We start from the raw sequence: 141,337 nt of genomic DNA, 5'->3' as shown, positions 1-141,337 counted from the left end.
TTCCAGGAAACCTTTGTAGAGGAGGGTTTGGGAGGCAAGGAAAACATACACACTTTTCAGAGACAAGCTGGGGAACAGACTCAAACTCATAACTTAGGTATTGTGGTACCATATACAAAATGACAAAAATATGCATTTAAATAAAAAATAATTAATATACTTTACGTTTCTTTTCACCACAGCTGTATTTCAGCTGGAGTAAAGCACAATTGCTGATACATACATCAATGGGGCTTTTGTTGATTGATTCATTAATTGAAACCTCAGTGAGAAATTTCAGCCCAGTGGTTCTGCTGCTTCCAGGATGCCGTGGCTGAGACCGAGACTCTCGGGTCCACAGCTTGTGTATAACAGAGCTCAGCTGAACAGCTGAAACATTATCTTCATTTACAAAATCATCTCTTCCCAATTTTAATGACATCCAGACGGCCAGCCAAGATTTCCAGGGTCAGGACATTGCGCCTTAGTGTTAATTTCTGGGCGCAGTGCCAATTTCGGTGCCCACTTGCAGAAACGGAATGCATCAGACTAGGGGTGTAGGTGGACAGAGGTGGACTTCATAGTGGAACATATTACTAGACGTATGTGTATACGCGACCAGTCAATTGTATACAGTTTGTCATTTCTCTGACTGACACCCCAAAATTATATACAACGTCATCAAATCTATAAACACATCAGTTTTCAACTTTGACGCGCTGCCTTTCCAAACTCCACATGCCGCTCTCCAGGCAGTAATACAGTCTTCAATGAGACCACACCTGTTTCTCTTAGAGACTCAGGGATTTCTGTCACAGGCAAGAAAAGGAAGGTGACGATCCATTTGAGGCTTCACAAAACAACAGGGGTTCATTAAAAGGTACTGAAAACACTACAAACAAAAGGGCCGTGAGGGGTCAAAACTAAACAGGGGGACGAAGCAAACTAACAGAACCAAAAATGACCGACAAGGGGAAACTGGTAACACAGAGAACGGGGAGGGGTACAAACATAGCGCGCACAGCAAATCCGAATAACCAACATCACAGTCACCATCAGGGAAACAGACTCCACAGGGAGCAGAGCAGGATCAGGTACTTAAATACACGAGGATAACAAAGAAACACAGGACAGGTGAGAGCAATCAACAGGCTCGGGGAAACAGCACATAGGCGAATCTAATAAACTAAATCATGGAACTTGGAAACAGAATCCAACACTAGGGAAATACAGGTGAAATACAACCAAGGGCACAAAGCAAAAACCAGAACAAAATGCAAACCACAAAACTCAAGAACCAGAAAAATGAATACAAGGGAAACACTAGGGAACAAAATCTACTAAATACAAAAACAGAAGTGACTGGATTCCAATATATGACGGATACATCAGTAGCTGCGCACTCAGCCCATAGCACCAGCCATCAATCTGGGAAGCTATAGAAACACTCTAAGGGCTTGGACACAGGGAGAACAGGATGGCCAGCGACACCTGCTGGCCAAAAGGGGAAGAGACGTGAAAGGCTGGGGTAGATGGGTGCTGAACCTGACAGTTTCATTTGTATGGACATGTCAAACAGCAATAAGAATTTGATGAGCTAATATGCAAAAACTTTCCTTTATTGGACAGTTTGCAAACGCAGGCACAGAGTTGTAATCCACAGAGGCAAACACAACCTCAACCTCACTTGTAACAGAAACGCAAATAACTAAATGAAATTACATAGCCAGTTCTCATCATTCTCTCAGGTACAAACATGGCACAGAATGGCTCAGGAGCATAGAAATAAATGCACTGAATACGGGAATGTCCAGTGGTGTACAAATTTCAGAACAAAATTTAAAACTATTGGGGAAACTGGTTATGTTCAATAGTGAATTCAAGCGTGGTACCGTGATAGGATGCCACCTGTACAGTAAGTCCATTCCTGAAATTTCCTCACTACTAAATATTCCACGGTCAACTGTTAGTGGTGTTATAACAAAGTGGAAGTGATTGGGAACAACAGCAACTCAGCCACGAAGTGGTCGGCCACGTAAAATCACAGAGCGGGGACAACGCATGCTGAGGTGCACAGGGTGCAGACGTCGACAACTGTCTGCAGAGTCAATAGCTAGAGACCTCCATACTTCGTGTGGTCTTCAGATTAGCTCAAGAACAGTGCATAGAGAACTTCATGGAATTGGTTTCCATGGACGAGCAGTTGCATCCAAGCCTTACATCACCAAGTGCAATGCAAAGAGTTGGATGCAGTGGTGTAAAGCACGCCAGCAGTGGGGACATGTTCTTTGGAGTGATGAATCATGCGTCTCTGTCTGGCAATCTGATGGACAAATCTAGGTTTGGCAGTTGCCAGGAGAACGATACTTGCCTGACTGCATTGTGCCAAGTATAAAGTTTGGTGGAAGGGGGATTATGGTGTGGGGTTATTTTTCAGGGGTTGGGCTTGACCCCTTAGTTCCAGGGAAAGGGATTCTTAATGCTGCATCATTCAAAGCCATTTTGAACAGTTTCGTGCTCCCAACTTTGTGGGAACAGTTTGGGGACGGCGCCTTCCTGTTCCAACATGACTGTGCACCAGTGCACAAAGCAAGGTCCATAAGGACAGAGATCAGCGAGTCTGGTGTGGAGGAACTTGACTGGCCTGCACAGAACCCTGACCTTAACCTGATAGAACACCTTTGGGATGAATTAGAGCAGAGAGCCAGGCCTTCTCGTCCAACACCAGTGCCTGACCTGACAAATGCTCTCCTGGAAAAATGGTCAAACGCATAAACACTCTCCTAAGCCTTGTGGACAACCTTCACAGAAGAGCTGAAGCTGTTATAGCTGCAAAGGGCGGGCCAACTCCATATTAAAGCCTATGTATTAGGAATGGGATGGCATTAAAGTTCATGTGTGTGTAAAGGCAGGTGTCCCCATACAATAAAATATGTTCTTACAAATGGCAAAATGTAAAATTCATGTACAAGTTTTTTATTTTTTCTATAGGCTTTTCCCTTGAGTGCCTTACATGTCAAGTGTGTTTTTGGTATGAATGTGGCCATAATCATAAAAGAAAATACACTGACTTGTAGTGAACATATAAAAACCATCATTTGTTGTCATGAAAATTGTTAGTCTTATATTAACCATGTGTTATTTTTCAATGCGGCATTCAAAGACCCGACATGCAACATAAGAACATTCAGGAAATAGTAATCCAGTTTTAAGATGATGCATTTTTGTTCAGTACCTAAATTGGTCAGTCCAATCTACTTTTAGGGCAGCTGGGAACAGTTATCAGGCTTGAAATCTGAGAATATAATGCATTATTTGTAAAACAGACATTTTTATCATACTTCAGCTTCCCCAGTGTTTGAAGCACATGTTCTCCAGATGTCTTCCTCTGGATTTCTGATTCTTTCCAAGGAGAATTCATCGCTAAACTGGATAAGTAAAACCATTGTACAGTACATGGTAAATCCATTCATCTTTTGAATGGACAGCTTGGAGTGCATGAATATTAAGTTCACCTAAAGCTCTGACCTTTTGACTATTTTGTCATTTTCAGGGCTGCGTTTTGATATAATATTTTGCAATGCTGTCACACATCTACAAAAAAAGCTAAATAAACAGCCATGAGTCTAGTGGAGATATTAATTCCTACCATGAGCCCAACCCAAAAAAATATTGTACCTTGATTCAGGGAATTATAGGAGTTCAGAAGATGACCGGGAGCCCTGGCAGGGTGGGAACTAAGGCGAGCAGTTGGAGAAGGATTTTATGTGCCGTGTGAGATGCAAGTGAGCATGTTGGATGTGGATGAGTGTGTGGGTTTGGGTTAGGCAGAGTGTGAATGGCAAACATTTGGGGTCTCGGGTGAACGGGTGAGAGTGTGGGATTTGAGGCGAGTCAATGGGCTCTGGGGAGACTAAATGGTATTTAAGGTGAGAATTCAGTGTCTAAAGTGAGGTCATGGGGTCCAAGGTGGTTGCATGAGTATTTCATACACCAACCTGGGTGTAAGATTTGACTCTCAACTCATCTTTGAAGCTCATATCAAACAAGATTTCATGTCACCATCTAAGAAATACTATGACAGTCCTATTCTGACCTTCTCTGACGCTGAAAACTGTATTACTGCAATGGGCTTCTCACTGGAATCCCTAGTAAGAGTTTCCAGAGACTATAATACATTCCGAACAGTGCAGCAAGGATCCTGATAAGAGTGTGAAAACCCATTCTTCATTCACTTCACTGGCTTCCTGTCTCTGCCAGGACTGAAAAAAAGGTTTACTTTCTTACTCACCAGTGTATCTATGCCAATGCCCCCCCCCCTGCCCCCCACCTGAAGGAACTGCTTACCCCACTAACATCAACATGAGAGGTTACTAAGACGGACAAGGGCTATCCCTCCTGTTCTCTTAAGTTGAGTGCATGAATAGATAAAGGGATAAAGGAATTTTTATATCACTCCCTGTCCTCTGTTTCCAAGAGGAGTGAATGTTGTTTAGCCGGCTGGGCAGCCCAGACAGATTCCAATAATACCGTGGCACCCTGGCGCCATGATTTTGCACTGCTGGTTCTGTGAAATGCCCCTTGGGTTCTCTGGCAGGAAAGTCTGCAGTCTCACTCCCGTCATCTTATTTTAGAGTAGGTAAGAGTTCTTTTTCTGTGTGTTTCATAATGCTAGTCACCTTCTGCATGCACTGAGAGGTTGGCTCCGGGAGTCATCGAGCTATCACATTGTCACCTATGGTGGGTGACCGGGTAATAGTGTGTACCAGATACACTGTTCAAAAGTCTGCTCTTGGCAATCCTTGACCCAAATAGGTGCAATTCTCAGGTTTTTTGAGTTATTTTGATACTGAATTCCAGGTTTCAGTCTTACTGCGTAGATAGGATTTTTCTTAGAATAACTGATGGCCTGATATCTTTATTATGCTTCTAGAGGTTCTTCAAAACAAAAGGTGAGTAACCAATGTGAGGCATGTGACAAGTTGTTCATGTTAGGCTAGGCCAACTCAGCCAGCTGCTTCTGTAATTTGCTTACAGAGCGACAGCCGAATGGATTGTATTTCCGCTATTCGGAAACTAAATTCAAAGCTTTTGGTTGGTGGTAATGAGGGCTCAACTCTCATAAATGGAATGAGCAGGAAGGAGTTACTGTATAAACACAGTTGGTATATCCAAGGACTTGATGTGACTTTTTCTAGACATGTATAAAAACTTGGACTAAAAATAAAATGTAATTTCAGTCTTGCATGTCAGTTAATAGCACAGGTTTCTTAATCTCCTTTCAATCAAAATCATTTTGACTGTGGTAAAAATCCACTTGAGGGGTCAAGAATTACTCTGAGTAATTCCCTACTCAAGAATAACTCATGAACTAATATGGGTTTCCCCATGAAATACATGAATTCTCATGGTTGATTATTGATGAATGAGCATGGGATCAGTGCATAACTATTTTTTTAGTTACTGGTGAATTAAGTATGTACTACTACATTAACATAACTCCTCAAGTAGTGATACCGTCTGAGTTGTAGCGATGGTTTTATCCCGGTGCCATTCATGTGGTGAAAATACAGTGGTAGACAATAAAACCAACAGCAGGCAAAAATAGCTTATTATTTGCACAACACAATGATTGTGAAACACAAAAGCAACTATGTGTAATTATGTATATTCGGCACCTAAGGAAGAAGGTAGCTATCTAAATATTTCCCACTCAAGGGGTCCTTTTTGCCATGGCAACGTTGCTGTTTCTTATTGTTTTGGCTTTTGGCGAGAATTCGAACCCACCCATCAACAGCGGACCTGAAATCCAGCCAAGTGCACGCCAAGCCTTTCTGTCACTGCACCTGGTCAGAGTATAACATACGCTAATGCTGCTCATGCTCAGGAGAGAGATCGCTTACTTGTGCTTGTAATCAAGCAGTAATGATCGGACGAGAGCCAAGAAACATCTGACGAGGAAACCGGGGCACTGCAAACCATATGACTATGACAAGATGACATTTCTCTTTGATCCCAAGGAAAAACACCATTCAATTTTAGATCCATATGTTTACAACGTATTCCATTTTTCAGGCATGTGGAGTACCAGGTCAGCTAGGACCAGTACTGCTTTGGGCCATAGTTCAGGTGTAAGACTCATCAGCTATATTTCTCCCTGACATCAATAAAGTCTATATTTCTGTATTAAAATACCTATGGCGCAAAAGCTCTGGGTGAAAATATCAGCGGGCCAGTTAAGTATGTTCCTTTGTTCTCTATATTGATATCATGGTTCTCTCCCCTCAATTGCTGCTCTCCATTTCCAGATCTAATGTACCATTCCCAACATTCAACTGTCTACCCTTTGGATCTATATGTGGCTGATCGGGAGACATGGTTGAGGACCCACAGTTAGGGAACAAATCTCTGCCCAGTTTGGCTTCTCGTCAAGCACTAGTTTGACGGCTGGCTGCTAATGTACTGCTTTGCCATCAATAGACTGTTGACCCAGGGATCACAGTGATTTCTAACCGAGATTAACACAGAAGTACCAATAGCCACATTTAGCAACATGGACTTTCGTGTAACAGGTAGTGTTGCACTTTTCGGGAAGACGGCCAAATATTCAGTAGCTGAGGAATGTTTTTGAATGGAATGGTATTTTACTTGGAAGACACCTTCATACTTGTGTCTTTTGCTGGCTGCTCAGGCACTGGTGCCAGTTTTTTTCCCATTAAGTGGTTTATCTGGAGGCCACAGGGTTGGCCAGGAAGAGAATATGGGTGGGGGGAAATCAGGGGGGGATATTGGGTGATGGAACTGCAGGGAGAGAGATGGATGGTGGTAGAGGAATTTACAGGAAAGGAGGAGTCAAACATCTGTGTGCAGCTGTGCTTGGAAGAAGGTGTTTCAGTTCAGTTAAAACTCTTTTCCCCAAAGTCAGGTGATCCAAACCCACCAGGACAAGGAGATCAGGAAGAGACTCTCCAGGAAGATTTGAACCTTTGGGACCAATGTTGCCCTCACCTTAGCCCATTCTTCACTGTCTGTTTTGTGTTACCTGTAATGGACCATTAGAGCTGATGAGTCTGCAGGGATACAACCATCTGTGTTTATTTGAAATAACAAATAACCTAGTTAAATGGTTTTAGTGGAACAGTGTGGGGAGGAAATTCTCAGACACAGGATGTTCGTGATTTGTGGTGAATTTTTGGCTAATTTTCAACAGAAATTCTTAAGATCTGTTGTATTGTTTGTTGCGCCTTTGCAGAGTGAGAAAGACGAGACATACCTGGAAGAGATGGAGCCCTTTGGTGAAGAAGGATATAAGGTGAAGAAGGATATAAGGTGAAGAAGGATGTAAGCGATCAATCAGGCAATCAGATTACTAGCAGTGAAAAGAGTGAAATAGTCAGCCCATACTGCTATGGGAATATCTACATGACTTCATAAACCCCCCATCTCCACATTTAATTAACCTACCCTAACCAGGATTTCCAGCTGTCCCTGCCCTAAGTTAAGTAATCCCAGAAATGTCCAAAAAGAGGAAATTGTGTCATTTAGTGTGAATTTTCAACTGGAGCTTGACTTGCCAGTTTGCTCTGGCTGGTCCCCAAATAGGAAGGTCTCTCTTCAAGTTTCGCCAGTTGTTAAGAACAACATGATTATTTGTTAAAAATCCTTTCTTTGTACCACTTGTGCTTCACCAAATAGTCTTCGGTGTATAAACGAGTATGGAAATACTAATAAGATAAATGGAAACTAGCGGATTGACTTTTTTTTATTCTCTCTAGCTTATGTCACGAGAAACCTATTCTCAGTATTGCCTCGGGTAGCATCCTGTCAGTGCCCTTTTGCCCCCGATCTGTTTTCTGTCTCATGCAGAGCCCACGTATGTCTTCTGTTCCCCAACGAATCTGACGTTACATTCCTCATGCATGATTTGACAAGGGTCTCACACTAGGCATCATGCTAGAACCTCACACAAAATCCACACGTGGTTATAATTTTGGAGTGTACCATATTTACACAAGGAAACTCACAACCTTTCATGTACAGTATTCATATCCTTCTCAAGGCCACCCTGGCTGTACAGAACCACCTATATTTCAGAACATGTTTATGGCGTCCAGCATACTATTAGAATTTGAACTTAAAATCAAAACGGGGCTTTAGTAAACAATTATGGGTTCAATGTCAACAGAACTTGGATATATCCAGAGGTCATGTTAACCGGATGTGTTCCGTCGTTGACAGAATATTTTTAATAATGACAGAAAAATCTGGAAGCCACTGGAGATAGAGGAATACTAGAGATTTTGGGCCCCATGAAAGCGTGTCATTTTGGGCTGTCAACCCGGAACAATCCAATTGTGTTTGAAAACGTTTAGGCAGATCCGCTGGGAGCCCCCGCCTTCTCATGGTCGCCGACACCGTCTCAGAAGGGGAGCCAGTGGGATGGTAGGAGCAGCTTCAGAGTGTGTTTCAGCAGGACAGGGGTCCAGTGGGCTAGCAGGGACGGCTTCAGGGTGCACTGCACAGGCCTGGGGCTTTCTGGAAGGACGGGGCAGTGCCCTCCTCACTCTGTCATCCCCTGCTCATCATCTGCTGCCAGCTCTGGCATAGGCATCGGGGTAGTAACGCCCTTTCTCCTTGTAGCATCAGCATACAAGCTTCTTGTCCCAAGCCATCCTCTCCAATGCTGGCACCTCACTGCTGTCTGCAGGTCTGCCAGGCTGGAGGGGGCTGCCAGAAGGGGACTGAAGAGAGCCCCCTCCAGTGCTGCAAGTGGGGCCAATTCTCGCGTCTCACTTCTGACACCAGTGTAGTGTCTGGCAGCCTAAGGTATCGCAGTGGCGGCAAAAGGCGAGGAAGCTTGATTGTAGGGGAAACATCTGCCTTTTATTTAACCATTAAAAAGATTAACACAGCAAACAATCACCTAACCCAAACACAACACCGATTTCACACACGACACAGGTAAGGGTACATGTGGCGTCGGGGTGTCACGACCGATCGTTCAGCCCTCATGTGGACCACAACTAACCCTGTGTGGAATCCTTCCGTTTACCTGTTGTTTTGCATTTCCTGCTTGTAGTCCTGTGTATATGAGTCTGCGTTCAAGTCTGTTTCCCCAGGTCTGTCATTAACGTTTGTGGAAGTGTTTACCCTGTAGTCCGTCTGCCCTTCTAATAAATCCCTTTACCCTGGATTTACGGCTCCTGGAATCTGCCTCACTGCACCGTCGCACGTCTCTCATTCACGACACTGGGAGCACAACAAGTGTTTGCAGCAAAACACAGACGGGCTTTTTTAAGAATGAAAATGAAAAATGTCTATTAAATGTCATTATTATTATTATTATTATTATTTTAAAAGTATAAAAAATCTAATTTACAAGTAATAATAGATTATGACAGAATTTTAATGACCTGGACAACAAGAAAGTCTGGATATAAAACTCAAAACAGATGTTTCAGAAGTAAATAATTCTAACTAAATGGAAAGTCATAAAGTGTCTGTTTGTAATTTTCTTCCCAGTTCCTAGGAAGTGTCACAGAAGACTATAAATGAATGATGGTTTGCATCACATCGCTAATAGCTTTGGCCAAGGGCCAATTTTGCAGAGAAAAGAGGGCAAATGGAATTAATCCCCCCCCCAGGGTGGCAAAGATAAACCCTGTTTATGTTCTCTCAAAAAGCTGCATTTTATAGACAGATGTTAACAAAGGAAAAACTGAAATATGTTACTATCCAGATTAGAAATGCTACAACCAAAGCTATTTTTTTTCTGATATTTTTAGTGACACTTGCACATTAGTGACATCATCATCCATCCATTATCCGCTGGAGTCAGATCATGGGGGCAGCAGTCTACGCAGGGATGCCCAGACCTCCCTCTCACCATCCACCTCCTCCAGCTGCCCCGAGGGAATACCAAGGCATTCCCAGGCCATCCAAGAGATACAGTATAATCACTCCAGCGTGTCCTGGGTCTGCCCTGGGCCCTCCTCTGAGTTGGACAAGCCGGTAACACCTCCCCTGGGAGTCATCTAGGAGGCATCATAGATAGGTGCCTGAACTTCCTCGACCGGCTGGCTTTGATGCGGAGGAGCAGCGGTTTTACTTTGAGCCCCTCCTGAATGTCAGAGCCCCTCACCCCCTCTCTAAGGCTGAGCCCAGACATCGTGCGGAGGAAACTCTTTTCTGCTGCTTGCATTACCAACTGGACAACAAGTCTTGATATAACCCTCAGATCATATGCTTCAGAAGCTGACAAATGGGCAATTTTGTTTATTGCCCAAATCACCTCACAGATTTTTTAAAATTACAACCAAAATCTATTTTTATTGTTGCGATGTTTCTTGCGCTGTTTTCAGATGAAGACCAGTCATCTTGACTGCCCGGGGATTCGTCAGTGAATCATCTGAAATAAGACAGCACCGGTTCGTTCCAGGAAGTATGTTTTCAGTTACAAGCTTTTATTGTCTGAAGTGTTCCGAGGAAGACCGTGACATTTTTATGTCCACAGTTGCAGGGAAGGCTGCATGGGATGCCAATTAGTTGAAAAACTGTGCCACAGATGATAAACGGCAGTGCAGTGAGAGACGAGACTGATGTGTGATCAGATTTTCCACACACTTCACGAGTACAGAGGTCTAAGCAATGGGGCAAAAGTAATTTAAGTAGGAACCGGTTGCTTTCATCAGCACATGCATGACTACTGTCTTCTTAAACACACAGTGACAGATTGACGATGAGGCTGTACTTAGTACAGCAGTGTGGCGAAAGTCTTCGGGATGCCGGACACCAATCCGTCAGATCAGGTGTCTCTGCCAGATTCATCCCGTTTCAGGGTTTAACTTGCACCAGCCCCCCACCCCTGTATAGCAGCTCACGTCCCCCCCATCTGAGTAGCGACACTCAAACTGGGCATAGAAGCTGCTCCGCTCCTCCGGGAGGGAGGAGGGGGCGTCTGTAAGTGCAGCTGGCGAGTTTCTGTAATACATCACCACATGCAGTCCTTTCCACAAGCGGCGCGGATAACAGCAGTTTAAGTCCGTCCCCCAGAACTGGGGGAGAGGGGATGTGGCGCCCCCTAACTTCTGCATCGGACACTTCTTTGGCTTTTCTTGCAGGATCCTAAGTGAGCCTGTTGCTCCATGTGTGGAGTTTGCATGTTCTCCCTATTACGGCGTTTCCTCTGTGTGTTTTGGTCCCCCTCCCTCCCTGTCCCAAAACATACTAAAATGAACTGAAGTTATTGATTTACCTGTAGGTTTGCATGTGTGAGTGAGCACAGTTAAGGGCTGGTGTCCCATCCTGGGTTGTTTCCCTGCCCTGCCCAGGCACCCTCTCGGAAAGACTTTGTATAGGACAAGCAGCTACAGAAAATGGTTGAATCAAACAATAATTACAACATATGTTGTGGTGATTGTTATAATGTCTCCCCTTAATAATCATTTATGAAATGAGTTTTTGAAACACAGTACCAACAACTGTACTAGAATGTGGGGGAATTTTCTGCATTGCTGATAACCCAGAGATGGACTGTGACGATTTATTCCAGTCCCAACACAATATCTTTGTCAGAATACAATAGCTTGTGAATGTCTTCTTCAGCCCCCATACCTTTACTCACTGATTCTTTTCTTTTCCACTGCCCCCTAGTGCTGGCTATCTGTCCATCCATAACTGCCTACCCAGCACACTGACATGGTGAGTTTGGCGTCTATCACAGGAAGCACAAGCAAGACCCGGGGTTAGAGGCTGGCCTGGATGCACAAGAACCCAGGCAGGACATGCAACAGTGAACCCACATCCTTGGAGATGTGAGACACCTTTGCTACCCTTTGTGAAATTAAGATATTTATTCGGTTCGAGTCTTCGCCTGGGTTACATGTGTGTGTGGAGTTTGCATGTTCTCCCCATGTCGTCGTGGGGTTTCCTCCGGGTACTCCGGTTTCCCCCCACAGTCCAAAAACATGCTGATGTTAATTGGAGTTGCTAAATTGCCCGTAGGAGTGCATGTGAGTGACTGGTGTGTGAGTGTGCCCTGCGATGGGCTGGCCCCCTATCCTGGGTTGTTCCCTGCCTCATGCCCATTGCTTCCAGGATAGGGTCCGGACCCCCTGCGACCCAGTAGGATAAGCGGTTTGGAAAATGGATGGATTTTGTTTACACTGTTACTGTGTGCAGCATCCAAATTATTCTATGTAAATATGATAAACACTCCCAGCCACAAGACACGACCCCATTTCCTGCCGCATGTGTTTGTTGTCTCTCATCCTGAGGAATGCTTTCTACATTTAACGATTCTGTAGATCAAAGAGCTTTTATGTTCTGTCTGCTTTCACAAAAAGAGATCCATTTACTCATATTGTGTGAGCGTGTGCCCTTTGATGGACTGGCATCCTCGCCAGGTTGTCCCCTACCTTGTGCCCGGTGTAGCTTGGGGTAGGTGTCAAGCTTACTGCTTTCTGTCCAAGGAAAAAGGCCCTGTAATGAATAAACAGTTAATGAAATGGCAGGAATAGCATTCCAGCAAAACAAAATCAAAGGGGTTATGCTGATATAAAATGCTGATTGAGATGAAAGAGTTCCCACAGCCAGAAGGCTTAATGTCAAGAGTTTTCTATAATTCACATTTCTCTGGAGTCTGATTATTCATCTAGATGTCCATTCTATCTAGGAAACAGGGAGAGGTGGGATTCAGCTAGACCTTAACTGAAGGGTCTTTATTTTCCATCTGTGCTGTACTAGAGTCTAAGCCACTGTCACGACGTGAGAAACGAAGGACTCGAGGGCCGGTGTAAGGAAAACTATTACGGGCTTTATTCAACCAAATACACAGGAGCAGGGAAACAGCACAAGGGGTCAAAACTGGAAGATTAGCTCTGGGATAGGGCAAAGGCAACAGGAGGGCTGGCGTTAATAACCACACTGGGGAACACAGGACTGGGAAGCACTTATATACGTGACTAACAAGGGACTGGCTGATTCAGGTGAGGAAGCTTAGCAGAATAGGATTGGGGATAATGTGCAAGACCCAACTGCTGGTCTTACCAGGGAGTGAACAGGGCAGGCCATGGCAGCCTCTCAAAGCTACTTTGTTTGTTTTGGATGCTAATGATCCTGGCTTGTTCTCTCCATCAGAACAAATAGCCCAGTGAAAAGTGACACCAGGGTCCCAAAGGATTGTGAGGCCAAACAAGGGTAATTAAAGGCGTGGACTGTGACACTCACCTCATCTGAACTGCCTCTCATTTGCCTTAATTGTATTCTACTCATTCATCATCCTGTGCCCTCCAGCATCATTGTGCTTCTGGAGGGTCTGAGGGGGGAGAAAAACTGTTTAAGTGTCATTGTCCTGGCTCTGAGGCTGCAGAACATCTTATAAGATGGCAGTGATGGTCATGCCATATACCTTCTATAATGCAGGGGAAGGGACAGTTAACTAGGTCTGGTATAGTTCGATTCTCACATGACTTGTACTTGTTCTATAGAACCAGTGGAAATCTCAGAGGTGGATGAAAGTTAGCCAGGCAAGAAGGGTTAAAAGCTCTCAGCTCTCTCTTCAGTTTTTCCCCCTCATCTGCTGTGGGGTGGGGGGGGGGATTGTTTTGGTGTGGCAAATACAGCGGATGCATGCTGTAAACAGTACTGCACGGACTGATAACTTTAGACAGCTTGTAAACATCTATTCCACCCCACGCAAACTGTTAATTAACTAAGTCACATGAAACGACTGCCAATGGCCGTTGTATGAAGGAACGCCTACCCTTTCTGAAACAGGTTATATGTGTCACTTAACAACACAAATGCTATCATATCGCACCAGAATTCCAGATCCTACAGGTGATCCCAAAACTCCACTGTAAGCACTGCAAATTTATACGCAGACAGAATGATATTCTCTGTAAATCAGCATCAGAATACTTTTATTATCCCAGAGGAAATTGCCTGTAATTACAGACTGCACAGTGCACAACTACACAAAGAGTCAAAAACGGTCAAAACACAGTTTCACATATAACAGTTTCTATATAAAAATAAATGAGTATAACATGTGAAGATGGTATAATATTGGCATAATCAGGTCAGGCCAGCTCAGGTTGGGGAGCACGCACTAATGCAGCGCGTTGACGCACCCACCACACTCGTCCGGATCCCCACTGGCGACCCCCCAGGCAGCCACACGGTCCAGTCCCACACTCCGGAAATGGTCATCCATCTGCTGCAGCCAGGTGTTACGTGGGCGTCCCCTTGGCCTGGTCCAGCCACTTGGGTCCTCAGCAGTAAGGATCCTGTGAGCCAGATCAAACTCTGGGAAACGCGCCACATGGCCGCAGTGCCGTAACTGAAGCTCCCTCACAATGCAGGTAATGTGCCTCATTCGGGACTCCTCTAGCAGCCGCTCATTCGACACAAAGTCAAACCAGCGGTACCCAAGGATTCTCCGAAGAGACACAGTACCGATGGAGTCCAGTCTTCGTCTCAGCTCACTGGATAGTGTCCATGTCTCACAGCCATACAGCAAGACAGGGAGCACCAGGACTCTAAAGACTTGGACCTTTGTCCTCTTGCAAAGATATCGGGAGCCACACACCCCTTTCCAGCGACCTCATGACCCCCTATGATCTCCCAATCTGTCTGCTGACTTCATAGGAAGAGTCACCAGAGACACAAACATTGCTGCAGCGGAAAATAAATCCCTCAACAAGGTCGACTTTCTCCCCGCAGACAGACACACTACTGATGCCTCTACATCCGCAATCACAGACACTCAGTCTACTGAGAGCCCCGATCAGAGCCTCTATAAGATCAACATCGTTGGCAAAGTCAAGATCAGTGAATCTTTCTTCAGCAACGGACACCTCACAGCTGCTGGACCCCAACACCCAGTCCATACAAGTAGGAGCAAGAACACACCCCTGGCAAATCTCAGAATCAACTGTGAAGAACACAAAGGTTCTCCCAACAAACACAGTACCAGCGTACAGGCCAGCTGTGACGTTCATCAACTTCGGGCGGATCCACGGTCACCCTTTCCTTTCCAGATAGGGACTATCTGAGGTCGCACTGAAGTCAGCCATGACCAGAGGAGTGTCACCTCGTGGGCACCCTTCTACCACCGAGCAAAGTATAATATTGCACTAAAAAGATAAATAAACAGATATTGCTATAATTATGCTAGTGAAGCATTACTTGCATATTTGGGAAAAAAATCACAGAGGAATGCATGAGAGTCAGTCCTGCTGATAAGGAAGGCGTTCCTTGTTGGGATCTATGAAAGAGTATGTTTAACCCTGCCTTACTCAAACTTTATGACATTTCCCATTTGCTTTTCAATAGGAATTGCTGGGGCAGCATGGTGGTGCTGTGATTAGCACTTTTGCCTCACATCTCTGGGACCAGGATTTAAGTCTCTGCCTCGGCTGCATGTGTGTGGTTTGCATGTTCTCCCTTTGTTGCCATGGGGTCTCCCCCAGTTCCCATAGGTATGAATGTTGTGTGAGTGTCCCCTGCAATGGGTTGGTGTCCCATCCCAGGTTATTCTCTGGCGTGTGCCCCCCCCCCCCCCCCCCCGAATAAGACAAGCAGATGCAGATGGATGAGCAGATGGCTGGCAAACAAATGACCTCTGTTTCTGGGAAATGGAGTTTGTTTGCAGACTGGGTCTCGGTCCAACTTTGGACATGTGCTACTCTGGTCAGCCATTGGCTTCTCTGGTAATAAAGCACATTTAATCACAGAAGACCTTAGTTTGAAGTCCTAGAGACTTTTTCCTTCTGATGCGTTTCAGCAAATATCCAGCTGCAAAAATAAGGGAAGCTATGCCAAGACAAACAGGAAATGATGGAAGGAAAACTGCAAGAACTCGAGGAACAGCCTCTTAGTGTTTGAATTCTTAATATGTTCCTTCGGAAAGGTCATCTACTGTAATGTCTTCATTTGAACCTTGTGAAGTTGTAGGCCTGTTTGTGAAATTGAAGAAATAACAAACAGGTTGTGAAGCCCCACCCATTGTTATTTTACTGACAACAAACAACCTTTTGAGCATTTCTTGTCTAGAGAAAGCTAACATATTTACATGGATCTATGCTACTACTAAGAACCAAGAGTTAAAATCTGCTAACTACTGGAAAGGAGATCAGAAAGTAAAATGTGATACTATGTGTCCATGGAAATTATTAGTTTTTAATCTATTGATTTTTCCTTAACTGAGTTCACTTTTATTCTTTTAGTAGTTTTTGTCTATTTTTATTAAAATGGTTTTGCAGGAATACGCAATTATATTGTATATTTTTATAAACATTGAAAAAACGACACGCCATTTATGTAATATACAGAAAATATCACAATGTCGTATACAGTACTGGTATCACTGCATTTCATTTAAATACTCTACCATTTGTCCGAAAAAGTATTAAAATTTAAAGATTTTGCCATTGATCAAAACTTTGCAGTGGAACAAAACAAAAAAGCTGTGAAAATAACTTATTCTATAACTTATTCTAAGTTCTATAATTGAATTCTATTCTTTAATATCATTCTAAAATGGCTTTGACAGTAATCTTACCCTTCTGACGTTTCAAGAAATAATCATGTTCTCTTGATACTTAAAGCCGAGTGCGAATGTAGATATTTAAACCCACTGTTTGTGCCAGAAAGCTCGTACAGCACGTGTCTGCATTTCTTCACCCTATAGAAGGAATTCATCATCGACAAAGTCAATAAGAAGAGCGAGCTCGTATGCTTTAGTTTAATCATTGTGTACGTAATGACGACAGAATTGCTGCCATCTAGTGTCTATACAGAGCAATTTCAACCCTCACTGTATTTAAACAATGGTTAAACTGATAAGGAATGTTTAAGCGCCTCAGGTTTATGCCAGGATCATCAACTGGAAAATGGATGGCTGGACAGTGTTTATACTTGAACCTGCACTTGCACGGTAATGTGTTTGTATTTCCCACGTGCACTCTTGTCCTAGTTGTGCAATATGCTGAGAGTGGGAGTGAGTGCTAGGGGTTCCCAGCCTCAGATGGACACATCAATTATCATAAATTTATAACGTCATGCAGCTAAGCTAACTGCTTTATTTGCCTTTTGCATGAGATTCAGATACATTGGAATGCTTCTTTTCACACATCCTAACTTCTTTCTGGAGCATTTCAGAGCCGTGAAGGGTCTTGCTCAATGGCTCAGCAAAGATGTGATTACTGAGTTAAGAACAGGACTCCAAACAGTCACCTTTCGCATTCGATCTTCAACTGAAGACTTCCGGTGTGCAGCTCAAAAATATTCAACGAACTTTCATCCATTTCACCATCCTTCATACCTTCTTTTTTATCTATCTGTTATACGCTTATTGACCTGAATTCATTCTGTTTTTGACAACCCATCCACGTCTCTTTTTTTCCCTCTTTTCCGTCATACCTTTGTTTCATGGGCTGAGTGTTAGCATCTATGTAATTGTACAGGTTACATCGTAATTGTACATTCATCGGCCGACTGAACAATCACATTCGCGGAAGTACATAACTAGCTTTACCAGAAATACGCAAATGTGTGATATTGTCAAAAGAACACAAGACTAGAAATACAGACTGTTCAATTAAAGATTAAATAACACCTCTGAAATTCATCCTTGTGTCCTATGGTTTGTAGCATCCAGCTCATCAAGCACACCCTGTACTGTATACGAAGGTGAAAAGACCGATAAATCTTAATCCTTATCTAAAATAAAGATAGGCTCCACTTTGGGGTTTCCCCGAACGAAGATTACAACGTCATGTGTCAAGGAATTCCCTGACTAGTGATGACGTATAGTCCTCCCCCCGCCCCCTCCCCCGTCGTTGTGCATCCGGGTCCAGTCTGAGTGTGTGACGTACGTAGTTTAGTTTGACAGCTTACACACTTCTTCCTTCTGGACCCGGAAATAGAAAAGGGGGGTCTGTTGTGGTTAAAGTTTTGGCGTGAAGAGTGCTGGAAGCTGATCGTTTCGCCGCTATTAATTGACACTTAACACCAAAAAGAGCTCGGAATTCTTCCAAGACGAGCTGCAGCGTTGGACTTTTAAGGTAGTCAGTTTTTTTAACATTTGCTTTATGATCTGTCGCTCTTACTCGCATGTCATCTTCAACTCGTTTATAACCTCCGGCTATATTTATATACATGTAACTGACGTGGATTTTGTTCATGATAAAACCTTACTAAGTACCGTGTCCTCTTATCGTTACCAGGAAACATGGACTGTTCGGCGCTGGAGCTCGATGCCATCAAATTCGCTAAATGTGCTGTTATGTATGATCAGAAAGGGAAGCACAATGAGGCGGTCTTTTACTATAAGGTAGGACTTCATTCTCATTTAATTTTGGGAGCTAGTTTTTCGCATGGCGGGTTTTTCCCCTATGTATTTTAACTAGAATTCCTAAGTGTTTTGTGTAGGTTAAGAGATATACCCATGGTATAAAAATTATTTATTAACGGCTGTCGCAATTATTGGACGATTGTTAGCCAAAAAGTCATTAAGTACTGGTCTGATCGTCATCACCTCCTACACAAACTGTACTGGTACCTACCCTTGGATTTGCGAAACTGTCCCACACCTTTGACGCTGTGCCGGACATTCCCCAGTTTCTACAGAAAATAATTTATTTTTCGCCCCGATGAAGTCAATTGGGCCGACGCAGAAGCGGGTTCGTGACATGGGTCATATTTACACACTGTCAGACATGTCGCATAAAAGCTTTCCCTGTTTATTTATAGTATGTCGCTTTTGCCACAGTTGTGTTGTGCACATGCCCGCTCCCTGCAAAGGCATGAAGGTGTAGTGGAGAGGAACAAGGTGATACAAAGGGGTGGTGATGTCATGTCTCAGAGTAGGTCACTAAGTTTATGGCAGTTGCGGTAATGTGAAATTGAGTTAATACGTCTGATTTGATGTGTACCATAACTACACTACAGTTACTATTCTCTTAACCACACCGGCTCTCTATTTAGGAGGCAGCGCAGGCCCTCATCTACGCGGGCATGGCTGGGTCCAAATTGGAGAACATTCAGGACAAGGTGAACGAATATCTGGATCGAGTTCAGGCTCTTCACGCTGCAGGTTGGTTCAGCGCTTTGAGTGTTGCTTGAAAAAGAATGTGTGGTTGAAATGAATTAAGGACTGCATAGTGGTTAGCACTGTTCTCTCACCTATACCTGCGTGTGTGGAATTTGCATGGTCTCCTTGTGCCGAGGGTTTTTTCTACGTTCTCTGGTTTCCCTCACAGTCCAAAAACATGCAGTGTTTAATTGGAATTCCCCATTGGTGTGAATAGTGTGTGTGACCTGCAAAGGATTGGAGGACCATCTGGTTGATTCCTTGAATGAATGAATGAATGCAAAAGGAAAAGCAAGCACATTGACCATGGAAGGAAGAATGAGACCGAATAATCCTGAAGTGGCCAGACGCCTTTGCACATGTACTGCTGGAGAATCTTTTGGTGTTTTCTTGATTGTGCTGGCTAACACCATCTCAGTTTCTGCTCCAGTACCCATAAACGTCGAGCGCTGTGGTCTGTAACGGCTCTCCGATCCTGTTTTCATATTTATCAGACCTTTTAGTAAATCACTTGTCCACTCGTGCCCTTTGAATAAGGAGTCGTCTTCTTGGAAGGTCTCGCTTCTGTCAAGATGGAAATGCTTCACAGCCGTATGAATGTGATGATGGGCTGACATTTACTCGGGAATCTAAGGGCCCGTTTGGTTTTAACCGTTCCTTGGACTTTTAAGGTTGTTCAAAAAAAAAAAGACGCTCAATAATCAGTTGACTTGAACTCATCAATGTGAACAGTTTTGTGTTTCTTGGCATTTGTCTAGCTGAGGGGTGAAACTTCTGACAGTGTGGTTTCCTGCACTGCACAGAAAACGATGCCTATGTTCTTTGAACCTGCTCATTGACAAGAGTATATTTTCCATGCAGTGTTACCACAACATGCCTCTCTGTGAGGCTCTTTACAGAGTTTATTTGATGAAGCCACCGTCTGAAGGCTTAGATTAATGTTTGCATTCAGCTGATTTACTATAACTCTTTGCTTTTGCCTTCATTTTTGTGAGTATATGCTTTTCCTGACTGTTGTCCCATGTGATCATTTCCTTTCATCAGTCTTCCATACCCATGTCACCTCAGGTGGGTGGTCTTAGGTATATGAAGGCTTGTTAGTCGTTTCCTCAAGATATCATGAGAGATCCTGTATTAGCTACAGAGGAACAGGATGCCAGAGTGGCCAAATCAGCATGATACTTAATTGATTGTTTCATGTAATTTTGTCAGTTACCCGTGTATAATTATTGTTGTTATAATACTGCGTTGGGTTGAGATCTGTGAAATCTGCTGAGCGTAAGTCAAGGTTAATTTCTGAGTAAACAAATAGAAAGATCAGCCTTTGTATGTGCTGAGCCGTCACTGGAGATTCAGTGTTCAGCGTTTTCTGGCTCAGCTCCTTATACAAATGCTGCTTGTCCTTGCATCATCAAAGCATATGAATCTATCATGAATCAAAACACGCAAAACATTTTTTTAAAGAATAAAGAAAATGACATTAGAAATCTAGCCAAACAGAGGCCCCTAGTGGAATGTGAAGGAAAAAACTGAATGCAAAATAATAAAATAAATAAATGATAAAATAATAAAAATAATACTCTAGGTTTGCCTGTAAGAAGCTGTATACGCTATACATGATTTAACTGTTAAGACTTAAGATACATTAGAGAAATGCATTTGTAGCTATAGATACGTTTTTGGAATGTTTTCTCGGTATCCATGGTAACAGCGAAGTTCGCCGCGTTCTTTTGAGTACATTGGAAAGTGGCGGTTTTTCAGAATGGTGCCGTGATTTAAAATATGGTGCAGAAGAAAATCGAGAAAATGAAAGGAGAAAAATGCAGTGGTGGGAGAAGAAGTGTCTGTGTTGGAGAGCAAAGGGACCTGCCGTTATACACAAGGACCCATAAGCTCCTCTGAAGGGAAGGTGCCAGGCTGAGACCTGAAAAACACACATAATAATATTAAACGTTATTTTAGCATTTAAAAAAATGTCCCTTGTTGTGTTTCGCAGTTATATTTGTGTTGGGTTGAAGTTCTTTACCTCCTCCCCCCATCTTAGACCTCAAACTAAACTTCTCATTGAATCTGGCAACGACAGATAGATATCCATATCCAATATTTTAAAATGATTGTTCTCAGGGATATTTTATTGTGTTTTGTGTCAAACTATATGTAATTCGGCTGAATGTTTAACTTTCTGATTGTGTGACTGTCAAGTATCAAATAGGAAGTGGCACAGTTTTGTCAGAATCTCTTGGGTTGGGATGGCAGATGGAACACTGAACAGGTCATTTTATTTGGGGCTGGAATTCCGTTTTCATTGCTTTTATTGATAAAGGAAGAATTTTGGCCCTGGGCTGTTAGCATGATAGCAGGTAGCAGGAGAGAGGTTGAGGCAGATTAACTGGATGAGAGAGAGAGAAAAACAACCAGACAGACAGAATCAGACACGGCTGCCTGGCTCCCCTGTCCTGAGATGGACCCACCATCTCACAGGGCTGCGATTGAGGTCAGGCTCCCTGTTCATTTCGCTTGAGAAGGCTCAAGATGCCTGTTCTTTGGGTTCTTGTTCCTCAGTTCAGGCCCAGAGCAGCGACCCACTCAAGTCCAAGCACCAGCTGGACCTGGAGAGGGCCTACTTCCTGGTGACACAGGCCTTTGACGAGGACGAGAAGGGCAACAGTGACGAGGCCATCGAACTGTACACTCAGGCCGTGGAGCTCTGCATACAGGCAGTGAGTATCTTCACAAACATGCAGTTGCATTTTGATGATGACTTCCTGTTGACCCTTATTCTAATATGATTGATTCCTAATTCCATTCCAGAAAAGTTATTAATCAGTAGATGTTTCAGGTGAAAACAAATGTACTGTGGGATCATTCTCACAATATCTTTTACTTATTAAAAACTTTATTTTTATCCAAACCGATGTACAATTCAGAGATCCGGGTCTGCTGGTCCCTGGAGTAACTGGAGATAAAGAGTTTCTGTTATCTTGGTGGGGGGATAGTTTTCCCCCAATGTAGGAAGTAAAACCTGTATTTGCACAGTCAGCCTGTGGAGATGTCAGTACAGGCTCTTACAGAACACTTGGACACATGTAGTAGTGCACATGTGACTATAGCCTATCCCGCCCGTTATTTCATGTCCCGCCCCTATTTACCCCCAGTCCAATGAGACGTCCGAGCAGGAGCTCCAGGGGAAGCTGAAGCAGCTGGCTCACCAGGCGCTGGATAGGTAAGTGGGCCTTGACTGGGTTCTCATTTATTGCTGAGTAAGAGCAGCCTGCAGATGGCAGATCGTGAGAAGAGTTTTCAATGACTCACTGAAGGTGATGCAGCTCATATGCAGGCAAGAAGTTCTAACTTCAAACAGAACGGTTAATGTTCTCCAGAGAAGCAAAGTGCTTCAGTTTTCTTACTGGATCTTGGTTCACCAGGCTTCAGTTAGATTTTAAGTCTTTCTATGTTCCATAATAAATGCAGCCCTCTTTGAAGACTGAAGCATTAGTAAATTCACTGTATTTCCAGTGTTTTGTCAGATAAATGTATGCCGAAGTGCTTGTCTCTTAACGACCTCTGACCTCTGGGGTCTTACGTCAGGGCTGAGGGTCTGAAGGAGTCCATGTCAAAAGCCAAAGCCGCCGCGTCCACCAAAGATAAGTCTGCCACCGGCGGGGGAGCAGCCAAGGCTGGCGGCCAGACGAGGCAGTACCTTCCCCTGGGACCGGACTTTTCCCTCCATGACCGGCCTCAGCCCTCCAGGCCTGTCCAGTCTGGTGAGCCCCAGGGCCAGCGCTACACGGCGGAGGAGATTGAGGTGCTCAGGTGGGCTATGGGCCTGAGAAGGAGGGGTGGAGATCTGGTTAAATGGAGGGGCATATGTGGGCCAATCAAATCCATGCATTTATCTACCTGAGTAACTTTGGGTAACCTGAAATCATTGATGTGACTTTTCCTTGGAAAAGCCATTCTTTGGCATTGTTTTTAACTTAATGTCAGAAATCAGGAATTATCCAGCCAAGAATATTTAATTTCACACTATATTTACTGAAGTGCACTAATTGTCTTGTGTTCACACAAATGAGTAACGCTCTTCCACTTGCAGGACCACGTCTAAGATCAACGGTATTGAATATGTCCCCTTCATGAGTGTGGATCTTAAGGAGAGATTTGCATTCCCCATGCCGTTCTCGTGAGTCCTGCTTCGCTCTTTCTCTCTAGTGGGATCTACTTGGGTTTGGCTGAGACTGGAGCTGAGCATGTCCCCTGTTACTCTTGCACTCCTTTATCTGGCTGCCTGTTTTCTGGGGCACGAGCTGCTTTTGAATTTGAGCTTTGAATTCTTCACACTGCAGCAGACTCCAGACACTCACTCAAGATCGCTTACCTCCCTCTCCCACCTTCCTCAGAGACAAATGTGGCAAGCTGGCCCTTTCCCCGAAGCAGAAGGCAATCTTCTCTCACTGGGTGCGACCTGATGAGATCTCCAACAACCCCACCATGATCTTCACCGTCTCCAGCTTCAGCATAAAGCAGGTCAGGATGCCATCTGTGTCACATCCCTGAGAAATCCATCCATCCATCCATCCAATTTCCAAACCGCTTATCCTACTGGGTCACGGGACCTTGAGAAATCAATTGACTATCAATTGACGCATCCGCCACTATGCGGCAGCTCTAAGGTACTTTCTGACATTTATGTCCGTGTCAAGTTCGTTTTAAATACCCGCAATAGTAAAGGTTAGTAGGGGGGTATTTTTATTTTATTGGGGAATCTGTAGCTGCATGCAGAAATGGCTTTTGATTGTAATTGTGCTGGTTTTCCTTATTTGTTATGCAGACCGTTGTCTCGGACTGCTCTTTCGTCGCGTCGTTGGCCATCAGTGCCGCATATGAGAGACGCTACAACAAGAAACTAATCACAAGGTGTGCTGCTTATTCCGTGTCTTTACACCTTTGTCACATGTTTACCTTCTCCAGTTAAAATTTCTGGCACTGGCTGGTTTCTGACTCGCAGAGGCGCTGATCCTGGGACACCATAAGTGCTCTTACTTCTTACACTGGTTATGATCATGATATTTCTGTTCCCTAATGAGCGACCAGAAGTATTTCTGAGTTTTCTAGGCCTGGATAATTTTTTTTGAACAGTTATGGTCTGCTTACGAGCTGCAGAGTCTGAAAAGGCTCATAAAGCAGGTCGGGGTGTCACTTAGACTTGTGTCTGAAACGCTGCTACCTTATTTATCTGCAGCGTCATCTACCCTCAGAACAGGAAGGGGGAGCCGGAATACAACCCTTGTGGGAAGTACATGGTCAAACTGCACATCAACGGTGTTCCCAGGAAGGTACTTCTGGATCTTTGATTCCAGGCATCCATGCTCTAGATATTTTAGATTTGTAGATAGTATCTCGTAGATCCTTTATAAATTGACTATGTTCTCCATAATCAGTCAAAGTGCATCTTTGATAACTCAAGAGGAGTAGTTCTATGGGCCGTTCCTCCTCCATGACTTGGTTAAAGGAGCCCTACAAGATGGTCTGTCTGCTATAACCATGGAAGAGAAGTATGAGAGCCGTGTCAGATCTGGCTGTGTGAGTGAGGAAGGTGAAAAGCCCTTTGCCTTCAGGTGATCATTGACGATCTCCTGCCGGTGGACCGGAGTGGTGAGCTGCTCTGCTCATACTCCAGCAACCGCAACGAACTGTGGGTGTCGCTCATCGAGAAGGCCTACATGAAGGTCATGGGGGGCTACGACTTCCCAGGCTCCAACTCGGTAAGTCCCTCAACTACCACCTGCTTTCGCTTCCTCACCTGGTTCCTTGGGGCTTTCTTGAGCTACATTTCATGTTAGACGTTCAGCAGATGGCCACCCTGCCCAGTGAATTAGTGACCCTGGAGGAATTCCTGCATCAAGGAAATGTTCGCTTCATGTTTTTGTTTTGCTTATTGTCATGAATAATACTGTCTAGCAGCTCTGCACAATTCCTGCTGATACTTTCATCATCTTCCAGATGTCTCTCTACCTTGCCATTATCAGAAGATTAATTGGAAAGCAAGAATTAGAGAACAGAAAGGAGAAACTGTTATGCTCTAGGAAAGCACATGTTACAACTGTCCAGATTACACACAGATCAGGAAAAACCAGAGCTGGCTATGAAATACGTACCAATGCACTGAGTTCATTGCGCTTTCTCTAAACATCTGTCGCAATTCAGAACAGAATTGCCTATGTCTTATTGTAATGTCTATGTTACACTCTTTTTGGTTCCGAGGTATTGTTTCATAGGGACATTCTTTTAGTATCACTTTTTGGTGTTATATTTATGGGGTATGACTCCTCCCATCTGTACTGTTAGGCACTTGCCGCTGGACTGGACCAGACTTCTGGCAGTACGATTGGAGGCTTTGTCTTTCCTGCAGTGCATCTGTGCTGTTGTTGAAAGCGGGACGTAGATGGTGGCAGCCTTTTGGCCCTGTCAGTGTGTGGCGTGACTGTCCGACTGACTGGGCGGAGCAGGAAGCCGCTTTTAAGATCGGCGTGTCTGAGCAGCAAGTTGTCCCTGTTCCCCGTTTCTGCAGAACATCGACCTGCACGCTCTCACTGGCTGGATCCCTGAGCGTATTGCCATGCACTCTGACAATCAGGCCTTCAATAAGGACGATACCTTCCGTATGCTTTACCAGAGGTAAATGGGGGGGGGGGGGGGGGGGGGGGCTGGTGGACCCAGACTTGCTCCTCTCACCTATATGTCTGTGTATGTCACGGAGAGCACAATGGGGAATTTCCCCCCAGCATTAACAGTGTATTACTCTTCCACCCCATTGGTGTCACTTTTTATTGCATTTTATTTTTTGTATTTTTTTATACATTTTATTACTCTTTTAACCGAAGTGACACAAAACTGAGAGAGCAGGGTCAGACAGACCCTGGTGCAATTGGGGGTTAAGGACCTTACTCAAGGGTTAAGGTTAGGATTAGGATTATGGGTAGGATTAGAATTAGGATTAGGGTTACGGTTAGGGTTAAGGTTAGGGTTTGAGTTAGCCTTTACCAGCTGCTTTCTTAACTTGTATGTAGCCTTGACCCTGATCTGACAGCCGTAAAACCTCTGCCAAGGCTTCCGCTTGCTGCTTTCTTAGCTTTGCAGATAGAGATCGGTGATTCTGATGGTTTATGCTTCCATGCAGTCATTGTCAACTGGGGTTTATTTTGGTTGCTGGGCGGGGGGCACTAAGGTCAGGTCCATGTGAAATCTTAATATCCTGCTCAGCTGTGTGTGATGACCTGTAATAAACTATATACTGTGATCAGTGCTTATTCCGGAGTCTCACTTCAGTGATTTAATATATATAATAACATCTATAATGTATGAGACTGTGGAAATACACTTGGTCAGCAGGATGATCTATAAATTGTATTGATTTTATATAACTTTAATTAAAACTGGCAAAAATATGTCTGCATGTAGGCTTCTGCACAAAACCAAGCTTAAATTACTTGGCATGATTTTCCGCCCCAAAGATTCCACAAGGGCCACGTCCTCATCACCACGGCAACGGGCATGATGTCTGAAGAGGAGGGCGAGAGATGGGGCTTGGTACCCACCCACGCCTACGCTGTACTGGACATCCGGGATTACAAGGTAAGGGGTGCGACAGGAGTGCGGGCGGCACGACCCAAGGGGCCTTGCTGTTGTACCCTTGAGGGAGTCATTGATGAACAACGTTTGAATAGCACCTGCCAACTATCTAAAAACGAGAATAATACTGACACTTTTGTCTAGCTTGAGGATTTCTTGACTAATAACTAGACTGAATCTCCAGTGATGATGTAACATCGGGAAAACACCTTCTCGCCTCCCTTTTATTGCATACAGCTTTTACCACATCTCCGTCTGACTCTCTTGCCACATCTCTGTCTGACTCTCTTGCCACATCTCTGTCTGACTCTCTTGCCACATCTCCGTCTGACTCTCTTGCCACATCTCCGTCTGACTCTCTTGCCACATCTCCGTCTGACTCTCTTGCCACATCTCCATCACGTTGTTTCTTTTTGTAACCTCCACCCTGGTTTCTTGTGCCATGCTCTATAGCCCACCCTTCGCTTGACCTCTGAGTGACTGTTTGGTTATGAACTCTCCTCGCCTGCGGTTCATCCCTGTCTGGCCTTTGCAAGAGCCAGCCAATCATCAGTAGACCTTTACCGTTCATGATCCTCGCTCTTCCACCTCGTCTGGATGCCCAGGGCATGCGGTTCCTCCAGCTGAAGAACCCGTGGAGCCACCTGAGGTGGAAAGGCCGCTTCAGCGAGCGGGACGACAAGAACTGGACCCCCGAGCTGCTGAAGTACCTCAACTTTGACCCCAAAACCGCCCAGAAGTTTGACAATGGTAGGCCGTTGGTAACTTCTCACCGCTGCAGCGATATTATCACCACATGTGGGTAACGGCGCCGGTGCTCTGCTCTGTGCTGCAGGAGTGTTCTGGATCACGTGGGAGGATCTCTGCCAGTATTATGATGTCATCTACCTGAGCTGGAGCCCCAGCCTCTTCAAAGAGTCTTCCTGCATCCACAGGCGCGTGCTGTTGTCATAGACACGCTTTTATATAGCTTACATGATACGATGGCTACACTTTTATCACCTGCTTTATGGTCTCATTTTAATGTGTACCTGTATGGGCTTTGGTTAGCATTTTAGATGGTGTGTGTGTATGTGTGTGTGTGTGTGTGTGTGTGTGTGTGTGTGTGCGCGTGCGCCTGACACATCCATCTTGCTCCTCTTGTGCACCACAGCAGCTGGGATGCAAAACAGGGTCCGATGAAGGATGCCTACAGCCTGGCCAATAATCCTCAGTACAAACTGGAGGTGAACTGTCCACAGGGGGGTGCTGCGGTCTGGGTACTGCTCACCAGACACATCACTGACAAGGTAAGAGTGATACCTGACAGGTACAGGTCTGACTGCCAGAGTTCAGTACCGATCGCCTGTGTAGGTGAAGCCTGACTGGGAACAGGATGGCATTTATAGATAACATTACATTATTGACCACTGCCAATCACAGACTGGAACAGATTCAAAATGTTATCCACACAGGGAAGGGAGCCTCGTAACCATGGCGATGAGTGTTACTATTAATTACAGCTACTTACACAAACACAAGGTACAGTAGTACTCAGTGACCACCAGCCCTTAGGCACTGACTGGCTTTTGTTTCCCTCTCTAGGATGACTTTGCCCAAAACCGCGAGTTTATCACCTTAGTCGTCTACAAAACCGATGGAAGGAAAGTTTACTATCCCAGTAAGTACTGTGCATGTACTCAGAGAATGGTTCTGTTCGACATCCTGTCGGTCGCTTGCTTTCACTTTCATCAAAATGCCCCCTAAAGGTGGTGATGCACAACTTTTTTGAGAAATATTTCCGGGCGATGGCCAAGCAGGTGAGACAAAGGGCAACTCGTCTGGATCTAGATGGTTGCGAAAAGTTTCCCCACTGCTGATTTAAAGTGTTACAGGTTGAAATTTTGCTGCCCAACATCAATGGGAAAGTGCCTGAACAACACGGTCAGCAACACTGCTAAAGATGTTGCCCTGTGTATCGTCACCCTTAATCTGTCTCTTTCTGTCTGTCTCTCTCTCTCTCTCTCTCCCCCTCTCTCTCATCCCTACCCTCAGTGGACCCCCCTCCCTTCATCGACGGGATCCGAATCAACAGCCCGCACTACCTGACCAAGATAAAGCTGACCAACGCAGGCATGCACACCTTCACGCTGGTGGTGTCCCAGTACGAGAAACAGAACACTATCAACTACACACTGCGGGTAAGGCCAGCTGTCCCCAGAGCGCCACCTGCAGCCTGCGCTGTACATTTTTGCTTTTATCACTCAGTCTGTGATGTATTTAAAGCAGAGAACGCACAAAGGCTTTAAGGAGAGTCTTTGTATTATGTACCAACACACTGTGTGTCATCCTGAATATGTTTGCACTTGTGAGTCTTTGCACGTGTTCTTATTCAGCTCTTGTTCAGGTCTGGGGTCGTGTTTTTGTTGAGTCCGTTACTGACAGACGCTGTGTGTGATGGACCTGTGTCTGCTACAGAGAGTAGAGCTGTTGCTGCAGTAATTACCATAGTCTGCCTCTAGCGTAGAACTGCTGTCTCTCTGGACAGGGGAGGAGGGGAGTTTGTCACCCATAAAATGGCAGTAGTTGTGGGTGGGTGGGTGGGGGGTCTTTTCCTCTGTACCTGCCAATGTAGTTCTGAGACATTTTCCACGCGCAAAGTAAAAAGACGTGTCATGTGGTGAGAGTCCCTCCTGCCGTCTCGTCTGTTGCGGAAGAATGTTTACACAACATGGAAGCTATTTTGTAGGGGTGTGTCTGTGTCGAGAGAGAGATGAAATCACCATGTTTTTGTGCTTAAACATGATTTATACACCAATGAGCCAAGACTTTATGGCCTCACTCATGTGAAGCGAGTAACGTCGACTATCTTGAAAAACAGTGTGTGTCAAGGTCTGGGATATATTAGACGGTGAGCTCATAGTCGACGTAATGAAGAAATGGGCAGGTGCGCCGATCGGAGTCACTCCGATACGGATCAGATGGTTATGGACAGACGACTGGGTGAGAACATCTCTGTCAGGGAGCGGCTCGTGGGCTCATGGTCGGCTGTGGTGAGATCGGGGCTTTGAGGGAGGAACGCAAGCTGCCAACACGGAGTCGACCAATAGGCTTTTCACGATAACTGCTTCTGTTGGACGATGTATTGTCCGAGAAATAATTGCGATTAAACGCTGCTGTTATCACTTTATGCCACTGATATAATATAGTAACATTATAATGCAAAGAGCAATGAACTTTTAATTCTTAAGAATATTCAGACATTGGAATTGGAGTATAAATAAACGTTAATATCCAAAACAAAGCGTAAATAAAACCACACAACCAGTAACAACGATAAAATGGAGCCTCGGGCTCGATTTACAAAAAATTGCATTATATATTAAACACTTGAAACAGGGGGTATAGAGAGTTGTTTGTTCATATTGCCAGTCCAGCTTTGCAGAGGTTCCAGTCAGTGACACAAAACAACCTCGAGGGCCAGGGGAAAAAGAACAGGAGGTTTGGAAAGAAGCCACACCGAAGACTGTATATAAGCTATACGGCTTTTCTAATCTCATTGATCCGAATGATAACAAAAATGGACAGTGGATTTGAAGAATGGTTGACTGAGAAAGTTCGGAAATATTGGCATTTAAACACAATTTGACAAAAGATGCATTTTTTGGTTCACGTGAAGGTCCTCATAATGTTTTGGCTCATCGGTGTGTATATAATATTTATTTTCCTACAGGTTTCTAGAATATATTAAAATCTCATTAGATCGAGGCACTGTTTTCTAAAAAAATCCAGGGAAGGAGTTTAATACATCACTAAATATCACCTTGAAAGATAAAATGACTTTTGATTTGTGTCCTCAATTGCGGTTCCTGTTTTGGTCTTGATTTCGTCTCGTGCGATGATCCTTGTCCTGTGATTGTCTCCTGCCAGAATCACACTGTGCTTTACCCTTAACAGGTATATTCTGGATGCAAATTCAGCTTCTCCAAGATCCCCACACCGTTCACCCAGTCCAAGAGGGTAAGGCCGCCGTGTCCTCGGGCAGAGCCGACTCACCCTGGCCGCTAAAGAGAACCACCTCTCAGGGAACTTTCCCATCTGCGCAGGTGAACGGTCAGTGGAAAGGCATCAGTGCAGGTGGCTGTGGGAACTACAGGGACTCCTACCAACAAAACCCCATCTACCAGTTCAGCCTGGAGAAGTCTGGGCCCATACTCATCGAGCTGAGGGGCTCCAGGTACCACCTCCTGCCACTAGATGGCCGGTGGCGACCTACATGCAAATGGGGGTGTAGTGTTCCACCTATCCCTGAGCTATTTTTTGTGTAGGGGGGCGGGGTGGTTCAAAAAAATGGGAACGTTGATTAAAATTTTGAATCATGTTTGTAAACCTCTTGCCTGTTACGTTTACACACAGACTTAAAGTTGACTGTTTTATTGAGCATGGTGTTTCTCATTCTGAGTGGAACTTTGTAGTAGATAAGTAGGTGACAGAGTGGCAGTTTTGTATCCTTCCCTCTCCTGGGACTTGGTCTTCATAATGTTTTTGAGTAGCACTACCCCTTCTGTCCTCTAGAGGGAAACATTGTCACTTGTCTGGAGCTTTTATGACGTCACCTGTTTGCAGATTTAAGTGGGGCACCCTCCTGAAGGTGACATCACTCCATGGTTTTTCACCACCCCCTGCAGCCATCCCCCCCCCCCCCCCCCCCACACTTAGAAACATCTGCAGTGTTCTGCCCGCAGTTATCCCTGAGTCTGTTTTATTATAAAATCCCTTATTGCTGTTTTATTCATCCGGTTTTCCTGATCAGAGGAAAACCCTCGGACTCCCACACTTGCTGGTATTTCCTTTGTTGTCAGCCTGTTCTCTGTATCAGCCCTTATTTGCCATCTAGTCATTACTGTTTTCTGACCAGTGCAGGTTCTGCTAGAGATTTTGAATCCCATGAAAAGATTCTATATTGGGCCCCTAATCCAGACCAGTCCAATTATGTTCCAGATTTTGTGGAACCAACTCACCTTCTCCCCCTTACTGGCACCCCTGCTGTGACTCTTATTTTCAGTTGGTAGTCAAGCTAAAGTACCAATTACAGAAGACTTATCAAGCACCTAACTTTAAAAGCCGTAGCAAACCCCAAAGGTCCTGCCAACGTCATATTTCAGATTGCTGTCGGGATCATGTGGCCCACGATTGTGTCATTGGACTGGAGCTCATACACGTATAGCCCCACGTGTGTGTGTGTGTGTGTGTGTGTGTGTGTGTGTGTGTGTGTGTGTGTGTGTGTGTGTGTGTGTGTGTGTGTGTGACTCTGATGCCCCATTCTCAGGCAGTACAGCGTCGGGTTCGAGGTTGTGAACGTGTCAACCGTGGGTGACCCAGGTGCTGCTGGATTCCAGAAGAGGGGCAGTGGCGATTATCGGTAATGTCTTTGATGGGGGGGGGGGGGGTGTATGCCTTTTTCGCCTTTTCCAGCCCACCAGTTCTCACCCAGACAACCCTGGATCCCATACTGAGAGTAACATTGTAGAGAAAGTACCCTAACCCAATGCCGAATAGACCTTCACAGTAAATTTCCTCTCATAACATTTTTTTTTTTAACCTCCATTAGTTACGATGCATAATTCCTGACCTCAGCAGAGTAGTCAGTGTCAATTACTGTGATTTAAAACTGGGCTGTACAGTCTCTCAGAACTCATGATGTTATTCTCTTCCTTTAAAGTTTTGCTCTGGATCTTTGTACTGATTAGCAGCCCAAGTCTGACTGCCTGGGTGTCTCTCAGCCTCGTTGCATCCTGTTAGTGCCTTCATAAGATTGACCCTCCAGGCCCATAGTCGTCCTCTGGACTGCCTGCCCAGATTCCGCATCCCCTCCATCAAATCCAACCGAATGTGGTTAACAAGGCAGTTAATGAGCTGGCCACACTGGCAATGGCAGTCAAATCAATATTTTATTATTTCTGCTTTTAGTCGAGTGCATCATCCGATTCTCTTCAGCTGAAATGTGCTAAACGCAGCCCATTTTGAGGTTAAGAGTATTGACTTTGCATCAAAATGATTACTAAGCTGATCTTCAATGTCACTGCTGAAGTGAGTTGCCCATGGCTGGATGCAGGAATAGGTAAAACTAGGACGCAGTCAGCACAATAAAACCCACATACTTCAAAATGTTTATGTTCAGGCAGAAACTTGGCCGGCTCTATCTATAGGCAGAATGGGCGGCTGCCTAGGACCCCCAGATTACTTGTGTTGTGGAAGAAGTGAAACAATCGTCAGTTTTCTTGGTGTGTGATAAACACTGCGGATTCATGACATATAATATATTTCTTAGCGTCACCTACTCCCATATACCAATTGCATACGCTGCCTAACAACAGCTGTAAATCAGCTTAAATGTGATATTTTTGGGCACTTTTCCAATGCGCCAGGTACCGTACTTTTGATACTTTGAGAAAATACCAAAAGTATGGTTCTTCAAGGTGTTGCTTTTCCACTGGCATAAAAACTGGAACTGGCACCGAATGACATCACAGCTTCAGGCGGGGTATTTCGTACTGAATTCAAGAAATGGCTGTAATATTTCATGAGGCTGTATGACGTGCAATATTAATACCAACATCGCATGTTATGCACATGCAATTCTAACATCGCTAATCAGCTAGATTAAGGCTTTTTCTTACCTTCAGTTTGGTACAGATATTATAGCGCTGGGAGTTTAGGTCTCGCTAAAACATTTACATTCTGTCTTAGGGAAAAAAAAAAACATTAGCTAGCTTTGCAATTTTAATTACTATTCTTTTTCAGGATTATCTAGTATATGTTTAAAAATCAGTCTAAAGTTTTACCTCCTCTGCTTCTACATGAGCCCTGCGTTCTTTGAGCCATTCCTAATCATTTTCATCCTTCCTGTTTAAATCACTCCTAGACGGGTTTGTGAGAAATTTATGAACTCCTCCTTTCTTGTTTTTTATAGATATTCCAGTATGTATTACAACAAAATCACATAGTCAGGACAGCTCGTTATATGCGCGCTGTCCTAGTATAATAAAATACCTTTTAAATTTCTTTTCATGTCATCCTGATCTTTTTATTGTATCTGTTCTTTCAACCAGATCGCAAATTATTATTATTTTTTTTTTCTACTTCATTCATTTTTGTTTTCAAAATTCGTAACTGTCTTCAAGACAGCGGTTGTATTGTGTTTCAGCAGCAGGCTATTTGCATGACCGTTCGACAAAGACGGCACTCTAAGTCCCACCCCAAGGTACAGAGGTACCAAAGAAGTACCCCAGCCTGGTTTGGCACCTTTGGTACTGGAACTTGAGTGCTAGTCAATGGAAAAGGGAAAGTACCAAAAGTACAGTACTGTGCAGTAGAAAAGTACCATTAATAATAACTGTCTGACCACTTCCCCTTGTTCCATATTATGCAGATGTGGCTTCTGCTACCTGGATCTGGAGCACGTCCCCGCTGGCATCTACAACGTCATCCCTACCACCTTCCTGCCCAAACAGGAAGGACCTTTCTTCCTAGACTTCAGCAGCACCTCACCGTTGAAGATCTCCCAGCTGCAGTGATGACTGACAGGGCCGGGCACAAGGGCTGTGTGCCCACCCCCCACCCCCCCCCGCCCCCCCCCCCGCCGACCACCACGCCATAAGGGGCGATGCTTCCAAGGGACTGCACCGCTCATTAATCAAAGAACTGGAAACGGTGGATGTTTCATTACACCAAAAGAAATGACTGAAAAATGCAGCTTTAGACAAGCGTTACATGGGTGTGGTGACCACACTTCACCGCTGTAGTGGGTAATTAACCATTAAAACAGGGTATCGGGCTCATCGGTGATGTCCTCGGGCTACATGGCTGTGTTGGCCTCACTGATCCTGAGGGTGTCATGGCTCCACTGGAAAACCACATAACCGCCCCCCCCCCCCATGCAGAATAACGAACTGGTCATGTCTTCTCAGGAGCCAAAAAGAAATGTATACAGGGATTTTCTTTTTTTTGTGCCCCCTTTACATAGTTGTTAAACATATGACGTCCATTTTGCATGTTGTCTTACTGTTCAGCGTGACATCGAGCCATGGACCGGGGATTATGATGTCATTGTCTACTCTTCGCACAGCTCCCAGCTCAGTGGGACATGCCACGAAGAGGACTTCAACCCCGAGGCCTTTCTCGGAGCATCACTTTTGCGTAACGACAGTCAGGTGGGCGCCCAATGCCCAAAAATATTCCACCGGACAAATCATTGCTTTAATACCACAACCAGACGTGATCCATGAACCAATGAACTATGCCATTAGACTCCCTGTCAGTGGTATATTTTCTCTCCCAGTTGACTCTGATCCTGCACACGTTTTTCTTTTTACCCTCTTGTGCAGAGGGACACCACTGTCCATGAGGGGAAGTATCTAATAACCTTTACTGTACCTTAGTACAGCTGAGATCCAGCACTTACTGTATTTCTCTCTGTTGGAAACAAAGTCCAGATCGCAGCATAGAATATTGGGGTCTTTATACCCTAATATGTTCTCCCTAGATGTCTCTGCAAATCAGTCAGCAATAATTTAGACCCTTGTTCCTGTAAATGAGTTTTTGAAGAGAGACGTTTCTTGACTATTGCATCATGTTTACATGCAGGACGGTTCCCTCCGATGCTTCTGTCAGTGCTGGTCTCTCACTCCCACGTTTGACTGATATGTGAATGGGGTTCGCCATCCTAGAGGCAGTAGAAGTGCAATCGTTGGTGCCAGGATTGGTGCAATATACAGGGCCTGATCCCGATTGGAGAACATACTCCGGTGACCTTCACTCGCAATGGCATCCATGCTGTTATGCAGGAGGCCACTGGTGACACTGGCTGGTCAGGACACACACACACCCGGATATAGCATGGCTGGGCGGTGGGATTGGAATGGCGGGTGATACGGAATGACATGCTTTATATACAACTCTGGAAAAAAAAGAGACTATTCCATATTTTTTAAGAATCTACATTGTTAAATTCTGGTTTAATCTTGGTTCTGCTGGCAGAAGGCTACACTGAGCCGCAGGTAAATTTAAGACCGCAGTACACAATGTAAAGCAGGAGACACTGGGAATGACCAAAAGTAGCCAGACAGAGGGTAAAAGCAACTTTCTAATGCCAGAGATGACCGTCAACTTATGTGGAAGCGCCTCATGAATCGGAGGATGACATCAAGTCACCTTCAAAAGGAACGGGAAACATTAAGTGGAGCGATGTGCGTTGCTAGGACAATTCGTATCAGACTCGTAGAAGCAGGACTGAAGTCCCATAAAGCAAGGAAGAAGCTTTTCATTAATGAGGAACAGAGAAGAGCCACACTGGAGTTTGAAAAAATTTTTACACAGCAGCATACCCATAGATTGAGAGAAAGGAGTGAAACTGGAAATTTGCTGTGGTCTCTTAATTTCTGGAGCTGTATATAAATCGAGCGTGTGTTCACACAGCCAGTCGAAAAACACGAGGGACGCAGCGGCTTGATTCTGAAGCGCTGTGTGGCTCGGAACACCGCTGGGGATCACTGGTCAGGTGTGTGCGCGCCCTTGACCTGCAGTGTCCTCGACGGCTCGCGGAATTCCGGGGATCACTAAATGGCCGGATGTGTGCGCGCCCTTGACCTGCAGTGTCCTTGACGACTTGCATAATTACGGTAGCAGGCTGTAATAAATAGGCAGCACTCTGGTCAGCTGCTCGTAGATCCTGACGTCAGGATCTAAACCTCGCTCTTTGATGTCCCTACAGAGTTGCCAGTGGCAGCCAGTGGCCAAAAGTTCAGGGTGGGACGTGTCCCTCAGGCCGACCGCTGTCCAACCCACACCTGCCCTCTCCTACTCAAGCAGAGGGGCATATGTTTCCCCCGCCACTGCTAACGGGAAGCCCTCTGACCCACTAATCCAATCAGCAGTTGCCCCCCCCCCTTCCCCAATTCTTCTACTGCCGGAGCAAAAGTTTGAATGTGCGTGATTTTGATCGTCTCATTTTCATGCCGATCTGGTGTCAAAGTTTGTAGTTTACATTTGCCTCTGTGACACTTCGCGACGGCCACTCAGGACTGACATTGGAGGTAGCTGGACCATCGTTCCTGAGCGGCACTGACCTGCGGCTTCAGTGTCAATCTTTGCACTATGAATGAATAAACAAGCAAAGGGAAGTGCACTTGATCATTTTCTGGATTTATGTAAGTAGAGTACAAAGATCCATCCATTTTCTCCCCATAGAAACTGAATAAAACTTCCAGGGTAGAGTCTTGATAGCAATGAGGGGGGAAGAAGGGACAACATCCAATTCAAGGGCGAAGGTAACAGGACTACAATTCTTCAGGGATCGTTCATTGTCATTCCTCTCTCATTCCTGTGGTATTTTTGGTTTTGCCAGTATCCTTTAAACTGAAATTTGACGTTTCAGTCATTGTTTTTTGATCCCATCCATCCTTAGAAATGGAAAAATTCAGACAAGCATCTGTATTGTACGTCAAACCTGCACCATGCAATGTTGCCCCCCTAGCATTCCCAAAATTGGGATGTTCCAGTTAAGAGGTGGATCTGAAAAGCTTGCCGCGAACTGCGCTCCGGAAATCTCCGTCCACACCATGGGCGCCGAAAACAAACACGAAACATCTACTGCAGTAAATAATAGTTTTATTACACTGAAAACGGGTACACAAGATGTGGCCGAAGACCTGTGAGATACCGCAACAAGACACTGGAAAAATACTCATTTTCTCTTGCAGAAACACCAGGGGGAACAGCAATACACAAACATTATACAGAAAGACGCACAGAGCAGAGGGCACGACGAGAGCACAGGCATCACGCAGATGGGGCACCTAAACGGACAGGCGACAGGAAGGTCGTCAGGTGGACGGCAGCTAGAGCTACACGCAAGCGAACGGCACGCTTCGCGTCACTACCGGGTCTCATCTCAACCACCCTTTGTCCGGGGTACTGATCCCTCATTGGTCCGTCATTCGGACTCCACCCAAGTCACATCAGCCATGTCTACAGCCACTCCTGCAACAATTATACGGTTCTAGAAAAATCGCCATGAATCCCCGACAGCATCTAACCGCTATCTACAGGAAACAGGAACAATGTACTTGACTATTGCTTTAAGGTTACATTTTTTTTTTTTTTTTTGACAAAATGGAGGGTCGCTTTTTTGCAGATCCTGAGAGATGCTGGGGCACGAAGATGGATGACAGGACTGCTGTGCCGTCTCAAAGCGTCTGGAAGCTCATTAATTCAACCTGTCCTGGTGCTGAAGGCGGCTGCGGGAGGTGCGATTTCTCTCAAACCAGGAAAAATACTGGGTTGGGGGCGGCGCCACCCCAGCCCCTCTGTTGTGTGGCACATGCTAGCTAGCGGCACTGGGTTTCAGTGACTCCGAGCCAAGAGGGGCAGTAAGGCGACATGCAGGCGCATGGAAAGGGCCGCGGTGACGGCAGAGCTAAGCTGGCAACCCCTCTGAAGTGTAGCCAGCCCCTGGCAGCCCAGTCACACGTGCAGGAGCTGTGGGCGGAGGAGAGCCGGCAGCGGAGTTGGTGTGAGGGGGGAGGATGGGGTGGGGAAGAGATGGAGGGCAGGAGACAAAGGAAGCGACCGAGTCAACAGTCTATGTTTGAGCGTTTTATGCCGACACGCCGTGTTCGGACAAAAAACGTCGTTGGCACAAGGGTGTCCTGCCCAAACAAAACAAAACATCGTGTTTGACTACTTGACCGCTTTGGTCAGTTTTGAATGGAGAGGACTGGAGTGGTTAGTGAAGATGCTTCTTGGCACATATAATGTTTTTTTTTTGTGGGGGGGGGGGGGGGTCGTCAAACACCGTTGAGCAGCAGAACTGCGGGCATGGGCAGCTGCGCCAGGCTACAGCGGTCGCGGTCAATGACCTTGGCGCGCTGCAGCGTCAGCTGGCTGAGGTGGCTCTCCAGGCTGCCGGCCCTCTTCCCCCCCCCACCGCCGCCACCGTTGGGGTTGTTGTTGAGGACGTCTTCCAGCTCTCCCTCGGCTCCCTCCGCACGGTCACCTGGACACGCACGGACACACACAGACACAGCTGTAATTGGGAGTGGAGGGATGCAGTGGGCACGCTGCATTCTGGGAATGACGCTTACATGCATCTATACTCTTCACCACGGCAAAGAAAGTGAACGGACTCCTGCAGGTGACTGTGCGGCTGCAAGCAGCCGGGGCACCACAAGGCGTTTCACTCGAAACAGCAACATGGCAGCACAACAGATCTACGGTACACAGTCTGCCCAGGGACAAGGCCCTCAACGGGAGGAGCAGGTCAAGGGAGGATTTTACAGACAAGACAGATATACACAGAAATACACACAGTCACACAGAAACGCACAGGGAGACACACACACCCACACACACACACACACGGAGACGCACCTCGCTCCAGGTCGCACTCCGGGGACGATGCCCCACTGCACTCGCTCCGCGGGCCCAGGATCGGCGAGATGAGCCCAAAGTCTGAAAGTGACACGGGGCTGGGAAGGTCCAGACTGCAGGGCCGGGAGGAAGAGGAGGAGGAGGCAGAAGGGGACGGGGATGCCGAAGATGAGGAAGGCGAGGAGGGCAGGAAGGAGCAGGTCAGGTCCAGTGAGCCGAGGGGCCCCGAGCTCAGGCTGCAGGTCGAGCGCGTCTCCGAGTCCTCCGACATGGCGCTGCTGCCATTCTCATCCTCGAACGACTCCGAAGCCACTGCGGGGAGGGGGATGTGTCCTCTTACCCATGATTCCCCCGCTACGGGACCCGAGTCCAGCGTATTTATAGCAGCTTATTTAAAAACTGCTCTAACTGGTTTAAATTCAGTGCTGCTTCTCTCGTACAGTCGGATCCCAAGTGCAAAGGGCTGGTCTTACGCAGAAACATTTACCATAAACAAAGACATTTAAAATTCAGTCAATGCCCCAGATTTCTATGTAGTCCTCATATTCACACCCTTAGCAGTATCCTGAACTACCTACAAACTGTTTAGTTTGCAAGATCCGCATTACATCCTACTCATTTAACCCACTTAACCCTCTGCTGAGCTTGTGCTCAGCCAGATGCGGTGTTCAGTCCTGCACATACTCCAAACTAACCCTGAGCTGTATTCAAACTCAAAAATATTACCCAAGAACGCCCAACATTTTGACTGAAAAAAACTGTAGAAAACTGTAAATTACATGCATAGTGGTAGAGCCTTTGCCACAGACTCTGTTGGGTTCTGAAGACGTTCATTTCTCATTGTGTAAATACTTTACACCAGTACTTTGCAATGTTCCTACATGGGAGAGACCCTCGTGAAGTAAGGATGCACTAGGCGTTAGTGTAACTGCTCACCGGAGATGCCGTCTGAGTCCATCTTGAGGTTAGTGCCACCGCCGCCATCGTCGTCGTCCGGGCCGCTGCCATCGCCCTCGGCCCCCACGCCCCGCCCCCGTGGGCCCATGGCGGCTGCACGCCGCCGCTCGTGGATCTCGTCGGAGATGGTCTCCAGGTTGCGCAGCGCCGTCTTGTACGCCCCCTTGGCCCCTGTGAGATGGGCCTGCAACTCATCCACGTTCTTCTTAAGGTGCTGGGGAGACGGTCAGAGAACGCAACTGGTCAATTCCACTGAAGGGAAACAGGGAGGGGTCTTCAGAGCATACGGCCCCCGAAGGACCAAACCATTATCGTTTCAGCAGATCGTGAAGGTCAAGTGTGGACAAAGGAGGTGTCAATCCTCCTGGACCAGAGCTGGGATGTGATAACAAAGCCCTCTGCAGAGGAACTGAGAGCTGCTGTGTGAGTACAACTGTACAAGTCACTGACTAATGTCACTGCAAAATTTAATCCGGCAGGCAGTCAGCAGGGACCAACCTCCTGTTGAGGGGTTTCACGCCTTGTAAGCAACTAAGGTTATCTGACCGACCGACCGGGACGGACCAATGAAGCAATGAACTGCTACTTAGGAGATATATTTGCCAAACAGCATTATAGGAGCAGACTCACCTCAAGCTGGAGGTAGTATTTTGCCTTCAGTTCAAAATACGGTCTGAGGAGAAAGAGAAAGAAACCAGTAAAACAGCGCAGACATTTTGCTGGCACCACATCCCCCTGTTCTGGGAATCTGGTCCTAGGGGTCTGGCCCACGCATGACTCCAGAAGGTCACATGGTCCACACAGACCTCCCCAGAAGTTTCCCAGAAGTTAAACATCCAGATCCAAACGCCAGGCCTCCAGGGAGCTCCCCGCGACCTGCAGCTGAGCACGCCGGAGGATTCGTCGCATTTAGCGATGAGTGATTACAGATTCCCGCTGTTCCAGCTCCAATCCGTCTTACTCGTTTTTGATGAACGTGAGAGAGGTTGTGCAGGGAAGTGGACAGAACCTCAACTGGAGAGCCGAATACACAGAGGACCCCACCCGCCCACCCCTGATAGTCAGCTGCTTAATGGCCTGGCCTGCTCTTAGGGCTGTTCAGGGAGATGAATGAGACGCAGGACAGTGATACACATGAGTAAATTAGCCAGGATTTACAGTCTCTAATCAGCGGGATGGGGGGCTTAATGGGGGGGGGGTGCTTACAAGCTATCCCTGTTTTTGTTCCCTCTCCCACTATCCAATCCTCAACAATCCTTGCAAAACATAACCTTCTAGAGCAATTTAATACATTAGAATCAAGTCTACTGGGTGCTGGGTATGTCACATGACAGAATGCCAGGCTTTGATTGGCTATTCACAGCATGCCAGCCTTGCTAGGTGATGGTCGGCTCACTTTGATTTGCTGATGGTCCGCTTCAGCTTCTTCTCCAGCTGCTTCATGCGGCTCATGGCGGCGTTGTATTTGGCCGCCGTCTCTTTGTGCACCAGCTCGCTGCGCGTTTTCGTTTGCTCCGCCTCCATCACCTGCGCCGGCAAAAGGGAACGTCGTCAGAAAGAGGCTGGTGTCGCGAGTGTGAAACAAGGAGAAACACGAGTAAAGCATTCTGCTTAGGTGTCCTCTTCTATTTACCCTCTGGGTGGCGTGGTTGAGCATCTCCTGCCAGGCCGAGTCAAACTGCCGCTTATCTTCCTCCAGAAGCCTCTGCTCCGCCAGGGCAATGGTCTCTTTGGCCGCCCGCAGTACCTCAGTGGCCCTCTGGAAGTCCTGCGTGGCCCTCTGGGCCTCTAGCTGAGCCTGGGGGCACAGCAAGTGCACGAAGCCCATGAGTCAAAGCTCTGAGGCTTCCAATCCCCCCTGGGACACAGTCTGGCTTTCATGAGTCATGAAATATTTAATATGGCCCCCTGCTAGTCCAAATGGCCCCCATGCGCATTCAGTCAGAGGCTCAGGTGCTACAGCAGACGGATTCCCCAGACCAGCATCGGCCGACGCCTCCCAGTTCGGTAGCAACGACGATGCAGGGGCCTGCCGGAGCATCCTCTGGGAACCGTGATGGACCCCCCCCCCCCACCCCCACCCCCCAACTCCAAGCAGCCATCTGCTATAATCGGCAAAGCCACACAATGTGAAATTAGTGAAAAGTGACCCTTCTCAAGAGCTGGGGCAGGCAGGTTAACACATAGATACGCACACATGCACCCCTGGCGCTATGGGACATCGACGCTGCCTTCACGGACCAGATATAAAGTATTAAGGTGCAGTTAAAAATACATGTTTTTGAACTCTCCGTGTATTTAAGCGAAATATGCATCACGAGGCAGCGCAAGAGGCAGGCCAGCAGCTTCCTGACACCAAGCATCAGCAGCCGAGTGCTAACGCATCCCGACGTCACGGATCTGCAAGCGCGAGGGGCACATCTTCTGTTTAAAGCCATCGTGACTCGATCCAGAACTGTCTCTGGTTAAAAATGACTGCACACGCAGAAGTAGCTGCATGCCTAGAGTATGTCTGTGAGGTGCAAGCTGGATCTGAGCATATGCTAAATGGAAGGTGCATCCACAGACAGGTCCAGGTCCAGTCCAGTCCAGGTCCAATCCAGTCCAGGTACCTGGACTGAGGCCGCCTGTCCAGCCACTGTGCCCATAGCCTCAGCATGACACGATCATGTAACCTAATGAGATAAAGATCTCCGAGAAACGTTCAGTTTGCCCCACGAGAGTCTCAGGCACATCAATATATTACCACAAACTGAATCACAGCGCGGCACAGAGCAAATTTCAAATTGGGAAAGCAGTAATTTCTGTTTGGGGGGGAAAAAAAATGGATCCAGCATTCCAACACATTCCTACGTCAGACTACTGAACGTGGCCCAATCCTCAGTGTTTAGCAGCGGGATGCAGGCCCATCGAATCCCAGCTGAATATGATATTAAAAAGGACAGAGCTGGGAAATTAAACTATTTTGCGCGGCGCTGCGCCGAACTGCTTGTTGTCAAGGCGATGGCCTGACAGAAACCTGGGAATGCATCACAGCTGAGGTTACAAATACATTTTTTTTTCCCCTGCCAAGAAACTAGGCCGGTTTTAAAATACCCCCGTAGCTTAAATAGGCCTCAGCGGCTTGAACCCACCGTCATGTGCGGAGTGGGGGGCGTCCCTGGGGAGGGCACGTCGCCCAGGAGTCCGCGCAGAGCAGCGGCCAACGTTTCACAAACTGCTACCTGCTGTCTCATCAGCACGTCCTGCACTTTCCAAGACTCCATGCTGCTGTCCATCCCCACAATTCACGCCCATATTCTGAGGTAACTATGACAAGTGCTTGACAGCTGCAACTTTCCATTATCACTCTTGGTAAGGCGGAGGTCCCTCCACCCAACCCCAAAATTTCAGACACTGCAAAATAAGAGGGATGTACTCTGACCCAAATGCGCAAAAAAGTCAGCAGTAAGTAACGTCCTGCAGACACAGTCTCGCCGCGGCATGTATGAAACGCCCCAGTGTTTGTTCCACATCCTCCCTGACCTCTTTCTACCAGGAGGGATTCAGACAGCCTACAACGCCATGTTGCAAAGATGGAGCAAAACAGACCCCACAACCTTCCGGTACCACCCAGCTCCTTAACAGAAAGGGAATCTTGAATATATGCTACTAAAATGACGATAAATTGGCTTCCAGCTAGGGATGCAAAGGGAACATTCCATGGGAAGTTAGGCTGGGGAATTTTGGAAATATTCCAAGCTGGAAACTTTCCATGGGGATTAATGGAAAATTCCCAGAATTTTGCAACCCTGCTTACTCCCCACTTGTTGTTGAATAACGACTTACGAACATTTCAAATTACGAATGGCCGTTCGGAATGCATCTCATTCGTAAGTAGAGGAGCGTCTGTATTTACATTACAAAGGGTTCCCCCGGTTCCAGTCCCGAAGAGCCAGAATCCAAGATGCTTTGCAGATTTTCCTGTTCAGACACACCTAGTAAACCTGGTAAACAGCTAATTAAACCTTGCATTACAGCCCGCCTCTCTTGTGCAAAGTGCAGAACAGCAGGCCAGGAGACTGTAGATGTTGTCATGATACAGAAACGTGGTGCACCAGGGCGGAGGGCGGAGATTAAGGCGGGGCACGGCAGTCACTCCTCTACACTGCAGCATCCAGGGTGACCACGCTGTGTTTCCATAGCGACCTGCGGCTTGCTGACCTTTTCTGCAGACTATACCGCTGCAACAGACAGCTTTGTTTTTTGGGGCCGAAAGCGAAAAGGTAATAGAGAAATGAAAGTGGATCTTACCCTGCCCTTCAAAACAGTTTGTGTGGAGAGTGTACACCTTGGAGGATGGACTGTAGCAAGTTTGAAAGGGGGAGGGGCTATTGGATATTTAAACCTATAAATACCAAGTCAGTCTGTCATGGGGAATCTAAACATGCTGCCCTTTAGCGCAAACAAGCGATGACAGCGGGATAAACTGCCTTCTCATATTACACACGGTTGTGGCCTCACCAAAGTGGGGGGGGGGGGGGGGGTGGGGCTGCAGACTCTCTGCCAAGTACTCGACCAACAAGCACAGCGAGGTCATTTTCCCAACCTCGCCCGCAGGGAACAGCATCCACCACAGTTCAGCACATCACAAAATGTGGCCCCTCGGTTCACAGGGCGAGAAATTTCATTTCCAGCTTCCAGAAAGTTCTAATCGTAATCTGTAGCCCTCTGCAAAAATGGGGGAGGTGAGTGAAGGAGAGGATTGTTACGCGAATATGACAGGCAGTTGTGCTGTGGGGGGGAAGAAAAAAGGCATGATGGGTATTTTCATTGGTCAACTAAAGTCTGCACTGATCCCTCTGTCAAGTCATCACAACAGGAAGTGAGAAACTGAGCCTGGATGAAAGGCAGTGCAGGTACATACAAAACATGAGCAGAGGCCCCCACAACTTCTCCCTGGGACACAGATCTTTCAGGACCAGCCCCACTGCCAGAGGAGAGACCTGCAGCTGCTGGGTTAATCAGAGGTGGGTCCACAGAGTGGCCTTCTAAAGACACTCTCACACATAGCATGTCTAGGGAAATTCCGCACAAGATCCACTGCCGAAGACTATTTCCAATTCCTAAGAACAGAAGTACAGAGGATGGTAAAAAAAAAAAAAACCCTAGATATCATTCTTGTCCCACCCCAAATATCAAGAATTCATCAGAGACCAATCCCATGATTCATTGCGCTTCATGTTCATTCTTGGGAAAACCTCTCAAACAAGACAGATAGGAGTAGTAGCTGCAAGCACCACTCTCTAGCACACTCCCCCCCCCCCCGCTCGGTTCACAGAACAACTCACCTCTCTCAGTTGCATGATTCCTGCAGGGTCCTGAGATCATTAGACTCTTAGAAATATGAATGAGACATAAAACCGTTTTTCTTCCGGTTATACCCTTTTGAAACAATAAATTTCATCAAAATAAAACTGTTGCATATGCAATGATTATATAAATGCCGATTGTGCAACAGTCCACTGTACTTCAATACTATCTCAATCTTGATTAAAATGTATTTGATGCACCCAAGATGAATACCACAACAGAGTGGTAACTGCTAATATTTATAAAATTGTTATTTGTGTTTTTCCTGACTGTGGCCTTGGGAGTGCAGCCGTATATCACTGTTGCGTTTATGGGGTGACAAAATTTCACATCAGCCAGTGAGAACATGAGCAGGAATCAACAGCAGGATAAACTGCTCGAATCAGCAAGACAGCATTTCCAGAAATATCTTAATACCACTGCCAGGTTACTCTAAGCCTCAGCTGTCATTCTGGGGAAACAGAGGTTGCTTCCATTGCCCCTGGTTAAGTAATTAATCATTAAGTAATTACCGTTCTTAGGGAATGTTAATTTCTGGGCTGGGGAGATGGGGGCCTGGTAACAGGCACCATGGCAACAGCAGCCCTTTTCATCACAACACGGTATGAGTGAATCGGTCATCTCCCCATACCCCCCCACCCAACACGCATCCCGTTCTTCCCCATCCCCATATTGATTGTCATCATAATATCAGCAATTGCTTCCTGAGGACAGCAGGACAGTCCTTCTTCATACAGCATGTGGCAGAAGTTCCCACACAAGCAAGGAGGGCTTTTCCCCCTGGAAAGATGGGAACAGGGCAGTCTGTGACGTACGTCATCTAGTCTCAGAAACCCAAAATGACCCTTACATGGCTGTTGCCTCAGAGGTGGTCTGCTGGTCAGTGGGCTCTCTGGGGGGGGGGGGGGGGGGTACTTAGGGGCAGCCGTGGGATTGTTCAGGCCCGAGTGCCGCAAAACCACCTCATTCCTGGTTTTTTCTGCCGTATCTGTTCCGACAGGACTGTTAAGGTAGCCTTAAACAAAAATCTCATTTCCAGAAAAGTTTGGGTATTTTCTAAATTGCAATAAAAACAAAAACAGATTGTTAATTCACGTCAACCTTTATTTAACTGATTAAAGTACAAAAGTACAAGTAAAAATTAATTTTTACTGACCAACTTAAATGTTGTATTTTATAAATATAAACAAGTTAGAATTTGATGCCGGCAACACACCAACAACTTCTCAGCAAAAGTTGGGGCAGATTTAAAGACGGAATGAAAAGTTAGGTATCATGATTGGGTATAAAAGTAGCATCTACCAAAGGCTCAGTCTTTGCAAACTAGGATGGGTCGTGGATCACCCCTTTGTGGCAAAATTTGTAAGAGAATTCTTAGTCAGTTCAAAGGGAACATTTCTCAGTACTGTAGAGAATTCAGGTCTTTCAAAATCCAGAGTACATAACATTGTGAAAAGATCCAGGGAATTCTGAGACATCTCAGTGCGTAAAATGCAAGGTCAGAAACCACCGCTGAGTGCTTGTGGTCTTTGTGCCCTCAGACAGAACTACCTGAGAACCCGTCATGCTACTGTGCAAATGCATCCACATGGGCACAGGTCGTCTTCAGAAAACTGTCGTCACTTAGAGTCCGCTGCTCCGTCCATAAATGCAACCTGAAACTGCATTACGCAAGGAGGAAACCATACATCAACTCTATGCAGAACTCTGTCGAGTTCCCAAGCCTATCCCATGGACTGAAACACGGTGGAGAAGTGTGCTGTGGTCAGATGAGTCCACATTTCAGCTTGTTTTCACGGACATCAAGTCTTCCCACGCCAAAGATAAAACTGGTCACCAAGACTGCCATCAGCGAAAGGTGCAAAAGGCAGCATCTGTGATGGCATGGGGGTGCATCAGTGCCCACGACATGGACGAGAAGCATGTATGTGAAGATACCACTGATACAGAGACGTATATTAGGTTTTTAAAAAGACTTGTGTTGCTATCAAGGGAACATCTTTTCCCGGGAGGTGCACACGTATTTCAGCAGGACAGTGTCAGACCACATTCTGCGTGAGCTACAACAGCATAGACATGGAGAACATTTGCTTGACAGTCCAGATCTATCTCCTATTGAAAAGGTATTGTAGATCAAGAAGAGGAGAACCAGAGAACGGAGACTACAAATTGATGAGCAGCTGAAGTCTTATATCAAGCAACACTGGACAAATGTTCGGGTTGCAAAACTGCAGCATTGAGTATCCTCAGCTCACGAACTGTTAACGAGTGTAATTAAAAGAAAAGGAAATGTAACATAACGGTAAACATGCCTCTGTCCCAACTTTTGTTGTGCGTTGCAGGCATCAAATAAACTTTTATATTTATAAAATACAGTTGAATTGGTCAGTTAAAATATTGGCACTTTTCTTTGCTCTTTTGTCAGTTAGATAAAAGGTTCATATGAATGAACAAATCACAGATTTTTTTGTTTTTGTTGCATTTTGGAAAATACCCAGACTTTTCCGGAAACAGGAATTGTACTTCAGGCAAAATCGACGGAGTCAACGTCATTCTAAATTAAGGCGTGTATTTGTGTATTAATGATATTAAACATCAGAACCGTGTAACATTTGCCGCGGAAATGCCATCTCCGTTTTAAAAGTGACTCACACACTTCCCACAACACGTATGTTTGCGGCCTGCATGCGGGTCTTCTGCAGCAAACACAATCTCTCGGGTTGTGGCGTGAAACAGAACAGGATAAATAAATAGAATAAACGCGCGACTGATTGTTCTCGCCAACTTGATAGATTTCATTCTGTCCGCACGTCGTTTGAAGTATATGGCCAACTTTACGACCCTAGGGAATCAGACTAACCCCCCCCCCCCCCCCCCCCGCCCCCCGGGGACCCTCGGCAGGCTGTCCCCCCCACAATGGCTCTGGCTAAAGATAGCATTAAGCTCATTAAGAGGACTGGATAAGCTCATGAGAGCAGGGGCTGTGACGAGAGGTTTTCATCAGTATGCTGAGCCAGTATATACAAGAGCAGGCTTATCCTTCACATGCATCAGTCAGCCCTGTAATCCCCAAAATACCTGCAGAAGGTCCCACTAATCAGATGTCAGATCCAGGCCCATCTATGCTCTCGAGAAACAAATAATTCAATGATTTCTGCTGGCAGTATGCGTCACCCCCGGGCCATTGGCTCAATGCACAGATACCCCCATCTCTGCAGAATGTGCTGGTCACTTCCTGCTTCATGGTGACCATCCACCGCACCGCCAGCACTCAGAGACATCCTGCACGTTTTTTGGACGAAAAAAAACAAATTACACAGCTAGTAACAGCCGCGGGATCAGAGTGACGGCCCCATGGCTTCAATTTTCCCTGCAGATGAAATATTGAGACTATAATGAGTACAAATGGAAATGTTTAATCACTTAGCAGCAATTCCTTCTCAGTTTGCGGCGACTGACACGTGGAGATTTACTAGCAGTGGCTAACATGCTAGTAGGTTGCGCTGAGCTATTCAAACATCCACAGGAAAACAAAAGGCCTGTTAGTTAAGAGGATGTGAAAATCAAATCAAAATTGTCAATTCACTATATGTCCATAACATATCTCTCATCTTCTTAGTACAATATACAATATAAAAAGTATAAACATATAAGATATAAGATGAATATGTCATTAAGGAGGGCGCACAGCGGCAAAACGCAGACTGCGGCAGTGTGTCAGGCAGGGCTGGGCCGACCTGGCCGCTACACCCCGATTACAGGAGGTAACGAGTTGCGCAGTGGAGCGAGACGAAGGCCCCGCCCACCTTACATCCCCACCACCAAAGAGAGAGGCTACAGACAAAGCTCAGCTTAATAAACCAAGCGAAAGATAAGACCCTAAAAGATAAGGACAGTACACACGTTTCCCCAGAACTTGGGAGGTTTTAGGGCTGGTAAAGGCCCTTAAAGTAAGCTTTTTAAAGAATATATAAAGATAAATGTTTCTATATAAATCACACGTCTCCAACATCACTTATTCATAAAGTGTCTCATCTGTGCACAGATCAATCAGACTCTTCAGCAGACAGTGACATGATCCCCAGCTGTGGGTCTAAGTGCCTTTGTTAAGGACGAAGGTCTTTGTGTCGTTCACTGTGTCAGGTTACCTCCAAAAGCACCTGATTGGATGCCATCTTTTGTTTCAGATTAATTTTGTGAAGCCAGGTAGTTATCGATTGCTCCTCCCTGCTGGAGCACCAAAGTACAGGGGATTCTAAATGTTCATGGACCAAAAATCATCCCCAAAAAAATTCCCCTGAAACACCCCCCCCCCCCCCCCCCCAAAAAAAAAAAAATGAAACTGTAAAGTAGAATCCATAAATGCCTACAGTGGTACCCCCACAGCTAATTCGCTCACAGCAGTGCGGAGCACGAGGTGACAAAATAATTTTGAAGTCTTTTTCTCATCAAGCCAAGCGCAACTTAAAGAACCGTATGTGCGACGTGCCGAGCAGCCGTGCGGCACAATCTGGGAAACCTGAACAAAGCAGGATCTGGAGGATCACGCAAACAGTGGGATAAATCAGTGGGATGGATATTTCGCTAGTGGGAAGGAGGAATTCCAGTCTCTTAAAGAAAAACTCCGCCCTTCAAATGCTGAACGAGACACAAACCGATAACAAAAATAATCAAACAAAGCAGTGGTCTTCCAACTCCGTAACACTGACATAGAGCTGCCCTCAGCCTATAGAGCTGCCCTCACCTATAGATCACCCCTCCCATAGCACACGGCCTGAGGTAGAGGATCTACCTGCAGGAAGGAGACTATCGCAAACCATTCACAATATCACACATTTCTAAAGTCTTGGGCTTTGACAGTGAAGGTGAGTCTGACTAGTTATTGTACGACACGCTAAATATTAAACGCACATCAAGGCAATAACCCCCCCCCCCAGTCTACGATAATGCCAGCCATTATTCGGACATGGTTTAGTCGTGCAAAACCACGGCTGACCCAGCTTTCCAGGAAAGCCTTTGTGTCTCATGCCACTGTCTGCGTCGGTGGGGGGGGATTATTCCACTCTGCTGAGGATACGGCGCTCCGCCGAGCAGCAGGAAGCACTGAACTGGCAGCAGAATCTGGCTGCCAACCCGCCTCTCTGCAAGAGCCTCAGCAAAGGAGAGAGAGAGAGAGCGCGGGTTCACCTAGAACCGGCTCGGCAGACCTTTGATTGGGTCCGCTAAGGTAGAACTTCAAAGGGCTTCCCCACGCGGCGAGCAGGAGCGTCCCGAAACGGCCAGCCCTGCAAGGGTCCTGGAGTACGGAGGGAGGCCACTGATCCGGGATGGAAAGGCCTCGTCACAATCGCAGATCCGAGACCCGTCTCCGAGTGGGAGCATCTTGAGAAGATTCTGATTCTCTAACGGAGCTGCATTCTTAAAATGCCTTTCTGCCCATTTCCCAAACAAAACAAAGCGAAGACTTTTCGCAGAGCTAAACAATCACCCCAGAGTCTTTAGCAGACAGCATCTCTGTCACTATTTAGAGATCAGCTCGGCCTCAAGCTGGGTCTTTTCCATGTCCCAGAGGTAACACACACCCACTGGGGGGCCGACAGAGGTCTCACTGCGCGATTTTCCAATTCTGTGGTGCTTAAGGGGGCTTCCGGGGGAACAGCGGTTAGCGGTTAGCAGCAAGGCCCACGAGGGTAACATTTTAAGGCTGATCGCAGGGAGGGGATGTATCTAGGTTTGGGTGGTATTATAGTATACCATGGTATTTGAGTTAAACCATGTTATTTAACGTTGATTGCGGGGAACACCGCCCCACTCAGTGAATATTACCGCCAAGATTTCAAAATGGCAGAATTGTTTTGGAAAATACTATAAAAAAAAACGCATGCCGACCAGTATAATGTCTAGATGCCGTGAAAAGTTGGACCGTTCCCTAAATGGGGATGACAGAAGTTCCAGATTCACAGTGACCGTGCATTCACCTCTGCAGGCTGACCTGCGTTTCTCAGCAGGCAGCCTCAGGGCTCGCATTATTCCCCGGCCTTTATTTATCTATTGTTTGTTTGTTTTACCGAAAATGGGGAGTGTGCTAGCAGTGCGAAAAAAAAAAAAAGATTTCTGAGATGTCACTGCACGCCATTCGTGACCACAAAGGTCTGACATGACAAAAAAATAATCTAAATTATCGTTTTAACCACACAATCTGTAACCCAATGAAAATTGTCCTTCGACCCTCCCACTGATTGTGTGCTACTGATCTAGACGAGAGAAATCTCTCCTGGACCAATAATGCGGCCGTATGATTCCAGTGGTGCTTCTTGGTTCATTAAAAGCTGTGCTGACAGCAAGACAAATGTCAGCAAACTCTGCTGTGAATGACAGCTCCTGCCACATTACCAAACCCAAGTCCAATAAGACAGTACAGGACCAGAAATATCAGCATATTATACAAGCCCCTTTACCCAGCACAGCGTCCCCTATTGGCCAAATGGCAACTTCAACATCACATCATCGCTGCGAATATCTCCAAAACTGTGGTTCCTGCTCCACTCCAACAGGGAATGGCCATTTAATATTTTAATGTCAATCCAACGCCAGGACAATCAAACATAATGCATCTTAAAAAAACAATTCCAGTTGTCAACTTCGTCGACCCCTTATGAAGCACTAAAAGAATGTCAGGCAGTCACACGGACACAGGGAGAGGTGAGCTTCCGGAGGGTAATAGGAGCTGAAGAAACATCGGCAGAGAGAGAGTCATCATCACCATGGACACCCGCATCTCAGGACCAGCATCAGCACCGCCTGAGTGCCCTGCACCCGCCGGTCTGCCGAACGCCCTCTGCTCGCTCAGCCTGGTGCGAATATAGATAATTATCTACAGCAGAGCTCTAATTATAGCATGTATGAGCAGCCTCTGTGAAGCAGCCTCATTTGCTGAAGTCTGTTGTGGTCACAAGCCAGTCATTTAACCATGAAGATCGTGGGGTTTTTTTTTGCAGACGAAGGGGAGACCCAAAGCTCCTCTGTGAAGACGGCACACTGGCCCCTAATGCAGGTGCTGTAATCTCCGCAGCAAAGGTGCCGGTCCAGACTGACAGGATTCAGCATCAAACATTTAGTTGCTGCTCATACACCTCATGCATCTGAGATCTTAGTTAAAAAAGGAAGTACTTTCCCACAAGAGACCGGCGTGCATGCAGATATCACCAGTTCCATCGAAAAGGGAACTGAAATTCACATTCTAAGGCATAATTTTGAGGTCTTCAAGACATTTTACCAACTCGAGATCAAAACTAAATTAACATAAAGGTTCACAGATCGCTACCCCCGGGCAGCTGACTAATGTAGCCAGGGAAATGCCACAGGAACCCACTCAAAGCACCTGACAAAGGCTGAGCACAGGGTGAGAACCCCACCTGTGGTTACCATAAGCTCTCTGGTCCAAACAAGCAATCAAGTCCAAATCCTAGTTGGACATTTAGGACCGCAAAAATCCAAGAGTCAAGCAGTGGACACTAGGATCCAGTATGAAGAAGAAAGCCAATCGAAACAGCTGACCTGTAACGTCAAGTTTCTAACATCTCCATGTGAGATGTAACAGCACATACGCTGCTATCATCACAGCAAATATCATGACCAAGAACAGTCTCCAGTGCTCGTGTTAGAAGGTTTTTGGATCCACACACCCAAACATCTCTGCTCAAACAAAACACCACCACCCCCCCCCCCCCCCCCCCCCCCCGGCAGCATCCCTCACCTGCCGGGCCACCCTCCGTGCTTCCCAGTAAGGCTTGGAGTCATCCACCGCCTTGCCAATCTTCTTCACCAGGTCATCCAGCTTGACGGTGGCCTCCACCAGCACAGAGCGAAACTTCTGCCGTGCATCCTGGGGGGGGTGAAGGTGAGGAGAGAGAGAGACAGAGATTAACACAGTCAGGTCACGGTCAGGAGAAGAGTGTAGTCATGACTCAAGACATATCGCACAGGTTCCCGTCACTGTAAAACAGCCTTGCAGAAGCTCTATGGAGCAAACATTACACTCATCCTGTCCACGACAGTGAGAATTCGACATCTACAGACAGCAAAAAGAGGGATCCAGAGCATCCCACCCCAGGCAAGTCTCAGAGGCAAACTAACACAGGAGTGAAAAACAAACATCAACGCCAAAGGTATTTTAAAATGTTGCACTTCTTGGAACTGAGAGATGTAATCATGAATAATCAAGTGTAATTCCCCCATAAAAAGACCACTGTACTGTGATTAGATTTAAATTTTATATAGTTAACAGGACCTGTTAAGTCCCACAAGTGTCTTTTTTACGCCAGGTCTTCCATACATCCATCCATCCATCCATCCATTGTCCAAACCGCTTGTCCTAAGGGGTCGCGGGGGGTCCGGAGCGTATCCCGGAAGCAATGGGCACGAGGCAGGGAACAACCCAGGGTGGGGGGCCAGCCCATCGCAGGGCACACTCACACACCATTCACTCACACACGCACACCTATGGGCAATTAAGCAAGTCCAATTAGCCTCAGTATGTTTATGGACTGTGGGGGGAAACCGGAGTACCCGGAGGAAACCCCACGACGACATGGGGAGAACATGCAAACTCCACACACATGTGACCCAGGCGGAGACTCGAACCCGGGTCCCAGAGGTGTGAGGCGACAGTGCTAACCACTGCACCACCATGCCGCCCCGCCTTCCATATAACGTGTATATATTAAAATTAGTCTAATCAGGGGCTACAACCTGGAATTAGCATAATCCAGTTAGTCGAAATCCACAGAGTGCTCCAGTTTGGCAGAATTCACGTTGCTGTAAACACCGACCACAGGCTGATGAACGGATGCAGAGAAGCTGGCTAAGGAGACTCGGAAGTGAGCAAAATGAAAGACCAACGTCACAAGCTCAGGTTGGTGACAGACGGCTTTTCCACCATGATCCTGGGCACTCGGGTGAATTCCCAGCTAAGCTGCCCGTGGCACCTGCTGGCCATATCCGTGCATTTGTTTCTGTGGCTCTCGCATATGCTGCCGCCCCCACCTGGACCAGCTGGGACACACGTTAATCAGCGTCTGATACACGAGTCCATATTAGTGCCTTTGTGTTCGTACAGGGAGAATACAGCCGGATAATATGTAAAAGTATGTTTGCATGCGTGGGCTAATTTGTCCAAGCGTGTAGAGCAGTGGCCTGGCTACCCGTCGCACAAGTCAATGGCGGAATCCAGTTTGCCACAGGGAGACATGAAAGCAACCAGGGTGACCCACATGCTAGATTCCCCATAATGCAACAGGAGCCGAAGCACCTGGTAGTTCAGACAGTCACCCTGCATGGACGCACAGGTCCTGGCTTTTTCGCTAGGGACCAGAGGGTTAAACCCAAGCCCAGTGCGCGCTATCCCCAACAGACAGGAGACTAACTCAGCCAGCCCTATCCTGGAGGCTGGCCATCTGTGAAAGGAAATCTGTCCATATGTCTTTAACCAGAGAACCTGCCGAGGGTTAAAGCTGCTTCCAGTGGTCAGTGAACTGGGAGGGATTGGCTTCCGCGCCACTGCTCTCTCCTCGCCCCTCGACCGTTTGCTCTTCCTCACGCTCCCTCACACGTCTACTGCCAAGAAACACCAGCGCCGCCAATCCTCACCCTTCCTGCCACGATTCAACCCCCATTTGGCCCTGGAACCGGCACTGGAGCTGAACCAAAGCCGCCACCAGGCATCAGTACAGATCCTTCTCGCCAAAAACACAAAAGTGAAGCATGATCCATGAGCCAGAATGGTGCTAGGAGACATTAAAGATGAAGGAATACGGGATTAAAAAGCGAGATCGGGTTTTGGAGCCGCGCTATCGACCAGCCGCAGGGCTGTATCGAGCAACCTGACCTGAGAAGCCAGCCCGAGTCCTCATGCACGCAACCAAATGGGTCAATCCAGTGCAGTGAGCCCGGGGGTGTGTGGCCTGGACAGAAAAGGGAGGACAAGCTATGGCAACCACCCCCCTCCCCCACAGAGTATGCACCAGAGGAATTAACCCAGACCTATCTGTAAGCCAAGTCACTGGTCTTCAACTGAGCCCAAACCTATCTGCAAGCCAAGTTACTGGTTGCAACTGCATGACACAGAAGTCAGTGCTCTAACCACTTCCATCCATCCATCCATTTTCCAAACCGCTTTTTTCTTACTGGGTCGTGGGGTGCTCTACCCACTTAAGAAAGCTTATTAATATTGTATTTATCTTGTCACAAACCAAGGGCGACTAAATCCTTTCACACATTTTTATCCTGCAAGTACAAAAAAAAGGTCTCCAAAAACCCATGACTAATCAAAAATAAAGATGCTGCAGTTCATTAGCGAGTAGGAGCATCTCAAAGGTTAACAGGCAGCCTGTAGACAGTAAGGCTGTTCATAAGTCTCAGTATATGCTTAAACGTAGGCAAACCCCTCAATCACGCCTCCAAATCCCAGCCACGATCCATCCTTCTAAGTCCTTTAAACCCAAAACTTCAGTCTTGCCTGCCAACGCAAGGAAATACAACTCGGCATATGTTTGGGAAACCGCACAGAAAAACACATTCTTTTGTTACCGAGGGAATATAGCAGCATCTTTTGAAGATGGGCCTTTCAACAGCTTACCTCCAGCTCTGTCTCACATCTATTGATGTCATCTGTGGACTGATTGAGCTTCTCCAATTCTCCCTGTTTGAAAAAGGAAAAAAAATGTTTGTAATAAGGGGATGGGGGAATGGAGAGGAATGAGTCTGCAGAGATGTCCTGACTCCAACATTCAAATTCAGAGCGGCATCGTTAATAATCAAACAAATACTGCCGGCATCTTCAAGTAAATAAGGACAGCACGGCGAAGAAAATCGACTGTAGAGTATGGGTTGTGAAGATTAATTTGCGGTTGTGCTTGTTTCACGAGATTAACGTCACTAAAGGAAGAAACACGGCCGATGGCGGCTGAAAAATCTTTGGCAGAGCAGAACTATCGTATAAGAATTGAGGACGTTATTATGCCAATAAGTCCCCAAGGTCCTAGGATGCTTATGATGATCACAATCCGCGGACCACATATTTTTCACTTAAACGAGTAACCAAAGGATCGGCCGTGTTTTAAAGCAGTCGAATCCCCGCGTCTCCCCCTCCCCAAATGCACGCTCTTTATACACAGACACCATATGGGGGGAAACACAAACAGGCGCAACATAAACAGGCGCAACATAAACAGGGCGCAACATAAACAGGGCGCACAATCGCAGCAGCTGATCCCGGCGGATTTTTCCAAAAGACTGCATGTCCCAGTGCATCGCAGCCAAGTTTTATAGATCTGCCGAAGTCCCGTCTCCTGTCTGGTCGGTAAGACGCAAGATCAGTGCTATAAAGCTGAGGCGGTGCGTGTTTAAATGCATGATGCATAGCTTAATCTATGTATGCGTAAACTATAACGTGAAACAGTTTCCATCCCCCGATATTTTCCTGAAACGGGGGTGGGGGGGTCGAAAGCATATTTTGTCTAGCATACGCAGACCCGCGATTTGTCTCCTTCATCTGCCGTCTGTTTCGCGGCGGCTTTTCTTTACCTGTATCCTCGGGTCCACTTCTTCTTCTTCGGGAGACTCCAAGTCTTCGTCGGATCTGTTTCCCTTCTCTGAATTGTCCATTATATATCTTTTCCAAATAAAAAGCGATCAGAAGCGTCTGTTGGGAACAAAGCGAAACCTTAGCGACACGTACTGGTTTCTCCGAGGCTACGCCAAAAATACTAATAATTAAAATAAAATAAAAAACTTGCTTTTATTGTCTGCATCGCACTGAAAAGCTGGCAGAATTTAAAGATGATATTTGTAGCCGGAGGGGGATGCAAGGAGTATATGCGGGTTGGCCATTAGGGCAACTGAGGAGCGTCCTCCCCGACTGGAGGCTCCCACGTTTCAATGGGGAGAGCAGGCTCTTCGCATCTGCTTTGCCCGCCCCCTTCTGCTTGACAGACTTACACATTTTCACCAGGAGGGATTGATTCATGTGTGCCCATATTCTGTGGCTTATAATCAACCGCAGTCCCGACATGGAAACAGACCATCCGTGGTCCGTTTGTGCGTGTATTTAACACATTTAATGGAGCTCTTTTGGGTGACAGGTTTACTTAACCTCACTTACACGAGGTTTCCTGCGTTTGCATGCCGTGTATATTAATAATCAGCAGAGAGACACTACGACTTGTTAAGGGTTATCTCTTCAATCTCCTCTTTAAATAAGAAAAAAATGTAAAATGATGACTGATGAATGATCAAAATGTCCCCATGGAGCTTAGGGTATCAAATTAGGGGGGGGGGGGGGATTATTTAAAGAGATTTCCTTACCTTGTCCATTATATTATATTGTACGATACATTTCTTATATGTATAATAAATATCGACTAGGAAATTTAAAATATAATAATATATTCTCATCGTGAGGTTTGTTATTGTCATTTGTTGTGCCACCCAGAACTCAAATAAAATATTCTGTTGGAATTCACTTTTAAAGATATTTTCATGACTGGTTGTCAGTGAGTTCTGAACAGTGGTACCAGCCTGCATTGTTCTGCGAGTGTGTTACTTAGATGTTGTAGATCTATTAGTGAATAATATAGACATCTCCAGCCACCCAAAAACCCAATGGGTACCACTGGAGATTCATCTAATGTGCATCTGAGTGAAAATTCCATTTGGAAGCAGTATACCCTGTCAATTGGTTTGAACTGGTGGGAGCTGATGTTACACAGGCACCTGCTGGTACCGCAATTAGACTGAAGAACCCGCAATTCTTCTGGAAAGTTCTCCTGAAGTTTCTCCTCGTATAAGCATATTGCTGCGTATTTATTTCAAATGTGGTCACTATGATGACAACTGGGCAATGGATAGTACTGTACTGTATCAAACATACTGCGCCTGTGGGCGGGTGGTTGGTGGTGGAGGTGGTGGGGGAGGGGGGGCTTGCAAATGACGTCTAAATTACAAAATACTTGTAATGTAGTTCAGGGTATTTTTGGTCTCTGACGGCCTGGCTCATTCTTACAACTGCGAAGAAATAAACAGCGACATGGTTTATAGGGATGGCTGTCAACTGAGTTTTGTAACCGCTCTGTCTTACGTAATACAGTTACTCCCAAAATCAAGAAGATGACGAAGAAGAAAAGGAAATAAGAGGATTTGTATTTTAAATTCTGCCATTTTCGGGAAAAGCAGATGAATTAGATGAATCATTGCTATATAACAGTGAGCAAATTATCCCTCTCAGTATGTGATATGATGTATTTCAACACAAGATTATCCCCCATAATACAATCTTATCATTATTGTTCAGTACACACTCATAAACATTAAACATAAATTAACATGTGACACTGCCAGCCCCCCCCCCCCCCCCAGAATACGCAGATGGTGAGGTCACCACCTAGACATGGATAGGAGATTGTTATGAGTCTGACAGCTTGTCCGTCTGTGTCACCGCAGCGTGGGTGACAACAAAGGCAGGCCATGTGACAACCCTTGTTCTCAGGAAGTGGGAGGGGCGATTACGCCCTCTAGTGGTGTTTTGCGTCAGGTGCCCGCTGCCGTCGGTGGGAGTTGGCAGCCAGAGTGCATGGGGACACTGTGAGGGGATACAATGTTCAGCAATAACCGCAGCCCATGGATCTACCACAATATTGGTAATGTGACTCTGACGATGCCGTTTGGCAGTGACAGTGACTAACCTCCTGATCCGAAAGGCACGGCCCTCAATGCATGCATCACTAATGGGAGCCTGAATAACAGCAGAGAGTTGGAGGTCGAGAAGATACCAGAAGGACAGAGACCTAGAAGACACCAGGATGACTCATGCAGCCCCTCTTCGAGGAAGCGGAGAGCTGCGATGACATCACAGCTGCCAGCCTTGAATCATTTCTGTCGATTCGGTCCACATACTGTGATCTATTTATCTGCTTTAGCATTAAAAGTCCCAACTCAAACCTGTATTTTCACTATTTCTCGTGGATGGTTTCTCCCAAAAACCCATAATTAGCATCAAATTTAAGACACACCTTAGAGATCCTCACCCGAGTGTTCGCCTGTTTCAACATTAGGACGTCTAGTCGGGACTTTCAGCTCAATGAATTTGCCATTTATGGGAAATGGCGTATTCTGCCAAAGAAACTCCTTGTTTGAATTCCACAGGTTGGTTGTCGGACAGATAACCCCGCATACTGGTGATCCTTGGTTGCTGAACACAGAGGAACAAGGACAAGCCAGGACAGGTACGGAAAGGAACCACTGAGATTAAGTGTCTTCCTGATCTCATTATGACAGAGCTGGTGCCTAAAATAATAAATGTAATAAATATGTGCTCTATGTCACTGGACCTTTCTTGGGCATCCTGTGACCCTCATGATTCCACCATTTACCCAAGATGTACATGCTTGGATTGTGTGTGTTTGAGCTGGATGCTTGCCTTGGGATTTTCATGCAATAACAAAGTTATCACAGACTGCAAAAGCAGAAAGGACAATGCGTATATGGCACTTATTCCAGATTTTAAAGTACAGTACAGTGACTAAAGACAGTATTCAAACAAGGCTGTTACAACGGATCTTTAACAACAAGGGTGTTTCTCATCACCAAATTAGCTTTGGTTTGAAAGGTGTATGAGGAATCTACTAGCACTTTTAGTTGGGGGGGGGTGTTTGATTTAGTCACAACCTAATCAGCAATAAAGCTACATTCAAATGAGGTGTCACCATAGCTAGACACTACAGGGAACACAAAGAGCTGCAATTCATGTAAGAAACAAGAGTTTCTTTCTTCTCGAACCAGTAGGGTTTGACACTTTGCTCTTTCTCAGAAGAGCCTCTGTGATGCGTTGGAATGAGTCGCACTCTCTTCTGCTCTAAACACTCCAACATTAGTGGCTTCCCAAGGACCCAAAGAATCCTTAGGTCTATTTCGACATGCCTTTATGAAGAGAAAACCCTGAAAAGGAAATGCTGAAAGGCTGGAGAGGTTGGAATAGGTGGGAGAGATCAAGTAACATGACTACAACACACATGCAGCACTGAGATACATGGTATCTACACAAATATGCACATAACATTTTCATGCACCCCAGTTGCCCAGAGGAGGATGGGGTCCCCTTCCGAGTCTAGGTTCCTCTCAAGGTTTCTTCCTGCTAGAGGGAGTTTTTCCTTGCCACTGTCGCCTCAGGCTTGCTTGGTGGGGGTTCGGGCCGGTTATGTGTAAAGTGCTTTGTGACTGTTGTTAAAAGCGCTATATAAGTAAAACTGAACTGAAATTGAACTGAATAACATGGGATGCTGACTGATCTGGAAGACTGATGTCAGCAAAATTGGGGGAGTCCTCCAGGATAGCACACAATTCTCTGGGACACGGGAACTTGGAAGGCATGGAAAATGTGGTAAACACACCTTAAGAAGCAAACATAACCACTCTCTCGAACTTTCTCTACTTTTGTTATGATCTCTTGCTACCTAGAGAAAAGCCTGCTTTTTATAATTAATGATTACTAATAGATTACAGCTAAGCAAAAGGCTTTTCTCTTCTATTACTAAAACTTCTGCTCCATCCTTCCAACACGCGTATTATCTAAGGCCGTTCAACCACAGCTTTCGCTAAACCCGAGCCCTCAGGCGGCCGTGGTTGAGGAGGCACCATCAGAACTGCATCAGGTGATCGATGGCAAGTCAGGGGCCCAGCTAGTAACTGACTTTAAAAGGGAAACCAGCGATTAAAATCCTTTATTGATAACATCAGGTTGAGAAAAAAAAACAAAAGTGAAGACTCTACACAATCATTCTAATCTGCTTTCCAAAATTCTGTTGTGGGGTTTCGAAGTTTGAAGTCATGCTCTTCTATTGAAAAACAAGACATGTATTTTTTATGTCTTCTGCAACTCAAAGAGAACATCTAGTCTGTAAAAGATAATCAAGTCACAGGTAATAACCTCTGGGAAACAGGTCACCACATGTCCTGTTTTCAGCATTTCTAAAATGCCCAAATATATTCCCTGCAGGTTGGCACATAATACAAACATGATTTATTAATGATGATGACAAATGGAATACAGAGATTGTAGAATTCTTACTAGACATTGGTGCTCCTATTATGAGGAGAACAATGAAACGCAAGAAACCCAGATAATGTTTATGTACACAGGCATACACACGGACATATACACACACCAAAGCAGTTAATCCACTTTGTTAGAGGAGGAGAAGCTCAGAACATCACTCAGTCAGAGAGATCAGTGGGACACGAGAGTGGACCTTGACCAGAAGCTCAGGTTTCCAACGGAGATCGCTACAACCAACTTGCGACCAGACCATGGCAGAGCTCAATGTCCCTCTGGAAATTGGCTGCAGGGGATTCGTGGGAATGTCCACCCAGCGTTTCCTGAAGACCATGAGAGACACCGGTCCGAAGCTCAATAAGGCCCTGAAAGATTTGGCTGAGGAGGCAGAGCAGGGGAACTTCTGGCTGTGGCTAAGAAGGAAGGGCCAGGTGTGGAGAAAGGAAGGGTCCTAGGGCCAGCTGCAGGGGACAGCAGGGAGACGTGCCTTCTGTTACTCCGCTAACATGGTATGTCTAGCGTGATGACCCTCCAACGCTAATGCGTTAGTTCAACACTGTTTTTGGGAAGCTGGATTTATTTTTGAAGCTGAGTGTTTGCACCTCCAGATAAAACAAAAACGTCTTTCTGCCTTTCAGTTCAAAGCTCCCTGGATATGTGAACTCATCCACAAGCGACAGAGGGTCACTGTTTATGACAGTGGCTTTGGAGAGAGTAGCACCATTAATGCACATTACTTTACTATACTGGGGAATGTGTCAGAATAGCAATTTCATAAGATGTGTATTCCGTTTGTTTCTATGACGACTGGTATCCATCATCAGGCCCACCTAATGAAAGACAATACTAAGATACAGTATGTGTAATTTACTCAAGGGAGACTTGTGGTAATGCACTTACCGCAGACAACAGAAAAATAAAGATGACATAGGTATAAACCCTGGATCACAGGGATACATATTGGTCAGGGTTGCAGGAAAACATAATTAATGTTTACAAGAAAATAACGTAGCCATACAATGAAGAATGGCTTTTCACCTCCTCAAAAAAATATGAACCACATGGAAACATTTTGTTTGTGACATGCAGAACCCAGAATTCTACAACCTTGGAAAAAAGGGTTTGGATTTGAAATGACTAGGTAAAGGTATTTTTCTGTATTTATCTATTTAAAATGTTGCGGCTTATTATTAACAACTTGGTATTACAGTGAACATTAGAAATGCTCCTTCTGACCCAACACCAGCCCCTCAAAAACCACTAACAGATTCTCTCTCATTCCTCAAGAAGAGATTAGATCTTTTTAAACTGCACTTCACTCCAGAAACAACAAAAGGTATCTGGTTAATGTTGTGTCAACCTTGAGAACTGCTTGTATTGGAAGCCCATGTGCAGGAAAACAGACTGTCCTCACTCCACAACTGAACATACTGAACAATGCTGATACCACATAACTAGACCACAGGCACATTTCTGTACCATACTAACATGTATCCATATAGATAGCATGTCCTAGTTATTGTAAAACAGACAGTAAAGGGAAGCTGGCAGCTTTCACAGATTATTTGAACGTGTATGCTGCCCTCTTATGGCAGTAAATTTATTTTCTCTCCCAGGACCAAAAAGGTAAAATTTGCTGATGGGGGGGGGGGGGGGGGGGGGGAAGGGGGGGTGCAATGGGAATATTTTTCAAGTGGGTGGGAGGTTGAACACGTGAAGCCCATTAGTTAAGTATGCATCCCCATGGCAACTCGAGCCCTGGAACAGATGTGACTTCAGAGCTCACAGTGGGAGGGATTAAAGTGAGCTGCCAATCACTGGCTTGTTTCAGCCAAAGGGAATCTCGTGCACCATGGGAATATCGCCTCAACGTCCTTTAAATGATATGGCTACCAGACACTAGCTGCATTGCAGACAAATCTTAAACTGCAATGATGGTCATTTTCAAAATTCAATTGTTTATTTGAAAAACAGTAAACAAAAAGTTTAAAACATTTCATTTATAGAACAATTTGCAGCATTTTAATTCTTAAAATATTCTGACTTGTAAAATGAAAGAAGAAAGAAGTTTTCATTTGCTTTATGGTTTGGGGCAAAACTGGTGAGTAAACTCATTTATTTCCACTGTTACAGTCAAATAAATGATTCCACATGGGGAAGGCCGACAGGGCGGAGTCTCTGTGACCCTCTCAAGTTCCAGATGCTCATTGGTCATCGGTTTGGCTTCCAGAACTTGCTCTGCAGGAAAACTCGAGGCACACACAGGCCCTCCTTCTTATTCACAGTCTCTCGCAGCACATACTCATTCGCAGAGGTGAGGAACCCAGCACCAGCGAACAGCTCGGCCAACCGCTCTGTGGATCGGGCAAAAGAGCATGCGGTGAAACACACATGGGGCCCGAGCTCTAGGGCCTCATCAGCCAGGTGTAAGCCTGAAAAATACCTATAACCTCAACAAATCAAGCAAATTAATAACAAAGTTGGCAAAGCCTGTGCATCAGGTTATATAAATACATAACATTTGTTATCCACTGATCCATCCATCTTGCACATAGGATCATAATAATCCTGGAGCCAATCCCAAACAGCACATTGCATAAGACAAGGAACAATCTGGAGATACCAGCCCTAGCGATGGCCAAATTTAGCCTCATGGACCATTTGCTGTATTTTTTTACCTCACTAGATGGTGCTCTTGGCTTACTTTGGAGCATGTGTTGAGCCCTTTTTTTATTGAACAGACAGCACCATCTAGTGGAGTCCGAAGATACAGCAAGTGGTTCATGAAACTTGATTTGGCCATCACTAACAAGTGCTTCATAGGGCTCACACTCAGTCACATGCTACGGGCAATTTAGATTCATCAGTCTGCCTAACTATGAGTTTCTGGACTGTGGGAAGAACGGGGGGTATAGAACTTGCAAACTCCACATATGCAGAACTGGGGACAGGAATCAAACCCACAGTACTGGGGATGTATGTCCCAACTTCCTCAGGTTACAGACCTTTGGAGAAAAAAAAGGACCGTGTTCCATCTTGCCGCACATAGAAATTCTCCCCCAGCTTGTTCCCCGGTTTGAACCGGAGCATGGCGTGGTCATATAGGCCATAGTCTCTGAACAGGACCACGCCGCCTGGTTTCAGCACCTGCCAGACAAGGCCATATGTCACAAGATCAAACCCGAAAATGAAATATAAAATATAGAGCAATTCTCACACCCACATTTGTGGAAGTAACTCCAGAGCTTCAGTTGACTACCTTAGTCGCAGACAAAACTGACAGTAAAACTGAAAATGCTGATAGACTCTACATAGTACTTCAACATTAAGAAAGTCTATTTTACTATCTCCTGTTTGCTTGTGTTTTTTTTTTTTTGTAAAATAGACAAAGGACAGAGGCAGTCTAACAGCCAATGGGCAATGTTAAATGCATGAACATATTCCCAAGGATGCTTCTAAAGGGAGGCCGTCTTACCTTGAAGATGTTCCCCAGGGCCAAAAGCATCTTCTCTGGGTGGATGGCAGACAGTACAAATATAAGAGTCGCCACATCCACGCTTCCCTCAGGGATGCTGGCTGCCAGGTCGTCTTTGGTGAGGTCACACTGAAAGGCCTTGCAGCATTCCTCATGGTACAGAGGGTTTTTCTGAGAAAAGATGGCTGATGTGCGATAAGGGCAAGCAGTAGGGAGTTTGACCTTCCTCCCTTCGCGGCACTCTTAAGCTAATGCTGCTGGGAAGAGCTCAGCAACAGCGACTGAAATGCTGTATAATAAGTCAAGCTAATTTCTCTTTAAGAGCTTCAGACTGAAATCCCAAATGCCGTTTTCCGGCTACTTCAAAGGCACGGATGGTCTGGCACGTCTTCCCTGATGTTTGTTAGGAGCTTTGCTGCATAATGCTGACCACTAGACTTAAAAACAGTTTCTTTAGGTTTTAGCTGATCTATAGAAATTCACTGATCAATTGCTTATTTATTGTTGATTTTTTTTTTTATAAATCGTTAGTTATCTTTAGTGCGGAGTTTGATCTAAATGAGTAAGGGTTCCAAGTAATTTCTTACAAAGGGCCAATAAAACATCTTACTGTAAGTCCTAAATGAAGGACCATGATACAGGTGTTATGAGGCAGTGCCTGTGGTAGGTTACCATAATAAAGGAGTGTGCCCCCTGGTGGCCAGCGTAATTACAATTCAAAAGATGACACAGGCGTAAACCCTATTGTCAGGTGGCACAGTGTCTGCAGGTTTTCGGTTACCTCTGTCAGCAACAGATTTGCTCCCCACTCTTAGTAAATCAGTGTGATCCTGCGTATCCCTCATTCTGTCCGCGACTAACACCACCACTATTCTTCCATTAACTGAAAAATTGTATGTTTCCCATCAACTGAAGACTACATAAACACAATTGTCTTTGTGCTCCGGGTTTTTTTGGCAAGCCAGGACAATCATTAATTGTACACAGCTGATTGCAGGACAATTTTAACAATAGCCTTTTTAAGTGGAAACAAGTGGGCAGAAAAAAAAAAAATTAACTGCTTTCACTCAGGTTATACTTAAAAGGACAACCAAACACTAGTCTCACTTAAAACATTTGAACTTTCCTTTTCAAAAGTGTGTAAAGAGCATGACATGACTAATAAGTACAACGAATTTCTACAAGACTCGTGTTCCTTACTTTCACAAAGTCGACTGCTCGCGGTGAAAAATCACAGGCGTACACAAAAATGTTGCCTTCCTCCTCCAGAAGTGGGAATATACAGTTCCCCACCCCGCATCCAGCTTCCAGCAAAACCAGCTTCTGGTTCTGAGACTACCAAGAGAAATGGTCTGGTTTTAAGTTTGATTTATTCGCAAGACTGAACATCAAAGAGTTATCAAGTAAACGATTAGTACCTCTCGGCATCCCCTTAGTTCTTCAAACTCTCTGGTGGTCCAGTGTCTGTCTTTGAAAAAATTAATAGTGTTTCTTTTGTAAAACAGGTCCCAGTTTTTCTGAGCTTCTTTTTCCAGCTTTTGTTGCTTAAATTCCGACACCAAGCTGCCATCATTCTTCAGTTTCTCCAGCTCTTCCTCAGTGAGGCTCCTCAGAGTGGTTTCCACGGTTTGGACGAGCTCCTCCGAGCCAGACACAGTCATTGAAAAGCCGTCATCATCCACCACGTCTATCGTCTCACTAACCTGTGCCATAGAAAACGTCTTGTTTGGCCAATAACCGATCTAGTTAATTCTTCAGCACAAAATAAGTCTTACAGACTGTTGGTGACAGTCGGAAATCTCCTGTAAGTATAAGTAATTGGCCTGCATGTGATACATACATTAATTTTAGCGTCACATCAAGCGGTGTATAAAAAGCATGTGTCTATTGATTTCCAGTTACTCCGTCTATAGCCAGACGATCTTATTTATTTATACACCAAGAATAGTTGAGCATCATCTGAAAAAAAGCAAATTACAGCCCGTCCGTCAGTTAATGTCGTCCGTCATAAAACAACGTTGCGGAACCAAAAATGCCAGTGTTGTTCTGGGAAGTAAACAAATATAGTTTTAAACTTACGGTTTAAATTTTAAGATATATATTTGATAATGGTATTAAATTTCATATAGTGACATACACCACCAATAAACGCTTTATTGTGAATTAAAGTATTTAAAGACATCAAATGAAGTATATAGCGAAAAAAGGCACACATTCGTTCCGCGTTGTTCGGGGCGGCAGTTCTACGGGATCGTCTTGTTTTAACTGGGTTAACTGGTATTCTAAGGGCCTGACTGACCAGCAGGGAACTGCTTTGGGACACATCGCCGATATGGTCGGCTCCGTCTGGCTGATGGAGGCGGACAGGAAGAGAGATGTCAACATGACGTCTGGGCTGTTTTGAAAAAAACACGCCGTGGTGTCTGTGCGCGTCTCTGTTGAGCACCTTCTCCACTCACCCGTAAACATTGCCTTTCGTGTCGCCTGTACGTCCACGCGTACGTTTTTGATGTGAATACAGCATTTTGGAGCTATGAACGGGAGTTCAAACCCTCTGCTGGATAAGGAGGAACATGTTTTGAAGCTTGGGGAGAGCTTTGAAAAGCGGCCGAAATCGTCTTTTCACACCATCAGATGTAAGACCACAATGTAATACCGAGCACTCTGTCCACGAAAAGCCGAAACTGGCATTGGTCGAGCGGGTTTTGTGTTTATAAAATCATCACTCCCATTGTTAGATACCTTAGTTGTTATGAAGCGCTTCTTTAATATGTTAAAATGCGTCTCCTATTTGTTATTGAGGTTGTCAGCGCCGTAGACAAGAACATCGAGTGTTATAAACCAATCGCTCCTGTTTACTAAGGCGCTAACTTGTAAAGTTATCACTTTTATCAGGTGTACCTGTACGTTTTCAACCCCCGCCCGCCGTTTTATGTCATTTTCACTATCAGCTCATCCTCGTCACTCTCAGTTTCACCCTGTTTCTATTGTCTGCTGTCACACACACACGCGCGCTCTCTCCCTTCATTCTGTCCTCTGTAACATTCACCCCTTTCTACACATTTATTCATTCACTTCATTCTGCCCAAGTTGCCTCTTACACCATCCTACCTACTTTCACCTTCACGTGTTCGCTCCTTCCTGCAGATGACTTCAAACCTGCTTCCATTGACACCACATGTGAGGGTGAACTGCAGGTGGGGAAAGGAGATGAGGTCACCATCACTTTGCCTCATATTCCTGTAAGTCTTGCCTTTCTTCAGCTGTTTACTTTCTACAGCTATTGTCGTTACTAAAATACTTATGTTGAGTGTCATGCTGTTGCGGCTATTTTTGAAGGGCTCGACACCCCCAATGACCGTTTTCAAAGGGAACAAGCGGCCTTACCAGAAAGACTGTGTCCTCATCATTAATCACGACACCGGGGAGTTTATGCTGGAGAAGCTTAGCAGCAGCATACAAGTGAAAAAAACCAGGTGAGAGATCACTAAGTAGCACCAAGAAGTTCAAAGTACATTTTTACTGTTTGAGATGAGGTACGTTCATTGTGTGTCAGTGGGAACAATGTGTCTGAAATCAGTATTTCAGGAAGTTTGTAAATAGAGGTGATATTCATTCTGAAACCATGTTTTGTGATGATTTCATTTACCTTCCCACGATGGCCTCTGTCTTACAGAGCTGAAGGCAGTAGTAAAATCCAGGCTCGCATAGAACAGCAGTCAGTCAGGGTGCCTCAGCCCCCGTCCCAGTTCAGAGCCCCCACCAAACCAGGAGCTGGTGCTAAGACATCCCCCACCAAGGACAATCCCTCGCCGGAGCCCCAGCTGGATGATATAAAGAGAGGTAAGCTCTTGTTCTGCTACCTACTGGCCACTGTGGGGCACTTTAAAACAAATCTCACTCGTATAAGTAATCATCGTCATGTTGCTGTGCAGAAGGGGTTGTGTTGTCCCCCGTTTAAGCGTAATTAGTGACCATGACTTTGGCAGGATGTTTAATTAGGGTTCTTGACACTAATTCTGCCATCCATCCATATATTACCCAGTCAGGTGGACTTGTGAGTAAACTGTACATTTTAGTCTGTGTCCAACAAAGTGGCAATGGGCAGATTGTGATGTAGGAATCAGGGGGTAGAGATCCACTAATCCGCTATTCGGATCGGTATTGGCATTGATCCATACCTTTTAGACAGATCTGGTATTGGGGCATGTAACCGATTCCATGTCTGATACTTACTTATTTAGTTTTCGGTAATATGTAAAAAGTTATATCCTATTTCTTGTTAATTGAATTTGTACAATCAGTCGCACGATAGCTCATTTCCATTTTGATGTGCTTTCTGCTGCATTCAACCTGAACGCTAATGCTGTCACTCAGTAGGTGTGATCTCAGTAACTTCCGCCTGCTGTGATGTCATACACATACACTTTGCAGCAGGAGGAGGGTAAGAACATCCGATAAGAGGGTAACGATCTGGAAGTATTTTACGCTTTTAACCACATCTAGTAGCGCAACGATTTATAACCTTTGTAAAAAAACTAAGTTTTGAGAGGTGGATGTAGAGTTTAGTGGAATATCCCACTAAAACAGTGTACACGATAGACAACGCGTGTAATAGGGAAGAAGGAATGGATGGTTTGGGACTCGCTGGCTTGGGCTGTATTGCGCACTTACTGCCGCTTGTGATACACGAGGGGCTGCTGTCGCAACGGAGTGCGAGTGACGCTGCTGCCAAAGGGAGAAAAATTGTGGTGCATTTTAAGTATTTGTCACTTGCGTATCCTCACTTGGAGGACATTCAAATAGAACTGCAAATGCCTTATAAATACTTAAAGCAGGGATGCAGAAATGAGATGGATACTGTACGTTATGTGTTTCTAGTAGGCAAAAATGCTGTTTTGGCTTATACTTTTTTTCCATTTCTGTTCACTAGTTTAATATATTTTTTTTACAATGTATGTATAATTATATTAATTAATAGGGGTGGCATGGTGGTGCAGTGGTTAGCACTGTTGCCTCACACCTCTGGGACCCGGGTTCGAGTCTCCGATTGGGTCACATGTGTGCGGAGTTTGCATGTTCTCCCCATGTCGTCGTGGGGTTTCCTCCGGGTACTCCGGTTTCCCCCCACAGCCCAAAAACATGCTGAGGCTAATTGGAGTTGCTAAATGTCCCGTAGGAGTGCATGTGTGAGTGAATGGTGTGTGTATGTGTGTGTGCCCTGCGATGGGCTGGCCCCCCATCCTGGGTTGTTCCCTGCCTCGTGCCCATTGCTTCCGGGATAGGCTCCGGACTCCCCGCGACCCAGTAGGATAACTGGTTTGGAAAATAGATGGATGGATGGATGGATGGATGGATGGATGTTTATGTGTGCACTTCGTTGTCTGTAGATTTATAATTAATCTCACAAGTTTAAGCAAAGCACATAAAGGAAAAATGATGAAATTCTGAGGGCTGCCAAAACTGGCATGAACATAACAAATGTGAGCAACCTGAACCAAACATGTCTGGCGGCTCTTACTCTGACTTCGGTGACTGGACCATAGAACAATCGGCTCATCAGCCGTCCATCATCTTCATCCATGGTCTTCACACATAGACCAAAGTCATTTAAAGTAGTATTTTTCCTTCAGCAAGCCATAATATCGTTAACAACTGAATGTAACTGTACCTCATGATTCATGATGACCTCCAGGTCTTCATCAGTATTACAGTCTGTTTACTCCTGACGCTGAAGGTCTGAAACAGCATATTCAGTGTCCATTCATTTAGTTTTAATATTTTAATATTCCTGGATGGCATTAACTGTCAAGTCAGTTTATGATGCTCTTGTTAACTCTCTGTAACTGTGCTTTGGAACTAACGTGTTGGAACTGCATGGGGTATTCAGTGGATTTCATGGAACTGAAGAGATAATGGTACCCAGTTGTATGCACATATTTTACCACGATAGTTTTTCACCTCCTTGCTCCGTAAATTCATGTGAAATCTAAGGAGCACTGGTCACGGAAGAGCTCGCAGCAACGTTTTTTTTTTGATATTGCAATAAACGAATACAAAGCCATGTCTATATATTTAATAATTAGCCTAATGTAGTTATCTACCATTATGATTCTAAATAGTGCAACCAGATTGAACTACATTGCTGCGCTGAATTTTATGACTCAAACTCTTCGCGGCTGTATTTTAAAGTAAGTTAAGGTCTATTAACCTCATTGATCCCAAGGGGAAGTTCTTCTGCATACAGCAGCGAGGTACATAAACTACAGGAACGTAAACATATAGTACAAAACGACATCATGTAAAATAAACACAATGTAAAATTTAGAAAATTTAACATAACAAATTGCAAATCCGGTACACAAATGGACAGTTGTGCAGAATGTAGCTCGGATAATTAGATTTATTTGATAGATTGACTCAGTCAGTTAGTCCAGGGGTGTACTGCATAGGAAAAGTCCAGTGCTAACATGAGCCAGAAATTGCCTGTATTGCACCTGTATATTGTCCTAACTTGACTTACTAGAAATGGGTAAAAACTCCTTTAATGAATATAACCCACTTAACAAAAGGAGAAGGGTCATGTGATCCTGACAGCTGGCATTTGGGAGTGGTATAGTAGCTTAGTGGGTAGCGCTGATGCCTCTCAGATGTAGGGTTTGGGCTTTGATCCCCTTCTGTTGCTTGTGTGGAGTTTGCATGTCCTTCCCAGTCCACAAGCATGCTGTTACTGTAAGAGTCTACGGCATCCAGTGAGCACTGTAGCCCTTCCCCTGCCATGCAGCTTAGGGTGGCCAAAGCCTCCTTTATTACATGCTTAGCCTCCCCTGTTGCCACCCCACATCAAAATAATAAAACCTAAATATGCTTCATTTTATTTTCTAAGAGGAACCGTAGAAGAGAAAAGGCACAGCACAATCATCCCTATAAATATAACTGCCCCCTGATGACCAACACAGCCAAAATTTCCTGAATTTTCTGCCGCTATCTGTGCTGTCTAGAATATACTCCAAAAGGTGATTGTGTTATACGGTGACATATTTTTAAGCTAAATTTACTGAATAGGGAACTGCCAGTTTGACAGTTTTAAATCAGACAGGAAGGAATACGTATCGTTAGCAGGGCAGTAAATTTTCAGATTTATTTTCAAATAATGCATGCAAGCGCATAGGAACTGGGGGTGGGCGGGGGGTAGGGAGGACGTGTACCTCCCAAATTTAAATTTGGCTTCATTCATGCCCCGAATAAATAGATATTTGCATTTAAATTATTAAGCTGCCACCACCCCCCCTTCCCAATATCAAAGTCTTCTGCTACCGGGTGCAGAGCTGAGAGCAGAGGTGGAGATCATCGAGCAGATGAGCAGCAGCAGCAGCGGGAGTGGCTCCTCTGAGTCCAGCAGCTCCTCGGGGAGCGGCGATGACAGCTCCAGCAGCGAGGAGGAGCAGGAGACGCCACACACGCACCCGTCTCCCAACCGCAATGCCGTCGCCAACGGCACCGCCAGGCCGCAAGGCAGCAACCAGCTGATGAGCACGCTCCGTAAGTACCTTCCAGGTCTGCAGGCGGTGTCCTGCATCTGAGGCCACCAGGGGGCTCTGTCTAAGCTAATGCCGAGCGGCCAGGTTGTGTAAACTGCAGGCTTGCCAACTGTCACGCATCCGGCGCCACGCTCACACTTCCAGACTCTCATGCTCACCTAAGGAATCTTACAGCAAATTTATATGATTCCATTATAGACCTAAAATTAGCTTCATCAAAAGCGTTGGGGTCGTTTTGTAAACTTTTAAAAGATAAAAAATCTTAAAAGATTATTTAGAAGGTAGTAGAACTGTCTCATACATGGGCATGTGTGTGCAGACTTGTCTCAAATTGAAAATCTCACTACAGCCCGCCGACCAAAGTTGACAAATGTGACCTCTTACGGAAGCAGGATGTTTTCTACATTGCTATTTACTATAACAAGGAGAGAAGTTTTTCTGTCAAACTGATTTTTGTCAAAAGAACAAGGCGGTAGAACCAGTGTTCTAAATTTATCAATATCTCTACAGAATGCTTTGTAAAATTGTGCGTCTGTTCTTTGCCCTAGTCTTGGCCCATCGTTTCATTTAGATTTCGTAAAAAACATATTTAAGTAGAGCTTTGAAAATTGGCCTATGAGACAGTGCCCTCCAATGATAATGAATTATGCAAATGAGTGAAAGACGCTAATGCATGGTAACGACTTTAACCACATTTTCATTCTTAGAATATGCCACATACTCCGCAGATTATATTAATGCAGTTTATTAATGGAACTTTTTGACAGTGAGAACAATTTTGACAGCATCACTTCAACATCCAGAGCTGGAAGTCTTCCTGAACTTCACGTGGATTTGTTAAGGGTGGCTTTGGAATGTTAACAGTAAGGAATGTGGCATGTTGACAGTGGCAAGTTTGGTTTGTGATAGGGCTGGGCGATATCATCTATCCATCCATTGTCCAAACCGCTTGTCCTACTGGGTCGCGGGGGGTCCGGAGCCCATCCCGGAAGCAATGGGCACGAGGCAGGGAACAACCCAGGGTGGGGGACCAGCCCATCGCAGGGCACACTCACACACCATTCACTCACGCATGCACACCTACGGGCAATTTAGCTACAAAAAGTACCACCACACCATCTTTTTACCTTGTTTATCCACAAGATCTCCACTTTTAAAAGATGTCATGGCTGCTGAATTGTACCTTTCTTCACCGCCACTTCAGTACATATCGCATTGAAGTATACCATACCATAGTATACCAAACCATAGTATACCACAACAGTATTACGCAGTGTACTCCACTAACTGAATTTAATTAACATAAAAATAAGCCAAGTTTATACTGATTACTAACTTTCAGGTGTCACAAAACACATCTCATTAATATTTTAGCCAAACTACTCATCTGCTTACAAAATTATAGGTATAAATAAATGTCCGAATAGTGCCGAAATACCGGCGTCCGGCCAAATGTTTCGCCTGTCGTCTGAAACCCTGGTGATTATTGTGCTTGTGCGATATAATATCAGTATAATATCGGCCAGCCCTAGTTTGTCACCGTCTACCTTGATTGTGGAAAGATGGCTTCCGTAAGTGTTGTGTGGTTCACCGCACAGAGGGTGGGTGAGGCTACTGGCCCATTATGTCACCCTCAATTTATTGCACAGCCAGTGCGGGGAGGTAATTAATTTCTCATTTTATCACACTGAATTTATTCCACCTACAGGTGGGAGGAGCTAATTGCTGATTGCATCACATCAAATTGATTCCAGATATGCTGGGTGGAGCTAATGCCGGCAGACAATGGAAAGCTGTCCAGAAAGAGGCTTGATTGGTCCACGGTAACATCTTGATTCCTTCTTCACAGGAAATGACCTCCAGCTGAGCGAATCAGGAAGCGACAGCGATGATGACTGAGTGACCCCCGGCCGGCCCGAATGGCAAGCCCATAGCCCCCCCCAGACTGGCAGCCTTGCTTTCCCAGATTTTAAATATGCCAAACGCTACTTTTGAGGTGTTTTAGAGTGTATTTTCTTAGCTGGTCATTTTCTTTTATATATCTGAGTTTAAATCCTTCGACATATGAGAATGTGGGGGACATATATTAGAAAATCAAATCAAAATTGTTTAATTTAGTACGACATATTGTATCAGCTTCTCTTATTTTTGCTACCATTATTGCTACTCTTTCTAATATTATTATATTTTAATTAACATTGTTTATTAGAAAAAATCTGACTCCATCATCGTGCAGTTCTAATGAAACCAGTTAGTCCTTTTCCCCTTTCCCTTATTTTCAATCTCATTATTCTTTTCACAGATGTTTGATTTACTCAGCCTGGTGATATCATATGTATTTTAAAAGTCACATCGACATTTTTTCATTGCTTTTTTCCGTAAGTGCTACCGTACCTAGAAAGTGTTTAGGACATAAAAGTTCTAGAACTTCATTTGGGCTCTGTCACTGGTCCGCTGTACCGGCCCATCCTCTGTTGCCACGGAAACTCTTGCGCACACACACACACACACATGCACACACTCCCCACTCCCAAATAACCTACCGTATCCATTTTGCCGGTCAAACACTAGCATCAAGCTATACGACCAAGTTAGTAAAGTCAAATGCTTCAGTTGAACTGTTTTAAGTAACATTTAAATTACATTTCAAGTAACTTGAATATAATCAAGATGAACTGCCACTGTGACTTCCCCGAAGCGTGTATCTATTCTGTCATTTGTGTATCAGCATAACACTGTTACCACTATATTTGCTCTGTATAACAGAAGCGGTATATTTATTTGACGAGGTATTGGAGTCATCAGACTGACAAGTTATATGGTGTTTTAGTGTGTGATTAATACCACAGTCCTGTCCTCCCAATGTACATATCTACAAAAAATGATCTAAATATGCTATTGCAGTACAGGGCATTTTAAGTGTTACAGCTGTCGTTTTGGGCTAATTTACTTTCTTCCCCCATAATTTACAGTGTAGCATATCTGAAGCCTATAACTCCTATACCGCAAAACCCGCATCACCATATGTACTAGAGTCTGTCGCTTCCTCAAAGGTTTATTTTGGATGTTTTTGTGTTTCCCGCGTTTGAAATGTATTAAAGCTACGATAAGTCCGTGAGACTGCTTGTTCATTCCACCATCGCAAAATAGACCCAGGGCATCAGTCCCTGGTGAGCTGCAGGCAGGACGCTGAGGGTGCAAGGTGGGGGACACCTGGACAGCATCCCACTGACGCAGCCATACGCTCTAAGCAAGTCAGGCACCCTTGTTAACCTAACAGGACGGGGGCATAGGGACAGCATGCATGAGATTTAAACCCCCTTCCTTGCAGGTGTGAACCGTAATGTCTCACTGAATAGTAATGTCTGTAAATCGTTATAGCTGAGCAGGCGACTTGTATTGACATAGGCCTGGTAAACCAAGCTTGCTATAGTTATGAATGTAATGTTACTGATTTCACCCATGTGACCTTAACCTGTGCCATAAAAAGTCTCCTTTCAGCTGCCGTCCTGAATATTCCTCAGCGTTTCTCTGATATGTAACGTAGTCCACACACAATCAAACGTTCTAAGTTTTTTTCTGCCAGTGTACTTGAAATGGATCATCCGCTGGAGTGGAAATCTAGCGTTAATAATTATAGAATTATAATATTCATTGCTTGATTCAAATTACTCGTTCGTCATCGTAAAGAGTGCAAATTCTCCTGTGTCAGTGGCAGCGCACATGGTGAATGGTCCTTGCTAGAGCGATCGCTTAATCCAGGACATTTACCTGAATTAAAATGCTGCCTATTGAAATGTTGCATTTCTTCAAGGTCCCTGTTGTTGAGCTACAACACGCACAATATTGTGTGCAAGTCTGTCCACTTTAAATGTACGCCATCTGATGGCTTATACTCCTAGATTAAAGGCCAGTTAGGTAGAACCCGCTTTTAAATCATATTTATCTTATCATTTTCCTGCAGAACTGCTTGAAGGGTAGACAAGCTGTATGTGCACAGAAGCCTTTCTGCAAAGCACTGTTGTACTGAGTTATTTTTCCACTTGTGTCCATCCTGTTAGCTGTAACAAGTCTGGCCGTTCTCCTCTGACCTCTGACCTCTCTCATTAACATGCTAATTTCAGCCACAGGAAGTGCATTGCCAGGATACTTCCTGATCATCACACTTTCCTTTAAACTCGACACACTGTGAGGTGCATGAAAATGAAGGCAGAACCACCACCTTCAAGCTCTCTTAGATAAGGCACCACACCTTGGCCTAATCTAAACAGTGAGGATTCCTTTTGTCTTCACCCGCCTGTTGAACTTTCTCAATCAGTGTTTGGAGGAACAGGCTGACTACATAAGCATCCATGTGTATCTAAACAAACTGACCAGTGAGTGTGCCTGTGAGTTAACATTACCTTCAACTCTTAGCTTTTTTTTTGCTCGATAAACGGTGTAATTTGCTCTTGGCTGTAGAAATCGGCTATTTTCTGTACCTTAACTCAAATATCTAAAAGCAAAATAGGGTAAGAGAATAGTGGAACAGTGTGCAGTACTGTTATCTCATATTTCCCTGGCTGGGGGTGCTCGTCATTTCATGTAGCTTTCCCCTTGCAGTCCGAAAACATGCGGTTAGACTAATCGACATCTCTCGGCTTGCCATGGAGCACGATCAGGTGTGTGTACCTTGTGATAATCTGGCATTATCTGCAGGGTGCAACCCAGCCCCCTGTCCTGTGCTGCATGAGGTTCAACCCCCCTTTATGACGCTCACCATGATAAGTGATGTGATTAATGAATGGGACCAGTATGGTATTAGTTTTAATATTTCCTTCAGGCAAGTCTAGTTTAAGGTATGGCTGTGCATTTTCTTCGTCTCTTACTATGCCTTAAAATGTTACAAATAAAGGCAGGGCTGCTGTAAGGTGAAGGAAAGTTAAGACAATTCCAAGGGCCCCTGAGTGACAGGGGGCAGAGAAAATTTGGAAAATAACTGGATTGGCCTGGACTTGGGGGCCCGATATATGTTTTCATGGGGCCCAAAATCACAAACGTGTGTTGTACCTGAAGGTCTAGTGTTTCTGAGGGACCATAAACTGTCCTTCCAATGAAGTTGAAAATAACCAGAATTTATCTTCTTTTGGCTTATTAATTTTATTTAATCCTACATCGTTTAATGGCGCCTTATTTTATGTCATTAAAATCACATTTTTAGCATCTACTCGCCAGAATATGCTAATGAGTCGTCAGGGCAAAGCTAGCTGGAGTCCCCGTCTGGCAAGATCTACATAGCTCCGTGGAGGGTGTAACGCTAAAGATCATTCTGCGTGAGATGCTCAGGATATCTGAGCAAAATAATTCATGTATCCACACGCAGGGCTGGTATATAGCCAGTACCTCTTAATACGCGCTGCCGACGCGGTGCTGAACCCATAGGAGACGCTGATCATAAGAGGCGGAGCGCGTCGGAAGCCGCTCCGCGACCTCACAACGGTTAGTCTCTCAAGTGTCCGGAACGGCAGGCGGAGGATGGACTTCGAGCAGCTGATCGACACAGCGGAGGAGTGGTGCTCCGGGACCCCCTTCGAGCTCATAGCCGCCGAGTGCAGTGACGAGAGGCGCCTGGATTTCTATGCCGAACCACGGTTCTCCTTTTACGTCCTGTGCCCAGACGTGAATTGTGACACCGATAGTTTTGTAAGTATTATAAAGCCGCGGATGTCAGTATGCATGTGTCTCGAAGGTGTTAAAGTGTTGCGTCTGTTCTTTAGAGTCAGTGTGCATGGGTTGAAGCGCGGGTTGGGTATGAAAAACGCTAAAGACGCCGATTCGACCTCTCAGCTGTGCCCTGAATTCTACAGGCGACATAGGCGGCCGCCTAGGGCGCCAACTTCTGAAAGGGCGCCGACTTGCCAGGTAATATTACTTTGCCTCGGACGGGGGGCGCTGGCGGTGATGCTGCCTAGGGCGACACGTCGGCTAGGAACGTTACTGGCTATATACCCCATTAATTTGCCATAAGCATATAATATTTATCTTATATGTCATACATATAAACCTATACATCGCTCTGTCTATTAACAATATACACTACGAATTATCCTTATTAATAGGGTGTAGTGCTACAACGAGATCAGAGGGTTAAAAAAAAATCTCACGGCGATTATCTTTCATAACTAGTCACGAAACGCGCGTTTTACATAACTCTATAAACGAATGATTCACAGGCGTCCACTGCGAAAGGGATGAGCATAGTGGGTAATAACCGCCTGAATCTGACAACTTCCTGAGCTAGTGCAGGATCTCAGTGTGGTTTGTCCTGACCTTTAAGCCTCAGTGTCTCACTGTCCCCCATCGCAGGGGAGACATGTGAATTATATCTGGGACACTCACTTTCTAAATGTGCCTGCAACAGCGGTGTTTGCATTTAGTGGGTCAGCAGCTGTGTAATACAGAAATCCTCAGCTGGCAGTAGCACCGCTGCTCTCCTTTCCTTCTCTGTTTTATATGCAGGTCTGTGCCATGCATTTCAGGTCTGACTTTTGCAGGCAACCAGATACGTGGTGGGTTCTGAAGGTTTTGCCATGTAGGTGTTGTGTCCTGGGAAGCTAATGGATACATTTCTTCGAGTACTGAACACCCCACTGAAAGCTCCCGTGCTGTGAGTGACAATTCAGGTTCTGTCACTTGTCCTCCTCCAAAGCCCGGGAGGTTTGCCCGAGGACCCGACCGGGGGGCACCGGAGCTGCCCACGGTTTCCCCAGCCAAGCCTCAGGCCACATCGATGTCTGTGACAGATCAGAGCATCGGCAGTTTGAAGGTGTCAGGGGAAGTGTGTGAAATCCTACTGCTCTCTATCTCAGCCATGTCCAATGGTTACCCATCTTCCTAAGCCAACTCGCCCACCCTACCCAGACATGGTATTTCCAGTCACCATTAAATGTTTTGCTTTGCCTGGTTATGCGTTAACCGATTACATAGAAATTCTGTTTCTTCTATACCACAGAACTTTTCCTCTGTTTAGAGAATGTCATAGCAGGGTATGGATCAAGGTCCCCGTCAGAGCGATAGATACAAGATGCCTGGCACGCCGTGGACATTAAAAGGAGTCTATGTTCTAACACATCCCCTCCAGCATAGAATTTTGCTATTTGAATCACTGTCAGAATCAGAATCCTTTTATTTGCTATGTACAAAATGTACAAGGCATTTGTTTTTGGTGGTGCCCTGGGTTATAAAATCAAAAACGCACTGTCAAGACAAAAATACACAAAACAATGAACAGACTAGATAAAAATAGAGATGAAGGATATGAAGATGAGCTAATAAATAAACATAGGCATTTAAATAAGAGTGAGACGATAATATGGGCTGCAAACAGTTTGGCGTGCTTGGGGCCAGCGAGCTTCTCGTGGGACCTTGTTTAGGAGGCGATGGCCTGGGTGTTAGAAGCTGCTCAGGTTAGATTAAAAGATGGAGGGGCAAAATATTTTAGTCTTGGAAGTTGGCGGAAATAGCTAATGCAGGAAGTGATGTTTTTCAGCCAGGCAAGTTCCCCCCCTGAGGAATCACAAGGTTATACCTATAGTTTTGTGGCCTGTTTTATGATTGGTCATGACTTTTATTGGGGCGTGCTGACTGGCTGGTTCGCCCTCTTACAGCACGTCTGGAGTGAGAATGAGGACTGCCTGCCCTTCCTGCAGCGTGCCCAAGATTATATCTCGGCTTGTGGCAGGAAGAGCCTCGTGCAGGTCCTGGATGAGGTCTTCTCTTCCTTCAGGCCAGTGAGTGAGATCTAGTGGCTTGCCCCAGATTACAGTTGTTATCCACCATAAACCACTGGTTTGATCTGCCTGTGTTAACACTGAAATCCTTCTTTGTTGAGTCATTCCGGTTGTCTGACAACTCTGCCTATAATGACGTCATTGTCACTCCTGCTTCACAGCTCCTGGACCTCCCTGACACAGACGACACAGAGACGTTTGAGCAGTACCACACCAACGTGGAGGAGGAACAGGAGACTGACCACCAGCAGCTGGCTGTCAGCCAGCAGTAACCCCACACACATTGACCACACCCACCCACCGCGAAGGACCGCCTCCCACTGTCATCCCAGTTCTGGGTTCTCAGACATCAGAATATGCACACTGCAGATATTTGTTTTGTACTTGAAATAAGGAGCGTGGTGGGCAACATAGTATTCAAATAAAAGAATAGAGTAAAGCAGATGGATCGCGGCTTAGTGTGTCATAAATGCAAATATTAAATGACGTCTAAGCCAAATGGTAATAATTTCGTTCCTAGTCTGTATGTTCTCATGTTAACAGCAGGTCATTAGTTTCCTCATAAAAATGTACAGATAATTGTTTTTTTTTGTAACATTACATAAAGCATGGCTGTGCTTAGTTTTAATGACATTTTTTATTATTTTAATTAGTCTGAGCTTTCAGAGAGACAAACAGGATTTTTGTGAGTGCCTGCATTGTATGTTATTGGAGCTGAACTGACCAGCATGGATGTAAGGAAAACTTTGCTATAGTGAGCTTGATAAGACCTTAGAGTGACGTTAGCACCCGTGACTTACACAGCATCTTCTCCTGCTTAAGTTAGGCCTGCTGGAAAAGTGTTACATCCAAATATATCTACTAATATTTAAGATGTAGAGGGGTTACAATTCGACAAATTCAAGTAAAATATTAAACCCTTAGAATAACTACATTTGTATACAGTATGGAGTTGATCATATATTTGTCTTAGACAGAGTGGGCTTCTCAGTGTGTGTATGAACAGATGTTTGGTGAAAGAGACATGCTGTTGGGAAAGATATTGATTTCAATTCCCTCCACATACTCGTTTTGTAATGGAGGTGTAGGCCTGCTGCACTTTAATAGGAGTAGGAGGCAGGGACAGACTATGGGTTGTGTGGGCCCCTGGGCAAAACGTTCGCGAGGCCCCCCACCACCACCACCACAATTCAAGGGCCCTTGGCAGCCAAACGCCCTCCCTATAGGGTCAGGGGCCCTTGTAGGCAGAGGATCAAAGAATGTAGGCCCTCTAAAATAGACAAACGAAAATACATTGTTGATAAGCGTTGCAAATTGTTTTGGGCTAGGGGCCCCACTGGCCCCCTGCACCCCAAGGGCCCCTGGGCAGTGGCCCCGCTGGCCCGGTCCGTAATCCGTCCCTGGTAGGAGGGGTAGGTCTGTCATACCTTAATGGGTGTAGAAGATGGAGGCCTGTCACTTTAATAGGTGTAGGAGGGGTAGGCCTTTCTCACTGTAATAGATATATTAGGTGGAGACCTGTCTCATTTTAATGGGTGTAGGAGGTGTAGGCCTGTCCTGTTTTAATGCGTGTAGGAGGTGTAGGCCTGTCCCCTTTTAATGCGTGTAGGAGGTGTAGGTCTGTCCCCTTTTAATGCGTGTAGGAGGTGTAGGCCTGTCCCCTTTTAATGCGTGTAGGAGGTGTAGGCCTGTCCACTTTTAATGCGTGTAGGAGGTGTAGGTCTGTCCCCTTTTAATGCGTGTAGGAGGTGTAGGCCTGTCCACTTTTAATGCGTGTAAGAGGTGTAGGCCTGTCCCCTTTTAATGCGTGTAGGAGGTGTAGGCCTGTCCCCTTTTAATGCGTGTAGGAGATGTAGGCCTGTCCCCTTTTAATGCGTGTAGGAGGTGTAAGCCTGTCCCCTTTTAATGCGTGTAGGAGATGTAGGCCTGTCCCACTTTAATGCGTGTAGGAGATGTAGGCCTGTCCCGTGTTAATGCATGTAGGAGATGTAGCCCTGTCCCACTTTAATATGTGTAGGAGGTACTGGTCTGTCTCCCTTTAACAGTGTAAAGGAGGCATGAGCCGTTCGCAGTGTATCGGCTGTAGGAGGTGTAGATTCTCCTGGTGGTGCTCCTGACAGCTGTGTGACATTGTGTGCCATTTTATTCTAAGGGACAGATGGTCGGACGCAGAATGTTAGCTCATGATTAGAAGCGGTGCAACATGAGCTTGGTTTGTTTCTATATACATACACTACAATCCTTCTAAAGTCTAATCATCACTCACAAGGCCGTGAGTAATTTATTTTTAGATGAAATATACCCATGTGCTTTATGCCCTGTGTCGGGGTTCCATGTTGTTTTTGTATTTCTTTATAAGATTATATCAAACCTATACAGCTTATAGTAACATTAATTTTGATCCTGGACAGTTTTTTCTGTCTTTTATTTTATGTTCTCACAACACGAATGAGTTGGTTTCAGAATATATATTAAACTATTAAACCCGTTTGTGTATTGTTGTATATGGTTGAATATAGCTACCACCCTAAAATATGACTTTCCTGTAACTGCCTTTTCAACATAACCAGTGATGTAATTCAGAATATATATTCATATTTGTCAACATAAGAACTTTATGTGTATGGATCTCACCCCCCCCCCCAATTTTCAGCATCTGATCCTGTAGCTACATGTTGTAACTGCTCATTATATCCACCTGACACTCCTGTTTCCCCCCCTGATGAGCCACACCTGTTGCTTGTTGCTCCTCGTTAGTCCATGTATTTCAGTACCTGTTTGTCTCGTCAGGCCCAGTCCTGCCATTGAAGTCAGTCCTCTTGTTGCCTGTGCTCTTCCCGATCCCTCTCTTCCTGTTTTGACCCCTCGTGGTCCTATTTATTTCCCTGGTCTATTCAATAAAACCCCCTTTTGTTCTCCTAAACACCTGCCCACGAGTTCTTCGTCCCACAACTCATGACACATGTTCAGTTCCTTAGCATATATAACACTTGTTATCCACACTGAGCTGACACGTTCTTCCCAGTAGATGAGGACAATAATGGAAATGGAAACTAATTTAACATCCCTGGTTATAAAATTTAAAATTCTCCAACAGCATCCCTTCAGGGATCGCACCTGAGCGCTCCAAAAGCTCATTCATAAAACTGTCTTTACTTTTTCTTTGAATATTGTATTTTGCATTTTTCCGTTACAGGTCAATGAAAACTTTACAATCACATAAATATAAAATCCCAAACAACACAGTCCCAAATAATGTTAAAACTGAACTATTAAAAGAGACACAGAGAAAGGCAAGTCAGTATAGATTGTCATAAATATTCTTATTCCTCAACCGTTCAGTTCAACAGATTCTATCAACTTAATCTGAAGGAATATGTTATGAATATGATCAAAATATGGTTGTCATATCCTGTAAAGTGTCCTCATCCAATTTGTTATGCTATCTTTTCTTTGAAAGCATGCAGGAGAACTAGCCAGAGTTTCACAGAGCACCTCTACTAGCAACGGACATCCATGGCCTTACCATCTCAGCGATGTCCTTGCAGCCATTCCTTGTTAGGAGATGATGTCCACTGAATGGCACAAGGACCATACAAAACGTTTTTGACACAAATGTTAATTCACATTTATTCACATATTGAACGGTATGACATTACGATTTAAGGTGCTCAGTTTGTTGAGAGGTTATACGTATTGTGTTGTAATGCTCATTTTGAGCAGCAGAGGACAGTACAGCTAATATATTAACATGCATAAGCTGCAAATATACCTCCCATACGAAACTCATTTCCAACGTAACCCTCCATAAACCTGATAATAAATCTGTCTTCACTCATTCTGGCATGTCAGAGCCAATGTGTGAGCTGAAATATACCAGTGAGAATGGCTTATTATATATCCATGGTAGGGGCGGCATGGTGGTGCAGTGGTTAGCACTGTTGCCTCATACCTCTGGGACCCGGGTTTGAGTCTCCGCCTGGGTCTCATGTGTGTGGAGTTTACATGTTCTCCCCATGTCGTCGTGTACTCCGGTTTCCCCCCACAGTCCAAAAACATACTGAGGCTAATTGGAGTTGCTAAATTGCCCGTAGGTGTGCATGTGTGAGTGAATGGTGTGTGAGTGTGCCTTGCGATGGGCTGGCCCCCCTTTCTGGGTTGTTCCCTGCCTCGTGTCCATTGCTTCTGGGATAGGCTCCGGACCCCCCACGACCCAGTAGGATAAGCGGTTTGGAAAATGGATGGATGGATGGATGGATGGATGGATATCCATGGTATAACACACATGAAAGTCTTCAGCATTTCAATGCATGTATGCAGTTCAGTGGCTGTCCCTGCAAGGGAACAAGCAGAATCTGTGCGCATAATTTTCAAAGACTAGCTTCCCCCAAAATGAGCCTGTCTGCACGGTGCTCAGAGCTACCCTGAACACGCTAATTCCTGAGCGCGATGAAGTCTCTGAAGGGGCCTGAAATGACTCCTAGTCGAGTCCACTGGACTAGCCCAGACATGCACTGGGAAGAGCTGTGCATTTAGCTTTAATGGCTAGTTCTTTTCAGTTCTCCAGCCCCTCTGGTATGATGCAAGAAGGGCTGTGTTCAGGCAATGCCAAATGTATTACAACTGTGTTGATATTTGCTAATCACAGCCAGCTGGCTCACTTTAGGCTGGACCTTTTGTTAATGAGCCGTGGTCACTTGTCACCACCTGGAAAATTTCCCGCTGTCCCAACACTTATTCCCAAAGAATTTTAATTTGTTCCGGAAATGGCAAACAACATGATGAAATCCAATGACCGCTCTCAGAAGGAATCCTTATCTGATATTTGACCACAGAGCTGACACAAGCTTTGGAAAAAGGGTTTAATATTTTAAAAGACTGAGGTCTGTTCCCAACGAATAAGTAAACCATAAATAATTCTCTCTGAAGTTCTCGCTCATTACTTTCCAGAGCAACCAGGAGGTCCTGCTAGGATTGCATATCTATGTTTTCATTCTGAACAGGAAAAATAAAAAATTACACCAGGGAAAGCAACAGGAATCAAAATTGTATTTTCTGATGTTATTTAGTTGATAATAGATCTCTTATGCTGGACAACAAAATTAAATTTTCGGTAGGATGTGAAGCCAGCCTGCGCTTAGAAGTAAAAGAACGTTTTGGAGAAACTTCCTCGGTGCAGCTTCCATACCGCTAGACTTTCTACTACACGTTTGCTACCCTTGTGCAATAATTACTGTACCTCTATTGTCCCCCCCCCCAGCTTTTTCAAACATAAAGAACACAGCGGGTGAACATCAAAGATAAGCCATCGACTGAGAGTGTGCGTGTGTGTGTGTGGGGGGGGGGGGGATGGGGGTGGGATTGGGGAAAAAATCCAATATGGTGTGTGAAATAATTCAGTGACTTGCTGTGATCACCTTTGGCGTTGGCCCTCTAGTGGGGAAAGCAGGTGGAGCACCCGTTGCACTACTCAGCTCTATTGTTCTGGGAAGGACGCATCCCACGCCCGACTAGTGGAGTCCTGTCCTGCCATGTGTGGAATTTTCCTCACCGTAAGCCTCAGGAATGTGAAGCTGGCAAGTCTCCAGGTGGAGGAGGGGGAAGGTTATGGTGTACCCCTTTATAAATGCTGTCCCAGTCGGCCGATTAACAAACCAACCTGGCCATTGTTTTGTTTTGTTCCACTTATGGAAACTTTCTGGAAAACTGGGCTGTCATTGCTCCCTGGGATCCCAAGATCCAAAGCATGATTCTGAGATGGATTTTTGTGATTGAAACGCCTGCTGTGGTACACTATGGGATTCGAACCTACAGCAGTCTGTCCTCCATGCTAAGTGTTCGGATCCTGTTTTGTTTCTATCTTCCACTCAGAAAGGATTCTCTTTGGAACGGCGGCTCCGCTGGCTTGGTTTTTGAGCCACATACTTAGTAAGCGTCCTCGTCTGGGAATCCTCAGTACCCAGTGGCCAGACAGATCGTCACGGGCAGCCGACCCGCTGACAAGCAGGGACACGACCCAAGCGTGACACATTCGCACATACGCACATGCTGCTGCAAAGTGGTGCAAATGTGTTTGTACTTCCACTAAACTGCAACCATGCTGCGTATTTCAGGCAATGGAATTTGGAAGGTGGGGGGGGGGGGTGTAAAGGCGAAAGCCAGTTCCACCTTCATTAATGGCCTGCATTTAAATCGTAGCTGGCACTTGGCTACGCACTCTGCAATAGTGCAGTGTTCCATTGCCCCAGGACACATGAATCAAAACACAAACACGATACCGAAAGGAGCGGTGGTGTTACATTACATCAAGTTTAGAGCGTTGCAGGCATTGCACCATCAGCTATGCATCCATCAACCCTCAAATTCATGCTCCTCATACTGTAGGAATAAACATTAGGGTCTTTGGACTAAGGGGTAAGCTAATTCAGTATAATTAAATAATAGATCAGAAGGTTGTTTCAATTCAGTAGTAATTTTTTCACAAGCATTTATAATACAGTTACAACTTACCTTACAAAATTAATTACCAGGGAACATATATACGACTTTTACAGATTAAGGAAAAGTCAATAACCTTTGCTTATTTAAATATATTCTATATATAGTGATCCTGCCGGTCAGACGACCATGAACAGCGCCTCTTAGAACGATATTAGCTTTATGTTTGTTTTTTTTTCCAAACAAAACAATTGCTCTTGTCTTTCGTCTAGCATCCCCGCAGTATGTGTGAATGGATGCTGATAATGACATTCGGCGAACGAAGCACTCTGCTATTGCCCCTGCTGGTGGTAAACAAAGCTACATTGTTTAAATCCAGGGTGACAAAGCGTGGAGGGCATCTCACTCCTCACTCTCCGTCGATAAAAAAAGAGTTTGGCGGGATGCTACAGTTTTATTTTATTTTTTTCCCAGTGTCACGTTCTGCAAGTGACGAAAAGGGCAGTGTTGTACACTATGCGTGTCTCTGTGTGGCCTGCCCTGGGAACACCACAATAGCAATCACACTAGGAAATACACACACAGACAGACACACACACAGAAAATCTATTAAAGTAAGAAAAGCAGTGTCTTCTGGGGGAATAATTGCCCCTTACTATAATATTGTGTGAAACCCAATGCAGTCTTCACGGGGCGACAGATAAGCACTGCCCTGATGCCAGCACTTTGGCAAGATCTCCTCCAGCGCACATTTGGAGGACTGATTCAGGGCAGGAAATCATCTCGATTTTTGAGCTTCGGCATGTGGGAGGTACTGTCAGCCAGGAGCGAAGACTGTTCAAAAGAAGGCAATTACTGAAGCCCTTTGTGCAACCCCAAAATCCTTCCCAGGTAAAACCTTCAGCCAAGGGAGACTTTGGTTCCCCCAAAATGTATGTCCATCCTTAAGCTTAACTGTATTTCCATTATGTGGCACTTATAATCTTCCAACACCCAAAACCCATCTTATGGCATGAATTATCATATATAAAATGGATTTAAACTTTTATTTGGTTCACCTTTTATTTATCAAACCAAATGAGGGTAAACATCTTACTGAAGAGAATAATAGTGGGTCTGCTGGAAATTAACTGGCATCAGCAGGCATTTTAACCACACTGCCAGCTATTATCTAAAATGTGTGGCCTTTATTCACCAAATCGGACTGTACAAACTATACTACATATTATACTAAGCAGATAAAAGTGCTAAACTCTAATTTCTCCTGTTTCTGTACATAATTACTCTGTGATATGCTGGAAACAGGAAATTATTTAGTTCATATTGAAATTTACTTTATATTTTCCTTCCTAAAACTAATATGCGTCAACACCTAGAGAACCGTATAAAGGAAACAGCAGAAGATACGTTGTTCCCTAATTACCTAAATAGGGAGTAATATGAATAGCTGTAATTGGTCAGATCCAAGTTCAAAAGCATGCTGCATGTTCAAATACAACCTGTCATACTGTGCAGATAGACTCTGCGTGGCACAAGGTGCTTCCTTAAATAACCTCCTCGCTTGAACCGCGCGAGAATGGACGGGCGGATAGTTGAATATTCAATAAAGCAGAGTGAATTTTGCACTTTAGCAAAGAGATAAATGACCTTGACCCCCCTCCCCCTTTAGTACGTCCGTGTCCCGATTGGCCGCTGGGGCTTAAACTGCCATTTGCCTGTGCAGTCTAACGACTGACCATGGATGAACAAGAAAGCTATTTATAAATATTTAATACCTCGCGCATCATATAAACGGATATGAACATTGTTTTAATGTGTTTTAACATGCTACGATATTTCTGGAAAATTTGTTTTCCTTGAAATATTAAATATCCTAAAACGTTAATTTATTATACGGCAGCTACATAATGAAATACAAAGAAACCCTCGTTCTTATTGCCAGGTCATTGAAATACTTGTACCTGCCTATTACTAGCAAGCCTTCTGTTTATTGATTTTTATTATTTGTATAAAGACATAACTGCCCGCAGTTCACCTTGAAACGTGTACGGCGGTGTTCCCCCTCTCCGCCCCGCACACGTGTGGCCGTGCTCGTGCACAACCGGACGCCGCGCCGCGCTCAAGGTGGCCTCGTGTAGGAGCTCCTAGTCTGCGGCACGCTGTACCTGCGGATTGGGGTAGAGGGTCGCCGGGTCACGGTTATTGTTGATATTTGCGGGCTTTGTGACGTCACTTGACGCACAAAAAAAGGAGGGGGGCGTCTCGCAGACTTCAATCCAGCAGCCGCCGGCACTCCGGTTTCACTCCTTCCTCGTCAATTTCTGTTTTACTTCTGGCTCCTATTCACCCCCCCCACCCCACCACCCACCCCCGTTCCCTCCCCACTCCCCTCTTTTCTCATTCGTAACAGTTTGTGTGTCAGTAGCGCGAGAAGGAAAAAAAATAAAGAGGAGGAGAGGAAGGGAGACGGGAAGACGGCCTTTTTCACTTTCTCTTTAAAGAGAAGCGGTATGGCGGAGGAGAAGCTGCGAAGAAAGCAGCCGAAGCAAATCAAGCTGAAGCGTGCGATCGAGGGCAGAGCAGCTTCAAGAAGCGAAGCCCTGCAAGCCGCGTCCGTGGGATTCCTCCGTGACACGTTTTGATCGCGTCCTTTTTGTTTCGTTTTTTTGTGTGTCATTTTGATTCAGTTCGCTCACGTCCCATGCCGTAGCCGATAAAGTCATTTCCTCGAGTTGTCACTTTGTTTTTTTCTTTCTTTCACGCCACTACGTTTTTTCGCAACTTGATGACTGGGTTTTGAAGCGCCTGGAGTTTCTTTCCGCCTTGCTGTCGGAGGCCGATTTTGTCCGTCTCCTTCTCGCACTTTTCAGCCCGCAGCCAAACTCATCCCCCCTCCCTTTCTGCGCTCGATCACTCTATCGAGTTCTTGCGAAGCCCTTGGTGCATTTGTGCAGGGAGCATGGGGGCAAAGCAGAGTAGCCCGGCCGCCAATGGTCGAACCCGGGCTTATTCGGGATCGGATCTGCCCTCCGGAACCTCCACCGGCGACGGCAGGACCGCGGCCGTGGCTATGAGATACGGCGCGTACGGTGCCTCAGCTCACGGGTCTTCCAGAGCCGCTTCCGCCGCGGTACAGCAGCACGGATCCAGGACGAGAACCGTGGGGGGCGGCGGCAGCGGTGGAGGAGGGGGATCCGGAGCCAGGCCCCAGTCGGGCATTAATATCCCAAATAGCTCGCAAGGATCCGGCAATAGCACGCCAGAGGAAAACGCCGGAGAAAGGGACGGGTCAGGCGGCGGTCACGGGGCTCCCCGGCTGGTCATAGGGTCGCTGCCAGCGCACCTTTCCCCCCATCTGTTTGGAGGTAAGCAGAAGTTGCACAGCGGTCCAAAAGCGCTACAGCTTCCAGCTCAAGATGGGCTGTGTGTTTCGCGATGGCATACACATGGGGTTAAGGCAAATGGTGGTTTGCACATAATCGTTTGTCTAACTTGGATTTATTTACTTTTCCGTCACCGTCAGTGTCTTTTAACTTGGCGAGTTCCTTTAAGAAACGTTTCTCGTCCGTGCTGTTTGCCTCCTTGTGTTAATTTCACTGATGCTCAGGCCGATTTTACATTTAGAAAAGTACATCGCACCTATTTACGACATCAAAGTCAGCAGGACAGGTCATTAACTTTATTATTTACGAGACTTTAAGTACCAATCCTGTCATATCTGTACGTTGGGCACTGTGAATAATTTAGAAACTTCTTCCTTATTATTTCGCTCTAGATTCTCTAGAATAAGGGTTGCTCTAAATAATCCTCCTCCGGAACCCTTTTGTTCTCCTTGTGCCAAGATTATAAAGATTGATTTCGTGCTACTTTATTGCGAAAGTAGGCTGCTTCCTTCTGCTATATTCCCAGTTTGTAAAGTAGTGCCGAGATCACGGCGCCCCATAACTGGCACCGCGGCGAACAGTCCAAAGGACGCTGGGGTTAGATTTTAAATCAGCTCCCAAGTTTGTCATAAAAACACCTTTCAACAGGTGCGCTTATCAAAACAAAGACTCAAAGAACAAATCAAAGAATATCTTCATTTCATTGTGAGTAAAGTAAAATAAAATAATTAATGGGCAATTTAATTTTGTATAATGATTTTTCAGGAGAAATCTAGCTGCTACTTTTAATGATGGATAGTCAGAAATTCATATGTCTGATTCCAATGTTGTCTGTCATGTTTGATACACCGTGATCAACATTTTGGACATAATTGAATTTCACTATTAATTCGTTTGTTTATTTCTCATATCGTGCGGGTTCCCTCCTTTTACACCGGTTTCCTCCCACAGTCCACAGATGCACAGTTAGGCGTTTCTAAATTGGCCTGTGTGTGTGAGGTCAAACCACAGACTGCTCGCTTCCAGCCGGCTCGGTTTTCCCTGGTCCCTGTGGGATGCGCTCGTGCTGTGGTTCGGAAGTTGTACTTATGCCACTTTCCTGCTCTGTGGTTTAATTTCCGGCATGGCTGTCCTGCTGAAGGGCCCCACCAGTCTCTGCAAAGGTGTGTGTGTGTGTGTGTGTCCGTATGTCGAGGGGAGGGGGACACGGCAGACTGTGTGATGCCAAATGAGCAAAACAAAGGGAAGTATGATGCTGGTCTAAAGTGTTGGGATGACAAATTAACTTATAGGGGTTACCGGTTTCTATAATGTTTATCCTGTTTTTATTGTTGGTCACAACACCATGGTGCTTGCTAGGGTCAGGGAGGTAATCTGCCAAGGATGAGGGTGATTGGAAAAGGTGGTGGGGGGTGTTAGGCAAGGCTTATTCCAGATACAGGACACGCTGTTTAGGTGACCCCCCCCCTCCCCAACTGGAGCCACTGTGGGGGCGGTCCAAAGGTAAATCCATTTGCTGAGTCATTTGTCCATCCAGGGGGCAGTGTGGTGGTGCAGTGGTCAGCACTGTTGCCTCATCATTGTCGGGTTTCCTCCGGGTTCTCCGGTTTCCCCCCATTGTCCAAAAACATGCTGAGGTTCATTGGAGTTGTTTAATTTCCTCATAGGTGTGAATGTGTGCGTGGGTGCGAGTGATGTATGTGCCCGGCAACATGTTGGCACCCAATCCTGGGTTGTTCCCTGCTTTGTGCCTGTAGCTTCCGGGATAGACGCGTTGGCACCCAATCCTGGGTTGTTCCCTGCTTTGTGCCTGTAGCTTCCGGGATAGACGCGTTGGCACCCAATCCTGGGTTGTTCCCTGCTTTGTGCCTATAGCTTCCGGGATAGACGCGTTGGCACCCAATCCTGGGTTGTTCCCTGCTTTGTGCCTGTAGCTTCCGGGATAGACGCGTTGGCACCCAATCCTGGGTTGTTCCCTGCTTTGTGCCTGTAGCTTCCGGGATAGACGCGTTGGCACCCAATCCTGGGTTGTTCCCTGCTTTGTGCCTGTAGCTTCCGGGATAGACGCGTTGGCACCCAATCCTGGGTTGTTCCCTGCTTTGTGCCTGTAGCTTCCGGGATAGACGCGTTGGCACCCAATCCTGGGTTGTTCCCTGCTTTGTGCCTGTAGCTTCCGGGATAGACGCGTTGGCACCCAATCCTGGGTTGTTCCCTGCTTTGTGCCTGTAGCTTCCAGGATGGACTCTGGACCCCTGCGACCCCAAATAGGACAAGCAGGCACAGACAATGCATAGATTTGTCCATCTTGTCAACTCTGATTGCAGTATGTTGACCCAGAAAAGCAGAAAAATCGAATAGGTTGAATTATTGAACATGCTATCATTTGAATCCCAGTATTATAAGCCTTGGTAGTCAGCATGGCCCCTCTTTGCCACCCCCACAGGCTGATTTATTTATAATGGCTGACTTATGTACATTTACCTTTATGAATTTACCACAGTAATCTCTTCTCCTGTGCTAAAGACATAATTTCAGTGGCTTTTGTGAGCGGAAGGCGTCCTCGGGAAGTCCCGGCTGTAGGTTTTTTTTTTCTTTCACTTCCTCATTGTCCCACAATGCTTATGGGGAAGTGAACCCAGTGGCCCAGACCCTCTCAGTACTGGGGAGGGGGATGCAAAACCACACCAGCAGGAAATAAGTTGACTATCTTCCCTTTTGATGCCCAAAATGGGTTTGGTTGAAAAACGTTTTCATTCCCATGATTCCTCGCTCAGGCGGCAGGTCTAAGGCGATTTCCCCCTGGGATCAATGAAGGTTATCTCTATCTTTATCTTAATCTTAGGTTTATAGTTTTAATAGCTCCAGTTAACACCAGAGTGTACACTGGGTTAATAAAGCCTATTTAAACGTCAGATAAACTGTGTTGTTTTGAAAATGATATTCCAGGAATTTGGACCAGGCTGGTGCAAAGCTAAGAACAACATTTCCAGTCTGTGTCCAGTTGACTTCTGTGGGATGGAGAATATTCATGATGGTGAGTGTCGGCACTCTCCAGCAGCACTCCATTGTGTCCGTAAAAAGTTACTCATCCTGAATTGCTTCAACACAAAATCAGCTCCTTGGGTTAGACGTCTGCTAAATGAGAGGAAACCATTGAGAGAGACATAATGGAGAGACCAAGCCGGGGGGACGGGCTGCAGTGTATGAGAAAGCTCCTTCTGTCTTAAAGCTCCCAGTGGTCTCATGATTGCAACCCCCCCCCCCCCCCCCCCAACGTGAGTCATGCTTAAAAATAGGTCCCCTCGCTGGATGTGGCTATCAGGGATGATATCAAGGCTACAGACCCTGTGATCAAGGTCCACTGTGTGAAATGCAGCTTGGCCTGACAATAATTACACAGTGTTCGCATGCAGCTGTGTGAGCAAGTGTGTGTGTGTGTGTGTGTGTGTGTGTGTGTGTGTGTGTGTGTCACGAACAGCTGATCTGCCAAACATGCCTCTTATCTGTAGTGTTTATATCTTAAATGCTCCCCCAGCAGCATTGGCGTCACGATGAAAGGTTGCTGTCACGTGAGCCCCCCCCCTCCCCCCACTGTTGCTGACACACGGTTTCTGTTGCACCAGGGCTGTGAATCACACTGGTACCTGCTTTCATGTGCCCCCCCCCCCCCCCCATTTGTTTATTATTATTTTTTGCTGGCCACGATGAAATGAGAATAACTTCAGTGGGGGGAGGGGGGTCATCTACTTTTCAATAAGCCTTTTTCATTTGAGTCTCTCTCTCTCTCCAAGGTTGGGTGTGTGTCTTGAATTGTGCTGGAATGGTGAGATGTGTGTGTGTGTGCGTGTGTGTGTGTCTGGTCAGTAGCCTGGTGTGATGCCCCTGTCAGTAGTGCTGTCTCAGCGGCTCGAACTCCACTCCGTATCGGGCTAACATCCCCCCCACCAACACCAGCCCACCATCCAGGTTGGCAGCACCTCTCAAAGCCTGGCTGCCGTAGCAGAAGATGATGGGACTTCAAAGCAGATGGGGACCCCCTCGATCCACAGGGGGCCTGCTGAACCTCACTCCTGCACTCCTCCCTTTTCTGAACGCGAGACGAGGGCTCCTTCCAGTGGGGGCGACAGTCTGCGGACCATGTCGTTGACGTGTGTTGCGTGGCTTGGGATCTATATACAGAGGACTTTGGTTTTTTCACAGGCACATAGACTGACTGTCCCATCAGTGCCTTGGCGTCGCACGCTGAGAATCAAAGGCATTGTACCATGAACAGCAGCAGCTCCCCACCCCAGCAGGCGGCACGTTGTGTTGCATGCTCTCTCCGATTGGCATGAGGCTGCCTTGGGTGGTTGAGTCTGGTTTCTCCTTGCCATCCAAAAACACGTGAATGTGGAATGGCATCCTCTCCAGTGTCACGCCTGGGCTCGTACCCCTGTGGTCTCAGTATATGCTCCAGACCCTGAGTCAGTGATAAACATAATTTCGCTGTGTTTATTGTCTCTTCTGTGTATAGAATCAGCAGATAAATGCAACAGTGTTTGTATAAAATGTAAGCAGTCATTTGGTTGCCTTGCTGTCCTGTGATTGGCCAGCAGCACCCCCCCCCCCCCCCACCCCTCTTCCAGAGCATAAGGGCATGATCTACTGCCAGTCACTCGTCACGCGTGGTCAGGCTGACCAATGGGGCAAGAGTTCTGGTTGCTATCGACGGGTGCTCAAATTTTTTTAATTTTTTTTTATTTGTTTGTTTATTATGTATTTTTGTCAGCGAATTAAAAAATTACATAGTTTATGTTTTTATGTTGAGATGATCTCTATGGATCACCAGCATGCAGCTGAGTAGTCTGCACTGAGGTATCCGAAAGTGGATGAGCATTTGCCGTGTGTTTTGGCAGCCGGATGGGGCTGTTGGGGGAATCGTTCTAAAGTCCCTGAGCATGTGTGTGTGTGTACATTGCTTTGGACAGGGGAGGAGATGTCCATGGATTCCTGAAAGAGGCAGGCAGAAGATGGACCACCTTGGCTTCCAGGCTGCCACTTTCCGGTTTTATTTTCTGTCAAAGATTTAAAAATATAAAAATATACAAACCTGCCTGTACTAAACAGAGACCCATGTGTAGATGTAATGTAGATCTAGGGTGAAACAACATGGCTGCTAGCAGAGTCTGCTACAGCTGCAATAAAATGTGCTACTTCATAGGCAGGTTTGCATTTGTCTCGGCGATGGAACGATTACCCTCCCCAAACCCCACCTGTTTGACATCGCGAGGGGTGTGGTTGCCATGTGTTCTGACATCTGTCTCGTCACCCATTGGCCCCCTCTGGCCCGGAGAGCGAGTGTCTCCTTTTGATTGGCTGTCTCTGCATTGGGCAGGGCCCTCTCCCTTTCTCTGCAGGGGATAATTATGACAGTGCCTTCCCTGGCTCGATGTTCCCTCTGTAGTTGGTAAGTCGTGTACCTGTAAACAGCGGCTCCCGGGCTCCACCTAATGTGTACATTTCCTATAATACACAAGCAGGACCCTGTGGATTCGGGGCCTGTGTGTTTTGAGTATTTTTGGTCTGTGTAGTGACTCCCCTGTTTATTTGTAAGTGTGTGTGAGCTGTGTTTTTGAATTTGTGTGAATTTTCCAGTAATGTTCTGGACAAGGCAGCTTAGTGTTTAGTAAACAGCTTTCAGGCCTGATAGACAGGAAAACGGTTTCTCAGATATAAGCCCTAAATGTGTGTAGTGGTGGGGAGGGTCACTGATAACTAGCATATTAAAAACCGTGAATGTTTTTTGGTCTCTGCTATGGGTCTGTCTTGCTTGTTACCATTGAAGGGTGAGGTTCAGGAATATCGATGCGGTCCATCCTTCGTCCTGCCTAGCTGGCATTTGGATGCTTTCCGGGGAATCTGTGTGTCAAGTCGTAGCTGTCCGCCTTAGCATTCCCCTATCACAGTAATCAATTATTTGTCTTAATTTTCTCTTGAGCGATTATTTACGTGCCATTGGCTGTTATCTAGAGTGCTGCGGTTCACAAGATCGATTCTTGCTGGTTGTATGCCGAAATTATTCTGTTATATTAAATTATCTTTGGCCCAACAAAAGCATCTGTCTAGAGCTGTCAGCTTTATGAGCCGCCGGCAGTGTCTCTCTCCCTCTGTATCCTGGGATAGCCCAAAGGCCTTCCTGCATGCTAATATACTCCAGACCAGAGGTGGTCCCTTTGTCACACGGGACCCGTATAGCTGACGCCACAGCTGGCCGGCACGCCGCAGATCTCCCAGGCTACAGCGATAATCCTCCCCTTCTCACTCTCTCAGATCTAGCCTGGCTGAGGCCCAGGCTGTCCACAAATCAGCCTTTTTTCGCATCCCGTAAACCACATCGGGCTTGATCCTGAAGACTGGGGTGGGAACACTCCCCGCCCCCAACCTTAGAGTCACAGGCCCCACAACTTTTTAAAATCCCTTTCGTACGTCTTTAGATTTTATTTGTATTGCTGTGTGAAACGGCGCTGCAGTAACTTGCTGACGAAAATACCAGCTTCGCAGTCAGAGCAAATTGAAGCTTTGTTACAGATATAAATTGGCTTTGGAAAAAAAGCTTCTTGCGAAATGAATAGCACCCTGTCAAAATTTAGCTTGGGTCTACCGGCTGGTTCTGTCTTAGCCTCATTGGCCAAACAACGGCATTGAACAGCGATCAGACACCAAAGGAGACTGAGAGGACCAATGGAGGGGGCGTGTCACCCTTCCTGCCCCTCCCACTGAGGCCTGCGAGCTCAGAGTGGTCCTCCTGGGCCCCGCACTGCCCGGCACACAGGTTCACCCCTCTGTTCGGTCTCCGTATCAAGGAATTTCACAGGTCTTAGGAAACCTCCCAATTGCTTTGGGTTACCGAGGTGATTTTAATAAACTCACCTACCATGAAATGATATTCAACATATCCAAGGGTGTAAGTTTGGATTCAGGACTGGTAGGTACGCAGAAATCTCTACCTCCATAGGGACGTGTCTCTGCCATTCATACCCAAATTTCCACCCTTGAGTGTGTCTGTGCTGAGATTCTATTTGCATTTGTTTGTGTTGGCACACAGACTGGATGTCATCTTGAGTTGTGTGTGTATGTGGAGGGGGGTTATGTATATGTTACATTGTGGAGACATTTGGCCCCACAGTGATGATTAAAAACTTATTTTGACCATTTTTTTTCCAGTCCTCAAAAGGGGAAACTCATTTTTTTTTAAAAATCTGTGACTGCAATTAAAATACTAAAAGTGACTAAAATCTTGTACAATGTTACCTTGGTTTGCGATCATAATTCGTTCCAGAAACATACTTGTAATCCAAAGCACTCGTATATCAAAGTGAATTTTCCCATCAGAAATAATGGAAACTTAGATGATTCATTCTATAGCCCAAAAATATTTGCATAAAAATGATTAATACAAAACATCAAGTAAAAATACATAAAACAAATTCACCTTCACTTTACCTTTGATCAGAATCCTGAATGGTGTGAGGGAGACGAGAGAGAGGAGAAGTTGAGGGTTATTTTGTAGACGACCTTCACTATAACTAACAGAATCACTGCTATCTGTTGGCTCACTGAAATCTTTTTCTTTATGTGCGACTTTAGCAAGGAACCTATCCAATGAGCCGCTTCTTTTTCGATTTCATGGAAATGTGGACATTGCATTGTCGTTAAACAGATTCATCGCTTGCACTGCTATGCCCTTATTCGGGTGGTGCTTTTCTACTAAATTTTGACTGTACGAGTGAGGCATGCCGACTGAGACCGAGCATGGGACATGATGACCCACAATCCCGCAGCGAGAGAGAGAGAAGAACCATCGGCTCATTAAGTATTAAAAATTTGTGCTCGTCTTGCAAAACAGTCGCAAACCAAGTTATTCGCGGTCCAAGGTTTTTTTTTTTTTTGTTTGGCTTCCAATAGAAATGAATGGAAAGTCACCACATAGATTTGAATACAAACATGTGATGTCATAGCGTGTGTGCGTGCGCTTGGTTCTCGGTTCTCACACTGTGAGAGTGTTGTTCATGCCCAGGTCGCATTACCTGCTCACTTAGTTTATCTTTTTCAGTCTGTGTTTATGTGTCTTTATGTGTCTTTGCGTGTCTCTCTTTGTTGGTGACTGCAAGCGTGTCTCAGGCCTCCCCAGGAGCCCGGCAGCGCATGTTCAGCCTTCCGTAAATGTGACACTCACCGCTGATTTCTGTCAGCCATTTATGCACCGCTTTAATAATTCATTGCGCATTTTCCTGCACAGGGGTGGCCTGGTGCCTCACCTCTAGCATTAGCCGTGTGTGGCATTCGCATTTTCTCCCCTTGCTGTGTGGGTTTCCTCTGGGTTCTCCCTGGTTTCCTCCCACAATCCAAAGTTGGGCAAATTAGCATGTCTAAGTTCACCGTAATGTGTGAGTGTATGTATCCTGCGATGAACCGGCATTCTGTCTGGACTGTACCCCAGCCTGGTGCCCTGTGCTGCATGGGATAGACTCCAGCTCTCTGTCACCCTGACCAGAATGCGTGATTGAACAGGACAGAAACACTGATCTTCTATAGTTACATGTCCATTCAGGTGTTCTGGCTGACGACACCGATTGGTAACACCAAGGGTAAAGTCCGGTTCTGGCTCAGCAGCCCGGACCTCGCCATCTTGCAACTTCCTGTTCCTCATGCCTCCAGGTTTCACGACCTTATCTGGGCTCACATGGGCCCTTTGCCTAAGATTCACTGCTGACTTACATCTTCGTTCCGCCTCATTAAGAATGATTTTGGAGACTGAATGTTGTATGTTTTAAAGCTGCAGGTGTTCCTGTTTTCAGCCAGAGGCTGATTGGTTCAGGCTGAGCTGGAGTTCGTTGGCGGACGTGCCCCCTGCTGCCCATCTTCTGCATCTGAGTTCTCCGCTTGCTCGACTGTCACCAGCCTGCTCCAGTGGCACATTCCTCTGTTGATCAGATGACCTGTTCACAATGACCCCCGCCCAAATATGCAGAATAAGCAGACCAAGCCTTCCCCAGATTTTTTGTTTTTTATGGGACTCGACTGCCAGTGTAATCACTGCAATCACATCACGTCTGCGTTCCCTTATGTCCTTATCTACAAGGGAGTTTTTGTGTTTTCCTTCTTCATTATGTTCAGGCACCCAAATGAACCCCCTCCCCTTCCTAATGGAGTATGGGTTTGCACTCACCCAGCCCCACGTCTGGGCTTTAAACCCCTCCTGGGGGAGACAGGCGTTCTATGTGTGTGCTATACACGCTGTGGGCCGGGTTTGACCTTGCAGAGCTTGTGACCTTGTGACGTCCGGTAACGCATATGGAGAGGGATGGACGTGACGACCTCTGACATCCCAGTCCTCCTTCATCCTCTGATCCGGCTTTGGCAGAAAAGACGACTTCCAGGGGCCATGAAGTCGAGCGGAGAATCTCGCGTTTCTAAATCTTTCAGTGGGACATTCTTTGGCATCCGCCAAACCGGCCTTTTCCGGTATGTGCCAGCTTTTGTTTAACGCCGCGTCTGACTTCCAGATGATTTCCAACTGTTTCCAACTTCCCTGCCCTGACTTCAGTGCAGCAGATGGTTGTCATGCTAAAAGCAGATTTTTTTCACAATACTGAATGTTTAAGAAAGTGAGTTTCTGACAGTCTGCAGTGTATGTTGATATTGTGGTGTGTAGCGGCAGGATGTGAAGGTCAGGAGTATGTCTCTGGGTGCGGTGGTGTGGGGGCCAGAGGGTATGGGGGCAGCGGTGTGAGGGTTGGCACGTGTGGGTGGAGTGGTGTGTGTGGGGTGTGTTTGTGGGGCACGGTGTGAGGGCCCGCATGTGTGGATGAAGTGCTTTGGGAATTGATGTGTGCGTGGAGCAGTGTGGGGGTTTGTGTGGGTGGCGCGCGTGTGTAGGTGGGTGGGTGGAGCAGTGTGGGGGTCGGGGTGTGTGGTTGTGGATGTGTGGTAAGCTCATATATAGGGTCTCCTGGGGAGGATGATCCTAGCCTGGCAGGTGGAGGTGGCAGAAACAACGGGTGCCGACGAGCTTCCCATGTGTAATTGAGAGTGAGCCGCCCCCCGATAGGCACGTTATAAGTGAGCCTTGGGGAGTTGATGGATGTCGGGAGAGGGTGCTGACCACAGCATGCCCCCCTCCCCCCACATCTGTGTCCCCCCACCTTAGCGGGATCTGCACCATAGCCTGTGTCTGCATCCCACCCCATCGAGATTAACAGGTTAGCTTCAGCTAGTTTATCTTAACGTCGCTTATTTGTGGTTGACATGAAGATTTTAAGCGTGCCCCAGATCAAACTATTTGTTGAGGTTGGCTACAGCTCCCCGCACTCCTGCCATCACGTTTTTTCTGAGCACTGATGCGTCACATCCCAGGAGCGAGACTAAGCATCAGCTAAAACCCTTTTCGGGGGGGGTGGTTGGACCTGGGGGCTCCTGGAGCATCCAATCTGAGTGCGGAGCGGAGGGCACTTTAATCCGCCTAACAGTTATGAGCATCCTGAGCATGTACATAAACATCTATGCTTCACCTGCCTGGTGTCCTCGCTTCCCCGACCCAGTCCGCACATGCAGCAGAATATCAGTGATTGGAAACTATGTGCTTGTTCATAATTCAGCTCCCCTACGCTGAGCGGAACAGAAATTGTGAGGCCTCTGCATTTGGAAGGGGGGATTCCCCCAGTCAAGTCTAAATGGAACAAAATGCCAATTCAGCCTCTTAATGGAGATTGGCATTTAGCGCTTAGCATTTAGCGGCTCCTGCCCGGCTCTTCTGAGATAAGGCCCCATTTGGCCATTATAGAACCCAGCAAAACCAGCCCTAGTTTATTTGGCACGCCATGTTGGGAGGGGGGAGGGGGAGAGAAACAGAGAGAGCGAGCGAGAGCAACAGGTACATACTTCCCACAAGTCTCAGTGACCACAGACATCCTGATGATTAACCAGTCAGAGGCCATCTTCAGTAAATGCGGCGGCTCCTTATATTGCCTTTGCTCTTTACCTGAGGCAGCATGTGGAAGTGGCAGCCTGCAGTTCTGTCTCTCTAAATCCAGGGTGGAGTTTAAACAAAGCATTTAAGCCTTCTCCTTTTGACTCCTTTCTCCTTCCAGGGGCGAGACTGGAGAGGGCTGTGCTGTTTCATTGTTCTGTGCGTAGCTGGCCGTTGGGGGTTGGAGTGCAGAGGGAACTCTACTCTGCTGTTTTTCATTCAGGGCCTGTAATGGCTGTCAGAGCGTAACTGAAAGGATACCGCTGACAGGGCTATTTTTGGGCTGACTGAAGGATGCGGAGACCTGCCGCTGCCAACGTGAGCAGAGGTGCGCAGCGCCTTTCCGGACGCGTCCGCAGGATGCAGCCCCGCGTCTCCCTCTTGCACGTGACCAGACTCGGCCCGGAATAGGAGCTCTTTGAAAATGGGAAGTATTTTGCGTGGGGAGCGAATGACACCGTAATTTGTGCACAAAAAGCGGTTTCGCCCAAATTCTGTGGTGGCTGTTTTCTACGTGCCTCTGCCCTGAAAGTGTGAACTGGGGAAGAGCTGGGCCCGGTCAGGGTGACCCGGCACCGGTCCAATTGTGACACTGTCAAAGAGATTCATTAGTCGGCACTTGTGGGTCTTAGTGAAGCATTTCAAGTGACTGTCATGGGCAGAGTGTTTAATTAAATCGAGGAGAAGGAGCCAGGCACTAGGAACGATAAGGGGGGACAGGGAACATTGAGGCGGAACTAGACAGGAGCGGCTGGTGGGATTTCTGAGATTTCTCGGGCGGTGACACTGCCCGCAGACAGATGACAGCGTTCTGTAAGCATTGTCAAGGACGCGGCACAGACGGGGGTCACAAAACGTGCATGTGAACCTGCCCCAAGTCATGTCTGCCTCTTTCAAAAATGAATGAAGATCCTGTTATACAGAGGGATCCTGCCAGCACCGTGGACCGGAGCTGTAATTGTAACTCAGTGTTTGCTGTGATGGAGGCGAGACAAGGCCCGGGGGGGGGTTCCTTAGAGAGGAGAGGTCTTGGCTTTAATCTAACCAGCACTGCTAGATATGCAGTAGTTACATTCACAAGAACACCACTGGCACAATCAAGCTTCCCTGAGAAGGAGCTCGCTTTGGCACTCCTGCCAGCGGTCAGTACTATCCTGACTGCTGCTGTTACTGTTGTTTTTGATGTTGTGGTTGTTGTTGTTTTGATGTTATTCTCATCGTTATTGGCGTTGACGTCGCCGTGGTGCTTGTCGCTGTCACCGTTGTCGCCCCTTTCTGTAAGGCATGCTGATCTCAAACTTGGTTGGATGCCGCTCCTCCTCTTAAGTTTAAAGAGGGCCTCGTCAGTATAGCAGCACACTGCACACAGTATGATCCAGTCTGGGGTTACCTTAGCGGATCCTGCTGTAATATGGGCAATGTATACAATATATTTTTTTCTAGTCCTGATATGGATTTTATTTATTTATTTATTTATTTATTTATTATCCATCCATCCATCCATTTTCCAAACCGCCTGTCCTACTGGGTCGCGGGGGGTCCAGAGCCTATCCCGGAAGCAATGGGCACGAGGCAGGGAACAACCCAGGATGGGGGGCCAGCCCATCGCAGGGCACACTCACACACCAGTCACTCACGCATGCACACCTACAGGCAATTCAGCAACTCCAATTAGCCTCAGCATGTTTTTGGACTGTGGGGGGAAACCGGAGGAAACCCCATGATGACATGGGGAGAACATGCATTATTATCATTATTATTATTATAATTATTATCATTTTGGTTTACAATTGCTTTCTGGCAATCATTGTAAATAAGAAACTTTTCTTAATGCTTTGCCCGGTAAAGTCAAGGTTAATGAATGAATGAATTTGCTGTTATTGATGTGCTTTGCGGGGCATTCTCCCCAAGCATGTTACCAGTTATCCTTTTCTTGTCACCTCAGCTGGCTGTGAGTAGCTTTCACACCACGAGTAAGCAGCCTCTTTGCCTTGCAATCATACACAGTCTGTTATGGGTTAATAAGCACCCCCCCTCTCCCCTCACCCTGTGGAGATTGATGCTTGCATGCTTAGGAACCTGCAGTCAGTATTGCCCGGTGGCAGGCTGAACTATGGTCCAATAAACCACAAGCAGTCTCCGTGGTTGACTAGCCAACCGTGAGGGTCAAGTTGACCTTCTGAAGAATTTATCCAGTCTCTGTCAGCCATGTTGACGTGGAGGCTGTCGTCTTTGTGTAAAGTCTGCTCTGTTGTGCATGATAGCGATTTATTGAAAAGCGGAACCAATTATTCTGGTGTTTCCGTGTTAAATTACACCCCCAGCAGAGCCGCAGGCAAACTGCCGTGCTCTGCCGTCTAAGCTGACCTATAAAAAGGCCAGATACTGCGTGCGTGGTGGTGGGGGGGCAGCGTCCGTGTTCTCACCCCCACTGTCGCGGCAGGGCTGTAACCTGATCTCCTGGGCCACCATTGGCAGCTTTTCTTAGGCTCTGCGTGGTATTTTAAGCTACGCTTTGGTTATCGGCCGTTGTTTACCGCCGCTGTTATCATCCGGGCTGTTCGCTGAGTTAGTCTGTGGCGTACAGACATGCTTTCAGTTCTTCGGATGATCGACGTCTTGTCCTTCTGATGTGAAGCATTGCCCAGAGCTACGGGCCCCACAGGGGCCACGGACAGAGCCGAGGCCACAATAGACACCAACCAACAGGGAGCCACTAAACCAGAGCAGCGCGAAAGCCTTGGCATTATAAAAGCAAAATACATTCTAATACCGGAATTTTCTCTGGGGGTGGGGGAGGGGTAGAGAATGAGGATAGTCACCCTGTGACCGATGCCGCTCTCCAGGCCTTTGGTCTGTGGACGGAGGTCACCACAGACGGAGTGTGCGTGCCAGGAAAACCAATGTTATCAGGCAGATTATTGAGCACGATCTGGCAGGACATGCTCATTAATCAAAGGCTTGGACGAGGGCGACACGCTTTGTTTTGTTAACTGCAGCTTGTGTCACGACGGCACCAGCTCTCCTGTCCCCTGATGGCTCTCGGGCAGGCCGTCACGGCTCTCAGCAGCTGCACACCCGCCCTGGGGCCCCTCGGGGTCTCGGGACTCCCGAGGGCCCTTGGGCGAGCCTGCCGGCGGTAGGGCCCAAGGCCAGGAACGCTGAATGAGGGAGTTCTGGGGCTGGCAAAAACAGAATAACAATGAGACGTATTTAAGCAGCTCAAGAATGAGTTTTTGTTTTTTTTTTCCCTTTTTTTTTCCAGTGACCTAACAGGCTCACTCCCTAGAAGGTGAGAAGCACAGGCTGGGCTGAGGGCCACATCATCCATGAGAACTGCTGCCTCTGCTCTTTATGCAGGAGCGTGAGGGGGGAGAGGGGGCACGTTTCGGGGCACTGCCCCGGGCACATGGGCCCTGCTCTGTCACCACCTGGTCTTCAGGCCTCTGGTCCACACTGCTGCTGCCCCTCCCCCTCACCCTCTACCTGACTGTCAGCTCTCAAACTCCATCACACCTGTCCTGCCATGTTCTACAAACTTGGCATATTTGTTGGAGGGTGGGGCATGGTGGCTCCTGGTGGTTTCATTGCTGCCTGACACCTCAAGGACTAGGGGGGGGTCAAAAATTCCACGTGTGCAGTTTACATGATCTCCCTGTGATGTTTGGGTGTTCTCCTACAGTCCAAAAACAAGCAATTAGGCTAATTGGCGTCTCTGAATGGCCTGTAAACGTGACTGACAGTCTTTAATTTGTTCTTTCCTGGAATTTTTGATGATATTCTAAGGTTTATGTGATGTTTTTTCTTTCATAATTCTTGAAAAAAGTATTTGTTTTATTATTCAACTTTTTGATTCCTTGCCATGTTTTCCTATCAATCGGGTGGTCACACATTATTCAGAAGGAGAAGCGACTGCCTTCTTCAGTCTTCTCGATCTCTCTCTCACACACGCAGCGCCGTTTCAAGATTGAATAAGGTTGCACGTAAAAGCAAATCTGACGCTGTGTCTCGCTCCCTTGCAGGCTTTAAGTGTCCCGTTTGCTCCAAGTTTGTCTCCTCAGATGAAATGGATCTGCACCTGGTTATGTGCCTGACAAAGCCCAGAGTGACGTACAACGGTAAGTCTGCTGCCTTGCACCGTGATCCCTGACCTTTGACCCCTGACCTTCAACCATGGACCATGATGGACGATCACTACATCTTGCTGCCAGCCTTGGCAATCTAACTGAAAAAAATGACCACTGCTTGTGTGAATTAGGATTATCCTCTATAGTTAGCAAAGTTAAGTATGTTAATCTGAGCCTAAAATATTTACTTATTTTTCACTGAATTTGTGCAGCCAGTAGTATCCTGGGTTTGTTGACATAGGAGTTCTGGACCACATGGTCCAGTCCAACTGCCGTTGGAGCTCTGATTGGAGCAAGCACTGGACCATTCCTGCTGCGACTGACTGTAAATAACAGTAGGGCTAGGAGGAGTCCAGAGATCCTGGATATCCAGGTGCCCGTGAGTCAAAGACAGGCCAGGGTGTCAGAGGTGCTGCCAGTTGCATTAACTTGAGTCCCAGGCTCCGGTCTGTAAGAGAGGCCGTCTCTGTCTCTTATACCCACATGCACACTGTCGCACATTTACACACACGCGAGCTCACACCTCCCCCCCCACCAGTGAAAGTCCCCCCCCCCCCATTTCCACCTCTATCTCTTCATCTTCTTTGAGTGGCTGCTGCCATCTTTCCTGATAAACACACCCACGCTGCAGTGAGGCATGCTGGGAAGGCACCTCATCGCCTGCGGGGCTGACTCCTCCATAGCAGGTGGAGGAATCCCCCCACCCTGCCTGAGGAGTCTGTCCTCTGAATGTCCTCTGGCAAAGGCTTGGACAGCGATGCTGGGTGTAGAACTCTGGGAGGAAGATCACCCGGGAGAGGAGGAGGCCGATAGCCAGGGAGGGCGACACGTTCATTTCGGATGACTCCATCCTCATTTGCTGTGGATTACTTCCTTCACGGCACATCAATTAGCCGAAGAACAAACGTAGCTTAGTCAGAGAGCGTGTTCGGGCGCGTCACAAATTAGTTGTAGTCCAGTGAGAATGTGACGCCCGTTTTAAAGGAGTAGGGTCAGGGCACAGGAACACTTAACAGACGATGAGTCCAGATGGGTTATTAGTGAGGGACTCAGATCGGTATTTTAGAGTCGAGGATCCAGCCTGGTTAGTATATTGACAGCCAGGTTGGATGTTCACGGTAAAAAAAAAAAAAACACTGAGGTTTTCATGAGGCCTGTAAGGATCCTGGTCCTGACCTCTTAATACTGCATGAAACAGCCATTTTTAACCACCGTGAATGTAAGGCGTTGAAGGGTTCCTGCAGACAGGTATTATGTAAATATTCCAGCATGGTTTCTGCTGTGCTCCTGTCTCTGGTACCGTCCCGGGCCCTGAGTGTAACCCTGGGATTGCTCACTGCTGAGACTTCTGTGCGTGTGACTCTGTGTGTGTTTGCTGATTACAGGAAGGCGGACAGGAGGGTGTTGAGTAATATGGAATCTAGCTGGTTTGAAGTGCTGGGCACAGGGAGGGGGAGGGTGTGCATTGATAGCAGCGTCGGTTTAGAACCATAACATAGTCTCGTCTCACACGACCAGCATGTTTTCTACAGCAGTTTGTTTTTCGGTCGCAGATAAGAATCCAGCTGACGTTTGATTAAAGTCACGACAAGTCGATCTGGTAGCTAAGCGTGCATGGATTGATTTGGCCTAGCTAGCTTATCTGGCTGTCATCAGAACATCCTCGGCGATTGTGTTTCTTGGCACAGATGGTAGTCTTTGCTCCTGTGACTTTGTCTAAGCGTGTGGTTAGGGTTTTAGGACCATCAGACATTATTGCGTGGACTGTTTTAGTGCATTTTCTTCCCACTGGGGAGGGAGAATCTCTATATATGCCTGAAAGCTGAAAGTTCAGTCTGGCTTCTGGATTCACGTTATCATCCATTTTAGTAACTGAGATAATTGTTGTGTGTTTTTTTTCCACTGTTCTCCTCCATCCACCCTGGAGCGGCTTGACTTTGATTCTGGGATTCTTGGAAATCGTAAAGCCAGCCTCTGATAAAGCCAGCCTTTAAGTCTTCGGATTGCTTAAAATCCATCCCAGCACCGGCGCAAACAAAAGGTAATTTTTTCATTACCTGAGCAAGACGGCTGTGAAATTGATTGTCACAGACAGGCCGGCGTTAAGTAGTTAATGCGCAGCGGCACATTTGTGTGGACGCGCTGTTGAGCTGCGGTGATTCATCTCTGGCACAGCATTGCGTCTGACGCGGACTTTTCAGTGGGTTTGGTAAATAACCTTTTTTAAGTCCATCCATCCATCTACCAAACCGCTTATCCTACTGGGTTGCGGGGGGTCCGGAGCCTATGGGGGGCCAGCCCATCACAGGACACCCTTTTTTAAGTCTTTTTTTTATTCAATGCTTGTATTTTTGAAGGTTCACCAAAAGCTGATAGCATTTTGCTGTCATGTGACTGTTTCTCTAACTGCTCTCATTTTCAGTTTTTGTTCCATTCCCCCCCCACCCCCATTAAATCCTCTTCCAGCTTTCCTTTGTGTGACACTAGACATCACCCTCTCACCCCCCAGTTCCCCCACACAGTCCAGCCCACATCTGATTCCCCCCACAGTGATTCTACCAGCATCTCACGTGGCTAATTATCCATCTGTCAGCTGATGCCATCAACCGCCACCGCCGCTGGAGTGTAAACAGATCGATCTCCACGGCAACGTAGTTGGCAGGGTTACCGGCTGACGCGCACACATCCTCCCTCTAGCCCCCGGGTGCGTGTCATGTGCTGGTCTTCTTGGGGAGTGGGGGGCAGGGGGCTGTTTGGAGAATCTACACCTCTCTGGGAGTGCTCAGAGTGAATGATGGGGGGGGGGGGACGCCCCCGGACACTGTTGAACACCCCCCCCCCATAAGGTTTTCCAGTTTTGGGTGTCTTTGATTTGTTTCTCATTTTCCATGATTCCTGTAGGTCTATTAGATGCTCTGAGACACCCAAGAGAAACCTCGGTTGGAAAGTCTGAAGCAATGTTTCTAAAGGCTTGTCCAGGAAGGACAGTCAGATTGCATTTCCAGATGTGAGATCGGATTCATCTGAGAGGCTTGGTCTTTTACCCCCTTTGATCACGAAGCCAACAGAGAGTCACCCCATATCACAACTCACACGCACTGTTTGTCAGGACCCCAACTCAAATTGCGATGGCCCACAAATGCAGAGAATGGACTGGGGCAGACGGCCTGCCACCGGCGGAAAGAACTGAATGCAAAACAGCCGATGAGAAAACAGATTGTGTGAGAGGCTGCCTTGCCCATGAAAATCTATATCTGCAGGCGGGCTTGGCTGTTTGGGAAGGACACGCTGTACCCAAGCCACTGTCATCGAGTCTGAACCATCCCAAGTCATGAGCCGTGATAAATGAGAGGAGATTTCCCAAACACATTAGACACTTACAAATTGCTCTGCCCAGCTCGACACACGATGATCACATAGTGTCTGTGGCTGATTAGCACCCTGAGAACGATACTCTGAGCTGTCCGGGAGTGGCTGTTGAACACTGGCTTGTCTAACCTGCCTCTGGCTGGTTCCTTTGTTGGTTTTTGTTTTGTTTATGAAGCTCATGTAGAGACTGAGGTACGATAAGTACATTAAAGTAGGCTGAATATTTACATTTTATTGTAATATGTAAAGCAGGAGTAAAGGGCTTCTACCATGTTGTGCTTTGTGTTGGGTTGTTTTTCTGGCCTGCTGCCCTTCATGTTGCGTGTTTAGATGCCCCGTGTGTACAGCACCGCGATGGGAATCTGCCCAGTCACAGCATTTCAATGCCAAGGCCTCTTTGCCGCTTCAGAAAGAGAGGCTTCCCTCGGTTGGGCACGGTTGGATCGGCATGGTAGAGCACGCGTTCAGGATAGCGTTAGAAGCTGGGCATCTCGCCCACAGTCTGAGGATTGCAGAGAGACCATGAAAAGAGAGTCGAGGCATGTAGAGTTATGCAGTAGTTTAATTATACGTTTGAATAAGTCTTTGTGCTTGGACAAGTTTAAGGCTGCAGATATTACCGACTTTAGACTCTTCTTCAGGTGCCATAAAAATATTTGAGCTTTGATGTCTTTCAAAGAAAAAGACCTTATACATATTTGGCCATTTTCCTTAAAGTATTCTGTTAACCTTTTCCCTTTTAACTGGGGGGAGGGGAATAATAGTTCTGTGTTGTGGTGACATTGGGAGATTTGTTTCTTTTTTCGTTGTATGCTTTGGGATGTTTGAATCGCTCTCCAGGGGGACTATCTGAGGGAAGAGGCATTCTGGGTAGGACCCAGTGTGGCCAGATTGGGACGTCGTGCATCCAGTAGGGGTTATTGGCTCATGTGGGAGGAGTCTCGGCATGTTAAGGCTTCTGTAAGGAAAGATTATTAGGCTGGTTGAAGAGGGCTTCTTCACTGTGAAGCAAAAGCCACACTTTGGTGGGTGCATCAGGGATTTGCATGTGACGTGTGGACTCACCACACAGCACGGAAGGTGTAGTGATGCTAATGCTAATTAGCGCTGCGGCCATTGATTCCCGGCTCATTGTAGCAGCGCCTGTGGCTAAGCTACCAGGGCCTGCCTGCCCTGCCGGTGCCTACAGCCTGCCTGGTACGTGTAGTATCACTGCAGTGGAATGCATGATGTCATCCAGAAATGTCCCTGTCCCGCCGCAGTCCTTTCTCAAGCTGTATGCTATAGAGGCTGGCGTTTGAGATACTGACCTCTGGCTGTCTCGCACATCGATAAATGATCTGCTGGTCCACCACGCTGGTCCAGCCGTGCAGTGGCCTGTGTTTGCTCGCCGCCTTGTCCTGCTGCTAGGTCTGCTGAACTATTGCGCCCTGGAAACAGTTTTTTAATCATGATTTTTGTCATATTTTTCCGTTTGATTGCCCTCACTTCTCGGCTGCTCACGTCAGAAACCTGGGCCGTTTCCCTGACCTGCTGAAAGCTTCCATTTCCTGGTCTTCATGTGGGTAGCCTGAGATAACGGATTCATGTGGCTGTTGCTCGGCAATGCAGTCATAAACTTTACACTTTGCTCCCATGTTTGGTGGCATGATGCATGTAGGGTGTGGGGGGGGGGGATGTTGCTTAGAAAGGGAGTGAATGTTTATCTTCCTGTAGATAATTTTGCTCTCCTGTTTTCATTCCATTTACTATAAAAAAAAAAAAAGTGTTCCAGTGGTTTGTGGGGTAACATAGCTTAGCAACATGCTAATGGGCACCTTGGAGATGAAATTTAGCCGAAGTGACTGAACAGTGACTGAGAGCAGATCAGAGATTCAGGGCCTTCTTGGAGCACAGCTGGCAGCCAAGCCGCCAGGTGACTGACCTCAGGCCTGTTTGGAAGGCCGAGCTCCCGCAGAGTGAGTGCGCTCCTGTCTTCTCGACTGCGGTTGGACTCTTCACCTTGGTTCCCGGTGGGCCGTTTTCAGCACAGAGCATTTAAGCACTTGACCAAACTGATTATTACGCAAATTAAGCTAAATTAGCCAGTCAGAGGTTAATAGCTTTGAGATTTTAAGCTTCGGTCACGAACATAGCTGATAAGCCGGGCAAAGAGGCTGGCGTGGACCAGCTGGTTTCCCACAATGCACCAGCCAGCCCCCATCTCCCAGCAGCACAGGACCTCATCCTCTTTCGTACCTATATGGTCTGGGGTCTATGCTCAGTTTAGGGTAACTGTCAAGGCTCCTCCTTTGAAGGGCCTCAAGTTTTATAATCTTGTCTGATTTCCTGAATTTTTGAGGAATGTAATTTTCTTTTTTTTGTCTGGGGGGTGGGGAGGGAGTCCCTAGCAGGCTGACCTGTTATTTTTTAGTGTTACTACCAACTAGTGTTAGTCAGGGGAAAACATATTTGATTGGATGACCCCAGTATGCAAGCTGCCTGGTTCCACTGGAACAGAGCGGGTTCTGTCAGTGGTGGCTGTCGGTGCTGTGCACTTGGCCATCTGGGAACAGAAGGGAGGTGGCAGGTGAAACAGCAGGTCAGTTTGCAAAGAGCAGCAGCGCAGCGGGCCAGCGGAGGCTGCCCATCTCGGCCTGCATCCTACCCCCATGCATGGGGGGTGGGGGGGTGCCGGCTTGCGGCAGAGGAGCTAATGCTAGCTCTGCTAGCTGCCCACCCCCCAGCCTCTTGCTCGCTCCTGGCCCCCTTGCTTGGGCTTTGGCTCCTCTTGCCGAAGTTTTCTCGGGTGGCCGAGTCGATGCCTGTCAGCTGTAGAGTATCACCGGTTTGTTTTCTCATCAACTTTAATTAGCTCTGGAGCTGGCGTCACTGACTACACAGAATGCAGAGAACTCCTGCTGCGTGTGTGTGTGTGTGTGAGGGAGCAAGAGAGAGAAAGGCAGAGGGAGAGTGAGATAATCGGGTTTAGCTCTAAATATATTGTCTCAGCTACTGCCTCCTGTCCAAAAGAATTTGGAAACCGCTTGCTTCAGTGGTTCAGGCAAGGAAAAGACAAAAAGGTTTTGTCTCGATCATCCTCACTGAGCTGATTTATGTGAAAAGTCCCGACAGGTGGAGGGTGGAGAAGGTCCCATTGGCATCTTCCCCGATTAGTGTCCGACAGGCTCACCTCCGCAACCCTACCCCCCATCTCAAGGAGGGGTTTATTTTTTCAAATCAGAAAGCCGCTTGGCTAGGAGAGCTGAGCCCCCAGTCATATTAATAGTTGTGCTCTGCTGTTGTGAGCCCTGAAACTTTTCCAGGATGAGTGCGTTAAGCTGGCCAGCGATGCCGCAGCAGGTTTTAACAATGCCTGCCATGTGCCAGACATTACATCACTGAGTCATGACCACCGCATTATGACAGCACGTTATAAGGAGGGTGAGATCGGCCGTGGCTTAACCATCGCCGTTAACATAGTGAGTGGTGCCGGAATGCCGCGAGAATAGCCCTGGCTAATTAGTCTGCCCGGTGGGACGTTGTGTGGTGCCTGTCCTTTAACGAGCTCGGGGTCGACCCTCGTCCTCGTCGCAGCTGTAAAGTGTGTTTCTCAGGTGGGTGGTCTTGCTCTATTCACATCAATTTGAAGAGTAGTGTGCTTTGTTTGGATGCTGCTGTTCCATCCAGAATAGAAAAGGACTGAAACAAAAATGGTCAAATGGTGGTAGAAGCACTGCCCCACCCCCCACCAGCATAGCTTCCTTAGAATAGAGCTGGTTGGTGGAACTCTGGGCAGGTTTCCGGCCTGGAAAAATCCACGGTGATGACAGCAGCATCCTAGCTCAGGGGGAGGTACAGGGTGGGTGCGTATTCTGGGGGGTTAGCAGACATACCCCACTCAGGGTTTTTGGGGGGGGCCCAGAAGGAGGGTGTCGGTGGGTGCTTGGTTTGGTTTGGAAGGGCAGTTGTTGGGGGTGCATGTAGGTCAGATGACGTACTGCAAAGCCCTTGTCATGTAGCCTCCCACCCACAAGGGGCAGCACAATCTGACACTGAGGTGACATGGATACAAAACAATAAATCCCACTTGGGCAAAAAAGCAACAATAGGAGACTTTTGGCTGTGCCGTCTTTACTCTGGACATTACGCAGTGTGGGGTGTCATTCACAGAGGGTGATAGTAGTTAGAAGCAACTCGTGTTCATCTATTCATTTTGTTTTTTAAGTTGCTTCTTGTAGTAAGGTTGGTGTCTGCTGCGGATTCCCCATGTGTCTGGGTCTCAGTGTCCTTCACTGTTACTAGCACGGTCAGACAGAGGATGTCATAAATCCAGTCTTATTGGGGGATGCAAGGGGGAGGTTGGGCAGTTGGCAGTCACTGGAATCCGGGGCCTTAGCATTAGCATGAGTGCTAAACACACACATGCACCCAGGCGCTGCTTAGCACAGCATCTCTTGTTCATACACTTGTTTCCTCGCAGGATTTTGCAGGATGTAACGCCGCAGGACACGCCAGTAGTAGGAGGGACGTGCATCTCATGTCGAGCGAGCCTGTAGCGTGTTGGCAGGCTGCTCGGCGTCATGCTCTACAGTCTGCCGTGCAGTCGACGCAGGCGGCACTGGAAGGTGACACCAGTATCCCCGTTATATTTGGTAGCAAAATATTTCTGTCTCTGCGCCTGGCTCAGGCACACTCTGTGCTGTAAAGCCTCTGATGGCAGAGCCCCGCAAGCTGATTGGCTGGGAGTGAATCCGCCCTCCTGTGTGGGCGGGGCTTTGTCAGCACAGGGCTCGACCACCGCCTGTGCCGGTAGCTTGACTGAGAGTAGCAGTCACAGCCAATTATTACTTACTGTGGTGGTTTATGTAAATACTAGAGCGGAGGCAAGGGCAGCTATCCTCCGATATCTTTTAACGTCCTTCCAGGCTGAAAGTTGAAGTACGTAAGAGATGCCCATGACTGACTCCAGGTGCTCAAGGCTGGAAAAGAATAGCAGAGACTGAGGCGGTTGTGTGTTTGAGCTGTGGAGAGTCTCACCCATCTGGGGAGAGACTGGGCTTGGCCAGAGAGATCTGGAAATTTGGAAGAGAGGATGCGATTCCTAGGGCGTTATAAGCTTAGTGAATCATGTTTGGATGTGGTGTTTTTTTGCTCTTCCAACTTGTTCTAAAATAATACATAGTACTTCAAGTTATAGAGAGGGGATAACAGGACACATAATAATAATAATAATTGATACTTTATCAATTATTTTATAATTACTTTTATAATTGATAAAATTATGATGACTTTTAGGGAGTGTGTGAATGGTTAAAGTGGGGTAAAATATCAGATGCATTTTCTAAACATACTGACAGGTGGCGTAGTTGTTAAAGGCATGGATTCGTAGCCTGAAGGTCAGTGGTTTGAGTCCCAGGAATAGGCTCCTCTTGTGACGGGTCTAATTATATTTCACTGTGGATAAAGGCATTAGCTATGCAGATGTGATGCGGGCGACTGGTGGTTAAAACTGGGAAGTGTCGCGTTCGTCGCTGTGAGTGTACGGGCGAGTATCCCGTTCCTCATTGCCACCTGTTGTACCAAAGACGTCTATTTGCTGTAATTGCCCTGGTGGAGGGTTTGGTTACTGATGAGAACCGGGAGGGCTCATAATAGGCCCGTTATGGGTGGCAGCCCATTCGTCAGCACCACATGGTGTGGATCAGATTACGCGCCTTTAACAAAATTAATAAGATGCTGCCACGAATTGAATTTTTATAAACCAGGGAATAAGGACATCTCTGTCTTGTCGAATGCCTTGTGGGTATTGAGCAAGACCGCACACAGGATCGGCGTCATTTTAACGTAATCAATGTTCAGCACACGCTGAGGGTTATGGGTAGCTAGCCAAAGCTGTCTGCTCAGGTTTAATGGGGGGGGGGGAATCAACAACAGTCTTCAGCCTATCGACTGGTGTTTTACCACCTTACAATTTGCATAGAGTAAGCTGATTGGGTGAAAGCTTTTGCATTACAACCTATCTATCTTTCTTTTAAACTTGAAAATTATGCTGTGTCACATTATTTCAAGTGCAGGCATAAGGTCCAGGAAGTAATTAGCCAGAAAGTCAGATTTTTGTGTAGTTCAGGTGCTTAAACAGGCACCCTTGGCATCATTTCCTTCCCAGTGTTTATTTGTAGATAACGGAGTGTTCACGCTGTCAGCATCAGACACCATTGGCAGGCATGTTTCCCTACTGGACGATGTTACCTCAGTAGTCTGGTCTTGGATAGCAGCGAGATACATAGCAATCGCAGGAAGTGTGAACACATACACATGTACTGCCTCTATGCGAACTTCAGGCTTAATACCGTAATTTCTCATTTTGTGTTTGGCAACGAAAAAGCAGCTGAATTTGCTACCAGATTTTCTATAGCTGAATAACCACTTTCTGATGCGATTGATGGTGTCTACTTTAGTAAGGAAGGGTTATGTGGTGAATCAGTGGTACTGGCTGAGACCCATATTACTGCAGGTGGTATCGGTCCAATATTGTAGTATTTTTACCCTTTCTGTAATGCACAGAATCTGTTGTGCATCAGGGAGCCATCGCATGTTATTCAATCTCAGCTGAATGTGAGCCTGGCCGAGATGGTGTTAATACCGGAGGGTACAGACAAAGTAAGCGAAAAGTTTCTAACCTGCCCAAGCTTGTTACTTAGTCCTTTTTGTTCAGGAAGCGTCCTATGAGCTCTTGCTTGTGATTCGATGCTGCTGTTACAGGCTCCTCCCCCCATCTCTGAGAGCCAATAGGAGTTAGGCTTGCTTAGAGCTTGCTGCAAGACCTCAGGATTGCAGTATTCATTGAATTTTGGCATAACTTTGAATACACATTATAGTTTCAGAAATGTAGCAGGTGTAGGCTTTTATTGAGTTCTTTGAATTTTCCTGGTAAACCCAAGCAATTTGCAGCCAAAACTGAAATTTGGACTAAAACCCCATTCTGCCCGTAGTTATGGAAATGTCACGAAATGTTCAACTGGTGAATCCAGAGAGCAGTCAAATTTTAGACAAACAGCACCCCCTTGTGGCTCTCTTTTAAAAGGTTAACCATGATCTATCATTGTATTACAACCAATCTCATGAAGCAGAGGCTGTTAGGTCCAATTCATCGTAATAACGAAGCAAGGAGAATGCACTGATTCAACAGACTGGTCTGGGGTATGATTTATCATTCCTCTGTCTGAGTTATCGAGCCAGGCTTCACTTGTCAGCCAATCACTGAGGCTTTTTGGTGCATCCTGTTAGGTAAAGTTATGGATTCACATGGGTATTGATACTTACATAGCCAGTAATGGAGATCTCGGCTTTTAGTAAGTAATACAAATTGGATTTTACCTGATACAGGCACTGCTGAATACTTCTTAAAGGTTAGTGCGGCTCATCTGTGGCCTGGATGGTGAAATGGTTCTCAGACAACAATGAGCTGGATCACCTTTGTGTCTGAACCGTCAGCATTTGCTTCTTATGGAGATGAAGTGCAAAATCTGTGGTGCCCTATTATTGGTTCTCCACTTATCCAATCGGTGATCTGCCCTCTGTCTTCATTGAAAACGTGTTCCACTCAACATTTATGGTCGACTTACTGCCTTATACCACCAGGGGGCAGCAGGGCTGAAAAGCAGAGCGCATCCTTGACGTCTCTTGACCTTTGCCCCCCTGTTTCTCTGCAGAGGATGTCCTAACCAAGGATGCAGAGGAGTGTGCGATTTGCCTAGAGGAGCTGGTCCAGGGGGACACCATCGCACGGCTGCCCTGCCTCTGCATCTACCACAAGGGGTGAGAATGCATGTCTGCTCACCTGGCAAATGAATGTCATACCTCCCTGGGGGACGTCTGCAGAAGTCAGTGGGCTGAAAAAGTTCCGGTGGCGTTGGGCCTCTGCCATCATAAACGCATACATGTCCGTCCACCCACCAGCAGAGACGGGCAGAGATGAATGTTTCCACTTCCTGTTTTTACCGCCTCTGAGTGCGCCACTCTGTTACATACAGCAGAGTGACTTATGGGCACGGCTGGCACCCCACCAAAGCGGGTCACCTCGGTGGGGGGGGAGCTGCTCTGCGAGGGCCTCGTTTCAGTCACAACCCTCGGTCTTCCCTGTACACTGGCTGAAAGCTTCCCAGGGCTGGTCAGTCTGCTGCGCTTAGCCGTGCCCTGACTTGCGAGGAGACGTGGCGTCGCCGACATGGCTGTGTCTGTGTTTGCTTGGAGCTCATGCTGTTTGGTAACAACATACCTCTCCTCACCCCCTCAGCTGTATAGATGAGTGGTTTGAGGTGAACAGATCGTGTCCGGAGCATCCATCAGATTAAAGAACGCCCTGGCTGTTTGCACAGGTGAGGCTGAGCTGTGTGTGTGTGTTATGTATATGTTTTGTAGGGACAAAATGTCCCTGTCAGTAGACCTGCTAATATTTAGGAGAACCTTCTTTCTGCTCTGTCCCCCTCTCCAGATTTTGCTCCCTTTTTGTGGATCTGCTCCAATTACGACATGCAGCAATCTGATTATGCTCCCCCGTCTTGTTGCCATGGAGACTGCAGCGAATACCGACTGGCACACGCAGAGCAGAGCGGACTCCACAGCGGAGAGACGTACGTGGCGTCCAAACGAGTTCATACAAGTTCTTGGTTGTGCCAAAACACGTTAAAGCAACCTTCAGGGAACCTCTTGTGACACTTCACACGTTTGTGTTTGCACACTGTCTCCTCTCTCTCCACGACAACCTCAGCTGACCCACTGCATTCCAACCTCCGGGGCCATCGTGGCTGCCAGTCCCCTGTCACTGCTGCACAACTGTCCAATCAGGAAGCAGTGTTGCTGGATCAGCAACCCCCCCCCCCCCCCCCTTCTGCTTAGAGACACTTACGCTGGCTTCTCTAAGCAGGCTGGCCGTCTCAGCTGTTGTTGCTGGAGCAGCAATCCCCTCCTTGATTGTAATCCTGTGAACTCTGAGGCAACCCTTTCTTAACAACCCTCTCCACTAGTGCCTTCGCAGTCAGACCGTGGGGCATCAGAACTGACAGCAGATGGCGCCAGAGGGAAACGCCTCCTAGCCATCATTTTCCGTTTCGCCACAGGAGGGCACCAGTCAGGTATCTTTCATCTGACCTGCTGGTGCCTATGGAGATGTGGCTGACGGAACCCGTGCATGCTCCTGCTGTGAGGAGCCCGTGCCGATGTAGCAGTGTCTCTTTGGGGAATGAAGCATCGCTGACCCAAACCTGAGCTACGGTGCCTACCCCACTCCCACTCTGTGTCGCTGTACTGTCATTCAGGATAATGCTTTTCTGAATAATCCCTCCTGTCAGTACTTGTATGACTCTCCACCAGTCACTCGTGGGAGGCGTTACTACAATCAACAGTTTGTCACCCATGCTCATAGCTTCCACCGCTCCCTGCCTTATAAAATTTTTTGTATAAAAAGTCCAGAATTCCCACCCCAGGGAGACTCAGTTAATCGGACAGTCAGCACAGGCAACACTCCAGATGACCTAACCATTGCTCAGCTATGCCCCCTAGTGGCAAGTCCCTAACCCAACCCTCTATAGGAGATGGTCGAGGAGGGCTGTCTGGTTATGAGGTGCACAGCTTTGACCCTGAAAGTAAGCCATGTGGCTGTCATGATTGTGACGTCGGCAGTGTTACGGATCAGTGCACAGTCACTGAGCATTTCATGATTCAGTGCATCCCAACAGCTGGCAAAGCTGAGCACTTTGGGCCACAAAATTTGGACGGTCTTGAAGGAGAGAACCTTGGGGGTGCTCGCTGCTAAATGTTCAGTGCTGTAGGAAGGAGACCGTGGGGATTTCTAGAGAGGGGAAGCTTGGATAGCTGCAGGGAGTTGTGGTGGAGCTGGGTGGCAAACATGCACGAGGGACGGCTGGATTACGTTTAGTCTGAGGTATGATGAGAAGGACCCAGTGAGTGTGCATGTTGGAGGAGGTGTTGAGTCTCAGGACAAATGCGGAGCAGCCCGTGGGCAGAGGAAAACTGTGGTATTTTACGGTTTTACGGTTTAAGTGCTGTCAAGGTGCTAATGCGCTGCTAATGTAACCTTTCACTTAGGGAAGCAGAGAGCCATCCAGTAGAAGTTTAGTAACTCTGGCCAATCACAGCGCGTCGCTCTCCCTTTAAAATTGACCTATGGGTCATTTTGAGGTTGTTAAATTCTTCCTGTTCTTCCTGTCTGCAAAAGGTAAAAATCACAAGTTCAATCACAACAACTGAGCTGATTTAACTCCTAATGTAGCTTATTTTGGGAGGACGGTCCTTCTGGGCTGCCTGAATATCTTGGGTTGGACCTTTTTTGGCATGTGACCGGAAATGCTGGTGTGCAGAGGATTCTGGGAAATAGTGCACAGGTAAGAGTCACGTTGAGCTTAGCAGCAAATAATCATTTAAGCACCTTTACTAGATTTAATTGAAATGTTTAAATGCATATTTATGCCATGTAAAACTTTTACATGGATTTTTCTTTCCAAAATGTACATATATATTTTCTGCTCGTGTTAAATTTGCCACACCTGAGCCTGCATCGATCCTATTGGATAGGTGTCAAAATCGATCTTTGAAATGATTACAAGGTGTTATTTAATTTTTATAGTAGGGGCTGAAGGTCCTTGGTGAGGTTTGGTCACCATAGTGCACTTCCTCTGCGATCAGGAGTTCACACATGTTTCAGTCCTTCACGAGGCTGTGGTGAGCGGACTAACCGTTTCAAGAAGGCGGGGAGGCGAGAGTAGGGGAGTGAGCATGTGGTAAAGCAAAGCCCCATGGTACTTTGTGACAGACCAGAAGCGTGCATCCAGGAGATTGTGAGCTTTTTATGATTATTTACTTGTTTGTTTGTGACATAACATTCCATTTATGTAAAAAAAACATGTACAGAAAAATGAAAATAAAGAAGCAGAATCCTTTGAGTCTCTGCATGCTCTTTTGTGGGTAATGCTTGCAGCATGCTGCTCATTTGTTGTTGGGGGGGGGGGGGGGGGGGCATAGTATACGTGTAACCAGGTAAATGAAGAGGAACGACAACAATGGATTGTAAAAAGCTGAATCCCTTCCCAGCACTCGTCCATTAATGTAGATTCGGCTTGGTGGCTATTTTAACTAAAGTTTCCTGAGCAACTCCCCAATTCCAGCAAGGTAGTGAAAAGGCGTGATTCTTACTAGATCTTAATTACTGTAGCGGCTTTATTTGCATGCAATCCTGCCATGTGTGGCTCAGTGGACTAAGCCTGTGTGCAAGGCCACTGGTTCAAACCCAGCCTCAGCACGTCTGCGGGTCCGTGAGCCAGACCCTTAACCTCCCAGCTCCCTGGGGGCCCCCAACAGGTGGCTGCCCTTCGTGGACAGCTCGCTCTGCAAAGAGCAAGTTGAGGGAGGCGTAAAAAAGTATTTCCCCATGGGGACAATAAAGTATCGATTATTGTTATCTCCCAGCCACTGGCCTGTTCTGCATTTGGACAGGGAGGCATTATGATTCACAACATCTATTTTGTTACTGATAAAATAGAAATTAAACATAATACTGTAGTAATAACGTGTACCGGAAATCCCCTATGGGGATCATTGACGTATCAATTAATATTAATAATTATAATTATCAATATTAATAATTGTTTATTATTGATTATTAATTATTAATATTATTCCATTGTTATTATTACTTAATTTGTCCCAAAAACAGGATCCTGCAGAGGTCTGCAGTTGTGCAAAAAGCTGTATTTCGACCACCCGTAACAAAAGCTCACAAGGAGAAATGTTTGGATTGGGATACAAAATACATTGTCAAACTTCCAAACAGGTGTATTCACAGATGAATGCCGAACACTGGATGATCCAGTGGATGGTTCATGGAGTATGATGAAATCTTGGGAAATTACGTTAAGTCCCTTTAGGGTGCCTGATGGTGTAAAACTCACTTCTGCAAAATACTGACCATTTCCGCCATAGTACAAAAAGAAGAACCATGCATTCCAGAAAAAAATATATATTTTCATGCAGGACAATGCACATCAAAAAACACCATTGGCTCTTTGGTTGCTATGGGGATAAAGCAAGAAAATATCATAGTGTGGCCAGCATCATTCCCCAAAAACCTGTGGAGCAAACAAAGAACGACGTAGATAATATCAAGTAGATCGGCGCACTCGCTATGCTCTGAATGAGATAACGACCTACTTTAGTTACAAAGGCGCAATTCTAGAATGTCATTACAAAGCAACATTTTCCACAGCTTGGATTAACTACACGCTGGCTAGAACTCAGATTCCATTCAATTGTATAATTATCTTTTAACTGCCATAATGTACAAGGCTAAGAAAGTAGTTTACTGCGTGGAGGTGTTTTATGAACAGGCGGGAATTACACGCAGTCCTCGATCCATAGAGGCACATGAAGGTGTTTCATCCTTTCACCAAAGGCCATCGCTGAACTGGTGGCTGAGTGGGAGATTGCTGGGCAATCTTTCGTAAGAATTATCAAGAAGAATTTTCTTGCGTTAGGGCCCACATTTCATCAGTGCCTGGAAGTGCACAGTAGAGCCCTGCATTGGGACTGGGCTCCCGCGGGACCCAATGGAAATCTCGCGGGAGTGGGCAGTTTGAAGGCTGCCTCGGGCGGCTAAAAATAGACAGCAGATCCCAAGATTTTTGGCAGGATGGAGAATGTAACTGATGTAAGTTATTTTGTGTTATATATTCGTGTTTGTTCTGAGCCATTGTATTAAGTTCTGATGTTCAGCTAGTCTGAATGTATTTCTTTGAAATGGGGTTCAGGGTTCTCTTCTGATTTTAAGTTGCTCCTGTTTGTTTATAATAATGTGATATTTAAACATTTGTTGTACAGATTTGGGGGCAGCATGGTGGTGCAGTGGTTAGCACTGTTGCCTCACACCTCTGGGTCCCAGGTACAAATCTCTGCCTGGGTCACATGTGTGTGGAGTTTGATGTTCTCCCCAAATCGTCATGGGGTTTCCTCTAGGCTGATTGGACTTGCTAAATTGTCCATAGGAGTGCATGTGTGAGTGAATGGTGTGTGAGTGCCCTGTGATGGGTTGTTCCCTGCCGGGATAGGCTCCAGGCCCCCCGCGACCCAGTAGGATAAGCGGTTTGGACAATGGCTGGATGTATAAATTTGTTTTTTTTTTTTTTAAATAATTGTGCAGATATTTGCACATCTGAATAGTTTTTGGGCTCAGTTTACATTTATTTGCGATTTGGAAGTTGAGAGATTTTTGTTGAATTTGTTTTTATTCAGTTGTTCTATTGGAATAAAAAATTAATGCACATATACTGTATGATGAAATAAGTTTATCTGTTAATGGGTCTGCGGGTGCGGGCGGGAGAGACAGAGACAGACCGCGGGTGCGGGCGGGAGAGACAGAGACAGACCGCGGGTGCGGGCGGGAGAGACAGAGAGACCGCGAGAGCGGGCGGAAGTGACAGAGACCGCGAGAGCGGGCGGGAGTGACAGAGACAGACCGCGGGAGCGGGCGGGAGAGACAGAGACAGACCGCGAGAGCGGGCGGAAGTGACAGAGACCGCGAGAGCGGGCGGGAGTGACAGAGACAGACCGCGGGAGCGGGCGGGAGAGACAGAGAGACCGCGGGACCGGGCGGGAGTGACAGACAGACCGCGAGAGCGGGCGGGAGAGACAGACAGACCGCGGGAGCGGGCGGGAGTGACAGAGACAGACCGCGGGAGCGGGCGGGAGTGACAGAGAGACCGCGGGACCGGGCGGGAGTGACAGAGAGACCGCGGGAGCGGGCGGGAGCGACAGACAGACCGCGGGAGCGGGCGGGAGTGACAGAGACAGACCGCGGGAGCGGGCGGGAGTGACAGAGACAGACCGCGGGAGCGGGCGGGAGTGACAGAGGCCCTCCTGCCTGTGATGACTTCTGCAGCCCAGCCCTAGGGGCTGACACAGGTGCTCTAACTAGCATGTGCTCGTGGCCTAAGCTCTAGAAGAAGGTAAAGTAACAGAGAACAAAGGCTTGTACCCAGAAAGCATTATCGTTTTCGGGTGTGGGACCTGAGGCAGAAGGAGAACCCGCTCAAGCTGTAGGTAACACACGTGCGAGGATTATGAATTGTTTCCTCTCTAAGATCTAGGGTCATTTAAAGGACTTTAAAATGTTGTGGATTATTAATTTCATGCTAAATAGGAGTTATTGTGATTCAGGAAACATGGATGTGATGGTTGGTGTCGGCTCTGTCGGAGCACCATGGAACTGGGACGTCCAGAGACCGACAAGGCAGAACGATCCTCTCTGGGTCAAGAATGTGGGTAAAGTGGCCCCCTCTGGCCTGGGGGCATCAAACGCTGCAGGTGCCCGCTGGGTGGCCCTCTCTGAGCTGGGAACATTGAGCACAGGTAAAGCGGTCACCTCTGGACTGGCGTGGCAGTGGCCTCCCCTGGGCCGGGCATCAGAGGAGCGATGGAGCTCTAGCCTGGGTAGTGGTGAGGACAAACTCAGGGTTGCACTCTGGCAGAGTCAGGCCAGGAAGGATGGGTTCTGGTGCGGGTTCAGCCTGCTTCTGCAGTCTCCACTTCCTCAGGCCGGAACCAACCATGAACTTCAAGGAGTCAGCGGGCGAATCGGCGGCCAGATGCAAAGAGCTAGCAGGTGGAGTGGTGTGGCTTGTTAGGGCTCCTCCCTGGGAGGACTCGGGCTGATTGTTGTGAATGACAATATAAAATGCACTGAATTTCTCATTTGCATTTTTTTTTATAGTACTGTGTGATGGACTATACAATAACAATAGTATATAAAACATCTGCACCCTCGGACTTAATTAAATCATGGGGACTCCAGCAAATTTCAAATGTCAGCTTTTGCAAGCAATTACCAGCCGCAGCGAAACAACACATAATGTATCCTATTGTACTATTGCACTATGCAGGCTACCAAGCACAGATACATTATACATTGCTACAGCACACACTAGCCACTCACAGCCAGTCTATTTATAGCAACGCTGTCACTCCCTGATGTCGGCTGAAGCTGTCGCATGTATTCCAGCTCTCATTATGCGTAACCCATGCTGCATGTCTGTATTATGCAGCTTCTATTGTCTAGTTTCACTTCTGTATTTTGAATTACCGCCTTATGTTTCCAGACTTACTACCTACTGTAAGAATTAGCATGTCGGCAAAAACATGGAGTAATTGTTCTGTTTGGCTGATTGGTCATCCTGAAGAAACAATTACTGGTTGTCGACTACCCTCCAAGGGACAAGTGTTGCAGCATTTCTTTCATTATCATACGACTCTCCAGAAAACCAAGACTGACAGTTATTGCAACTCGACCCTCAGACGAGAAACAGAAGCAGTATATCCTTATGCAACAGCATCGGAAGGACATGCCTTGCTGTTCAAAGGACGCTTTTGCTGAATAACAGTTATGTGGGACACTGAACGCTGTTGTTTCTGGTACACATTATTACTACAGTATAATGTTTAATTTCTGTTGTATCAGTAACAAAATAGATGTTGTAAATCATCAAAATGAAATATTCAGTGGAAAAAAAGGCAAAAACTGGAGCGACCCCTAATTAAGCTAGAAGCCTGAAACTTTGCAGTTTTACTTTGTTTCGGAAGTGAAAATAGGGCAACATGTGTCTGACCTGGTTATTTTAAATTGCCATTTTTGGACCACCCTTATATATATGTGTGCGTATGTGTGTCTTAAAGGACATCAAGATGCGCAAATGGTGGAAATTTTGTTCAGTGTAGGTTCATGGAATTATCTCATAGGGAAAAAGCCGACTTCCTGCTGAGCGAGGTCAGACTGTCATACACTGCTCAAAAAAATTAAAGGAACACTTTGAAAACACGTCGGATATCAATGGGGGAAAAAAAATCATGCTGGATATCTATACTGATGTAGACTGGGTAATGTGTTAGGAACGAAAGGATGCCACATCGTTTGATGGAAATGAAATTATCAACCAACAGAGGGCTGAATTCAAAGACACCCAGAAAATCAGAGTGAAAAATGATACAGCAGGCTAGTCCATTTTGCTGAAGAATCAGAATCATACTTTGTATGGCCCCCACGTGGTTGTGTGCATGCCTGACAATGTCGGGGTATGGTCCTAATGAGACCACAGATGGTGTCCAGGGGGATCTCCACTCAGATCTGGACCAGGGTATCACTGAGCTTCTGGACAGTCTGAGGTGCAACCTGGTGGCATCGGATGGACAAAACATAATGTCCCAGAGGTGTTCTATTGGATTTAAGTTAGGCGAGCGTGGGGGGCAGTCAATGGTATCAATTCCTTCATCCTCCAGGAACTGCCTACATGCTCTTGCCACATGAGGCCGGGCATTGTCGTGCACCAGGAGGAACCCAGGACCCACTGCACCAGCATAGGGTCTGATAATGGGTTCAAGGATTTCATCCTGATACCTAATGGCAGTCAAGGTGTTGTTGTTCAGTCTGTAGAGGTCTGTGCGTCCCTCCATGGATATGCCTCCCCAGACCATCACTGACCCACCACCAAACCGGTCATGCTGAACAATGTTCCAGGCAGCATAACGTTCTCCATGGAGGATGTTGGGCCCTCAAGTCATCCTCATGAAGTCTGTCTCTGACCAAACAATCAGAAACATTCACACCAGTGGCCTGCTGGAGGTCATGTTGTAGGGCTGTGGTAGTGCTCATCCTGTTCCTCCTTGCACAAAGGAGCAGATACTCCTGCTGATGGGTTAAGGACCTTCTTCTGCCCTGTCCAGCTCTCCTTGAGTATCTGTCTGTCTCCTGGAATCTCCTCCATGCCCTTGAGACTGTGCTGGGAGACACAGCAAACCTTCTGGCAATGGCACATATTGATGCACCATCCTGGAGGAGTTGGACTATCTGTGCAACCTCTGTAGGGTCCAGGTATCGCCTCACGCTACCAGTAGTGACACTGACCGTCGCCAAATGCAAAACTAGTGAAAAAACCATCAGAAAAGGTGAGGAGGGAAAAATGCCAGTGGCCTCCACCTGTTAAATCATTCCTGTTTTGGGGGTCGTCTCATTGTTGCCCCTCTAGTTCACCTGTTGATAATTTCATTAACACCAAAGCAGCTGAAACTGATTAACAACCCCCTCCGCTACTTAACTGACCAGATCAATATCCCAGAACTTTAATAGACTCGATGCTGATCGAGGTCAGACTCATATTCCATAGGAGTCAAAATATGGCAATTTATATTTGCATATTAAACAACTGAAACGATCACGATTCGCATGTAAAGTGCAACGTGAAGAAATGTGTCACATTAGATTCCACAGGGGGCATGAAGAAGGTATTAATGTAGGGAAGAGGGAAGCCTGGATAGCAAGGCTGATGTGAAGTTTAACTGACTAATCTGGAGGCAGTCAAGGAGGTAAGAAGCTCCTCTGCAGTTTTGTCAGTTTGTACTGTTTTTTGTCAATTTGTATTGAATGTCTATGTATGAATGTAGTATATTTATACGTCTAAATCAAGTACCTTTTAAGTATTCGAGTTTTTTTTTGTTTAACATTACCAATTCACCTAAAGGCACGCTTTAGTACTGAAGGAAGAAACCTGCGTGACATGAGCGTAGAAACACGCAGACAGCAAATGGCATGAATCAAACCACATCCTTGGAGCAGTCAGGCGGTCAGACAGCAACGCCACCCTGCCATCCACTTCCTGTAACTGATGCACGAATACTGAGTCACCCCTCCATATAAATGCATGTCACCTTAAGTTCTAAATTGTTCTCCCTGTTTTGCATTTCACTAATCAAGATGAAACTCATTGTCAGTCTCGTCATCGCCTGTGTGCTCGTCAATAAAGGTACAGTACTGAATCAAAACAGCTGTTAGCTGTTTCATGGGAGTTTATTGTTTTTTACTTAACACTGTTCCATAAGTTTATGTAAATCTGAGTAAAAAAGCCATCAAAAAATTGGTTGTTTTTAATAATGCATGCATGAAAGGGTTAAAATTAATTTCCGAGTACGACTTTTACGTACTGCCTAAAACATTCATGATCGTTTTTATAAATACAAATTGCTTTGTCATAATTTTAAAGGACAGATATTTAATGTGCCAGAGGAAATGAAATTGCGAGCATGTTGATGTATGTTTTATAGCTGAAGTTTCACAATAATTATGTAGGAAACAGGAGCTGCACACTTAAAATTAAATTCTGAAGGCTGACGACTGTAAATCCCCATAATTAAGGCTTTTAAAACTTAGAATGAAAATGTGAGACGTCAGCATTGTATAAGTGGTCATGTGTATGGTATATGATGTCTATATCTGTCTCATATATATTGTCTGATATTTAATGTAAATATTCTATAGTGTGCTCACTTCAGTGCTATGAATGTGTGGGGAAAGGGTGCACCCCGAATAGAGTAACCTGCCCATCTGGACAGAAATGTGGGAGCACATACAAGCTTGTCATCAGTGGTGAGTCCATAAAGAAACTTACCTGTTCCTGTGACTTACTTGATACCCGATGAACATTATAGAAGAAAATAAAATAAAAAAAAGTTTTGGACAGTTCTCCAGTGACACTCTGCTTTTAGAATAAATGGCTAAATTGCCTGCTGGCCACACAGAGGATAGAAATGCTGCTGTTATAACTGTTATACTGCCATAACTTTAAAGAGATCAGATATTTGACCATGTTTAATGTCCCAAAGTTCTCATTTCTTTTACATTGTTTTTTCACCAAATACTGAAATTGTCTTGCGTAAGATTTAATAAACAAGTTATATAATTCATGTAATTCTTTTCATTCTCTAGGACAGCAAAATCCATTTGAATCTGAAAGACGCTGTGTGCAACCTAAGGAGTGTTTTTCTGGTTCACTGAATTTAGGATTTAACAGGATGATTGAAATTAACACCACATGCTGTACTACTGACTTCTGCAATGCTGAAACTATTCCTGGTAATTACAGATACTTCTACACCAACTGCGCTCTACATAATTTAACCCTGTATGGATCAAGTCAGGATATTGTAATGATTATAAACTATTGGTATGCTTTGTACATTTTGAAACAAAACCATCTAAAATAATTGCTTAATGTCTGGAGCCATCGAGGTGTTAAAGGTAGTGAGGTATTAAATGAGGTATTAATTTAATGAGGTGTTAATTAAATGAGGTATTAATTTAATGAGGTACTGAAACCAGGTAGATGGGAGAATAATTAAACCAACTTCTTCAAGAAAGATGAGAATATTTACAATTACTTTTGTGATTCTGATCTTTTTTAGTAACCAATGTCTAGATTATACCCAGATATTAATGTTGACTAACACTGGGGTCATTTATAAATCTTTATCAGTGACTTGGTATTGCTGGTCTTTACTGTAGTTTCTCGTAACCATTCCTCCAATGGGAAGAAATGCTTCACATGTTCTGACAAAGATTGTACATCATCTCTCAGATGTCAGGGAGACGAAAACAATTGTGTCAAAATGACAGGTAAGAGTTTATCTGACTTTTTATTATAATGCTGTTTATATCTGTGGCCAACAGAATCACCATTCTGTATAACAAGCTGATCTATGATTTCCAGGGTACCGATAACTGAAGATTGATTTTTCTATTAGCCAAATAGATATATAGTAAAAATGAGTAATTTAAGGTCTGTTTCAGAGTAAGTAAAACCTGATACTCAAGTTTGCCTTGCTAATTGTTTTTTATATTATATTGTTTTCAGAGATTGATGAAGGCCGTAGTAAGTTATCAAAAGGATGCATTTCCAGTATTTTCTGTGATGCGGCTCATATACCTCTGATGATCAGGACCACCTTTGACTGCTGTAAAGGAGATCTGTGTAACGCAGCTCACAGTCAGGCTGGGCTGAGTTTACTGCTGCTGCTGCCTCTGGCCGGTTTCAGCCTCTTCCACTGAACTTCTGTTAATACACTTTTATAGTAATATGTGTTTTTCAGGCTTTGTTCATTTTTGTTTATACTCAGCATATTTAGTATAGTTCATTTTCTGTAAAATCTTTGTATAATGATTGAACAGAAGTTTGGCATTTTTAGTGGCGCCAGCCCACAGCGATCAGCATATATAGGCGTGCGTGTGTGTGGTTTTCCTGTTTGTCTAGAGTGGTGTGCGTGCTAAGGATCAGTTGATGCATTATGGTAAGAGGTTGGCAGTTTTACTTCATTTTCCATTTAGAGGAATGGTGAATACATTGAAGTCTTTTTTATTTGTCATTCTTTATTCTGACTTATCTCCGGACCGGATAACAATCAAAAAGGAAGCCTAGTTACAACTAATTAACTAACAACAGAATTGTTAACACAAAATTACCTCCGGATACAACCCCGGAAAGCTGTATAACACATCTGACCGTGATAAATGACAAATTATTCAACAGCAACATATTTCATATCAAAATATACTGACATATGACATACTGCTGTAAGGTCTCCAACTATGGTCCTTGTGAATTACTGTCCAGTAGGTTTTCTGTCCTTCTTGGCTTCTGCTGAGCTACACCTGCTCTCAGGTAAATATCAGGTATGGCTCTTCTGAAGCCAAGTAGGATAGAAAATCAGAGACTAGCGTTGGAAACCCCTGTTCTCTAATGTGTGACATGTACATTGACACTGAAAACTGGCACCTCAGTCGGGGATGTCTGATCTAGGGCAACAAAGTGACAGAAAGCCGAGAGGTTAATGTATTAGATGTTCTGGTGCTTTCTTTAATTGCTTTGCTTTCTTATAAGTTGAACTCATTTTCGTTCCCAGAGGTACAGCTAAACATTAATTTGCAATACAAAAATGAATCTCTATTCAAATCTCTGTTACAGGTTTAAATGAATGTCTAATATACAAAGAAAAACCATCATTTCTGTATGGAAAAACCTTCACATTTACTTCTAATTCACAGCAACAATATCCAACTTAAATATTCATCATCAGTATGTAGCATCATACACATAATTAATGAAAAGAACCAAAAGTAATGTCATCTCCTTACGTAATACTTCCCTAACAGTCCCTACATACTCATCAAGGTTTCGTTTTATATTTCAGGATTTGAACAGTTTTACCCACCTGATTGTGGTAAAACATCGGCCACAGGTGCGTTAGATGTTCTGGCGTTTTCTTTAATCGGCGTTACCAGGTCCAGCAAAAGTCTCCAGCCTGTTTAAAACGTCTGCTTAATATCCGCCCAACGGAAGCTGAAACAAGCCCAATATTTGAAATCCCGGTACATTGCATCTCAGAGAAATAAAGCAGTATTTTGCATGCTGATCACATTCAAATGTTTGACATTTAAAAACCACCGTTAAACACAATGACGTCACGCAGACGGACGCACTCTTTTCCCAGGTTTGCTAACTTTGGTCAACGAGCTGGAGTAACATTTTCAATTCGAGACGAGTCTACACACATGCACACGCATTTACATGTATGTGACAGTTTTATTACCTTGTAAATAGTCCGTAGGATTTGCAAACTACCCTTCCGTTGTACCAGATTTTAGGTTTAAAATTGAATAATACAGATTTACGGTAAGATTTCATGCGTGACAGTTATCAGCCCTGCTTCCGCGCGCGTCTGTCTCTGACTTTCTGTGCCTAGTGATTCCGTATTATTCAGCATTTCGAGCCACTTGCATTCTTGCATTTCCCCCTTACAGTCCGCTACCATGGAACATTATGGAAGCAGTCAAAAAACCCGCGACCTGCTAATATTTACCCGCAACTGTATGTTCAAAATAACCAAAATTAGGCAAGAAAACCGCGGAACCGGTAACTGCGTCTTTATCTTTTGATTTTTGCCAGAACCAATGACTACCCTCTCACTACTAGCACGGCGCCCTCTAGAGGATGGGTGTTAAATCACATAAATATCATAGAAATGGGCATCACTTTTTTGAAGCCGTTTAAAACACAAAATTAAAAATCAAATTACAAGGGTGTCTTTTTATCCCTTTATATCTTCATATATTCTTTATATGTAACTGTTACCTAAGTCAAATTAGCTTCCAGTCTACTATAATAACTGTTCTATCCTCAACAATCAGTTAAAATATCATATTAGACCAGCACTAGGCTGTGCATCATATAGACATGTATGAAATAAAGAGATGAACTGGTATTTTTAATTATCTAGAAGTATCACATATTCATCGTTCAACTAACCTCTGTCATGACAGGACGCTGGCAGAACGTTTTTTTTTTTTTAAACTTTCCGTGTTTTTTTCCCACCTCATTCACTCGCAATGCGCAGATGCCGTGAGGTATCAGCAGTTCTTAAAGTGGCAGCACCAAATTTTAATAAAAGAGGGCAGTATTACACCACTTGTCTACATTAGAATGATTATTGATTCCGTATTAGCATACATATGCAGTAAGACAGAATGGGATTTCAAAGCTACAGATTAAAACACATAAATTAATTAAGCAGCAAGTAATAATTAGACGAATATCTATGAATTTCCACATACCCCACCTTCCTCTTCTTTAAGATGAATATGACGAGTCATAAATATTTTTAATTATACTAAGAATTGCATTATTTTCTACTAATATAAAAAATATTTGATGTCTGAAAATAATTGATATCTGAACCTGCATTACAGATATCCACAATTTCATTTTTACTAATACAAATACATTTTTTACTATTAATAATGTAAGTGTAGATATCTTGAATTCGTATCATACTCTTGCTGGTAACAATAGATTTTTACTAGTTGGGATGATGCCTGACTCCAAAATGGAAGCAAAGATTGCCTGCAATGCCAGGAGGACACCAAAGGAGGGTCAGAATTAAGGCTAGAGGCCAACAGAGGGTCTAGACAGGGACTGGAGGCCAATGGAAGGTGAGCAGGACAGCGAGCACAGCGGAGCAGATGAGGGCAGAGCTGCAAACGAGGAGAAGGTTGCTGGAGCGCACACCGGTACCAGGGCCGATGAGACGGAGGTCACGGGGCGGCGCAACAGAACAGGGGCCTACGAGGCAAAGCCTGCAAGGTGGCGTGACAGAACGGGGGCCACTCGGAGGAGCACTCAGGAGATCAAGGGGGCTCGAACCCCACAGCAAGTGGACGAGGCTTGGGAAGCAGGCCTGGCTCAGTGGGGAACTCTGGAAAAGACGGGTTTAGCACGGCAGGAGTCTCAGGAGACGAATGGAACAGAGACATCGCAGGAGGCGGAAGAAGTGCAGGTACCTGTGATGACAAACTCGGCACGATGGGATTCTCAGAGAACGAGGGAGACGTAGGCATCTCAAGACACAGAAAGAGGTCAGGTACCTGGGAGGACAAGCTAGGCATGGCAGGAATCATCAGAACTTCAGGAGACGGGCATGACACGGGGGATGTTTCTGGAGGCTGGGAAGATTCCGACACCCCCAGGATTGGAGGGGGGAGCCCCACTCCTCAAAGGGAAAAGCAAGACTCAGGCGTCTCGGGACACGGGCAAAACATAACACAGGATCCTGTGGAGGTGGGCAGTATTTAAGCAAGAACCTCCAAGGACAGGTAGAGTTCAGGCTCCTCGGGGAATGGGCTCGGACCCATAATCAAACGGAACAGGCTTGGACACAAGCTTCACTCGGATAAGCAGGACATTATGAGGATTTTCAAGGGTGAGCAAAGCAGTGGCGGCTTCACCTGAGCAGGGCACGGTGGCTGCAGTGTTTTCTCCTGGGCAGTGCGAAGAGGAGGCATCTTCCCCTGGGCAGCACGTGTCGGCAGCCGCGGCATCTCCAAAGCAGGGTGCAGCTGCAGCACGACCTAAAACCCAGGGAATAACTCGGAGAAAATAACAAAGATGACAAACACCAGCAAACCTCGAGTGGGAAGTAACAAGCAGCACAGACAGACCTACAATGACCGACAGTGTAACAGGGCTCGGACAGGCACATACAGTACATAAGAAAGCTATGAATGTCAGGAGGCCATTCAGCCCATCGAACTCGCTTGGAGGAAATTATTCGTATAAAGTTGGCAGGGTCTTGTCAGGAACAGATTTGAAGGAATCTAAAGGATTAAGCTTGCACTACCCCTTTGGGCAGGCTATTCCATACTCCAGTTACACCCTGTCATGAATCCAGGCGAGAGGACCAGGCATCAGGCAGGGAGGGGGGACAGAAATGGACGACCCACTGATGGCTCATGGGACAAATGGAGGTTTATTAAGCAGAAAAACACAAAAAACACTACAAATAAAAAGACCACGAGGGGTCAAAAGTAAATGGGGATAAATAAAGAGTAGGTAGGCAGGTACTGTAAGTAGGACATACATCTAACTTCACAGGATTCCAACAATCAATCACGCAAACCAATGAATCACTATGGAACAGAACTCAGGCATTGACTAAAATACTAAAACTGAACTGGGTAACGAGACAGCAGGAGTGAGACAGACAATTATCCAATCGTGGAGGGTGCAAGACAACGAGCAATCAGGACACGGACAAGAACAGGGAACAGGTGGAACTTATTAAGTCAAGGAACTAAAACTATGAACTAACCAGAACGAAACCGAAACCAAATGCATATCACCAGACAGAGGAACTAGAAAAAGTCATACAAATGAAACTAAATACAAAAACAGAGGAGGGAGGATTCGAACATAAGACGGAGGAGATCGCAGGCAGCCGCATGCTCAATGCATTGAGCCACGTAGCACAAATTTTCTTTATTTTCTGTTTTTTTTTTGCAGCATATTCATATTTTGAATTTGTATAATTCTGACAGGAGATATTTATGGAGAGCAAAATATTTTAAGTTATTTTAAGTTTAAGTTTTTTATTATGGAATAATAGTGTATTCTGTCTGTTTCGATTCATGTTTATGTTCAAAAAAACGTTTAGTATGTTCAATGAATGTTTAAAAGGTAACACAACTGTTGCATACGTTTTATATCCGTGTGTCTGGGTGTGCAGACTTGTGGCGAATTGAACGTCTCACTCCGGTCAGCTGACCAAAGTTGGTAACCCTGGTATTGTGTGTAGGAGATTCGGTATAACTATAATTTCGTTCTCCATTTACATGCCCGAAGTGTCTTTAAGTGTTATGTAGTTTTGCCTGAAACGCAAAAATAAAACAAAGCAATTAGAGCCAATCAGTTGCTCGAATGCTGCTGTAGTGATTGAAGAACGTTTGTCGGAAGTTGGACTCGAACCCACGCCTTACTTCGGAGAACAGAATACACCTTACTTTGGAAGGCCGTTTACGTTGAGTAGGGCGAATGAGACCACTCGGCCATGGGGCAGTTTCCAGTTGAACCCTAAGGAGTAGGTTAAGTCCAGCCTTGGCTTCCAAGCTGACGTTTTTCTACATATGTGCTTGTGTATCATGGACAGTAAGAGGGGGCAGGCAAGGAGAGGATTTCTCTCTTTGGGGATCAATAGAGTGTTGTTATTATAACGTCTAAAACGTATGATGGTCTGTCGATAAATCAATAACAATATCAATGAAGTCAATGTTTATCTAAAGAAATCAGAATTCAGGAAAAGCCGGGGGCCGGACCGAGTGTAGGGGGCGTGGCCAGAGACAGCCTGCTGACTGTTCCAAATCATGGGTGCATGTTACAAGTCCGGAACATATTTTAACTTAGTACTAACTTAGCATCATATTTGATCTGATTCGACTGAATATCCCAGGTTTCCATCTCTCATGCATCTGGTGTGACGTGTTTTCAGACTCTCAGGCTGGCGCAAAGAAATCTTACGGGAATTGAACGTCTCACTCCGGTCAGCTGACCAAAGTTGGCAACCCTGGTATTGTGTGTAGGAGATTCGGTATAACTATAATTTCGTTCTCCATTTACATGCCCGTAGTGTCTTTAAGTGTTATGTAGTTTTGCCCGAAACGCAAAAATAAAACAAAGCAATTAAAGCCGATCAGTGGCTCAAATTGTGCTGTAGCGATTGAAGAACTTTTGTCGGAAGTTGGATTCGAACCCACGCCTTACTTGGGAGAACGGAACACCCCTTACTTCGAAAGGCCATTTTCGCTGCGCAGGAGGGTTGAGACCGCTCGGCCATGGGGCAGTTTCCAGTTGAACCCTAAGGAGTAGGTTAAGTCCAGCCTTGGCTTCCAAGCTGACGTTTTTCTACATATGTGCTTGTGTATCATGGACAGTAAGAGGGGGCAGGCAAGGAGAGGATTTCTCTCTTTGGGGATCAATAGAGTGTTGTTATTATAACGTCTAAAACGTATGATGGTCTGTCGATAAATCAATAACAATATCAATGAAGTCAATGTTTATCTAAAGAAATCAGAATTCAGGAAAAGCCGGGGGCCGGACCGAGTGTAGGGGGCGTGGCCAGAGACAGCCTGCTGACTGTTCCAAATCATGGGTGCATGTTACAAGTCCGGAACATATTTTAACTTAGTACTAACTTAGCATCATATTTGATCTGATTCGACTGAATATCCCAGGTTTCCATCTCTCATGCATCTGGTGTGACGTGTTTTCAGACTCTCAGGCTGGCGCAAAGAAATCTTACGGGAATTGAACGTCTCACTCCGGTCAGCTGACCAAAGTTGGCAACCCTGGTATTGTGTGTAGGAGATTCGGTATAACTATAATTTCGTTCTCCATTTACATGCCCGTAGTGTCTTTAAGTGTTATGTAGTTTTGCCTGAAACGCAAAAATAAAACAAAGCAATTAAAGCCGATCAGTGGCTCAAATTGTGCTGTAGGGATTGAAGAACTTTTGTCGGAAGTTGGATTCGAACCCACGCCTTACTTGGGAGAACAGAACACCCCTTACTTCGAAAGGCCATTTTCGCTGCGCAGGAGGGTTGAGACCGCTCGGCCATGGGGCAGTTTCCAGTTGAACCCTAAGGAGTAGGTTAAGTCCAGCCTTGGCTTCCAAGCTGACGTTTTTCTACATATGTGCTTGTGTATCATGGACAGTAAGAGGGGGCAGGCAAGGAGAGGATTTCTCTCTTTGGGGATCAATAGAGTGTTGTTATTATAACGTCTAAAACGTATGATGGTCTGTCGATAAATCAATAACAATATCAATGAAGTCAATGTTTATCTAAAGAAATCAGAATTCAGGAAAAGCCGGGGGCCGGACCTAGTGTAGGGGGCGTGGCCAGAGACAGCCTGCTGACTGTTCCAAATCATGGGTGCATGTTACAAGTCCGGAACATATTTTAACTTAGTACTAACTTAGCATCATATTTGATCTGATTCGACTGAATATCCCAGGTTTCCATCTCTCATGCATCTGGTGTGACGTGTTTTCAGACTCTCAGGCTGGCGCAAAGAAATCTTACGGGAATTGAACGTCTCACTCCGGTCAGCTGACCAAAGTTGGCAACCCTGGTATTGTGTGTAGGAGATTCGGTATAACTATAATTTCGTTCTCCATTTACATGCCCGTAGTGTCTTTAAGTGTTATGTAGTTTTGCCTGAAACGCAAAAATAAAACAAAGCAATTAAAGCCGATCAGTGGCTCAAATTGTGCTGTAGCGATTGAAGAACTTTTGTCGGAAGTTGGATTCGAACCCACGCCTTACTTGGGAGAACGGAACACCCCTTACTTCGAAAGGCCATTTTCGCTGCGCAGGAGGGTTGAGACCGCTCGGCCATGGGGCAGTTTCCAGTTGAACCCTAAGGAGTAGGTTAAGTCCAGCCTTGGCTTCCAAGCTGACGTTTTTCTACATATGTGCTTGTGTATCATGGACAGTAAGAGGGGGCAGGCAAGGAGAGGATTTCTCTCTTTGGGGATCAATAGAGTGTTGTTATTATAACGTCTAAAACGTATGATGGTCTGTCGATAAATCAATAACAATATCAATGAAGTCAATGTTTATCTAAAGAAATCAGAATTCAGGAAAAGCCGGGGGCCGGACCGAGTGTAGGGGGCGTGGCCAGAGACAGCCTGCTGACTGTTCCAAATCATGGGTGCATGTTACAAGTCCGGAACATATTTTAACTTAGTACTAACTTAGCATCATATTTGATCTGATTCGACTGAATATCCCAGGTTTCCATCTCTCATGCATCTGGTGTGACGTGTTTTCAGACTCTCAGGCTGGCGCAAAGAAATCTTACGGGAATTGAACGTCTCACTCCGGTCAGCTGACCAAAGTTGGCAACCCTGGTATTGTGTGTAGGAGATTCGGTATAACTATAATTTCGTTCTCCATTTACATGCCCGTAGTGTCTTTAAGTGTTATGTAGTTTTGCCCGAAACGCAAAAATAAAACAAAGCAATTAAAGCCGATCAGTGGCTCAAATTGTGCTGTAGCGATTGAAGAACTTTTGTCGGAAGTTGGATTCGAACCCACGCCTTACTTGGGAGAACGGAACACCCCTTACTTCGAAAGGCCATTTTCGCTGCGCAGGAGGGTTGAGACCGCTCGGCCATGGGGCAGTTTCCAGTTGAACCCTAAGGAGTAGGTTAAGTCCAGCCTTGGCTTCCAAGCTGACGTTTTTCTACATATGTGCTTGTGTATCATGGACAGTAAGAGGGGGCAGGCAAGGAGAGGATTTCTCTCTTTGGGGATCAATAGAGTGTTGTTATTATAACGTCTAAAACGTATGATGGTCTGTCGATAAATCAATAACAATATCAATGAAGTCAATGTTTATCTAAAGAAATCAGAATTCAGGAAAAGCCGGGGGCCGGACCGAGTGTAGGGGGCGTGGCCAGAGACAGCCTGCTGACTGTTCCAAATCATGGGTGCATGTTACAAGTCCGGAACATATTTTAACTTAGTACTAACTTAGCATCATATTTGATCTGATTCGACTGAATATCCCAGGTTTCCATCTCTCATGCATCTGGTGTGACGTGTTTTCAGACTCTCAGGCTGGCGCAAAGAAATCTTACGGGAATTGAACGTCTCACTCCGGTCAGCTGACCAAAGTTGGCAACCCTGGTATTGTGTGTAGGAGATTCGGTATAACTATAATTTCGTTCTCCATTTACATGCCCGTAGTGTCTTTAAGTGTTATGTAGTTTTGCCTGAAACGCAAAAATAAAACAAAGCAATTAAAGCCGATCAGTGGCTCAAATTGTGCTGTAGCGATTGAAGAACTTTTGTCGGAAGTTGGATTCGAACCTACGCCTTACTTGGGAGAACGGAACACCCCTTACTTCGAAAGGCCATTTTCGCTGCGCAGGAGGGTTGAGACCGCTCGGCCATGGGGCAGTTTCCAGTTGAACCCTAAGGAGTAGGTTAAGTCCAGCCTTGGCTTCCAAGCTGACGTTTTTCTACATATGTGCTTGTGTATCATGGACAGTAAGAGGGGGCAGGCAAGGAGAGGATTTCTCTCTTTGGGGATCAATAGAGTGTTGTTATTATAACGTCTAAAACGTATGATGGTCTGTCGATAAATCAATAACAATATCAATGAAGTCAATGTTTATCTAAAGAAATCAGAATTCAGGAAAAGCCGGGGGCCGGACCGAGTGTAGGGGGCGTGGCCAGAGACAGCCTGCTGACTGTTCCAAATCATGGGTGCATGTTACAAGTCCGGAACATATTTTAACTTAGTACTAACTTAGCATCATATTTGATCTGATTCGACTGAATATCCCAGGTTTCCATCTCTCATGCATCTGGTGTGACGTGTTTTCAGACTCTCAGGCTGGCGCAAAGAAATCTTACGGGAATTGAACGTCTCACTCCGGTCAGCTGACCAAAGTTGGCAACCCTGGTATTGTGTGTAGGAGATTCGGTATAACTATAATTTCGTTCTCCATTTACATGCCCGTAGTGTCTTTAAGTGTTATGTAGTTTTGCCCGAAACGCAAAAATAAAACAAAGCAATTAAAGCCGATCAGTGGCTCAAATTGTGCTGTAGCGATTGAAGAACTTTTGTCGGAAGTTGGATTCGAACCCACGCCTTACTTGGGAGAACAGAACACCCCTTACTTCGAAAGGCCATTTTCGCTGCGCAGGAGGGTTGAGACCGCTCGGCCATGGGGCAGTTTCCAGTTGAACCCTAAGGAGTAGGTTAAGTCCAGCCTTGGCTTCCAAGCTGACGTTTTTCTACATATGTGCTTGTGTATCATGGACAGTAAGAGGGGGCAGGCAAGGAGAGGATTTCTCTCTTTGGGGATCAATAGAGTGTTGTTATTATAACGTCTAAAACGTATGATGGTCTGTCGATAAATCAATAACAATATCAATGAAGTCAATGTTTATCTAAAGAAATCAGAATTCAGGAAAAGCCGGGGGCCGGACCGAGTGTAGGGGGCGTGGCCAGAGACAGCCTGCTGACTGTTCCAAATCATGGGTGCATGTTACAAGTCCGGAACATATTTTAACTTAGTACTAACTTAGCATCATATTTGATCTGATTCGACTGAATATCCCAGGTTTCCATCTCTCATGCATCTGGTGTGACGTGTTTTCAGACTCTCAGGCTGGCGCAAAGAAATCTTACGGGAATTGAACGTCTCACTCCGGTCAGCTGACCAAAGTTGGCAACCCTGGTATTGTGTGTAGGAGATTCGGTATAACTATAATTTCGTTCTCCATTTACATGCCCGTAGTGTCTTTAAGTGTTATGTAGTTTTGCCCGAAACGCAAAAATAAAACAAAGCAATTAAAGCCGATCAGTGGCTCAAATTGTGCTGTAGCGATTGAAGAACTTTTGTCGGAAGTTGGATTCGAACCCACGCCTTACTTGGGAGAACGGAACACCCCTTACTTCGAAAGGCCATTTTCGCTGCGCAGGAGGGTTGAGACCGCTCGGCCATGGGGCAGTTTCCAGTTGAACCCTAAGGAGTAGGTTAAGTCCAGCCTTGGCTTCCAAGCTGACGTTTTTCTACATATGTGCTTGTGTATCATGGACAGTAAGAGGGGGCAGGCAAGGAGAGGATTTCTCTCTTTGGGGATCAATAGAGTGTTGTTATTATAACGTCTAAAACGTATGATGGTCTGTCGATAAATCAATAACAATATCAATGAAGTCAATGTTTATCTAAAGAAATCAGAATTCAGGAAAAGCCGGGGGCCGGACCGAGTGTAGGGGGCGTGGCCAGAGACAGCCTGCTGACTGTTCCAAATCATGGGTGCATGTTACAAGTCCGGAACATATTTTAACTTAGTACTAACTTAGCATCATATTTGATCTGATTCGACTGAATATCCCAGGTTTCCATCTCTCATGCATCTGGTGTGACGTGTTTTCAGACTCTCAGGCTGGCGCAAAGAAATCTTACGGGAATTGAACGTCTCACTCCGGTCAGCTGACCAAAGTTGGCAACCCTGGTATTGTGTGTAGGAGATTCGGTATAACTATAATTTCGTTCTCCATTTACATGCCCGTAGTGTCTTTAAGTGTTATGTAGTTTTGCCTGAAACGCAAAAATAAAACAAAGCAATTAAAGCCGATCAGTGGCTCAAATTGTGCTGTAGCGATTGAAGAACTTTTGTCGGAAGTTGGATTCGAACCCACGCCTTACTTGGGAGAACGGAACACCCCTTACTTCGAAAGGCCATTTTCGCTGCGCAGGAGGGTTGAGACCGCTCGGCCATGGGGCAGTTTCCAGTTGAACCCTAAGGAGTAGGTTAAGTCCAGCCTTGGCTTCCAAGCTGACGTTTTTCTACATATGTGCTTGTGTATCATGGACAGTAAGAGGGGGCAGGCAAGGAGAGGATTTCTCTCTTTGGGGATCAATAGAGTGTTGTTATTATAACGTCTAAAACGTATGATGGTCTGTCGATAAATCAATAACAATATCAATGAAGTCAATGTTTATCTAAAGAAATCAGAATTCAGGAAAAGCCGGGGGCCGGACCGAGTGTAGGGGGCGTGGCCAGAGACAGCCTGCTGACTGTTCCAAATCATGGGTGCATGTTACAAGTCCGGAACATATTTTAACTTAGTACTAACTTAGCATCATATTTGATCTGATTCGACTGAATATCCCAGGTTTCCATCTCTCATGCATCTGGTGTGACGTGTTTTCAGACTCTCAGGCTGGCGCAAAGAAATCTTACGGGAATTGAACGTCTCACTCCGGTCAGCTGACCAAAGTTGGCAACCCTGGTATTGTGTGTAGGAGATTCGGTATAACTATAATTTCGTTCTCCATTTACATGCCCGTAGTGTCTTTAAGTGTTATGTAGTTTTGCCTGAAACGCAAAAATAAAACAAAGCAATTAAAGCCGATCAGTGGCTCAAATTGTGCTGTAGCGATTGAAGAACTTTTGTCGGAAGTTGGATTCGAACCCACGCCTTACTTGGGAGAACGGAACACCCCTTACTTCGAAAGGCCATTTTCGCTGCGCAGGAGGGTTGAGACCGCTCGGCCATGGGGCAGTTTCCAGTTGAACCCTAAGGAGTAGGTTAAGTCCAGCCTTGGCTTCCAAGCTGACGTTTTTCTACATATGTGCTTGTGTATCATGGACAGTAAGAGGGGGCAGGCAAGGAGAGGATTTCTCTCTTTGGGGATCAATAGAGTGTTGTTATTATAACGTCTAAAACGTATGATGGTCTGTCGATAAATCAATAACAATATCAATGAAGTCAATGTTTATCTAAAGAAATCAGAATTCAGGAAAAGCCGGGGGCCGGACCGAGTGTAGGGGGCGTGGCCAGAGACAGCCTGCTGACTGTTCCAAATCATGGGTGCATGTTACAAGTCCGGAACATATTTTAACTTAGTACTAACTTAGCATCATATTTGATCTGATTCGACTGAATATCCCAGGTTTCCATCTCTCATGCATCTGGTGTGA

General features: G+C 45.9%; 7 protein-coding genes and 1 long non-coding RNA gene across 49 annotated transcripts; 5 read left to right on the top strand and 3 right to left on the bottom strand.

Annotated features, from left to right (window-relative positions):
• The first annotated feature begins 17,874 nt into the window (after positions 1 to 17,874).
• On the top strand, positions 17,875 to 34,311 carry capn7 (calpain 7). The gene is made up of 22 exons (XM_049026019.1): positions 17,875 to 18,047; positions 18,210 to 18,316; positions 18,970 to 19,078; positions 21,638 to 21,795; positions 22,231 to 22,298; positions 22,664 to 22,888; positions 23,169 to 23,255; positions 23,473 to 23,599; positions 23,904 to 23,989; positions 24,315 to 24,408; positions 24,691 to 24,837; positions 25,644 to 25,750; positions 26,587 to 26,707; positions 27,310 to 27,454; positions 27,540 to 27,639; positions 27,858 to 27,993; positions 28,289 to 28,364; positions 28,739 to 28,884; positions 30,641 to 30,703; positions 30,790 to 30,920; positions 32,013 to 32,105; positions 34,116 to 34,311. Exons 2-22 carry the CDS (start codon positions 18,215 to 18,217, stop codon positions 34,258 to 34,260), a joined length of 2,466 nt encoding a protein of 821 aa, XP_048881976.1. The 5' UTR covers positions 17,875 to 18,047; positions 18,210 to 18,214; the 3' UTR covers positions 34,261 to 34,311.
• Positions 34,312 to 37,334: 3,023 nt separating this feature from the next.
• On the bottom strand, positions 37,335 to 57,384 carry sh3bp5b (SH3-domain binding protein 5b (BTK-associated)). Of its 2 annotated transcripts, XM_049026020.1 has the most exons (10): positions 57,217 to 57,384; positions 57,005 to 57,122; positions 56,058 to 56,120; positions 53,178 to 53,306; positions 41,703 to 41,867; positions 41,466 to 41,596; positions 40,700 to 40,742; positions 40,049 to 40,283; positions 39,113 to 39,424; positions 37,335 to 38,738 (listed from the first exon to the last, which is right to left on the bottom strand). In XM_049026020.1, exons 2-10 carry the CDS (start codon positions 57,083 to 57,085, stop codon positions 38,530 to 38,532), a joined length of 1,368 nt encoding a protein of 455 aa, XP_048881977.1. In that variant the 5' UTR covers positions 57,086 to 57,122; positions 57,217 to 57,384; the 3' UTR covers positions 37,335 to 38,529. The 2 variants fall into 2 exon arrangements, with proteins under 2 accessions (XP_048881977.1, XP_048881978.1); XM_049026021.1 differs by having other exon boundaries at positions 57,005 to 57,384.
• Positions 57,385 to 63,467: 6,083 nt separating this feature from the next.
• On the bottom strand, positions 63,468 to 67,022 carry mettl6 (methyltransferase 6, methylcytidine). Its single transcript, XM_049026163.1, has 5 exons — positions 66,420 to 67,022; positions 66,202 to 66,336; positions 65,002 to 65,172; positions 64,532 to 64,673; positions 63,468 to 63,880 (listed from the first exon to the last, which is right to left on the bottom strand). The coding sequence occupies exons 1-5, from the start codon at positions 66,711 to 66,713 to the stop codon at positions 63,738 to 63,740; spliced, it is 885 nt and encodes a 294-aa protein (XP_048882120.1). The 5' UTR covers positions 66,714 to 67,022; the 3' UTR covers positions 63,468 to 63,737.
• A 201-nt stretch (positions 67,023 to 67,223) lies between these two features.
• eaf1 (ELL associated factor 1) lies at positions 67,224 to 75,660 on the top strand. Its single transcript, XM_049026164.1, has 6 exons — positions 67,224 to 67,637; positions 68,149 to 68,243; positions 68,341 to 68,477; positions 68,678 to 68,844; positions 72,328 to 72,543; positions 74,392 to 75,660. Exons 1-6 carry the CDS (start codon positions 67,535 to 67,537, stop codon positions 74,439 to 74,441), a joined length of 768 nt encoding a protein of 255 aa, XP_048882121.1. The 5' UTR covers positions 67,224 to 67,534; the 3' UTR covers positions 74,442 to 75,660.
• A 2,143-nt stretch (positions 75,661 to 77,803) lies between these two features.
• LOC125749415 (maturin-like) lies at positions 77,804 to 83,234 on the top strand. Of its 40 annotated transcripts, none has more exons than XR_007399912.1 (5): positions 77,804 to 78,224; positions 80,189 to 80,311; positions 80,473 to 81,929; positions 82,100 to 82,195; positions 82,264 to 83,234. XR_007399912.1 is itself a non-coding variant. In XM_049026671.1 (3 exons), the coding sequence occupies exons 1-3, from the start codon at positions 78,057 to 78,059 to the stop codon at positions 80,581 to 80,583; spliced, it is 402 nt and encodes a 133-aa protein (XP_048882628.1). In that variant the 5' UTR covers positions 77,804 to 78,056; the 3' UTR covers positions 80,584 to 83,234. The 40 variants fall into 40 exon arrangements, 1 of the variants encoding a protein (XP_048882628.1); XR_007399894.1 differs by adding an exon at positions 81,964 to 81,991 and having other exon boundaries at positions 82,094 to 83,234; XR_007399886.1 differs by adding an exon at positions 81,964 to 81,991 and having other exon boundaries at positions 82,026 to 83,234.
• A 5,886-nt stretch (positions 83,235 to 89,120) lies between these two features.
• On the top strand, positions 89,121 to 119,579 carry znrf2b (zinc and ring finger 2b). Of its 2 annotated transcripts, XR_007399704.1 has the most exons (6): positions 89,121 to 90,114; positions 105,163 to 105,258; positions 116,331 to 116,436; positions 116,915 to 116,996; positions 117,113 to 117,251; positions 117,389 to 119,579. XR_007399704.1 is itself a non-coding variant. In XM_049025590.1 (5 exons), the coding sequence occupies exons 1-4, from the start codon at positions 89,709 to 89,711 to the stop codon at positions 116,970 to 116,972; spliced, it is 666 nt and encodes a 221-aa protein (XP_048881547.1). In that variant the 5' UTR covers positions 89,121 to 89,708; the 3' UTR covers positions 116,973 to 116,996; positions 117,113 to 119,579. The 2 variants fall into 2 exon arrangements, 1 of the variants encoding a protein (XP_048881547.1); XM_049025590.1 differs by having other exon boundaries at positions 117,113 to 119,579.
• A 6,598-nt stretch (positions 119,580 to 126,177) lies between these two features.
• Positions 126,178 to 128,861, top strand: LOC125748815 (phospholipase A2 inhibitor and Ly6/PLAUR domain-containing protein-like). Its single transcript, XM_049025463.1, has 5 exons — positions 126,178 to 126,476; positions 126,989 to 127,096; positions 127,436 to 127,582; positions 128,012 to 128,122; positions 128,361 to 128,861. Exons 1-5 carry the CDS (start codon positions 126,371 to 126,373, stop codon positions 128,552 to 128,554), a joined length of 666 nt encoding a protein of 221 aa, XP_048881420.1. The 5' UTR covers positions 126,178 to 126,370; the 3' UTR covers positions 128,555 to 128,861.
• LOC125748817 (uncharacterized) lies at positions 128,853 to 130,627 on the bottom strand. Its single transcript, XR_007399682.1, has 2 exons — positions 129,715 to 130,627; positions 128,853 to 129,298 (listed from the first exon to the last, which is right to left on the bottom strand). It is a non-coding gene; the product is annotated as an uncharacterized LOC125748817 (long non-coding RNA).
• Positions 130,628 to 141,337: the final 10,710 nt, after the last annotated feature.

The sequence above is a fragment of the Brienomyrus brachyistius genome, chromosome 9, assembly GCF_023856365.1.
Source record: "Brienomyrus brachyistius isolate T26 chromosome 9, BBRACH_0.4, whole genome shotgun sequence".
In the NCBI taxonomy this organism is placed as follows: Eukaryota; Metazoa; Chordata; class Actinopteri; order Osteoglossiformes; family Mormyridae; genus Brienomyrus; species Brienomyrus brachyistius.
The sequence above is the reverse complement of the archived record's forward strand: the minus strand, read 5'-3'. Positions and strand labels throughout refer to the sequence as shown.

What these genes read in the sequence shown, in the direction of transcription:
- capn7 (XM_049026019.1), top strand. Translation starts at nt 18,215, where the DNA reads ATGGACTGTTCGGCGCTGGAGCTCGATGCCATCAAATTCGCTAAATGT. An exon ending in CGTTCACCCAGTCCAAGAGG is followed by an intron (nt 30,704 to 30,789) that starts GTAAGGCCGCCG and finishes CCATCTGCGCAG; the next exon opens with GTGAACGGTCAGTGGAAAGG. An exon ending in AGGGGCAGTGGCGATTATCG is followed by an intron (nt 32,106 to 34,115) that starts GTAATGTCTTTG and finishes CATATTATGCAG; the next exon opens with ATGTGGCTTCTGCTACCTGG.
- sh3bp5b (XM_049026021.1), bottom strand. Translation starts at nt 57,085, where the DNA reads ATGGACAATTCAGAGAAGGGAAACAGATCCGACGAAGACTTGGAGTCT. An exon ending in GGACTCAGACGGCATCTCCG is followed by an intron (nt 39,425 to 40,048) that starts GTGAGCAGTTAC and finishes CCCTCCCCGCAG; the next exon opens with TGGCTTCGGAGTCGTTCGAG. An exon ending in GGAGTGCGACCTGGAGCGAG is followed by an intron (nt 38,739 to 39,112) that starts GTGCGTCTCCGT and finishes GTGCGTGTCCAG; the next exon opens with GTGACCGTGCGGAGGGAGCC.
- mettl6 (XM_049026163.1), bottom strand. Translation starts at nt 66,713, where the DNA reads ATGGCACAGGTTAGTGAGACGATAGACGTGGTGGATGATGACGGCTTT. An exon ending in AACTAAGGGGATGCCGAGAG is followed by an intron (nt 66,337 to 66,419) that starts GTACTAATCGTT and finishes TTCTCTTGGTAG; the next exon opens with TCTCAGAACCAGAAGCTGGT. An exon ending in CCCTGGGGAACATCTTCAAG is followed by an intron (nt 64,674 to 65,001) that starts GTAAGACGGCCT and finishes CTTGTCTGGCAG; the next exon opens with GTGCTGAAACCAGGCGGCGT.
- eaf1 (XM_049026164.1), top strand. Translation starts at nt 67,535, where the DNA reads ATGAACGGGAGTTCAAACCCTCTGCTGGATAAGGAGGAACATGTTTTG. An exon ending in GCTGGATGATATAAAGAGAG is followed by an intron (nt 68,845 to 72,327) that starts GTAAGCTCTTGT and finishes TACCGGGTGCAG; the next exon opens with AGCTGAGAGCAGAGGTGGAG. An exon ending in CCAGCTGATGAGCACGCTCC is followed by an intron (nt 72,544 to 74,391) that starts GTAAGTACCTTC and finishes CCTTCTTCACAG; the next exon opens with GAAATGACCTCCAGCTGAGC.
- LOC125749415 (XM_049026671.1), top strand. Translation starts at nt 78,057, where the DNA reads ATGGACTTCGAGCAGCTGATCGACACAGCGGAGGAGTGGTGCTCCGGG. An exon ending in ATTGTGACACCGATAGTTTT is followed by an intron (nt 78,225 to 80,188) that starts GTAAGTATTATA and finishes GCCCTCTTACAG; the next exon opens with CACGTCTGGAGTGAGAATGA. An exon ending in TCTTCTCTTCCTTCAGGCCA is followed by an intron (nt 80,312 to 80,472) that starts GTGAGTGAGATC and finishes CCTGCTTCACAG; the next exon opens with CTCCTGGACCTCCCTGACAC.
- znrf2b (XM_049025590.1), top strand. Translation starts at nt 89,709, where the DNA reads ATGGGGGCAAAGCAGAGTAGCCCGGCCGCCAATGGTCGAACCCGGGCT. An exon ending in TTCCCCCCATCTGTTTGGAG is followed by an intron (nt 90,115 to 105,162) that starts GTAAGCAGAAGT and finishes GCTCCCTTGCAG; the next exon opens with GCTTTAAGTGTCCCGTTTGC. An exon ending in CTCTGCATCTACCACAAGGG is followed by an intron (nt 116,437 to 116,914) that starts GTGAGAATGCAT and finishes TCACCCCCTCAG; the next exon opens with CTGTATAGATGAGTGGTTTG.
- LOC125748815 (XM_049025463.1), top strand. Translation starts at nt 126,371, where the DNA reads ATGCATGTCACCTTAAGTTCTAAATTGTTCTCCCTGTTTTGCATTTCA. An exon ending in ATACAAGCTTGTCATCAGTG is followed by an intron (nt 127,097 to 127,435) that starts GTGAGTCCATAA and finishes TTCATTCTCTAG; the next exon opens with GACAGCAAAATCCATTTGAA. An exon ending in CAATGCTGAAACTATTCCTG is followed by an intron (nt 127,583 to 128,011) that starts GTAATTACAGAT and finishes TCTTTACTGTAG; the next exon opens with TTTCTCGTAACCATTCCTCC.